General features: G+C 40.6%; 5 protein-coding genes and 1 long non-coding RNA gene across 8 annotated transcripts in view; 3 read left to right on the top strand and 3 right to left on the bottom strand.

Annotated features, from left to right (window-relative positions):
* Positions 1-14175: 14175 nt before the first annotated feature.
* Positions 14176-38058, top strand: LOC117451133 (deoxyhypusine synthase-like). 2 transcript variants are annotated; one of them, XR_011643635.1, is made up of 10 exons: positions 14176-14453; positions 22196-22392; positions 22543-22707; positions 29307-29428; positions 29553-29649; positions 29811-29897; positions 30003-30108; positions 30194-30297; positions 37132-37255; positions 37883-38058. XR_011643635.1 is itself a non-coding variant. In XM_034089259.2 (9 exons), exons 1-9 carry the CDS (start codon positions 14429-14431, stop codon positions 37946-37948), a joined length of 969 nt encoding a protein of 322 aa, XP_033945150.2. In that variant the 5' UTR covers positions 14176-14428; the 3' UTR covers positions 37949-38058. The 2 variants fall into 2 exon arrangements, 1 of the variants encoding a protein (XP_033945150.2); XM_034089259.2 differs by lacking the exon at positions 37132-37255.
* LOC139434337 (uncharacterized) lies at positions 34701-35672 on the bottom strand. The gene is made up of 3 exons (XR_011643693.1): positions 35535-35672; positions 34919-34979; positions 34701-34835 (listed from the first exon to the last, which is right to left on the bottom strand). It is a non-coding gene; the product is annotated as an uncharacterized lncRNA (long non-coding RNA).
* A 15135-nt stretch (positions 38059-53193) lies between the features above and the next one.
* Positions 53194-59722, top strand: fbxw9 (F-box and WD repeat domain containing 9). Of its 2 annotated transcripts, none has more exons than XM_034088385.2 (8): positions 53194-53313; positions 53672-53782; positions 54457-54604; positions 54845-55859; positions 56086-56234; positions 56701-56904; positions 58638-58703; positions 59018-59722. In XM_034088385.2, exons 2-8 carry the CDS (start codon positions 53682-53684, stop codon positions 59090-59092), a joined length of 1758 nt encoding a protein of 585 aa, XP_033944276.1. In that variant the 5' UTR covers positions 53194-53313; positions 53672-53681; the 3' UTR covers positions 59093-59722. The 2 variants fall into 2 exon arrangements, with proteins under 2 accessions (XP_033944276.1, XP_033944277.1); XM_034088386.2 differs by having other exon boundaries at positions 53675-53782.
* A 1058-nt stretch (positions 59723-60780) lies between these two features.
* LOC117451639 (guanine nucleotide-binding protein G(I)/G(S)/G(O) subunit gamma-7-like) lies at positions 60781-61727 on the bottom strand. Its single transcript, XM_034090041.1, has 2 exons — positions 61641-61727; positions 60781-60906 (listed from the first exon to the last, which is right to left on the bottom strand). Exons 1-2 carry the CDS (start codon positions 61725-61727, stop codon positions 60781-60783), a joined length of 213 nt encoding a protein of 70 aa, XP_033945932.1.
* A 1787-nt stretch (positions 61728-63514) lies between these two features.
* Positions 63515-89173, top strand: dhps (deoxyhypusine synthase). The gene is made up of 10 exons (XM_034090144.2): positions 63515-63670; positions 74838-75037; positions 75662-75817; positions 82499-82620; positions 82858-82954; positions 85752-85838; positions 86110-86215; positions 86306-86409; positions 86937-87062; positions 87587-89173. Exons 2-10 carry the CDS (start codon positions 74843-74845, stop codon positions 87692-87694), a joined length of 1101 nt encoding a protein of 366 aa, XP_033946035.1. The 5' UTR covers positions 63515-63670; positions 74838-74842; the 3' UTR covers positions 87695-89173.
* A 29825-nt stretch (positions 89174-118998) lies between these two features.
* Positions 118999-144179, bottom strand: part of LOC117451594 (Na(+)/H(+) exchange regulatory cofactor NHE-RF2) — a 34232-nt gene continuing 9051 nt past the window's right edge. The window contains exons 3-6 of the mRNA XM_034089980.2: positions 129236-129451; positions 120124-120277; positions 119274-119392; positions 118999-119169 (exon numbers count right to left, since the gene is read on the bottom strand). Of these exons, the coding sequence (XP_033945871.1) occupies positions 119005-119169; positions 119274-119392; positions 120124-120277; positions 129236-129451 (654 nt within the window). The 3' untranslated portion in view covers positions 118999-119004. The remainder of the gene's footprint in view (positions 119170-119273; positions 119393-120123; positions 120278-129235; positions 129452-144179) is intronic.

Genomic DNA, 144179 nt, shown 5'->3' on the forward strand with positions numbered 1-144179 from the left:
GTAAAAGTGACCGGATGTCTTTCTGTTCGTATTGTAACATGTGTGTTCGTGTCCTCCCTCCAGCTGAGTTCATGCCCATCCTGGGACTCAACCTGAACCCAGAGTTTATCTCGGTGTGTAACAACGCCACCTGGGCCATTGGAGAGATCGCCATGCAAATGGGTGAGTGCTTATTGTTAAATAATAAACCCTTTTTGTCTGCTTATTTGAATATAAAGCCCAGTGTCTGGATATGATGAAAAACCCTTTGTTGAAAAAAGATGATGCATTTTGTTTTAATTTCTGATCCAGATATGCCAAATGATGTTTAGCTAAGTGGCACAGTTGAGTGTTTGCCATTTAAGTCGGTGCAAACCACACTGCCAATGTTTTTTCACTTTGCCATTCATTGTTTTTAGTACATGAAAAATGTACTTTTCCTCATGACGGAACGTTTCTAAAAGTTGTAATACATTCCACCTCTCGTGGAACGAGAACACATGGGCTCAATGATCAAGTCAGTATATGTCATTTAACCTGTGTTAAATCAATGTTCTTCTAGGTGCAGAGATGCAGCCGTACGTGGGCGTGGTTCTGCCAAACCTGGTGGAGATCATCAACAGACCCAACACACCCAAGACTTTGCTGGAAAACACAGGTACACACACTGTCAGACACAGGCCGTTTCTCAATGTCGAGTATGCCTGCTGCAGAGCCACTATTTCAAGTATACTACGTCATCGTGTGGCACCGAAGGACTGTTTAATGCATGTTAAATACCCAGCATTCGGCGCCACTCGAAGACGTAGTATACTTGAAATAGGGGCTCTGCAGCAGGTATACTCGACATTGAGAATTGGCCACAGTTTAGGTTGTATGTACTTCAAACATTGGGAAGCATTTGAGTGTTAGAGGGAGTTGACGTTAACTTGTGTCGTCTCCCTGTGTGCAGCCATTACCATCGGCAGACTGGGTTACGTCTGCCCCCAGGAGGTGGCGCCACAGCTGCAGCAGTTCATCAGACCATGGTGAGTTTATTGTCATTCTGATGTCGTGAAATCACAAGTTTACTGATATTAAAATGAGATGCTCTTCACTTTTCTGTTTTGAATCCCAGTAGCCCTTATTGCAATACATTTTTATGAACTTTAATTAATTCAGAAAAAAACACAATTAGTTTTGGTTTAGAGAAGAAAAGGAAGTCATTGGGACAAAATATGGATGAATAAACCTTCCACTGTTGTCCACCCCCCTTTCCCAGGTGCACATCGTTGAGGAATATCCGAGATAACGAGGAGAAGGACTCGGCCTTCAGGGGGATCTGCGTGATGATCGGTGTGAACCCTGCAGGCGTGGTGCAGGTGAGCAGATGTGTAATAAAAGCTGTAGAGGCTACAGAGGACGTCCAGCTGACTCCTTTCTGGAAATGATGACACACCCAGCTCATTGATTTATAATGATACCTTATGTTCCTATATTTTCTGATCCAGAATCACACTTTACACCCCTCACCCTGTTCATTTGAGCTCTGAATTTATGCTTAACTTCTTCTCTCTCTCTCTCTCTCTCTCTCTCTCTCTCTCTCTCTCTCTCTCTCTCCAGGACTTCATTTTCTTCTGTGACGCTGTGGCCTCCTGGGTCAACCCCAAGGACGACCTGAGAGACATGTTTTATAAGGTGAGAGCCTCGTCATCAGGAGTACCATCACTGTTCCTATCTTCTCACACCCAAGGACCTCATGTTAGATGATTAATGTTTTCAATGAAATGTTCCTCAATTCAGTGCTCGCTCGCCACACTCTGTGATGATCACCTTACAGACATTCGAAATCTGATTAAAACGTGCGGATGACTTGAGTCTGAGAAGTGTGTGTAGAGCTTGCTGTTTCAAGGAGGGAGAGAGCAGTTTGTAAATCATACATGAAGTTGTAAAGGCAGAACTTGTGTAGTGTAAAAGTGACTGGATGTCTTTCTGTTCGTATTGTAAGCTGTGTGTTCGTGTCCTCCCTCCAGCTGAGTTCATGCCCATCCTGGGACTCAACCTGAACCCAGAGTTTATCTCGGTGTGTAACAACGCCACCTGGGCCATTGGAGAGATCGCCATGTAAATGGGTGAGTGCTTATTGTTAAATAATAAACCCTTTTTGTCTGCTTATTTGAATATAAAGCCCAGTGTCTGGATATGATGAAAAACCCTTTGTTGAAAAAAGATGATGCATTTTGTTTTCATTTCTGATCCAGATATGCCAAATGATGTTTAGCTAAGTGGCACAGTTGAGTGTTTGCCATTTAAGTCTGTGCAAACCACACTGCCAATTAGGGCTGCACGATATTGAAAAAAACTGACCTTGTGAAATATATTTTTTCCCTGCGATATATATTGCGTTTTTTTAAACTATATTTAACCGGATGAAGGTATTGTCCTCTTGTTCCTCGCTCATCTTTTACCGGTGTTTTGATGGTCTGCAAACTAGCGGGGCGGGGCCTGCTGTGATCTGATCAAGAATGATTGTGATTGGTGGTTTGCTGTGCATGCAGAGCCTGCATGTCACTCACTCAAGTACCCCTGACATGAGAGCCTCGCAAGTTTTCCTTTTGTAGCAAGCAGCAAAATAATTGTAACATGAACTGTTTGAGTTAATTTACCTACCTAAAGGTGGGGTAGGTAAGTTTGAGAAACCGGCTCGAGATACACTTTTTGTTATATGCCATGGAATGCTCTTAACATCCCGATAGCAATGAATATCTTAAGTGCTTTGACAAAAAATCCATTAAAAAAAATGTCATCTGTAGAAGCCGTAATACTGTAAAAAGTACGACCAATCCGTTTAGCCGGCCCCGCTAAATGGATTGGATTGCCGCCCTGTCTGTCAGCCTTCCATCTCGTGCACGCACAAATGTATCTCGTGCCCTCATTGGGCGTGCCGTCATTGGGCGTGCATTGCAGCAGTACTTCAATGACTCGCCAGCAACAGGCGGCCACTTTCACCATGGCAGAGTTAGGTTCAACATCGTCTACTGGTGGTAAAAAAATAAATAATACGGAGCAAATTAGGAACAAAAACAAAGTGGAAACTAGGAGAATTCAAACCAGAGTCAATATCGGAGTTGCTTTTCAACGATGGCGACTACTGATGGAACACATGGGGGTTATTCCCTATCTTTATTCAAGAGCGTGGTATTTAAATTTGAGAGCATACTTTATGTATTTATTTCCCTCAAACCCTGTCCTCGCACTCAAATAGTGCCTGCTTGCACTTAGATTTGCTCTGCTTCTGCTCAAACTGTACGCTTGCACTCAGATATATTGCTGCTTACAGATTTGTTCTGCTCTCAGATTTATTCTGTGCGCGCTCGAAACTTTTGTGCAACAATCCTGTCAAAATCCCTCAACCAATAGGAGGCCAGGTGTCCTTGCGGGTGCGTTCGCTTTACTTATTACAGCGTCCCGTAAGGGCGGTTACTCTTTGGTTTGTCTTTGGTGCGATGACAGGGTTTGAGTGAAGGAAATCAATAAAGTATGCTCTCAAATTTAAATACCACGCTCTTGAATAAAGATAGGGAATAACCCCCATACACACCGAGTTGAAATCTGACGCCGTGGTCGCTCTTTTTCTCTTGGACAGGTAATTATCTGTTTTGTATGGTTTACAATTCCCCTGAACTATATAGCCAACCTAAGTCATGTGCACGTTCATGTGTGTTGGAGGAGGTGCTCTGTAAGGAAGTCTGAAGGAAGGGGCGGATTCTTTTCGGCTGTGTACTTTCAAATTTTAGTGCACTAGCCGGTTTCTGAAACTTACCTACCCCACCTTTAAGCACTGAGCCTGTTTTTCAGGTCGAAAATGACATTCCCAGAACAAATGACCATATCTTCACTTCTAAAAGGGTTAAATTAATAATCTTTTTTGTAAAAGTAATGATCAACCTGTGAGTTGGATGTAGAAAAGTCAGAATCAATATAGATGTTTTTTATTTTAAAGAAAATTCAGATTTAACATAGTAAAAAACTGTAAATTATAGTGTCTGTCCAAAAATTCTTTTTTACTTATAGTGAAAACCACCCTTGGATGATGTGATGGTAGACTAAAAGCTTTAGGAATCCAAAGTACAACATGTAATAAGTACCCTGTATCAAGATTGATGCACAACAAGTGACATTTGACCTTTTTAGAGAGATTTAGCCAAAAAGAAACACTTCTGGGGTCGTTTGGGTGGATTTTCCATATCTCTGGCCCCCCTTGGTCGATTTTGACGAATGAAATCTCTTTATAACCGCTGGAGCCAATGGAATCGAGGGGAAGTTCTACACACACCAACACATGAACAAATAAGGAGTGAGAGTGACACGTAGCCAAAACCGGAAGCTGCATACACTCTGGTGGCTACCATTAGCAGCTAACTTTTGTGCTCCGATTTTTACATAAAAATGGAATTATGGATTATAAACAATTGCTTCAAAGCCACAGATACATTATTAACCTATGGATCAACCGATTCAGCCGCGTTTTTTCTCGTTTTAATGCCTTTGAACACGTCTTTTGATCAGATTGACAGCTACGGTGAGACGATCTCCCGTAAAAGCTCCGTAAAGGTACGTGTTGTGATGTCTGTTTGCTTCCCCTGTCGCGAGATCGGATCACTTAGTGATGATACTATACTTAAATAATTTGTGGAGTCTCAGCTTTAATCGGATATATTGTATGTGCATTTTCGATAAGTAATAAGGGTATCTTTATTTTGAATTCTGTGCTAAAGTGCGTTAGCATTTAAAAAAATAAAAGCGCACGTCCCTGCGGTGTGAATATTGCGCTTGCGCATATCGCGGTTATCGCCATGACACGATATATCGTTCAGCCCTACTGCCAATGTTTTTTCGCTTTGCCATTCATTGTTTTTAGTACATGACAAATGTCCTTTTCCTCATGACGGAACGTTTCTAAAAGTTGTAATACATTCCACCTATCGTGGAACGAGAACACATGGGCTCAATGATCAAGTCCACTATATGTCATTTAACCTGTTAAATCAATGTTCTTCTAGGTGCAGAGATGCAGCCGTACATGGGCGTGGTTAGGTGGTATGGACAAGTAAATACAAGATGTCCACTGGTTGTTTTTTTTAATTGTTTTTACATTTTTATTTTGATGCACATGTGACAGTTTTATTTGTATTAATTTATTTTGTTTTTGATTTTGTTTTTTTGTGCCCCAGTGCACAAATGTATTTTTGACTCTAAAAGTTTTTTTTTTTTAATTGAAAGAATAATTTGTTTTCGGTGTTTTATAGCGGACGATTTGATTATGTCAAATCTGATGTTGTGGTTGGACTGAAGGAGGGTCGGTGCTTGCTATGCTTGGTGCATACCTTAGGGAAGAATGTGGAAAAACTCATTCATAACTTTTTTTTGTTATCAATCTGATATCAAGGCTGGCAATTGAATTCAATGTAGTACCTTATTTTTTGCTCAACTGTGGTGCAGATGGGATGTTATCCAACGTATCTTTTTATTTAATTGTCTGTGAATAGGGGGAAATAAATTGTTTTCTATTAAGATTTGAGTCGTCTGAAGTTTTGTGTTCTGTTTTATCATCTGAATCTGTTTGGGCCTGACTGGAAACTACCATGCAGATGGCTCTTGGTTCCTGTTCAGTTCAGCTGGGAGGAGTTTCACTTGTTTTACAAATGAACTAAGATGAAATTCCCGTATACATTAAAAACCTAATTAATAAAAAAGTATTTGCTCTATTTTTTTGTACACACTGCATCCAACTGAAATATTGAATTTATCTTGGAAGTGTTCCCTGGGATTATTTTAGATCCAATCTGAAGAAGTTAAAGACATGTCCAAAAGATAGACTTAAAAGCAAGCAGAGGTTGGAGAAGTACTCTGATCTTGTACTTTATTAAAGTACCAGGGTTTAGGAGTACTCTGTTACAAGTAAAAGTCCTGCATTCCAAATGTTACTCAAGTAAAAGTACTCATTATGCAGATTGATCCATTTCAGAATAATATATATGATATGTTTAGATTATAATGATTGATCATGAAAGTGTTCTCAAAGCTGGTAAAGGCGCAGCTAGTTTTAATGACTTTGTATACTGCAGGTATAGCTTGTGAATTTACTCCAGGTGGATCTAAAGTCTGATTTAAGAGTTGATTATATTTCACATCGTTCATCCACATCTGCAAAGTAACTAAAGGTATTAAATGTAGTGGAGAAAAAGTACACGATTTACTTCTAAATAGTAGTGGAGTAAAATAACAAAGTAGTATAAAATTGAAATACTCAAGTAAAATATACAAGTATCTCAAATTCTACTTCAGTACAGTACTTGAGTAAATGTACTTAGATATTTCCCAGCTCTGAAAGTATGTGTCTGTATCACTACACATTTTTTTTCGCCATGAGCTCAAACTAAGATGAATATCATATGCAGTGTAAAAAACATAAATGTTACAGCTTTCCTAATTAGTCCAACATCTGCTGTTTGTCCATAAATGTTCATTTGATCTTAAAGGTCCCCTGTTATACTGTTTTTCATTAATATATTATAGGTCTCAGATATATACAAACATATCTCAGACGTGTTGGCTCCAAACACCAAACGGATCATTGCAGCGTCCCACAATCCCCTCTGTTTCAGCCCTGTTTCTAAAGTGCTGATTCTCTGTCTGTTACTTTAGATGAAAATAAGGAGCCCCTCCCCACGCCCCTCTGAGAGATATTTGGATACAAAGAACACAATGGTGCTCTAGGAGGATATTATATTCAGGTGATGAGGTGTGTGTGGGGGGGGGGGGGTTACCTTGGTTGGTCATTGGCTAATGGTTACTAGGGGTATAACGGTTCACAGAAGTCACGGTTCGGTTCGTACCTCGGTTTGGGGGTCACGGTTCGGTACAACAACAAAAAAGCAAAAAAAAGTCCCAAATACATAATTCCAGGTTTGTTGTTATTTATGTTTGAACAGTAGTTCAAGTTTCAGTTTAAAAATAAAGAACTCTGACATTTTGAATAATTAACTGTATTAAACAGTTAAAAACAAACCATACACAGTACACTCAGATGGCCATATTATCTATAATGGCTGATGTCAAACAAAAAGGTTTCATCAAGCTGTAAAACTAAAAAGGATGTCTTGAAAATATTACATCATAAATAATAAGAAAGTGTTTCAAGAGCGCAAAGTCGTTAAAAAACATTATGCCAAAAGCTTCCGTTATTTATTTTTGGTCTCTCGGCTCTCATGTCTATTGGCTTCTTAAAAACAGCGGGGATCAGCTGTTGAACTGCTGTTGTCTTTTGCCGGGCTCCGGTGATTGGCAAATCTGGGTGATCCCTTCTGATATGATTTGGCATGTTTGGCGTGTTCCCATTAGCATACCGCACCGCTGTAGAACAACGCCGACACACCGTGCTCGTCGGATCCACCACTCGCACACCTCATCGTTATTGTAGTCCACAGGGAACCCGAAATGTTCCCACACAGCTGATTTAAAAGAAGCAGGTGGGTTCTAGCTCCTGTGTTATCTGAACTCACCATACTAACTTTTCTTCTTCTTGTATTTTGTTCGTTTTGTTGTTGAGTTTCTTCTTGTTCTTCATTTGTTGTTTAAGGGCGGCTGGCAAACAGCTTTTAGGCGCAATACCGCTCCCTGGATTATATATAGTGTCGTGGATACTGACCTGAATTACATTTTTTATTTAATAAAGAGAGAGAATCTTTTTTCCTGAAACTTTCAGAATCTCTTTACACAGAGGGGACACATGTTGATGTAGAAGAGACATGAAGTTTATTTTGCATGATAGGTCCCCTTTAAAGTTTCAAACTAACTTCCTTCCTTTCTTACTTTTCTAAGCTAATAATGAGCTTGTGTTTTATCACATTGGTGGTTTTAAGATGTGACCAGCTCAAACACGGGTTGCAATTATAGTTTACTTCAGAAAACTAAACCCTAACCACAGGCAACACTGTTTCCTCTCCCCCGTCACATACGTTTATTGAACTTAAAACAGACGATGGTGGAGTAAAAGGTCTCCAGCGGGTGTGGTTAAGCTGGAGGGACAGGATAAACAGATTGAGGGTGTTGAAGTAAACTTGAGACAAGAAATGTGCATGGAGATAGTGGTTAAACCTGCAACTTATGTCCTAAGACTGAGAATGTCGTATTAGAATCAGGAAATGAACACAGGAAAAACAAGAAGTACAGGGAGACAACATTAAGGGTAGCCTAAGCTTGTTAAGGTTGGACAATCGACACTTTAAAACAACTGTGTTTAAATTATAGTTAGATCTGATATTTTTTGTATTGATTTCAGAGTTGTAGCGCACCACTGAGTGCTGCTGAAAAGCATAAAATGAGACGACTAATAAAATATGTACCATTGATGCCTGAGCTGGCCTTATCATTTTTTATTTTGTTGATGGTTTACTTCGTGTTTTTCTCAAATACATAACAGAAAACTAGAAAATAAAGGGTTGATATTCACAAATGTCATCTTAGTGTCTTCCAGTTCTGGATTGAGCCATATATTTGCTATATTGTTGCACAAAAACTTACCTAAACAAAAGTACACAAGTAATGTCATTGAAATATACCTAAAGTACAAAAAGAAAAGCATTAATTGTCCCATTTTAGAATTGTACATATTATATTACTGGATTATTAGTTACTCCTAAATCTTGAGATACACAGCTTTAGTTTCATGCATTATCAATAGACAATAAATAACCAGTATTGCCGTACTTGAGGTTTATCATAATAATAATACATTTTATTTAGAGGCGCCCTTTCAAAAGCACCTTGCAATTAATAATATATTAAATTATTTCTCTATTATTCTGGGTATTGATCATGATCCCAGATGTAGAGAACCCTGTTTTTAATTGCACACAGATAATTTGCTCTACTTCTCTTGGTAGTTTAGGACTCCCCACCTGTTCACACAACTTTCCCCTCCTCCTTACATTAAGGTGCAGCTCAACAGGTTTCTCTTTGAGTCCTTTGGTTAGAGGTGTGAGTAACATCTTAAAGCCAGGCCAGCATCCTTCAGAGACCATCTGTCAGCCAACAGGAGAGGTAAGGTTTTTCAAAATCGGTGCCTTTTTTGTTGAGGCGTTGAGCTTGCTGGACTCCATCTATTTTTTGAAAATACCTGGGAGGATATAGAATTAAAACATACAAAGAAAACAGTGAAAGACTTCCGCCTCACATACTGAATGCTTGGTAAGAACTAATGTAGCTGGACTTACCAGTTAGGTTAGAGAAATATAAGTGCAGCTATATAGCCTAAGTATACTCTACTACACATAACAGGTGAATGCTGCACCTGTTACTGTTCAAAATGTGTAACTACCTTAGTTACCTTTCAGATTGTAACAACATCCTCTTCCTGCTCAGAGAAAACATTGCATCTCTAAAGTTGTATCCGTCTACTCACCTCCCTCTGCTCCCAGCGCTCTGCTGCCACACACCGGCCGTCTGCGGAACTGCAGCCGGAGGAACTCGGGACAGCTTGTTATGTGTGGGGTGCTATGGTGGGGTCCCATGTACTTGTGCACATAAATAATGTTTCTAATTATTTACAATTAAAAAAATATATATTCTGCGTTACTTTAGCCAACACTTTTATAAGGCCACTAGATTAGATAATTACGAAATGTGTAGATAGAATACATATCTTTCAGGTTGTTATTTTGTCACTATGTTTCATGTTTTATTTACCTTTTAGTATTTGTATATAGTATCTGAACTTTGGAGAGGAGTTGGGAGACACACGACACATCAAATCACATCTACAGATCAAGACAAAGCGAATGGAAGTACTACCATACTCCTAGCGTGAAAATGTTTGTGAAAACGTGTGCAAAGTCTCTAAAAACGGAGCAGTGGCTGTGATGCTAAAAAATCCTAAAAATAAGCTCATATTTGAATTCCCCATTAAAAAAAAAAAAAAATCATTCAGTAAAAACAAGGCCCCACTGAACATCTACTCTCTAATGCGGCTTTCACACCAGCGCTTTTCAGTTTCTAGCTCCGAGCGGGAGCTTTTCTGGTTCAGCTCCGGTTTCCCTTTTCAGCTCCCGCTCTGTGCACACCGCCCACTGGCGCCCCAGAGCTGCCCCTGCTGCGTCATGACGTCACCGTTTACATTGCTGATTTGCCCCACAACGGCAGCCATTACGGCAGCTCACAACAACTGCGGCGGGTCGATGATCGTGTTGCTTTTAATCACACGAAGCCAGAATAAATTGAATAACGACTTCTCCAACCTTATACTTTCTCCAGAGTGCCGTGGTTCATTGTTTATTAATGTGTTTCTGCAGCATTTACCGACCGCTGCAGTATTGGCTGCTCTTCCACGGGAGTTTCTTCTCCCGTTAGCTCACACTGCAGCGGCCGCTCTAAAGTATTCACTGTTCGACTCACACAAGCAGCTGATGCATATCCCCAGTTCCCTTAGCCTAAGTGAATGTGTGTCAGTCTGAATTGACACTGTTTGGTATCACAACGCTGTTATGAAAGTTTCTCTGGTATAAAACGGGTGATGTTAGCATAGCAACCGAAGCTAAACTGACTACTTGCATCCGATAGCTGCAATAATACAAAACAACACGTCTGCCTCTCTCCACAATGATCGATAACAGCGAACGGAAAAGTAAGGCACAAATAAACAGAATCACACGAAGCCTGGTTAGTGTTGCCTGACTTTATAAAGTGTGTTTATAGGCACTACTGCTTGTAGGCAGGCATAACAGTCGACCCATGGGAGGTGGGTTTAGTTTCCTGCACGCCTCGACGTAAGAGAGACGTAAGCGACGTCACCTCTTAGCTCCAAAGCTCTTGCCTCTGGACCGACAATTTTTTGGAGCTGGAAATGAAGCGGATTCCGGAGCTAAGAGCCGGCGCAGCTCCGGTGTGAACTGGAAAACCCGGCGCTTTTCAGGCTCTAGCTCCGAGCCGGAGCTGAAAAGGCGCTGGTGTGAAAGGGGCATATGACGATTCCAGGGATGTCTGGCTTGAGTTTCTACCACCAGGGAAAGTGGACAAAAGTGCCCGAGATCAGCCTCTTAATTTACCCAGGGCCTAGTGCTTGGCTTTGGGCATGAACATTCAGGAAACTCCCTGAGTATTTTATTAAATATCTGAACTTTGGAGAGGAGTTGGGGGACACACGACACATCAAATCACATCTACAGATCAAGACGAAGCGAATGGAAGTACTCCTAGCATGTGAAAATGTTTGTGAAAAAACGTGTGCAAAGTCTCTAAAAATGGAGCAGTGGCTGTGATGCTAGCTGTTGTTGTTTGAAGTTGTTGCTATGGAAACAACATGACGGAGAAAAAATTTATATCTTCTACATATAATAACGAACAAAGTAAAGAATGAAGTGTAGGCTATGCCTGTTTGAAGTTGTTGCTATGGAAACAACATGACGGAGAAAAAGTATAATCTTCTACATATAATAACGGACAAAGTAAAGAATGAAGTGTCGGCTATGTTTAAATGTTCGGAATTTGACCATCATGGCCCTCTTGAGTTGCCGTACAATATGACGGATATGACGGATGACGGGTGCGACGGAAATACACCCGAACATATCTGGTACCCCGAACACATCTGGTACCTACACCGGGACGCCAATACGGAAGTGCCACACACTGCCGTTCATATATTGGCCGATAGGCGATGGCTGCCTGCAGAAAGGAGCCATTTCCATAGACCATGCCCAATTTTACAGCAGAAAAAAACATGTTTCTACCCCTGGCTCCATACATTTTTATTATCGATATAGTTAGATTCCACCTTCATGATTATGGATCTGTGAGTGAATTGTTTTCTAACACGACCCTTTTATTTATATTAGGTCTTAACGTTTTTGCATAAATTAGGGCGTGGTCACATTGAGTGATGGCTCTGTCAAGTGACTGCTGTTGCTAGCTTCTTGTCTCTCTGCTAGCTGCTCCGTGAAGCTACAGGGACTCTGCCTGCTCAGCTCATCCAGGAAACACAACTTGAAGCCGGCCGTGGTAGTTTGTTCTTCATGCTTATATATCAGACTATTGTGACTCGCTCTGCGGTTAAAACAGACGGTGCATGAATGTGGTTTTTTCGGTAAGTGAAATTTGAGTGCTTTATTTATGTGTTAATGATTTTAATCAGCTACGTAATGAATGTTAAGACTTGGGTTAGCGTGTAGCGAGTGGTAGCTACATCGGTGCTAACGATGCTAATCGTAGCCTCCAAGTTTAAATAATAGACTGTATATATAAAGGTTAAAACGAAATAGACGTTAAGTGGGATAATACTGTTGAACAAACAGCTTCTGTTTGAGGTTGATAAAATAAGGTCATCCTTGTAACGTAGAGATATTTTATTAGCCTATGTAGGTAGGAACTGTATGCATCGCTAAGGTTAATTTAAATTGGCTATGCTCAAGTACAAGCTAACGTCGAAGTAGTGTATGTGAAATCAACCTCACAATAAGATGTGTATATTACAATTATTAATGTCATATTTCAAGATGATTACTTAGATATTACAATATGGTTGGTTGAGCTGGAGTTCATTATTGAGCTTACACGTTAACGTCACAGTCATCTGAAGAACAAACCCAAACCTTGTTGTTTTTATTAATTGCATTACCAAATGGGTATCAAATAAACAGTAAGCATTGGTAACACAACTTCCAAAGTTACAGTAAAATAAAAAGGACCCTGACTCGGACAATACACAATCCAACATGTTCAACAGAAGATAATCAGTTATATTGTTTGTACACATGGTACTTTACATATGTATCTGTTTGTTTAAGGTGTCCAGGTGATGCAGACAGGCTGGACCAGAGAGTGAGAGACAGAACTGGACTCCTCACAGCAGTGAACTTCAGCACAGGTACAAAGACTCTTTTGTTCATACTGTACAAAGACTCAAGAAAGATATTGGTTTAAATGAATGAAGTATTGACTTTAATACACTGATATACATTCCATTAAACAATACTAAATACTAGATCACCTACACATCAGTTAAGTTGAGGGTTTTTTCCATGCAAAAAGTTACATTTAGATTTTAACAAGCACTATGATTTTGTCAGCTTTCTAATGTAATGTATTGAAGATATTTAACACATAGTGAGAACTGCTACTATTTATCTCTCAATATTGTCTGTAAAAAACGTGGTAAAAGTTATTCTTTCAGTGAAACAACAGAGCAAGCTTCTACAGTTGCACTACGTTTTGATAACAGTTAAATATTATTTTTATAATAACATATATTTCAATGTTGATGAACTTCATACTGTTCATTCTCTGATTGTCTTTGTAGCTCACTGTTGAAATAAAAAAAAAAACATTACAAAATAATGATAACTACAGCCCCTAAACACACACACACACACACACACACACACACACACACACACACACACACACACACACACACACACACACACACACACACGCACACACACACACACACAGCTTTCATAAATAACACACTTGTTCTGCAATAATATGTTTTATATTTCCTGTCATTTTTGTTAGGAAAGGACATGCCTGAAAGACACGACATTTTCTCCTTCTCTGTGGGTCAAGAAGAACATCCAAGAGGAACATTAAAAGCTGATGTTATGAGATTTTAAGACCAGTACACTAAGAAACTACTTGTATTGTAAAAACAGTCAGCTGATCGAATGCACCTATTTCCACATCTACACTCCATCAGCTGATTATTTCTATTTGCCTCACTTTATGAGCATCACATTGCTTGTGCCTTGTACCGCAGAGTTTGCAACATCACAAATAAATGGGGCCAATCTTCAGTCAGATGTGAATGTGTAATCTAACATTTTCAGTAAGAATAATGGACGAAAGGAGTGCAAATACAAATACAATTTATTGAAATGTGAACCAAAAGTTAATCAAATGTTTTAAATAAAAAGCACATATGGACAGAAGGTGTAAACCTATTAAATGTTTAAGTAAACACATTTAGTCAAATAACGTGACAGACTAGGCCTGTGCAGTTGGTATCAGCTTTGCCCAGCATGCATGGGCTCCTCCATCAGGCCTGGTCTTCCTCGGTGAGGAAAGACCCTCAGTCCTCTCCACACCAACAGATTGGACGTCCATCACACAGAGGTTTCTCCCTGAAGTCTCTGCTGCTCTCTGGACACCATGCTGTCTCAATCCGTCCACACTCAATATGAGAGGGGGAAAATGAAAATAATAAATGCTTTAGACAATAAGAAACATAAAGTTGACTGTTGAGTTGCTCAGTTTTTTTAGATTGTCAATACTATTACTGTATAACTAATATATCAGGTTAAGAGGCACATTCAAATAAAGATTGGTCTTTAAATACATGTTGTCTTTTGAATTGTTTGTCTAAAGTCAAGGATCTAGAACTGGTACTTAGTTTGAATGATACAGTCTGGTTATTATGCTCTTTGGAGGAGGCCTCACAGGTAAGAGCACTAACTAGCTACCATCACATGTACCTTAGCTTGACTTAAATGTATTACACGTGTAGTTAAGTGATATCAAAATACAAATAACTAATGTCATGCAAACATATTAATATTTGCTTGATTCCAGTTTTGAATTTAGCACAATTGCATACAAACATTAAGGGTTTTAAGATTCTGAAGTATTATGCTAAAAACTCAATAACTTAGATTATTATTTATAGTTTTGCTGAATAGTTTCATGTCCGCTTACCTTAGAAACGTAAAATGCGACGGCAGTGTGCAGATGGGGAGCATGTTAGCTTAGCTTGGTAGCTTCAGCTAGCTCTGGAACTTCCAGCTCGGTGGCAGCAGGTCCCGCCTCGGCTCCGCCTCTTTGCCCTTATTTGGAGCAGGCTGGAACAGGCGGGAGTTGAACTCTGACGTCACTGTCGAGACGTTAGTGGCCAACTCCGCCTACTAAGGGCTTCTCAGCAACTCTGCTGAATCCTATGGGTGACGTCACGGACACTACGTCCATTTATATATACAGTCTATGGCAGGGATGGGCAAATGGCGGGCCGCATGCGGCCCCCACCTCCTCTTTTTGCGGCCCTCAGATTAATTTATAAACAACGTAATTAATAATAATTAATACTTGTAGTACTGATACCGTCCTAGTTACGTCGCGAGCTGCGTAGATGATTTCAAATACCGCGAAAAAATACCGGGGAAACCCTCACAAGAAACACCGGCTGTTGTTATGCCTGCTGTGACGTTAAGTTGCCTCTTGTAATTATGCCTTTACAAGCTTAAAAGTTGTTTTTATCATCTGAATTTGGCGAAAAACAAGTTTAATATTCTTAAAACCAAGACTTTGTTTATTTGAAATCAGATGAAAACAAACTGTCACGGACCCTGCCTTGTTATCTATGAATACTACGCTTTTCATTCATAATTTTAGTGGGAGGGAGGGGGAATGGCGCTGAGGAACAGCAGAGTGCGGGTTGACGGGTGTCTGTGTTGAAATTCCCCTTATTGTGGAATAAGGGGAATGCAGAGACTGGCTACAAGTGTTTTAGGTTCAAGTTAGACAACTAATGTCTGGGTTAGTGTTCATGACTTCATGTATGTCATCTAATGGTTGATCTCAATACACACACATTTTCCGTGCTTTCCAATAGTTTAAAATAGTTGTATTCCATTGTTTAATAACCTGTTCAATACAAACATGCCACTTGTAAAACTGAAATAACATTTCTGTGAACTGATATTTGTTTAGTGAGTTTATTAGAGGATGTTCCCATTTTTGGGGATGTTCCCTTTGATTGTAAAATGTCAATGAAGATGTCAGATTTTGTATATTTGTTAATAATTACATACAACACATGGAATTTGTGTGTGTTCCAAGTGAATCTGCGGCCCCCTGGTGGCCAGTACATCAATGATGTGGCCCCCACCACCATCAAAGTTGCCCATCCCTGGTCTATGGCATAGATAGACCTTTATATATACAGTCTATGGCATAGACCCATAGACTGTATATGAGATAGACCTCACAGCGGGCGGAACTTGTCATAAAGTCCGCGAAAATAAAGCCCGCCCATTTAGAGGGAAGATATGATTGGTCAAATTGTACTGTCATTTGACATTACTCTCTCGTTGAGTTGCTATAGCTGGCCCCCTGTGAATGTACAGAGGGACCAACAAGCTCTCCCGTCTTCACATAACTCGCAGAGAAGGCATTTAACCCTTCACATTCCAACAGAAACTGAACAGATTCGAAGGATTTATTTGGAAATATTATTTTAAATACAATTAAATCAAGTTATTTTGGTGAAACTAATGGGAAAAAAATATTTAAAAAAAAAGTTTTTTTAGTGTTTTCAAATATTATTATTTTTAATATCTTAGGCCTAGAGGGCCCTGACGGCTCGCCACTGAGCAGTGGCAACTATGCCACCATTTCAACTGACTTTTTCTCCGAAATACTGTCACATAATCCATATATTTCAGTGCTAGGTTCATGCTTAGCTAAGCTAACTATGAAACACTTTAACTGACAGGACTCAGGATCAACGGTGTACTGTAAGGTAGCTTCATGTCGAACAGTCAACATTTTCTTTCTTTGAAGTCACCAGGTAACGCTAAAAAACATTACATTTAGATTGTATGATAAAGTGTTTATTTAATATCTCTGGCTAGCTATAGCTACTTGCTAATGGTTTAGCTTACCCCCGCGATTCAAAGTAACGTCAACGTAGCTGTAATTTATGCTTTGCTTACATGTTCGCATAACTTGGAAGTTTACTGACATTTACATACCTTGTTTACCTGGCTCAAGTGGTGAATCTGGAGTTGTTGTGTGAGCCACCACATGAGAATTGTCGTATTTTGTAAGAAAATCTTTTCTTATGTCCATCTTTATAACTCTGAGTCCGACTGACAGTTTAAACATTGTCACAGGAAAGGTACCTGTCAGCCAATAAGACTATATTTTATTTCCATGCAACTCTCTGGTTGGTCTGGTGTCTTGCCTCTGTTGCATTCACTGAACACGGGAAATTACAATTCTGCCGTCCTCTCATGATGAGGTTCAGGTAAAGCAGGGGTGCCCAACCTTTTTTGAACCGAGAGCTACTTTTAAAGTTGCCAGTCTGCCGAGATCTACCAGTCCAAATAGAGAGGCGTAGCCATTACTGACAGCCTACTACCAGGTAAATACACACTTCTACTTGTATAAAACTGACCTTTGTACGATTAATACTTCATAAAATACTGCAGATCCTTTATCTTACCTCTTTCTAATCTACACACATACAAGTATTTAACTGAAGTTACACAACAGTGTTGTTGATACAGAGTTGGAGTTTATTCACAAGTCACATACTACAGTGGGTAATGTCTTCAAGAAACATTGAACAGTGCTGCCACATATGACACGGGGAAAAAAGAAAAGACTCTGAACCCTTTCTTTGCCTGTGAAGCTGACAATTGAGCGGCCCGACCAAGCAAGGAGGCAGAGGCAGAACGTCCAAATACAACCCGGTGTGGGCATTTATTAACTCATGAACACATGACACATAGCCTCAATCCTGCTGAACATATGCACACCGTCACCAACCACAGGGATCTCCCACACACTACCAGCATCAAAACAGACAGGGCAACAGAGACTAAATACACACACTAATCAGCAATTAGACACAGGTGGGGGGGGGAGGAGACAACACAGGGCACCAGGTGCACACAATCAACAGCCACAGACATGGGGAAAGGGAACACTTTTGACATAAAACCAGAAAACAGAGACAGACAAACTAAAACACATACACACACCTACATTTCGCCACCAACAAAGCTACACAATCCGTAACGGAGGCCGAGATCTATGGCCCCAGAGATCACCTCCGTTACATTTCCTTACCGCTCTCCCCGGAAGCACAGTGTCTTGAAAACCTTGGCTTCCCTGCAAGGTTTCTGCTTCCCCTTGTGCAGCATGGTTTCCTCAGGGGTGGGGCGTGAAGTCAGAAGGAAGCTTCCCTTTCTTCTTTTTGGCAATCCGATTCTTCCTCTCCAGCTGAGCGGGGTCCGCCCGGAACTGCTGCCGCTGCATCAGAGTGGCTATCTGCCCCTTCATGTTGATGAGCTCCCTCTGGCGCTCCTCCTTCTCCTCCGTGCTGCGATGCAGGTGACGCTGTAGGCTGCTGTTGACCTTCTCCAGCTTTCTAGCTGCCGCTCGCTCTAGCTTCGATTTTTCTTTCTCCTTTCTGGCCTTCTGGGCCGTGACCTCTGCCTGTCGCTGTCTCTGTCTCTCCAGCTCCTCCAGCAGCTGACGCTCCATGATGGGCTTCGCCTCCTCCACTAAGTGCATCTCCTCTGTCTGCTCTCGCATCAATTTCCGGTTCTCCGTCAGGATCTTTGATGCCCCAACAGCAGAGTTAGTGCCCGTCGAGCCTTTAGCCAATCGGCCGTCTTGCCTCCGGAGTCTCCGCTCCTCTTCCATCATGGATTCCCGCTCTTGTACCCATGCGAACTGCTGCTCACCGGCTACCTGAAGCTGCAGGAGTGACCATATCATCTCCCTCAGTTCCTCCATCACTCTCACCTCCTCACTTGGTCAATCCCACTTCTGACACCAATTGTGAAGCTGACAATTGAGCAAGCAAGGAGGCAGAACGTCCAAATACAACCCGGTGTGGGCATTTATTAACTCATGAACACATAACACACAGCCTCAATCCTGCTGAACATGCGCACACCGTCACCAACCACAGGGATCTCCCACACACTACCAGCATCAAAACAGACAGGGCAACAGGGACTAAATACACACACTAATCAGCAATTAGACATAGGTGGGGGGGAGGAGACAACACAGGGCACCAGGTGCACACAATCAACAGCCACAGACATGGGGAAAGGGAACACTTTTGATATAAAACCAGCAAACAGAGACAGACAAACTAAAACACATACAGATGCACACACTACCTACATTTCGCAACCAACAAAGCTACACAATCCGTAACGGAGGCCGAGATCTATGGCCCCAGAGATCACCTCCGTTACATTGCCATTATATAAAAATAGTGTTGCTACAAAAGCATAAATTAGGCCTACTAATAAGACAACTCAGATCTGAAGGTACACAGGAATCTGCTGCCAAAGTCCAATAAAAAAGACAAAATTAATAGAATCAAACCCTTTTTTTGTTGCATTTTAGTAGAGTATAAAAAGAAATGCCTTTAAAATAGGATGCCAGCAAGCAACACTAGTTTCTTAACCTGAATTGATGATAGACTATAATCAATTTAAGTTTGCATTCTTATACCATTTTGTACAATAATTATAATGAATAAGTTCAAACAAACTAAAACTTACAGCTGATTAATAACGGTATCCAACTTGAGTTTTTATTATATCAAAAACCTGTTGAAATGCTACTGTTATTTTTACTGTCCCCCAAAAGCGCGTCGGCAGCCTCCAGGAATGCTTCTTTCACAACTTCGCCGTCTTTGAAAGACTTCATGTGTTTCGCAAGAACGTGACTGACACGATAAGATGCTATGGTAGCAGCCTTGCTCTTGTTGTTGGGCCTGGTGAAAATGGACTGCTGTGCATTTAGCTGTCCTTTCTGGTCCCTCCCCTTTTGGGAGCGTAGGGCAGAATTAAGAGGGAATTCCGTCTCGTAGCGTTTGTGCACTGTTTTGAAATGCCGCTCCTAAATTACCCTTCTTCGATAAAGCCACGCTCGCATTGCAGATGAGACAGATGGACTTTGAATTGGAATAGATACAAAAATAATCATCCTCCCACTCGGAGTGAAAATTATATATTTTGGGCTTTTTTGCTTCTGCCATAATTGCGGTCTTGTGTGTGTGCGGACTATCACTCCTGTTGTTGACACGGACAACATCAGCGAAATAGTGCACTGCCGACCAGCCACGCCCCGACACATGGGCCAATCACAAAGCTTTGATGCGTTCAAGTGCATTATTCTGGCACAGGAAGATTATGTTATAGGACATTAACGATAAAACGGAATATTGTTGTTCTATTTTTGGACACATCTCGCGATCGACTGGGAATCTCGATCGCGATCGACTGGTTGGGCACCCCTGAGGTAAAGCATTCTATAAGAATAAAACACGGAGGACGGAGATCTCTTTTTGTCCCCCTCCTCTCCCCGCTGCAGCCCATCAGCTGATCTCAAAGCACGCTCCCCTCTCCTGCAGGGGGGCGTGGTCAGCTGCAGCTCACAGAATCAGCCCCCTGCAAAAACAGCGCTGGAAAGAGCATATAGAGCGAAATGAGGCATGGCTAACATGCAGGATCTGTTTGGTGTTTTTTAAATATATATATTTATATACTTTATATAGGTATGGCCCTACAACATATTGTTCAAATATAGCATGATAGGTCACCTTTAATGTATTATATTATTGAAGGAGAATTGTCCGGGGCTACAGAAATAACATTCGGGGCTTTGGTCCTGTTTAATAACGTTATTAAATGCAGTCATTTGGTCTTTAGCAACAGCTTGTGAGAGCAGTGTATTCATCTGTGTTCGTTTTAATGCTGCCAGTTTGTTGACGGCCTGTGTGTTGATGGGACTTCTCATGCTCCGTAAATGTTTCCCCTGCCTTTCGCCAGTTCTTAAATCCCCCTTTCAAAAAACTCCCATCCCTGATCTTGTCTGCACTGAAACAGAAGAAACACACCGCATTATCACTTTCTCTTATTATTTAGTGAAGCTTTGTATTAACTGCTTACACTAAAATGCTAACTCAAAAATAGTAACTCAAAATAAAACTTTTGTATTGGTTTGTTTAGTGAACTTTTTGGCGTTGCATTTACAACTCTCCGCCAACAGATGGGGGTGCTGCAGCCCCCTCAGCACCCCCCTTCCCGTGTCCCTGCTTGGTTACCTCAGCTTTGGTCTAACCTACTTGGTGATCTCATTATTTTAGGCCACTCAGTCTCAACCCTTAATACATGCAAACGGTTGATGTGGATCTGCATAAAATGCACAATTCAAGAGAACCACAACAACTTACCAAAGTTAACAAACCTGCATATGTTTGATCTTGAGGAAAATAGCTCTTTTACATTCAAGTTGTATAGATATTTACTAGGGCTGTCAAACGATTACAAATTTTAATCAGATTAATCACAGTTTAAAAATTAATTAATTAATCATGATTAATCACCATTGGAACTATGTCCAAAATATGCCATTTATTTATGTATATTGTTGTGGGAATGGAAAGATAAATGAAAGAAGGCGGATATATCCATTTAACATACAGTATCTATGTTTATTATAAAAAATGTCTGCATGTCAAAATGAAAGACAACCCACACACCTATCAATCATCAAACAGTAGGGTCTTAATTCATTACGTGTTGATTTCTATCAACGGGGGAGTACTTCAGGAAAGTCGACAGAGGGGGTGGGGAGGGGGGGCTAGTGGAGTACTTCGGGACCACAGAGTGTGAACGTTGTGATCAGCTGTTTTAGCGCAGTTCTCCAGTGTTGGGGGGAGTCTCCCTCCGCAGCCGGTTGGCGTAGTTTTGGCACAGTTCCGTTGTACAGACCGACGTTAACAGCAGCCCTGTCTGTGCACACGGAGACCGACTCTGTCGTCCGGTGATCGAACTGCCTTCTGGAAAAGCTTCACAAGTACGTCGGTACGCAAATGCGCTTTGTGACACAAGTGACGGTACGCATTTCAGATTACGCACATAACCTGCGTACCAGTTATGTGCACCCATGTACCAGAGCCATATTATTACTATTATATGGCTCTGCCCTGTACTACAGCGAAAGTATTCTCAGTCGGGACTTCCTGCAACAACACCACGCCGTTATCAAAGATGTTCTATTGAGAAGACGATCACTACGTGACAAAAGTTTTCAAAACCGTGGCTACTGAAATCAATCTTACTAACTGCTGTCTGTGCAATTTACTCCGCGCGAGTTGGCAGACTTTATTTTGCTTACTTTAACATCATTTTTCATGGTGGGGCTAAGCCATTTCTTGGTATGGGTGTAGACTACCCCAGCCATACCCTGGCGCTGCCACTGGTGGCATGTATGGGGCGGGCCATTCTGCACATGCGTTAAATGCGTTAAATATTTTAACGCAATTAATTCAAAATATTAATTACCGCCGTTAACGCGATAATTTTGACAGCACTAATATTTACACTTCCCACTTCCATAACTTATTTAGGAATGTTTGTTATTGTTCTTTCAGACAATATGGCACACCATGCCCACCCATTACCTGAAAATACCTATAGAGAAATGGAGCCAGTGCCAGAGGATACACCAAAGATCCAGGGCTACGACTTCAACCAGGGAGTGGACTACCGCGCACTGATGAAGTCCTACCTTACCACCGGTCTGCAGGCCACTAGGGTGGGCTTGGCTATCCAGGAGATCAACAAAATGGTGAGATGGTGGAACATAGAAAGAGATCTTTGATGAATACGCACGTACATTTCTTTGGTTTTGTTAGATTGTATTATTATCTTTTGATTATGCACAATTAACTGATGGCATGATGATCGTTTTAATCGGTCTAATTCCCTCCACATCTAGATCGAGAGGCGCCAGCAACCGATGAAGAGGATAAATGGATTTTCTGAGGAAGACCCATCCACTTGCCCCTGCCTTAACAGCTGCACCATCTTCTTCAGTTACACCTCAAACCTCATCAGCAGTGGAGTCAGGGAGAGTATCCGCTATCTCGCAGAACACAAAATGGTACAACTCTCCTAAAAAATAAGGCATTAGCAGGGTGCATTCACACCTAATAGTCCGCTCTCTGGTGCGCACCAGACGACAGTTTGTTACATTGTTTCATTTTTCAGAAGTTTCGGTTTGCCTTCACACGGGCAAAACTCAAACGGACTATAAACTTTAAACACAAGTCATGTGCACGGAAATGCTGTTTAACCATTGGTCAGACATTAAGGGGGTAAAAACAAATTTCTACCGGAGCCGTAGTATGGAGTCAGATTTGGGTCAATATTCTAGCACGTAAAACAAGCTACTCACGAGCGGAAAATGTGCTTTTACACGCGCATAAAATGACCCCCGCGAGCAGATAAAACCCCCGCGAGCGGCTATGCGCTCGCTCGCGAGACAGCCCTCTTGCTCCCTCGCGGGAGTGTCAGCCTCACTCGCTCACGGAGTCTGTCTACGCTCGCGTGTGAAAAGTTTCTGGCACTTTGGGGCGGAGCCACTGTACTTTGATTGACAGCTGCAAGGAAGGCCGGAGTTGCCAGGTTTGATAAATGCCTGAACTACCAAGAGCCGAGGAGTGAGAGCTGCAAGATCAGTTGGACGAGATTGAATGGTAAAGTTGTCCATAAAAAACTATTATATTCGTAAAGTGTACAGCTAATATATATATTAATTAATTTTATATAAAACAATATATTTTTGAGTGGGCTGTATCTGTCGAAAACTGCTACTATACTGTCTGCTGTATGCAGGGCTGGACTGGCCATCTGGCATACCGGGCATTTTCCGGGTGGGCCGACGTGCCTTTTGGGCCGAAACGTAATTTTTTTTTTTCTGAAGTCCCGGCCCATAAGACGGGTAGATTGGCCCTCTGTTTAAATGTTTTTAGCAATTGACACTGGGCCGGCCCAATCAAATCTTTAATCACCTCCCCCTTTGGGCCGCTCGGTGTGCATCATTAAATCACGCCCCCAGGAGGTGAGCTGGCCGTTGAAGCCAAACTGCCTTTTTTTTGGGGGAAAAAAAAGTTCGAGTTAGAAATGGCGAAGGCCAAGCGAAAAGGGGGAGCAGAAAAATTACGGGCAAGAAAAAATCAGGCCCTTCGTGCTGATGCTGCCGCTTGTGTCAAAATAGCCGACATGTTTAGTACAGGTGCAGGTCCATCTTCAGCACCCGTGGCCGATATTGGTGGTGAGGAAGATGATGAGAGGGAGAGAGATCAGCGCGAGTGGGGAGAGGGAGGAGAACTCGCGGTAAGCAGAAGCTAAGACAATTAGGAAAAGATTATTATTAAGGTTATGATACTCTGTAGTTCTGGAACCCATTAATATCCCTTTGATGAAGCACTAATAAGAGAAATATTATAAGAGAAACATTCGTTAGCCTACAAGCTAGTAAGCTGGCTTTTTTAGGTTTTCCCTGGCAAGTTAAAATATAGCTTAATGGGACTCTGATACGTTGTCTCATTGAAAGTTAAGCAACATTCATGAACAATTACCGTCAGCTGGCAGCTTGTTTTGTTTAGTGTATTTACTTATTTGGTTATAAGGGCAACAGTGGTCTTTTGGGACCTGAACAATTTTTTTTATAGTCAGCTTTTTGTGGTAGTTTTGATTGACAATATATAGAATGAATAATATAGAAATAGATAAAGAAAATTAGGCACACATGTAGTTTTGACCATTAACTGTGTGGTATTGTTATGTCAATGCCTATTTGTATGGACCTCTATCAGGGAATCCATTCATTCTGTATCATTGTGTTGAGCCAGGTAGCATCCCCTGATGAGAAGAGTGTCAGCTAGAGTGAGGAGATTAAAGAGCAGGAGGACATAGATTACTTTGCCCGCCCCGAGCCATCTATGTTACAGATGTTTTTAGAACAACAACATACCAGAACTTCAGTTGTGCAGAAGGTATTCACCTGTAAAGATGGCACCAGCAGAAAGTGGCGTCATATTGCAAGGGACGTCATTAGGGTTGGGTATCGTTTGAATTTCCACGATTCCGATTCCGATTCCGATTCTACTTTTCGATTCCGGTTCTTAACGGTTCTCGATTCCGATTCTTTGAGGGGCAGGGTAAAAAAATGATACATGCTTCTTCCACCAAAAAAATTACATTTATTTGAGAAACTTTTACACAGGTTAGTTTAAAGTAATATTCACATTAATCAGTCTGTTTATATTCACTGCTATGTAACTTTAACCTGAGAACCACTGAAGCTGCAACAGTCCAACTTTTAAAAACAGTTCTTGTTGAGAAAAACAAGCATATCTGCCTCTCAGGCATACCGGGAAGAAATGTTTGAACATTTTGAAGTAAAATGCTTCAATCTGGTGCACACGCAGAATTAGACTAGATCTAGGGGGTACAACTCTAAACACCCATATGAAAAAGATCAGTTTACATTTTAATAATTAAATAACAAATAGCCTACATGTAATGCATTTTATTTTTGTTGTTCATTCATATCTTATTTTACTATTTTATTTATGCATATCTTTTTATCTCTCCAGTTTAAAACGATATGTCTGGTTTACTGTCCTATAGTATACATTGGAATGATTTCAAACCTGTTTTATCCCAATAATTATAAAGGAGAGCCTTGGAAATATGTGTTTACATAAATTGTGATCAAAACGTTTGAGACCCACTGAGATAACTTAGACTAAAGTGAACTATCTAAACACTCAGAGTCCTTTACCTCACTGAGCTGTAGTTATCAGCCTCTCAGTCAGACTGGAGAGGACTCTCCCTCCACATCATTGAAGAAACATCTTCTTCTTCCGTAAGAGCAGCTAGCACCAGATGCTAATAACAACAGCGCCGGTTCCAGTGCACCCTCCCTTTCTCCCTCGCTCACGCGCACTTTGGCTGTGAGCTGCGGTTGCCAGATAAGCCAACATCCCCCATTTTCATCACTTGCAGCGCCCATCGTACAGGGCAAATGAAAAGTGTAACCGGGGTGAAAAGGGTGTTACATTTACTTAATTATGAATGTTGTTACATCAAGGTCGAAAATTAGGATGAGCCCCAACGGTCAAAACATTTATTTTTTCTCCCAGAGCTGTCAGCGCAGCGCCTCCACAGATCTGGCGCCCTAGGCGAACATTTATAATGCCAGTGCGACGGGCCGGCCCTGGTCTCAGGTTACACTGTAGGAAATGTAGATACAACGCTACATTTCCCGCCCCGCCGCAGTCATGCAGCAGGCTACGGAGAGCTGCGAGAAACAGTTCCTCAGGAATCGAAAAGCGGAACCGAAATTCACATTTCTAAATGATACCGTTGGAATCGAAATGTTGGAACCGGTTCTCGGTACCCAACCCTAGACGTCATATGTTGTTTTGTATGTCTGGCCTTTGGGAATCGGACTGACACAGGCACATTTATAACTGGAATGTCAGATTGAAGGCACGCACACCAGCATACAGAGGAGCACGAAAAGAGCATTACACATTCAACCTGTGCTGAAGCTTTTTTCTTACGGTGCTCTAAAGCAGACATCGAAAGCAGATTCTATCGCTCGAAGTGGAGTCGAAAGAGATGAGTTTTCAGTCTGGAAGATGTGTAGGCTTTCTGCTGTCCTGATTTCAATGGGGAGCTCATTCCACCATTTTGGAGACAGGATAGCAAACCCACGTGTTTTTGCTGATGGGAACTTGGGTTGGCCTACCTGCCTGTCAGCCTTCCATCTGTGCACAAACTTATCTCGTGCGCTCATCGGTCATGTTCGTGTGTGTTGGAGGAGGGGCTCTGTAAGGAAGTCTGAAGTTAGTGCATTATGGAATGTGGCTCATTAAAAAATAAGTACAGCTATTGTCTCCCTCTTGTATAACTGGTCGGCCCCACCTGCAGCAGGTACACCAGGGTTGACAACTCTTAATCTCACGATCTCACACTGCCCAAACTATTCTCACGGCCAAAACAAGATGAACCGGTGATCGTTTTTGGTTGGTTATTTACCATGTTGAGTTGACAGCTGCTCAAGCTGTTGATCCGCTCCCTCCCCGCCTCCACCACCATCAGACCCCCCTATTAGTGCTCGGTCACTGTTCGCTTTGTGAGAGGGTTTGAAGGTCTAATTTCTAATGATTGATAGTTACACATACTTGTGGTATGTATTAATTTAGTTTGCCCCTGGTACGTAAAAAGGATAATAATAATAATAATAATAGCGTTTTTTTAAATTATACTGAGTTATTCTTCTTGTCAGGAACCGCTACTATTCGTTTGTTTTATGGATTTGGGCTGGTCTGGGTCTAAATGCCAGGGCCGATTTGCTGTCCCAATCCAGCCCTGGCTGTATGCACCTCCCTTACGAAATGAACTATAAATGAACTAGTGTTACTATAGTATACTATAAGAGTTGTATAGTGTCCTATAGTAAGTTTGTAGTGTTCTGTAGTATTTTTCAGCAGCTATTGTATTACTATAGTTTTTTCTGTAGTGCCATTTTATTAGCTATAGTAGCCCTATAATATTTCAATATACTCTGTATCTAGATCTTTGTAGTATTCCTATATTATTTTAAATAGTATAATATATAGTGTTTCTGTAGTTGTTTTTTAAACACACTATAGAACACTCCTATAGTAATAGTATGATATTGTCATAATGAATGCATATTATTACTATAGTGTTTGGAAAAGTATTGCACTCCTAGAATTAATGTAATTTTTTTATATCAAATGAATTGATATATATATATTAGCTGTACACTTTACGAATGTAATAGTTTTTTATGGACAACTTTACCATTCAATCTCGTCCAACTGATCTTGCAGCTGTCACTCCTCGGCTCTTGGTAGTTCAGGCATTTATCAAACCTGGCAACTCCGGGGTTCCTGGCAGCTGTCAATCAAAGTCCAGTGGCTCCGCCCCAAAGTGCCAGAAACTTTTCACGCGCGCGTAGACAGACTCTGCGAGCGAGTGAGGCTGACACTCATTTTATGCGCGTGTAAAAGCACATTTTCTGCTCGTGAGTAGCTTGTTTTACGTGCTAGAATATTGACCCAAATCTGACTCCATACGTAGTACCCCTCACTGCAGTGCGCAGTACCTCAAGATGGGCGGGAGCTCAACATGGGCGGAGCCTCAACGCCCCTCCTTCTCAACCTTTGAGGCACGTGATGGGACGGCCCCTCCTTCTCAACCTTTGAGGCACGTGACGTCCCGACTCCCGTGTTGTGTACTTACCCAGTCTGTGGATAATCCCAGTGTGTTTAGTGTGCAACATCACATGTCATTTGATTTCACCTTCAATTCACGGTTTTCAAAACGTTAGCCACATGCTAATGCTAACCGGAAATGACGAATTTTCAGAATAAAAGTGTTAAATTAATAGTTAGTGTGAACTTCCGTTTTTTTCAGAATAAAACTGCTTTAAATTAAACCCTGTATTTAATTTAAATTACGTCATATCAACATTGATTTTAATTTCTTACAGTAGGAGATGTTTTGGGGTTTGGGAGGGAGGAAGGAAGATTAGGATTAGGTAAAAAGGTAGGGAGTGGTTAGGGTTAGGATGGGGGGAAGGGAAGGGTTAGATTGAAGGGAGGGAAGAGAACTGCTACCCGGGAAAGAGGATGCAACGCGTCATCTGTGAAGCTCGTCACGTGCCTCAAAGGTTGAGAAGGAGGGGCCGTCCCGTCACGTGCCTCAAAGGTTGAGAAGGAGGGGCGTTGAGCTCTCGCCCATCTTGAGCTCCCGCCCATCTTGAGGTACTGCGCACTGCAGTGAGGGGCTTCTCCCGGAGCCTCCGCCATGGAGCATTGGCACTTTCGGCAGGTTATTCTCATGCTGCTGTTAATCTGGAGATCAACAGACACTAGCGGCCCGCGTATATGATTATATAATCAGACAACGCCCGTTAAAAAACATTATAACATAATGAGAGACGTTCTGCAGTAAGGAGGGGCGTTTCACGGACGACACGTGTTCTTAATTTTATGTAGCTGACGGAGCATTTTTACTTTACACGACACTGTTCAACACTTCATTCTGCTTCACTCTTTATTTAACTAAACAACCGTGGATGTCTTAAAGACTCTTTCGCTAAAGATTTTTGAAGACATCCGCGTTCTTGTGACACGTAAATACTACGCTTCCTATGTTTTGGTGCGGACTGCGTTCACACCAGTAATGAACCGCTCCAGAGGTCGCAAGCAAGCGGTCCGAGACCACCTATTTTAGCGGACCAGAGTCCGGTTGTTTAGTTCACTTAAGAGGTCTCGGACTGCGTTCACACCGACCCAAATTAACCGCACCAAGCGGCTAAACGCATCAGGGTTCGATTCAACCGGACTATACAAGGCAGGTGTAGTTTTCTAAAATATTAAACTAAATTACATAGATTTTTTATTAAAACAGTACATGATTGATCCATCAGTTGAGAAAAAGATGAATAGATAATTAAAATAATAGTGCTAATCATTTGTATAAAGATCACAATTTCTCTCTGACTATTGTTAAATGTTAGATGCTATCTTGTCCATAAACTGCACTATTGAAACAACCTTACATATGAATCTGAGGAATATACAGTATAGTCTTGTCCTACAGTCCACTACAAATCATATCTGTTCTCTAATCAATATGTCTTTCTCTGTATAGGTGGATGTCTTAGTGACCACAGCTGGAGGTATAGAGGAGGATCTGATCAAGTGTTTGGGCCCGATGTACATAGGAGACTTCGATATGCCTGGCAAGCATCTTTACAAAATAGGACTGAACAGGTCAGAGAACATGTTGCATCATCAGAATTTGACACTTTGCAAATGGAAATACCACATTAAAAGTGAAATTAAATTAAAAGAGTTTTTTTTTTTTTAAATGTGCTGTGTTCCATTGTTGATACAGGACAGGAAACACACTGATGCCTGAAGAAAACTATGTGAAATTCGACAAATGGTTGATGCCCATTTTAGAGCAGATGCTGCTGGAGCAGAACACTCAGGTGTGTGGACTACTTTTCAAACTTTTTAAATGTTTCCAAACATTTAAAAAATGCTGCAAGTTTCGAAAATATATTTAAAAAAAGTCAAATAATATTATTTGTAAGAAGATTTTATTTCACCCTCTCATCAAGCGTACTTATTTTTAGTTAACTTCTTTCAGAGCGTTCGCTGGACTCCATCTAAGATGATCCATCGGCTTGGCAAGGAGATCAACAACCCTGAATCTGTTTACTACTGGGCCTACAAGGCGAGTCCTGCCGGTATACATTAGACTGGAAATGTGTGGACTTTTGGAAAAAACGAGGGATTTTCCTCTAAAATACACTAAACATTGATCTGCTGTCGATTTCAGAATAACATCCCGGTGTTCAGCCCTGCCTTGACGGACGGTGCCATCGGAGACGCGTTCTTCCTCTTCTCATTCAAAAAGCCCGGTTTGATACTGGACATAGCTGAGGGTAAAAATAATGGGAAACCTCATTGGTGCTTACCTTATTTGACTCTGTGTTTGTAGTTGGTCTTACTCAATGCATTTGATTCCAGATATTGCAAAGTTGAACCATCTTGCAGTGGCAGCGAACAGCACAGGGATACTCGCCCTGGGAGGGGGCGTGTCCAAACACCAAGTCTGCAATGCAAATGCATGGGTACGTTTTCTACGTTTTTGATTATGAGATTGCTTTGTTCTTATGTAAATACATATATCTTATCAAATATGGAAGAGAGGTTGCAAGTGACTAAAGCAGGGGTCTTGAACTAAAATTCAACGAAGTCCACTAAGAGAAAATGTCCCCATGCAAAGGTCCGGAACATAAAAATGTCTAAGTTGCATTATGAATTAGTGTGATATATATTGAAGTAGCCTGTAGCTTTATCAACGTCTGCATGTAATCAGCAACTGACTGTCAATCAAATAAAGAAAGTACAATTCATAAACAACAATATGTATCGTCAATTAACATTACTTAAATACTGTGGATATGTGTAATGTTCCTCTCGGGCTGCATTTACAAATAATATGTGCATCTTAAAAGTGCTTAATTTTAGATAAATCAAATAAAGTGTAGCAGCAGCTTGAGTTTCCCTTTTTCTTTGTTAACCGTTTCACATCATGACTTAACAGTTTCAGACGATTATAGAACAATATCAGTCTTTACACATCATAACAATTGAACAGTTTTAAAGTTTCTCTTTCTTTCCCTCTTATATTGCAGTCCCTCACTCACTTTTTTAAAATTCAGTGTGAGAATTGAGCTGGAGCTTATTGTCCTGCCAGGAGTTTGTAAATCTGGGCTGAAATGGTGTCAGGGCCATTCTCACACACACATGCAGGTGTTCATTGGTTACAGTGATGCAAACACAGGTATGGTGAAAAAAGAGAGAACTATTCGAAGCATAACAAAAACAGCGTAATATACCATCTGACAAAGGTCTGTGCTATAATGCTTCAATTAACTGGCTATTCTACTTGGATCAATAGGAGACAGAGATGTTAAATTAAAAATCAAGGGTTTTTATTATTATTTACAGCAGGGGTGGGGAACCTTTTTCCTTAACATTTTTACAACATCCTCCGAGGGTCGTACAAATGATTGAACTCAACCTCTGCTTAAAAAAACTAAAATCACAGCCCATTAATTTGGCCTTTCTTTCATTCTGTGCAAAGAAAAAGCAACCTCTTAATCCAGATATCTCACCATGACTCACGTATGCATGCATGTGCACGGTGTGGCATGACCACCAACACAGAAAGATATGTATTTAGTATCCTATCCATGTGAACATGATTTATGTGGGAGGGGGGACCTAACCTCCCCTAGGGGGGTCCGGGGGCATGCTCCCCCGGGAAGATTTTTTTTTTTTTTTTAAATATTGAAGTTAAATGCATCAATCTGGTGCAGTTTGAGAGCAACATTAAGAGATCTATGGATACATCTCTCAACACCCATATGAAACAGAACTGTAAGCAGATTTTTCTTTTTGGATATTTTACAAATCACTCCCCTTTTAAACTCTATTCTTGTTATTTTTAACAAATTTTTTGTTACTGTCATATAGTATTTCATACCTGTTTTTCATTTAGTCTCATTAATAACTATAATGATCATATCAAGGTGTGCCTTAACCTCACTGAGCTGAGGTTATTTGAGCCTCTCAAGAGAGAGCTCTCTTCCACCTGGTTGTAGAAAAGCTCTTTAAATTTGTTAGCATAGCTAGCTAACCAGATGCTAATAACAACAGATCGCCACTGTGCTTACAACTAAAGACACAGCCAGGCAAACGCTGCGGCATGTGTACGGCTCCTTAAGGGTTTTGCAATATGTTAAGGGCTGGAGCGGCGTTCCGGTGCTCTCTGTCAGCACTCCTTTCAGACGAGACATATACCACGTGAAGACACGTTACGCTCGTGTTGTGTTCAAGGAACCTGTCCTTGGCCAGGAAAAACAGGTACTAGCTTGTTTATTTATTTTTGCGGTCTAGATTTCTTCTTCTTTTTTTAAGTGAGAAGTTGTCCGTCAGTCGGACTGACGGACTCCCCCCACCCCAAAACGAAAACCCTTCGGTTCTCCACGAATTACACAAGTCACCCATATCAGCGTTAAAAAAGCGGGAGGCTTCGAAAAATCCCCTATTAATGTATTGATTATAGCTCCGGGTCCGTATAGGTCGGCGTCCGGATCCGGACTATAGGCCCTGGCTGCGGAACGCGGAATGGGGCGGGGTCGGATGTGGGCGGGGCTGGACGTCCGATGGGCGGGGTGTATGGATATCCTAATGACACAAACAGCATCATCTGCTGGACAACTACAATAAATACAAATACAAATCTGCACTGACTAAATATAATTAATCTGCACTCGACTAAATATAATTAATCTGCACTCGACTAAATATAATTAAAAAACTAAATATAAAAACTTCCTACTAATTAAATGCATGAATGTATTTAAATATGTGGTATAAAAAGTCATATATTCTATATTAGTGTATTTAAGTTCATTATTTAATATTTGTTTTAAATGATATATTAGTGTATTTAAAGGAATGGTATGCTCATGACACTCATTTTTAAATAATTATCATCCGATAAAACAGACCAGTCTCTGCCAGGCTTTTTTTTTTTTTTTTAATCCGATGACATTATCAGTGATTTTAAACTGATTATATACCGAAATAACATCAACACTGTGGGCGCCGCCATTTTCCGGACGTGACGTAAACCATGCGTTTGGTTTTCGAAGACACGTTGATCTCCATGTTATTTACTGTAGTTTCTCTCTTCAAATATGCCTCACTGTATCGCGAAATATTGCCACAATTCTGATAGGAACAATCCACGGAATGCTCGGTTCCATCTGTTGCCAAAAGGTAAGCGTAAGAAGTACATTCGGAGGCAGTGGCTAGCGAAATGTGGCCGGCCCGAACCGAAAGATTCACAGGCTCATGTATGCAGCGAACATTTCAAATTTCCGGACGACTACTCTGAGAGTATGATGAAACATAACATGGGATTTATGGAACAACCATTACTTAATGGAGATGCAGTACCATCGGTCTTTCTGGTGTCATCACCGACCAGGACACCAGTTCGGCCAGTTGAGAAATCGCCCTCTGCAAGTGTGAAGCGACGGAGGAGCAGAAGTAGTGCTCGGAGTAAGAATAAGGTATGTTATAGCGCATTTCCATTGCCGCGGGTAGCCCCGTTTTAACGTCCTTTAGCGTCCAGGCCAGGACAGTTTTTGGTGGCCTTTCCATATAGCGTAGTACCGGCTAGTGTGTATTTCCCCCCAGTTTTTCCGGCCCCATAAAATCGTGATACTATGGCCAGGGACAACGAAGCTGAGTATGCTAAACTAGAGAGGGAATCGCTAGCAAGGGTGGTACTACATGCATACATATAGTATCTTATATCATCTTCCCATTATACACACATGCATTTCCAAACATTTGGACTACCTATGTTGCAAATGTATTATCTTTTCAATTTACACACGGCATCTATTGCACGTCTGTCCGTCCTGGGAGAGGGATCCCTCCTCTGTTGCTCTCCCTGAGGTTTCTCCCATGTTCCCTTTAAACTGTGGGTTTTCTCCGGAAGTTTTTCCTTGTACGATGTGAGGGTCTAAGGACAGAGGGTGTCGTATTGTCATACTGATATGTATGGTTGAATTCCCCCATCCAATCTCTTCACATTGGTCAAAACTTCTTCCTCTGCTGACGAGTCCGAACTCAAATACTCCGCCATGTTTCCGTGTGTTGACAAAGTGAACGCATGGATGACGTCACGACCATCACGTGACTACTGAAAATGGCAAAAATGGCGGCGGCCAGGCGGAATATACAGGTGTTGATAAAAAAAGAGCTATAAAATCATTATTTACCAGGGAATATCGCAGATTTCTTCAGGGTATGATTTAAACATAATGTTTCACTAAATACTGAAGTTTGGAATAATTATCTAATGAGTGGACCATTCCTTTAAGTATATTATTTAATATTTGTTTTAATTGATTATTCATTTAGTCAGTTCTGTGCATACTCATATCTAGTCCATATATTTCAAATGATACATTGCACTGCATTTCATAGAATGATAGAAAAAGCATTTATTATTTACAACATTTATCATATAACAGAACAATCATTAAGATAACAGAACCGAAAAAGCAAATACAGTAAATATAAAAACCAAACCAAGTATACAAAAAAAAATCTATACAACAGTGAAAGGCTTTGCTGATGCAAACATTCAACCGCGCTCTTCAAAACAGGCATGAACCTTAAGGTTTTCTTTATCAATGCACTGCTCAAAAAACATTAAATAGTCCGACTCAAATTTGAACCTGAACATAAATGCTGTGCTGCCTGGGGATGCTTCAAGCGCTCAGAGAAAGGAGTATGAATGTAAGGTTTCCCCACTGACACAGAGAGGAGGAAAGAATGGCTGGCTCAAGTCAGCAGGAGCAATTTAACTATCACAAAAGACAACAACAGCAACAACATATGTGAGGTAATCATATTTTTCACAAAACGAAGACCACACCATTGGGAAGCTTAACGTCTGTTTAATAAAAATAAGGAACAGGGAGAGGCTTGCAAAGCTCTGGGAGTTGAGACTCAGGTGCAGGGTGAGGGTCTCATTGCAGGTCTTTAGGCTCCATTGAATCCCCCTGGGGTTCTTGTGCTGAAAGAGGGAGACAGGAGAAAGGGTTAGATACATCTAGCAACCTAGAGGATGGGAAATTGCCGACCTATTTTAAAACGTACCTTGTGTTTTCACTCTCACTTAAGTCCCTCTCCCTTTGCCATCAATCCAACATCAGCTGAGCTGCAACATAATACAGACAGGTAATAATCAACAGAATACATAATATGACTGCTAAAAACACTCACCCATAAATTACGTTTTTGTTTACTGTTTGGAAGTCTCAAATATCCACTCTAAATCCATATCGATAGCGATGTATCACAAAAATAGCTCTCTTCCTTATTATTGTGTAACGTTAACTATATTATACTAGCTTGAACTCCAAAATGGATATCCTCATTTCACCACCTCCACCCACTACAATCACACGCCCCAATGTTATATTTAACTAATATGTAACTCCCTCCACCCGGATAAAAGCACGTTAAGAAGCCCCTTTTCTCTAATTCCACAACGTTGGAGGAAATAACATTAAGAGAACGGATTAATAGGCTGTTCGTGGTTAACGTGTGTTGCTAACGTTATCCGGCATTCTAGCCTAATCTGTTATCTGTAAACGTCAAATATACTGATTGAAGGGATAATCCACTAACATCCTTTAATACACATGTGTAGTTAATTTGATTCAGATGTTCTGATAATATCCGCAATATAAATCTTTAAACGTCTTCTTACCTTTAAAAGTCCATCACGAACGGTCTATTATGCTACAACTCTACTGCACTGCTAGCCGCAGATCCTCTCAATAGTTTCCCGGAAGTGCTCCGCGATCCGCCATTGCTGTAAAAAACTGGTCCATTTGAGTGAACGGAGATGTCGGAACTCTTCTCTGGGCAGGGTTGGACATCCGACCCCGCCCCATTCCGCAGCGAGGACCTTCTCGATCCGGACCGCGGTCTATGGGCTCAGAACAGTCTCATAATACACACATGCACACAGAAGGATTCAAACTTGTATTTCCGGATCCATACTTGTGTTTTTCAATGCACACACAAATGTATTCCGTTTCATATACATGTAAATAAAATCCAAATACGGAAAATGTTTTACATATGTATTTTTGATCCTCACTTATTAGTTTCGCGTTTAAATCCCCTGAACCTGCAAACACAAACGGCTTTCTGTGCACGGATCGCTTTGCATTCGTGTGTGGGTTTTTTGAGACTCCCCTGACGGTCAGCCGATTCGTACCTGTAATTTTTTCTATCTATAGCCAATCAGATGTCTCCTTCATTCTAAGCCAATCACATGAGCGCGCCCCCACGATGGTAAAATTACTTCATATACGCATTTTGCGCAGTCCGGTCAACTCGCTAAACAGAGGGCGGAGCATCAGGTGATCATGCAGAGCAGCGTGTCTCCATCAGACTCAGCAGCTGATCTGATCTCTCTCTCGCGTCCGGTTACACTTCAGTCGCGTTTATGTCCATATCGATCAGATCCAGCTCTCCTGATCGGCCTTTATAGAGAGCACCGAACTATTAAGAGTGAATATCGGCCGATAATGACCGGCTAACCTGTAGCTGCTCCCTCCACACTCACAACAACTTCATACAGACATAAATAAAGCAGCTGTATTCGCCACACAGGAAACACATTTAAAACGATTTTGCCTGCCGTTTTTGTGTACACAAGCATTCATCAATGGTTTGGGAAGTGGCGCTGTACCTTAATAATATAAAGGCTTGTATTTGCGTGCATTTCCTGTTCGGAAAGTGGCGCTGTACTGAGAGTGAAGGGTCTCCTGAGATTAGCGCCTGCAGGCAGGCTCCATGGAGCTGTCAGCTCCGGACTGCGCAAAATGCGTACATGAAGCGCTAGGTCATGAACGCAAGAAATCTACCATCGTGGGGGCGCGCTCATGTGATTGGCTTAGAATTGAGGAGACATCTGATTGGCTATAGATAGAAATAATTACAAGTACGAATCGGCTGACCGTCAGGGGAGTCTCAAAAAACCCACACACGAATGCACAGCGATCCGTGCACAGAAAGCTGTTTGTGTTTGCAGGTTCAGGGGATTCAAACGGAAAACAAATATGTGAGGATCAAAAATACACATCTAAAACTTTTTTCTGTATTTGGATTTTATTTACATGTATATGAAACGGAATACATTTGTGTGTGCATTGAAAAACACAAGTGTGGATCTGGAAATACAAGTGTGAATCCTTCTGTGCGCATGTGTGTATTATGAGACTGTTCTGAGCCCATAGCGGTCCGCCTGTTGCCGATCCCTGGACTAAAGGATACATTGCTTTGTCTCCCTCCAGAGACGGAGCTGATTATGCGGTGTTTGTGAACACGGCTCAGGAGTTCGATGGCTGTGACTATGGAGCCAGACCTGATGAGGCCGTGTCCTGGGGCAAGATCAGCTTAGATGCCAAACCTGTGAAGGTATTTGATATCAAGTATTATATAATTGGTCCATTACACCTAGCCTGATTGGCTCAATGGGTCAAACCCTCTGATTGGCCCATGTAATCGAGTCATTTCATTGGTCAAATGGTTCAATCATTATGTGTGACTGGCAAAGCCACACACAGTATAGTATTTGACATACTTACCTTATCGTATTCTCCTTCTTCCGCCACAAATGTTGTCATGCTACTCGTCCGGCAGCGTTGACACAAAACACACACAAAAAAACATCAAAGTGCGGAATGACCGGGAACGGGGTGCTATGTCTTTTATAAGAGATTCGCCAAGCAGTTTTCATGCAAATCACAGAAAACTGCCATAATTTGCCTCATAGGAATGAATGGGAGAGCTGGATAAGACTTAGATTGGGTGACATCACCGCTAGAGGGGACAGGAGCTGTAAAAAAAAACGCTTTGATCTTTGAACACACCTGTCGGCCGTTAACTAAATCCAGTTTCAGTCACACAGCCAACATTTCTCTGAATTTTGTAGTTAATTTTAGAGATTGAGTAACTTATTCTTTCATCACAATAACAGGACTGAACAGGCCCTTGTTGGAAAATGTATCTGATGTTTTAACAGCTTCTCATTTCTCTCTTTAGGTGTTTGCAGATGCTTCCATTGTTTATTCCCTTACTGGTGGCAGAGACCTTTGCAGTTCATGCTAATAAGATGACAACTGGCAAAAACAAGTCAACAGATGTTTCCTAAATCTGTTAGAAACACTAAACATATTTCATTTTCTTATTCTTTCTGTAACATGAACTGTGAAAATAAATGATATATGCATTTAAAAACTGCTCTTCCAGTCTTGACTACTCAAAGTCAGCATTCACCCATTCATAAACATACAAGTTTCCACCTGCTCATCACTGTAGACTAACATTCACACACATTCACATTCTTTTTCACTACATTTATGTGTACTACTTTACATATTCAGACGATAAGATAATACAAAATACAAATAGGCCTACAGATTACCATCACTGAATATTAAGTATTATAATTCATTGCAGAGATCGGAACAACTCACAGGCTATGTCAACAAACTAATTTAAATGTCAACTTTTCTCACAAAACTCATCAAGGGTGTTTTTTAAGAGGTGATGCTCTTGAAAACTCGTGTCAAATAAAGTCACTTAAAATGTACTAATGTACTTACTAATTATTATTAATTTAATTATTAATTAATCATTAAGGCAAGGCAAGTTTATTTATATGGCACCTTTCAACACAAGGCAATTCAAAGTGATTTACAAAAATGAAAGACATTAAGAGCATCCAGTTTTTTTAAGTCAAACTCCTCACTCTCACACTTTTCTCTCTTGAATCTGAAATAATCACTGACGAAAAATTAAAAAGCAGCGGGTTGATGGAGAAACAGCTCCTGAGAAAATACTTTTTGTTATGCGTGGAACTGCCAAAAATGTTATAAGCCCTTGTAAACAGTGACACAATAAAGTATAGAACAGAATTAGACATTTCACATGGGCAATGATTCAGAGACAAATAAAGAAACTGTAGCTGCAACGATAAATACTTAATTTATAATTTGTTAACTAATAAATGAATCAACAACTATTTTGATGATTTGTTAGAGTTATTCTTTATGAACACTTCTCAGATTTCAGCTTTTTGGGGCTTTTATTTGAAACTACTTCCGAGAAATTAGACCGGAACCGGAAGCTGCGTTTGGGATGTTTTCGGCCAGGAGTTCGTCTTGGCAACATTTGATATTCCTGAATCATATTAGATGTTCACAAGTCTTTTTTTGCAAGTCCAAGTCAAGTCTCAAGTCTTTGGTCACGAGTCCAAGTCAAGTCTCAAGTCTCTAAAAAAATAAAAGTCTCATGTCTCTTCTGGTTGTAATAAGCCTAAGTAATTGTCTGCTGCTATCCAGTCTGTTAAGAATACTGCACAGCTATATCTAATACATTCAAAGCATTTACTGTGTTATTATCACTCCTATATCTATTAGCATACAGTATCAGTACTGATTAGTTGTTTGTTATATGATCACTTTAAACAGGCTATTGCAATGCAATGTGAGGAAAAACATCACACTTTAGCTAAATGCAAACAACTTATAAGCAAAACACAAACACTTTATTAATCCCCCGCAGGGAAACTGTTAATAGTACTTAAAAGCGGGTAATGATTAACGTTACCGACCTTTTTTATGTCATGTCAAGAGTTGGATGTCAACGCAACTCAAACAAGTGTGACAAGCAATTCACTAATCTTTTCAAATATTCAGTTACAAAGCTAGTAGCAAGCTAAATTAACATTACATAGCTGATGCTGAGCTAAACATGTTTGCTAACCGTCCATATGCGTTAATGTGACTGACCTCTCCGGGTGAGTTTTCAAGTGCCTGATGAAATTCGACGTTGTTGCGCCAGCATCCTTGATTTTAATATTGCAGACTTTGCAGTGTGCGCTCCTTTTGTTGGTGCCGCCGGCGTTTTGTTCGAAGTTGTTGTAGTTGAACCTAATTACAAGCGGTACAGCCGCAGGTGTGCCGCCGGTCGCCATTGTGTTACTACGAGGTAGTAACAGAGGCGCGCACGTCTGCGTAATGAGCCCGGCTAAAATAACTGGATGGCCTACCTGCCTGTCAGCCTTCCACCTGGGCACAAATTTATCTCGTGCCCTCATTGGTCATGTGCGCATTCGTGCGGCCCCCACCTACTCTTTTTGCGGCCCTCAGATTAATTTATAAACAACGTAATTAATTAAAAATTAATTAATTAATTAATTTTTTTAATTTATTTTACATGTAGTACTGATACCGTCCACTAGACTCCTAGTTACGTCGCGAGCTGCGTACATGATTTCAAATACAGCAAAATAATCTGTGACGCATTTGTGTGTATTGTGTTTGTTTCCCGGGGAAACCCTCACAAGAAACACCGGCTGTTGTTATGCCTGCTGTGACGTTAAATTGCCTCTTGTAATTATGCCTTTACAAGCTTAACATTTGTATTTATCATCTGAATTTGGACTGTCCACTCCAAGTAGGGAATGAGTCCTTACCCCAAGTGAAGGAGTTCAAGTATCTCGGGGTCTTGTTCTCGAGTGAGGGAACAATGGAGCGTGAGATGGGCCGGAGAATCGGAGCAGCGGGAGCGGTATTGCAGTCGCTTTACCGCACCGTTGTGACGAAAAGGGAGCTGAGCCAGAAGGCAAAGCTCTCTGTCTACCGGGCCATTTTCGTTCCTACCCTCACCTATGGTCATGAAGGATGGGTCATGACCGAAAGAACGAGATCGCGGATACAAGCGGCCGAGATGGGTTTCCTCCGCCGGGTGGCTGGTGTCTCCCTCAGGGATAAGGTGAGAAGTTCGGTCATCAGGGAGGGACTCGGAGTTGAGCCGCTCCTCCTTCGCGTAGAAAGAAGCCAGTTGAGGTGGTTCGGGCACCTAGTTAGGATGCCACCTGGGCGCCTCCCTAGGGAGGTGTTCCAGGCACGTCCAGCTGGGAAGAGACCAAGGGGTAGACCTAGGACCAGGTGGAGGGATTATATCTCTTCGCTGGCCTGGGAGCGCCTTGGGATCCCCCAGTCAGAGCTGGTTGATGTCGCCAGGGAAAAGAAAGTTTGGGGCTCTCTGCTGGAACTGCTACCCCCGCGACCCGACCACGGATAAGCGGGAGAAGATGGATGGATGGATCTGAATTTGGCGAAAAAAGTTTAATATTCTTAAAAAGACTTTGTTTATTTGAAATCAGATGAAAACAAACTGTCACGGACCCTGCCGTGTTATCTATGATTACTACGCTTTTCATTCATAATTTCAGCGGGAGGGAGGGGGAGTGGCGCTGTGAGGAACAGCAAAGTGCGGGCGTGTTGACATTCCCCTTATTGTGGAATAAGGGGAATGCAGAGACTGGCTAAAAGTGTTTTAGGTTCAAGTTAGACAACTAATGTCTGGGTTAGTGTTCATGACTTCATGTTTATGTCATCTTAATGGTTAATCTCAATGCACACACAATTTGCGTGCTTTCCAATAGTTTAAAATAGCTTTATTCCACTGTTTAATAACCTGTTCAATACAAACATGCCACTTGTAAAAATGAAATAACATTTCTGTGAACCGATATTTGTTTAGTGAGCTTATTAGAGGATGTTCCCATTTTTTGGGGATGTTCCCTTTGATTGTAAAATGTCAATGAAGATGTCAGACTTAGTATATTTGTTAATAATTACATACAACACATGGAATTTTTGTGTGTGTGTGTTCCAAGTGAAGCTGCGGCCCCCTGGTGGCCAGTACATCAATTATGTGGCCCCCACCACCATCAAAGTTGCCCATCCCTGCTCTAGCAGATTATCTCCGGTTGTGTATTTTCAAATTCTAGCGATCTCGAGCCGGTTTCTCTCAAATGTACCTAACCCACCTTTAATACGCCAAAAATAGAAAACACAATGATTGTTCACGAGTCCCAACACACGAGTCCAAGTCGAGTCTGAAGTCTTTTGGTCACGAGTCCAAGTCAAGTCTGAAGTCTCTGTGTGTGCGACTTAAGTGTGACTCGAGTCCGAGTCGCAGACTCGAGTCCCCATCTCTAATAGATTCCAGTCATATTTGTGTTTGTTTAACTTTACAGATAGTGGTCACCAGCGCCATATAGACTGAGAGTTACGACATCTCCGTTCACTCCAATGGACCACTTTTTTACAGCAATGGCGGATCGTGGAGCCTCTCAATCGTTCCCCGGAAGTTAGCGCCAAGGCTAGCAGAGCTGTAGAGTTGCAGCATAATAGACCGTTCGTGGCAGACTTTTAAAGGTAAGAAGAAGTTTAAAGATTTATATTGCGGATATTATCAGTACATCTGATTCAAATTAACATGTGTATTAAAGGATGTCAGTGGATTATCCCTAATTTAGTAGATTTAGGGAACGTTTACAGATAACAGATTAAGCTAGGATACCGAAGCAAGTTAGCAATACACGTTGAACAGCCTTTTAATTGTAAATTCCGTTCTCTTAATGTCATTTCGTCCAACGTTGTTGAATTAGAGAAGAGGGGCTTCTAAACGGGATTGTATGCGGGGGTGGAGGGAGTTAAATATTAGATAAATATAACTTTTTAGCAGAGCCATATTGTGTCCTTGTGATTATGTTGATTCTGTCTGTATAATGTTGCAGCTCAGCTGATTTTTGATTGATGGCAAAGGGAGAGGGACTTAAAGAGCCTGTGACAGCATCCCAACAACTGTTGTGCAATGAACTATTGGGCTACTAGTAATCTCGAACCCAGTTTAAAAAAGAAAAAGCGATACCGTTCCGTTAAATATCAATAATTTCGAACATCGCGGGGAAATTCCTTCGACTCATTTAGAAGTTTTGGGGGAAGCCGGAAGTGACGTCAATGCGGGAACGCGTCACTGTGCAGCGAGAGAGCCAAACACGGACAAAGTGTGTTGTCATGCGTAGAAATGGTGAATTACTGAGATTAGGCACGTTAATAACGTTTTAATGAAGTTGACTACAGTATATTCATATTCGTCAGTGCTTTCATGTCAATTCATAACAAAACATAAACATAAATGATCGTGGTGAAGATGATGATTACATTAGGATTAAAAATCGGTAGTGAGAGCTGCTGAATTTCCTCCCGTCGGATGTGATATAAAAACAAATCGATTATTTTTGTAGTTGTAAACTCAAGTGGATGAAACTACATTTATTAGTGCTTTCATGTCAATTCGGCGAACATATGATACATTAAATGATCGTGAGGATGATGATTACAAATCGTTTGTTTGTGCCGGTCTGCATTTCCTGATGAGAAAACAAACCGATGCTTTTTGTAGTTGTAGTACACCAACATGGATTAAACGTGTGGTTTTTTTACCACAATGTTGGGAAATTAATGGATAAAATGCACAGATTATTGTTATTATTCCCACTCCGATTGGGACACTAGGTCCACCGTTTCCCCGCAGCCGGTACCGAAGTGGGCCGGTCGGATAAGTCACTAGTACATCCCCCATAGGCGGCGCGTGAGGCTCAGGTTTAGGAAGGCTAAATAACTTTTTTTACCTGACGCTGCCCGCCTCCGGCGTCTATAGAAAAGAGATCAACTCAGTGTGCGGAGTTTAAATCTCTCAAGTCATATTACAGGATAAAGGAAATACAGTTTAAACTGCCGTATGCAGAGAAGACGCCGACGTGTCGCACTTATCATTCATATTACATCATCAATCAGATCATCGATCATATAATATCATAATATATAATATATTTTCTTATCCGAGTCAGCTTCTCGAGCCGTATCTGGCCGTGCAACACTTACAGTGTCACATACTGTATGCAGAAGTATTATTTTAAGCAACACATTATGTTGACGAAACACTCGAGACAAATGTAATTAAAGTCAGATCCACTCGTGTCTTAGACGTGAACGCGCTCTCAGCTGGAGAGAGAAACCCTGGCTTGATTTACCGAGTTGATAACCAGTGTCGTAGGACCGCTTAGCGAGATCTCGTTTGTTAGTTTGTTGTTGTTAGTTTGTTTGTTACTCAAACATATCCAGGGTCTGTTGAACTGGCTTCGTAGTACAGGGCACAGGTGGCTAGCAGCGCTAATGTCAAAGACACAGACATTATACATTATATTTGTATTTTACCAGGATGCAGTGACACAAATATTTACATATTTACATTTACTATCTACAGCACCCGCCGCCCCTGACATCCCCCACTCCCCCCGTTGACAATTTACTAGCGGTACCGAAGTGGGCCGGTCGAGAGTCCCGGGATGATTTTTAGTCCCATTCCACCACTGGCTACATGACCATATGATCGCCCATATTGACGCACCTCATTCCTAAACTTCTAACAGATACAACATAAACCGATCCTTCAGCCTCATATGAGCTCTCAGACACGTTCAAAATTAAACCGTCATCGCTGTCTGAGCTTGCTGCTGTGTGCACCATCGTGCGTTTACATGCAGATGCTGGGATCCTGAACGGTGCAGCTGGAGCGCTGTGCCCGCAATGACGTCACACATCATTTGGCGGGACTTGAAGAATCCCGAGAAGATCCAGAAAATGGTCAACATTGAAGGGCAGATTAATGGTTATCAAAGTACAAATATCCAAAATCAGTTCAGTAACGCTTTTCAAGGGGACAATATTTACTCAAATTGATGGGTTTGGATGATGGGGGAAACTCGTGTCACAGGCTCTTTAAGTGAGAGTGAAAACACAAGGTAAGTTTAATACTACTGTTTTATATAAGTAAGCATACTAAACATGTATTCTATCACTGTATTATATAAGTAATCTTCAGGGTTCGTACGGGTGCTTGAAATCCTTGAAAATGCTTGAAATTTGACGTGGTGTTTTCAAGGTTGGGAAAGTGCTTGAATTTTGGGAATGGTGCTTGAAATTGAGATAAAGTGCTTGAAAATGTAAATGCTTTACTTTTACAATAAATTGCTGTCTGACTGAATAGTTCGCTTTTTAGATTAAAAGAAAAGAATTGCTTCGCTTCTATATAAAATAGCTCCGCTGCGGCCTTCCCGCGCTATGCGCGCGACCTGCAAGTGTTTGTGTTACGTGTGACCTGGGCATTCTGATGAGAGTGAGAGATGACACTTACCTCATTCACACCAACGGTGTTTCAGGGCCGGTTCGGAGCTGGAGCTTGAAAAGCACCGGGTTTTCCTCTTCACACCGCAGCGGAGCAGCCTCTTAGCTCCGGAATCCAGTTCGTTTCAAGCACCAAAATATTGTCCGGCCAGAGCAAAAGCATCACATACGTCACGCTTACGTCGAGGCGGGGGCAGGGACAGATCAACAACAAAAAGCCCGCGTTTTATCCAGTTTGTACACAACGATGGAGAAACAAGAGTTCTATTTCGTATATGGCTTCGCCCTCTAAGGCTATCGCTATTGGGTTATCCCTCTGCGACCCGCGCAGCACTGAAACACTTGTAGTCCACGCCCACCCGCTAGGTGGGCCCCACCCTGTTACATACCTGGGTGAAGGTTACAGTTCATTTAAATAAAAGATACAACGTTACTCCACACTCATGGTTCAATCCACCTTAAGAAATAAGACCGACCTCGGAAGCAGTTGTGTTTTAAAAAACCCTTTATTGACACGAGTACACTTTTTTATAAGAATATAACTAAACCACAGAAATGACTCCGGAAAAGCTGCAGATAGAGCCATAAGAAATGAATGCAACTGATTTCATCCGTGCGGTTTGGCTTTATGAAGCAGGCACGCAAATGGTTACGCAACGACGCATTACCAGTCGGACTCTGGGCGGTGTGAAAAGAGCCAGAGCTAAACCGAAGAACTGGTTCTGCACCTGAAAATCTCTAGCACGGAGCTTGAACCGGAATAGCGTTGGTGTGAATGAGGTATGTGTGCCAGGAGGTTGCAGTTTCAACGAGCGTTGGCTAGCAGAAGACAAATACAAGCAATGGCTAAGACGAGGGTCAAGCCCACGAGTAGCCTCCTGCAAAGTTTGCAAAAATAACGATGCGAGAGTCTGCGCTGACGAGCCACATGAAAGGTACGCCGTTTTACGCACGCATTTTAGATTAGGCTGACGTTGCATGTTACGTTTGTTTAAGCTAACGAGCGAGCTGAATAGCGAACTGTTAGGAACCTTGACTCAATAGCTTGGAGGACTCAAATGCACGACCCAGAGACAAAAAGGTTTTGAAGAAAAAATAGTCTTTACTTGAAAATAAACAAAATCACTCTTTTAGAGGAATGAACAAACTGACAAACGTAAAGCGCTCTCGTGGAGGGTAAAAAGCAAAACACTGGCTTTCATTAAACAATGGCTTAGATCTTACTTCTTGGAGCAATGAACAAGACGAACCGACAACTAACAAGGGGAGACAGGACAATATATACATGAGGTAAGTGGGCACAGGTGGAAACAATCAGGGGCGGGGCAGACACTGATGATGGCGGGAAAAGGAACCAGAGCAGGAAGTAAAGGGACCTGGAATGAGACAAGGTGAGTACAACATAAAACAGGAAGTGGAACATAAACTAAACTAACATGACAAAACTTAACATAATTGACGGGACACAACACAAACTCGATTGATGGCTAATAATAATTGCAGGGGACAATCATCACAGAGGAGCGTACCTATGTTATGTGCGTTACAGACGCCATCCTGTGGTGTTCAGAGGATGAAGCACTCACGGCATTTCGTGTTATAGTCACGGAATATAATCTATTGATTCGACACGGAGCGATTTTTAAAGCAATGTATTTCTACTGGTAGTATGTTTCGTGCCTAAACCAAATGTGACTTGATCTATCGAAATCAGTCACATTGACCCGAAGACACATTTTCGTTTGTATTACTGGTCTGGGGGAAGCTCGCGAGTGTGTTTGTGTTTATTGCGTTTGTGTACCGGGGGAAACACTCACAAGAAACACCGGCTGTTGTTGTGCCTGCTGTGACGTTGAATTACTCCGTTCTCTACTTGTAATTATGCCGTTACAAGCTTCAAAGTTGTATTTATCATCTGAATTTGCCGAAACAAGTTTAATATTCTGAAAACCAAGACTTTGTTTATTTGAAAACAGATGAAAACAAACTGTCTTTTATATAAAATTGAAGTATTATACAAGTAAAACTACATTTTGCTTTAATCCCATGTAATGTAGAATGAACACAGTCTTCCTTTGAAGATGTATAAGTCAGGTGTCTTGAGTAGTCAACATTACCTAAAATCATTGTGCACATTTGGAAATATTATTTTCCACTTGTTGTGAGTCTATTTTTATGCAGCTCTGCTTGATTTTGTGGCTACAATTCAGACTAATACACTACCAGTGGTGGAATAAGTACTCAGATCTTGTAGTGAAGTTATAAGTACTCAGATCTTGTACTTAGTAAAAGTAGAAGTACCAGTGTAGGAATACTCTGTCACAGTAAAAGTCCTGCATTCAAAATGTTCCTCAAGTAAAAGTAGAAAAGTATTCTCATCAGAATATAGTGAAAGTAAAGACAGTAAAAGTAGTCATTGTGCAGATTGGTCCATTTCAGAATATTATATATGATATGTTTTATAATGATTGATCATGAAAGTGTTCTCAAAGCTGGTAAAGGTGCAGCTAGTTTGAATGACTTTGGTATACTGCAGGGTAGCTTGTGAATTTACTCCAGGTGGAACTACAGTCTGATTTAACACTTGATTATATTTCACATCATTCATCCACATCTGTAAAGTAACTAAAGGTATTAAATACATGTAATGGAGCAAAAGTACACCATTTACCTCTGACTTATGTTTACTGCCAACCTAAAATTACCTCAACAATAGTAATCAATAATGTATTGAAAAGTTATTTGGCTGATTGTTGTATATCGCCTCAGCCAGGTTATATGGGAGGCACAGTCTACGTACAGATCACTCATTTTGAAATATTAAACTTAGTTTTATTTTCTTTAATTTTTCATCCTCGTGTAGAATGCTACATACATGAAACATACATTTGGTTGTTTATAGCATAAAGAACATCTGATTTAATGTGAGGTAGGGAAATAATCATTTGAGGATAAGTATGTGTATATAAATATGTAATTTACAACAGCTGTAAGATGCTTGAAAAGCTGGAAAATGCACCTTGAAAATGCTTGAATTTGACTTTGGAAAAGGTGTAAGAACCCTGAATCTTGTTAGTAACCTACTGTATGGCAGGTGGAGGGGCAGTGATGTTACAGGTGGAGGAGCAAAACTGCAAGACTGCAAACTCACAAGACAGAGAAATCAAAGTTTGTTCTCCAGAGAAGAGGTTGATTTCACTTCAATTTTTATTTCATATTTTCTAAAGATGTGGAAATGGCAACAAAAAAACTTGAGAGCTGTAACCAAGACAACTGTAACAACATGAGTAGAGAGCCACCAAGGTTTTTCAAGTCCCTCTCTTACTCCATTTTGCCAACCCAAACGTCCAGGTACATGACGGGACACCTTGCTTGTGTTTGTTGTTTGCGCTCCTCTGGCTGGGTGCTGGCAGGTGGAGGGCAGTGATCCCTTCCCTTCTTCCCTCAATCTTTGAGACTAATGTAAGTAGAAGACATGGCACTGTACATTTTCGAACATTTTAAATATTATACCACTTAAAAATAAGAAATATTACTTTTGTTACTAAGAGTTCATACTTATTATACCTGTGTCACCTTTCACACTAAGCTGTTGTAGAGGCTAAGCCAACGCTTTAAGCCTCTGAGGATCCACTTGGTGGGTGTAATTGACGCACACAAGTTTGCTGCCGAATAAAGGTCAGAAACAAAGTTTCCAGTTTGAAACAGACCATTTATTTCCATTTTACTGGTTTCCAGTTACTTGCTTCTTTCCATATTCACCACACGATATTACAGTTTACACAATACCTTTGCTTTGCTTGTAATCCCGTGTTTGTTTGTGTGTGTGTGTTCTCCGTGTGTGTTCTCCGTGTGTGCTCCTTGTGTGTGTGTTCAAAAACTGTATGGGCCTTCCGCGGAACCTCTCCCCAACACACATAGGTTCCTACCTTTATACCCACAGTTAATTGGCTCCTAGCTGTGATCATGAGCTATGGGCTTTGTAGATACAGGTCCCGGGGTGAATCGTGGTGCAGGGGCCCTTCTCTTTTTGACCACAGGGCGATGCACGAAGATGGTGGGTATAGCCTCTGCTCTCAGCCTAGTCTTGCCCTTTTTTGTCTTGACAAACGAGTGACTTGAGGTTACTTCACACACAGAACAACTCAGTTTTGTCTGCCCACATACATATTCCATAGTGGTTGAATACACAGTATTAGGAAACACTTTATACTTACTGGACATGTTATACTCATTACATACTGTATATAAAATATGACCAAGAATGTGAGACAACTTTATTGAAATTCATATCACATCTGTTACTGATGCCATTTGTCATACTTTGTTAAACTCACAAATAATAAAGTTCCATAACTTCAGTTGGGAACAGAGACCACACCTTATCTCCCCAAGGCAATTTCCCATCCAATAGGTGTGCTATATTGGTGTGTATAACCCTTTCTCCTGTCTGTTACTCCCTCTTTCAGCACAAGAACCAGAGGGGGATTCAATGGAGCCTGAATACCTGCACTGAGACCCTCACCCTGCACCCTGAGTCTCAACTCTGTGTTTTTCAAGCCTTTCCCTGTTTTTTTGTATTAAACAAAACATCAAGCTTTCCCAATGGTGTGGTTTTCGTTTTGTGAAAAAGTGCAAATGCAGTGTTTGTATATAATTACCTCACATATTTGTTTGCTGTTGGTCGTGAAATTGCTCCTGCTGACTTGAGCCAGCCATTTTTTCCTCCGCTCTGTGTCAGTGGGGAAGCCGTACATTCGTACTCCTTTCTCGGAGCGATTTGAGCATCCCCAGGCAGCACAGCAAACCTTGGTGGCGACTCGGAGGCAGCACAGCAAACCAGGACAACACGGAGGAAAAGGCACAGACAAACTGCATGATATGCTATTCAATGTTTATTGAATTCCATGTATTTGCAATGGATATTCCTAAAACAACATATTTAACATCATCATCATCATGCTGCTGCTGCTAGTCCTTTGATAGTCACCTGTCGGTCTCCTGTCCTTTCTGAAAGCCATAAAGATGACATTAGTCATTTAGATAACTTGTGTCCTCAATTACCATGGGATTACTGAAACTACCATGAATTTAAGAAAATGGTAGAAATTAATCTAATCTGAATTTTAAAGCATTACTTTAGATCCCCTCCCTCTAAATATATCAATAAACATTAGAAAGTGATGCTCCTGACTACTACCATACAAGTTTTAACTTCTGTTAGACAGCTATCATACTGAATACATATTTACTGTGAATGTATGCAAAAATGTATGGCATATGGCTGTCTAACAGAAGTTAAATGCATTCCTCACTTATTCTGACAATGTACTTAACCCCAAATAAAAGAACCCAATAAAAAGAGTTGTTAAATAATAGTGAAATCACGTTGTAATAACAATAACTCATCTCTCTCGAGTTTTCCTTTTGAGCTTTGCTAAAAGCCACTGTGTCAAGTGTCCATCTTGGGTTGCCGTCCGGACTTGTCCAATATGGCGGACCATCCCGCACATGCGCAGTACCGATCGGGCAGGGGGACGGATCGGGTAGTCACAGTGACAGTTGTAACTCTTCTATCTATATGGCGCTGGTGGTCACTGTTTTGTTGGGTGAAGGCTTGTTACCGGTGTTGTGCCGTAGATTGATGCCTTGCCGTAGATTGAAGCCCTGTTCGCGGGGACGCGCAAACGTGACGTCATCGCCTGTATTGAGCGTTCGTCTAGTTTAATAAGCTTTTCTCTCTCTTTTGAATGATATATTTCCAATATCAGATTAAACCGCAAACGGCTGAATAAATAATGTGCATACAATTGCGAGGAGGGTCGTTTTAAGGACACTTTTCAGATAGTCACAATCTTCGTATTGGAACAAACTTCAGTTTTTGAGTGCAGTCCCACTCTGTTATATTCCTCCTTCCTACAGAACAGACAATGACAGGATAATAATTGTCATTTGTCAGTATAGTCCTATTTCTTAAAACCTTCTCTGTTGTTTAAGTGTCTGATAACCACGAATAGTAAGCAATTATATGACAGAAATAACATATGTCAGACACTGTGTTATTTTCAAGCAAACCTAAAAGATAATGTGTTCAAATTGGCTTCACTCACTTGAATTGCTCCTTTGAATGTCATTTTCCTCTGTGGTTTCCTACTCAACACATGTTTGTATTGTAATGCCACTCATATTTTATTTTTTATTGTATTTTAATGTGACATTGAATGCTTTGAAAGGTGCCCTAAAATAAAGTGTATTATTGATCTTATATCTGGGCCTATATCACACTATTAATGTTCCTTATTTTAGAGCTGCACTGTTCTCTATAACATGTTCAGCAGAGCAGGTATTTCTCCTGCCAGATATGGCACCCCCCCCTACAACTTTCTCCAGGACAGTCACAACTTCACCAAAATCACACTGGTGCTTGCTGTTCCCCTCTAGTTTGTGCTCACAAAAGCATTTCACTCTGGGCCCAGCAAGTCAAAAACTAAAGAGGGGCTTCCATATCCGGCAGTGCCATTGCTAGAGCTGCCGGATTTTGAAGCGCCCCCTGTAATTTTGGCCAGGAAAGTCACAATGTCACAAAAATAACACTGGTGTTGCCTGTTCCCCTCTAGTTTATGCTCACCAAAGCATTTTACTCTGGGCCTTGCAGGTGAAAAACTAAAGAGGGGCTTCAAAATCCGGCAGATCAGGTGTTGGTGCTGCCGGATTTGGAACCCCCCCTATATCTTTCTCCAGGATAGTCACAACTTCACCAAAATCACACTGGTGCTTGCTGTTCCCCTCTAGTTTATGCTCACAAAAGCATTTCACTCTGGGCCCAGCAGGTACAAAAATAAAGAGGGGCTTCCATATCCGGCAGTGCAGTTGCTAGAGCTGCCGGATTTTGAAGCGCCCCTTGTAATTTTGGCCAGGATAGTCACAATGTCACCAAAATCACAATGGTGCTTGCTGTTCCCCTCTAGTTTGTGCTCACCAAAGTATTTTACTCTGCGCCTAGCAGGTACAAAACTAAAGAGGGGCTTCCAAATCCGGCAGCACCAACACCTGATCTGCCGGATTTTGAAGCCCCTCTTTAGTTTTTCACCTGCAGGGCGCAGAGTAAAATGCTTTGGTAAGCATAAACTAGAGGGTAACATGCAACACCAGCGTGATTTTGGTGACATTGTGACTATCCTGGACAAAATTACAGGAGGCGCTTCAAAATCCGGCAGCTCTAGCAACTGCACTGCCGGATATGGAAGCCCCTCTTTAGTTTTTGACTTGCTGGGCCCAGAGTGAAATGCTTTGGTGAGCACAAACTAGAGGGGAACAGCAAGCACCAGTGTGATTTTGGTGAAGTTGTGACTATCCTGGAGAAAGATATAGGGGGGGGGGTTCCAAATCCGGCAGCACCTGATCTGCCGGATTTTGAAGCCCCTATTTAGTTTTTCACCTGCAGGGCGCAGAGTAAAATGCTTTGGTGAGCATAAACTAGAGGGGAACATGCAACACCAGTGTGATTTTGGTGAAGTTGTGACTGTCCTGGAGAAAGATATAGGGGGGGTTCCAAATCCGGCAGGAGAAATACCTGCTCTGAACATGTTATGTAGAGAACAGTGCAGATCTTCCCTATTGACACCAGGATTAACCTAGTCTAAAATAAGGAACATTAATAGTGTGATAGAAAATTATATGTAATGTAATAGAGGCACAGATATAAGATCAATAATACACTATATTTTAGGGCACCTTTCAAAGCATTCAATGTCACTTTAAAATCCAATTAAAAAAAAATAGTTGCATTACAATACAAACATGTGTTGAGTAGTAATATATAAAAATGATATTCAAAGGAGCAATTGAAGTGAGTGAAGCCAGTTTGAACACATTATCTTTTAGGCTTGATTGAAAATAATAGTGTCTGACATGAGATATCATTACTGTTATATCATTGCTTACTATTTGTGGTTATCAGACACTTAAACAACAGAGAAGGTTTTAAGAAATAGGACTCTTGACAAATCACATATTATCCTGTCATTGTCTGTTCTGTAGGAAGGAGGAATATAACAGAGTGGGACTATACACTCAAAAACGTAAGTTTATTCCAATACGAAGATTGTGACAGATCTGAAAAACGTGTCCTTAAAACGAGCCTCCTCGCAATTGTATGCACATTACTTATTCAGCCGTTTGCTGTTTAATCTGATATATCATTCAAAAGACAGATAAAAGCTTTGAAAAGGGTGAAAAAAGCTTAGAAAACGGTGAACGCTCAAAACAGGCGATGACGTCACCTTTGCGCGTCCCCGCGAACAGGGCTTCAATCCACGGCAAGGCTTCAACCTACGGCATAACACCGGCGCTTGGCATCGTCAACGGCTGCACCTGAAATCACTTAAAGCCAACGTTAACCTGCTGTCGTTGTCAACGTTACGTTAAGTTAGTTTGTTTTGTATGTATGTAACATTCATCAGGTGCTTACATACCCCCTCTCTGGCGAAACCTAAAAAGGGATTGCATTTATGGGTAGCTAAAAGCTTTATTCAAGCATCTTACCTCTACACTGAGCTCACGCTAAGCTAACCTAAAGATTTGCATTGTCATATATGTAAGACGTCCAAACTAAATAAAGGAAGTGTTAGTTTGAAGTCATGCTAGTTACAGTGAGTGACGACCAAATAAAATACAAGTAATGCTAGTTTAAATTGATGTTATCTTACAGTGTATGACGACGGCAAAACAAAGTAAAGGAAGTTTAAAGTAATGTTAGCAGTGAATAAGTAGAGGTCTTTGACAGAAGAAAGGTGATGTCTGAGGCCAGGATTACTGTGTGTGACTCGGAGAGTGGACCCGGTCCTGACCCGCTGACATCTCCCAGTGCTGAAGCTTCTGGGCCCGACTTGAAGGGGTAAGACTTTATTACTTTATACTAATCTAATCAAATCAAGTTTTATTTATATAGCACATTTATAAACGATTTTTGGTCGAGCCAAAGTGCTGTACATAAAATAAAAATAGCCTACAGTAGAGACACTTTACAGCAAATACAACAGCACAGATTGTTCAGAATATCAGTATGAGAAAAACGACACCCTCTATCCTTAGACCCTCACATCGTACAAGGAAAAACTTCCAGAGAAAACAACTGGCTAAAACAACTGGCTGTTAATTTTACACAAGTATAAGGGATTAACAAAGGTGGAAGAATACTTCAGATGTTCTACTAGTAAAAGTAGAAATACCATAGTGTAGGTGTAAAACAATGTTACTTGATGATGACATTTTAATTATTGTATTTACAGCTGGGTAGCACGTGAATTTAATCCAGATGTAACTAAAGGCTTGTTTAAGTGTTGATCAGATTTTTAAAAATAATTTACCCATATTTACCAAGTAGCTAAAGGTACTAAGTAAATGTAGTGGAGGTAAAAGTCAACCATTTACCTCTGAATTGTAGTGGAAAATAATTACAAACAAGCATAAAATGGAAATACTTAAGTAAAATACAAGTACTTAAAGTAAATGTAGTTACTTTACACCACTGGGGGTTAATAACCAGGTTGCTTTATATTTTCTTTCCAGTCTTGTGCCTGCTAGTCCCCGGTCCTCAACAGATGTTAGCCCCTCACCTTCTACTGAGATGAGTGGCTTGTTGTCGTTACCATGGGAGATGTTGACACACATTGTCTCTCACCTTCCTGCTCAGTGTGTCATCACTGTGCTGCCAAAGGTTCGTCAAACATTCCATCATTTCCATACAAGTATTTTAAAGATGTCTTGAAGGCCAATTTGTGTTGTTTAATCACTAGATGTAGGTATCACAATGTGATTATATATTTCTAGTGGGAAACCGTTGTCAGGTGTAATCTCATGCACATGTGCCATCCTCATGCAAGTGTTAACATCGCTATTAGAGTTGAGAAACAGTATGGCAACTATTACAAATGTTACCTCTTCCTCCTCTTTTTAGGTCTGCCATACTTTGGGCAATGTGGGTAAGGACACCACCGCGTGGCAGCTCCGGGCTCGCAGACTTATAGGATCCCAAGCTGTCTTTCCAGTGGGGCCAAGGGAAGACTTTGACTGGCCCTCTGCTTGCCTGGAGATAGAACAGCTGATAACCTGCTGGACAGGCCAAGGGCATCTCGTGGCAAAACAGACCAAAAAGGATGAGGAGGAAAGCGAAGAAGTGAAGCAGCAGCAAAGGGCAGGGCAGGAAGAGGAGCCAGTTGTAGAAGGACAGCAAGATGGTAGAGAGGAAGAGCTGGACGGGGTAGGAGTGGAAGGGCAGGAGGTTGCTTATGGTGTTGATGAAGGAATGGAGGTGGTAATGGAAGGTGAAGAGGATGAAATTCAGCCCATTGTAGGTGGGGACCAACTTGAAAGATCGAGGGAGGAGTTGGAAGAGAGACTAGATGATGATGCAGGAGCACTGATGGTAGAAGAAAGGAACCACAGGATGGTATTCAATGATATTGAGGCGTTAGGTGGTGCTCCAAATCGCATGGAGAACCTGGCAGACCCAAGGAATCTGGGTAATAGAAGACGGGTAGAGGTGAAGCAACGTCCGTCCCCTAGAAGTCAGAGCCCACCTCCAGCGCTGGAGTGCACCACCCTCCCTACATGCCACATTGCACAGGTCAACTCAGTCCTCCTGCTGGGGGGGGAGGGGGCAGTGTGCGCCACAGGCTCCAGAGACATGAATGTTAAACTGTGGGATCTAAAGGCAGGCTCGCTGCTGCACACACTGGGAGCGAGGGGGGAGTTCAGCACTCATCGAGGCTGGGTCTGGTGCCTGGCGTCTCAGGGACCTCTGCTGGCTTCGGGGGGCTTCGACAGCACTCTGAGGCTGTGGGACCTACAGGCGGGGGGTGCAGCGACGGGCCTGATCAAGACCGGGGCCGCTGTCCTCTGCTTGTCCTGTCAAACGGATGTTTTGGTGGCTGGAACATTTGACAAGAGGGTCAGCATGTATGACACCAGAGGTGAGGGGTTGAGCCTATAACAGTCCATAAAGCAATCAAAGGTCATTAAGAATGTGATAATAAAACATCCAACTATTAATCAATATTATAATTATTTATTAAACACCTTTTTACAAAGTCGAATATCAAAGACATTTAGAAGACAAATCACATACATAGATAGATATAAACTTTATTCATCCCAATTGTTATAGTTCCTGAATTTATGCTATAATCTTTTTCACAGCTGCTGAACCTCTGGTGAAAAGCGTCCGTCTCCATGGCAACGCTGTGATGTGCCTAGCTGCAGATGACAAGTACATCATCTCCGGGAGTAAAGACTGCACGGTGGCTGTCTATGACCGGAGGGCATGCAAGGGCTTGAAGAAAATTCGGGTATACACAATAACACACAGATGCCTTGATGTTTTTATAAAGAACATCAACCTGTAACCTTGAGTTCTTGAAGAAAACCATGTTTTTCTTGTATTCCTCCATGAAGAATCTAAAAGTCTTGATAACTGAACAGGGATTGTTTTTAACAACGCATTTTCTCTAAACCTTACTATTGACAACACTGAACGAGCATTGGATAAATGAGAGCTGGATTATACTGCATGATTTATGTGATCGTTTTTAAGTGAATAATTTGTTATGGTATTGCTGTTAAACATGGCCCACATTTTCTTCAATTCATCAAGCCTTTCTCCGTTGTTAGATTCTTTGTTTACAGTGGAGATATGAGAGAAAAAAAGTTTTCTTCAACTGTTCGATGTAAAAGATATAAACAATGTATTTTTGTGGGTGTTGTATTTCTTATGCATCTGTGTACCTAACTTGCACAAACCCCTTTTATTTCTAGCTGAGCTCTTACCTGCTGTCCATGAGCTACAGTGGCTGTGAAGTATGGGCAGGGGACAACAGAGGTATGCTCCACTCCTTTTCCATACAGGTGGGGACCCTCAAACGTCTGTCCCAGTTTGATGTGGGACACACAGCTCTGGTCACCGGCATCCACAAGTCCGCTGGAAGCCTCTACACCTGTTCATCTGATTGCACTGTCAAGGTAGGATGACGTATTATTTTATAATAGAATGGCCTCTTTTCTGTTAGTATATTTCTTTGTTGTTGTTTTAGTTTTTCCTATTTTTTATTTAATTTTTTGTCATTAAGATTTTTATTCAATTGTTCACATGTTATGCATAAATGCAGAACAAACATAAACAAAACCAAAGGCATCCAACTTAGAGGAAGCAACAAAAAAAAAACCCACATCCATATGCACACACACATATACATCAACGTAAAGCATGTAAATACACATTTACAACACATATATATATATATATATATATATATATACATATATACATATACACATATACAGATACACTTCCTGTCCCTAGTACCCTGTACCTAAGACAATGTTGATATAGGCCAAGAAGATGTGCCACATTCCGTTAGATTTGCTTGGAATGTTATTTACCCTGGCGATCATAATTTCAAAGGCATTTTTTAAGCCATTGTGTAAACTCTGGTTTATGTGGGCTCTTCCAGTTGTGCAGAATAAGCCTGGCAGCTACAATAAAACCTGTTAAAGTCAGTCCTAGTTCTGCTTTAGTAAGGCCTGGTGGCACAAGAGACTTGTCCCCTAGCAAACTGGTAGCGGTTTTCTAAGCCACCCTTCAAGGTTTTTTAATACCACCTTCCAAAAAGGCAGTACCATTGGGCAATCCCAACTCTAGAGCAGGGGTTCCCAACCTTTTTCCCAAGAGCCCCCCCAAATGACTCCTGTTGGAAATTGCACGCACACGCACACGCGCACACACACACACACACACACACAGGGGGCGCAACAGCGGTAATTAAAGTTTAAAAGTCTCAAAAATGCTACAACTACTGTCACAAACTGGACGAATGTTAAGTATTTTGTTAAAGGAGGACGAAAGCGTAATTAAGGAGCACTATTGGAGTGACTTTGATGGTTATTGGACTCAGGATGAATTCATTTGGATTCCCGCTGTATGAAGAAATTAAAGGACGGCGCAAGTGGAAACAATTCACAAAGGGATTAAACTGTTTAAAACACAGCCGGATTTTGCCAATGTGTTTATGTGGATTCAAAAGTCGTAAATAATCTACAAAATGGAGGAGACCGATCTCATCGGAGTAACTGTGACAAATAATCCAACTGAAACCGGCATGGACAATGACTATGTTTTAAAAATGCGCTTATCCAGAAAAGCCTGGTTTGGACACTTAACGCGCAGAAGAAACATTTATATTATATATTATATTATTATTATAGAAAATATTATGCATTTCTGTCTTTTTATACCTTTTTATTAGCTACTAACTTGAATTTTTATTTTAATTAATCAATTATTTGTTATACTTTATTGTAATGTATACAATCATGTATTGTGTAACAATTATATGTTTAAAAAGTAAAAGGAAAAAGTCTTAAATCATCTGAGGCCTGGCGCACCCCCTGCGATGTTTGAGATCCCAGGTTGGGAACCACTGTTCTAGAGCATGAAGAAATGTGCCTACATCTTTATTACATTCCCAACATTTATTGTCCTGAGTTATAAGCCCATTTTAAACAATTTCAGGGGTGTAAAATAATATCTATGCACAATTTTATAATGGATAAACTTGCTTCTCGCATGCCTTGTAGCCCAACCTACATTCAAGCCTATTTTGTTTTTTGTAAATGTGATTGTTGATAAACATTAACTCTCCATGGTCTCATGAGTGTTAATAAAGGTTGAATAAATGAAAAAAATCTCATTACAGGTACATATCCCTTGTGCCCCTCCAAGGACTGTTTGCATAATGCCTCACCAAATGGGAGTCAATGGGGTTAGTATTCAAATGTGTTAACCTTTTAAAAAGGATGTTGTTACTTTAATTAAGTTAATTTAACAAAGCATGTAATGTAATTAGCTGTTTGATCTATTTGGGAAGGAGAAAAAACATCTGTATCAATGAAGAAATAACAACAAAATAATAAAAAAGTTAACTTAAGCACACAGTCATAATGAATAGAATTCCTGCTGCCTGTCTGTTTTTCCTATGTATATTATTCCAGGCTCATTGTCATTGCTAAAATGTTTATTTCTTCCCTTGTCTTCATCCTCTCACTCACTCTCCACCTGTCTGTCTTTGACTATCAGCTGAGCGTGGAGGCTGGAGTCCTTGCTGTAGCTTCAGGGCAAGATTGTTTGGAAATATGGAGGCCCAGAAATTGAATGAGCAAGACCTGCAAACTACGAGACAAGACTTGAAAGCAGGGGTTAATAAGACCTTTCAGCCTGTAAACACCATACTGGTCTTTTAGCATTTTAAACTAACAACAAATGCAAAACTCTGAAGATGTTAGTGACTTGACAAAATGACCACAAAAAGTTAAGACAGCAAATGATTCCAATTGAATCCTTCGTGGTACATATGTCCAAAGAAAGTATTTTATTCTGCTGCAGTAACATACACAAATGTTCTTGGAAATATGCATTACCAGTTGCTTGGTTAAGCTTTAAAAGTTAATTTATTGTTGCTCTTCCATGTGTTGATGTATGATGGTTGAGAAGTTTAAGGCCCCTTTTTTTTTGCCAAAAGCTCTCGGCCCTTCTTGAATTCTTTGTTAGACCTGTTGAGAATTTTCTCTACAAACAAAACTATAAATATGTAAACACAGGAAACGTGTTTGTCTCATGCACTTATTTACCTTCTGTGCCAGTAGATTTCAAAGACACTTTGTTTGAAGTGTAGAAAAGTGTTGATCTTGTTTGAAAGCTTGTAAATCCACCAAACTCATTTCAATTACTAAACTGTACCAAAAGCACTAGTCATGTAAAGTGAATACTTGTATCCAAGCTCTCTGTGACACACTGATTATATTTGTAAATCTTTTTATATGAACACACTCCTCAGTTTGAGTCAGTGTGATCTGTTTGGAAGTTGTCGGCTTTGTGTGTGTGTTACTTTATAAAAAGTATTGAATTGCTTGAATGAATCCAACTATACATTATTTGCACAATACTACACATTTCCATCCATTAAAGAAATTACCATTAAATAGCCTGGAAATCTTGTGTCTGGGTGTTTGGCTGCATGTGTTTTCTGCCTTATGGAGAGTTCTGATGTCATGGCTTTATGCTAAATGTGTAAACAAAGCTAAAATAGTATACTTTAGTTACCCATGTAATAGTTAGATGATGAATGTAAAGAAGCAACAATACTAATGCATTTAAGGGTACAAACAAGTGTTGTCTTTAATTTAGGCTTAAAATGCATTGTCTACAAGGAGATAAAGGAAACAAACAACAGTGTAATGGTTTGTGGCAGGAGATTAATCTTCTCACTAGAAGGTTATCTTTAAAGGTAAACTATTATGCAAAATCCACTTTGTCATGTCTTTTATACATCAACATGTGTCCCCTCTGTGTAAAGAGATTCACTCACTTATTGTCCTGATCCATTTATAGAAAAACCTGTCTGAATATGAGCTGATCAGATTTTGGCCACTTTATGATGTCATAACGATTTTCTTTTGCTTGTGTAACCATTAGCCAATCACCAACCAAGGCAACCCACCCCCACCTTATCACCTGCATCTCCTCCTGGAGCACCATTGTGTTCTTTTTAACCAAATATCTCTCAGAGGGGCGTGGGGAGTGGCTCCTTATTTTAATCTAAAGTAACAGACAGAGAATCAGCACTTTTGAAACAGGGCTGAAACAGAGGGGATTATGGGATGCTACAATGATCTGTTTGGTATTTGGAGCCAAACACTTCAGAGACATGTTTGTATATATCTGAGAGCTATACTATATTGATGTAAAAACAGTATAATAGGGGACCTTTAACATATTTGACTGTAAAAAAAAAAGGCAGTTGCTGTCTGTGAGATCTGTGTTGATAATCTGTCCTGAGGCAGTCAAAGCAGCACGCAGGTCTTCTTATCTTTGAAAGGATTGGAGGAGGCAGCGATGCCGGTGAGCAGAGGGTCGCTGCGCCGGTGATCCTGACAGAACCGCACCAAGTCTCCTGCTGTCAGGGAGATCTGCTGGGAGAAAGGTGGACAGGGTGGAAATTCACAGGCTTTCAGGCATTCGGATACAGTAATATTTATGCTAAACTATTTGACATTGTTTTTAACAAATAGTGACTTGGAGGTATACTCGTTTTTTTTTTGTAAGTACACTATACATTGTGTCCCTACAGGTGCACATAATTACTGTACATAAAGAGTGCTATTCTGGATTAAATTACTGTATTTATGAAACATTACTAGTGCTGCTAAGAATGTGGGAAAATATTTCATTGTAGGCTACTACAATAATTTGGAGACACAATTAAGCTGTACTTTTGACTCAAATTGTATTTTAAACCCCTTCTCAGATAACTATTAATACAACATACATGAAACAAAGCTACCAAAATGTACATTTGAAGTATAGTTTAGAATGACACATTGTCCTAAATTATAATGAAGATACACTTAAAAGTTAGAATAAAGTGAATCATTACTGATTAGTTAAATTAGGATTTCTTCAAATATATCAAAGTGCATCTAAATGATGGCTCAAAATAGTTAATCAAATAGTCTTAACTTTGGTTTCATATATCTTGAGTAGCACAAATGATGTAGCAATATCAGGAGTATATTGTATTTATGCAAGAGTCAGCACATTTATCATGACTATACCTAAATGAAGTCTTGTTCAGTGTGCTTTGATCCACTTGGATGTGATAAAGCATGCATGTAGTTAACATATTCTTCAGAATTGTACATACCTTTATTCTCTCCATGCACGCCTCCACCCGAAGTTGATCCACCAGTTTTTGCGCCTGAATAACACTGTTGCTGCTGTTTCCTGACATTGCCTTCTGTGTACAGATTCAGCCAAAGTCCTGATAACTCGACTAAAGATCCTTCTTATTTTATGAATAAAAAAGGAGCAGCAGGAAAATGATTTAGGGCAATATTTTTCAAAATCCAAAGAGTTGGCACGGATTGTGCAGGAGTCAGAAAAGCTCTTCTTTGTCACCTGTAAAGTGACCCCTTTTTATTCACTGTTGGGGGCAGTTCAAAGGCTCTGTGATATGAAAGGTCGTACAGCACAGTGTTGGAAATGTCACAGACACCACTGATTCAATATTAAAGGCTAACACATGATGCTATGTTTCGGGTCATTGCTGCAATATGTGCCTTTGCTTTTAACATTTTTAATACATGGGTTTGCTTATTGTAAATGCAATATTAGAAATCTCGAGGTTTTTCAATTAAAGATTCAAATGCCTTATCGTCATATGCACAGTATAGCTACAGTGTAGAAATGCCAATGAAAATCTTAAGTACCAGGCAGCACTCCTCCAACATTGCAAGTTATATAGAACATAACACAAATAAAAAAATACAACAAGCTTAATAATGCAGAGGATGTTGTAAGTGACCAAGTAAATGCAGGAGTTTACATAAATAAATAAAGATATACAAGAACAGAATGTAAAATTAAATATTGTACAGTAAAATAAAATACTGTTTATTGCAGTGATAACTATTTTGATAAATAAATAGTAAAATGCCAACAGATGAATGCTTTAGGTTATGGAGGAACTTAACAGAGATCAGGCATGTGGTGTGTTAACCTTGTTTTAGCCTGTTAAGCCCCAAGCCTGTTTTTCAGGTCTCAGGCTCGAAAATGACATACCCAGAACAAATGACTATACTGTATCTTCACTTTTAAAAGGGGTAAATTAATAATCTTTTTTCTCAAAGCAATGATAAACCTGTGAGTCGGATGTAGAAAAGGCAGAATCAATATAGATGTTTTTATTTCAAAGTACATTCAGATTGAACATAGTAAAAAAAATATTGTGTCCGTCCAAAAAAACCACATTACTTATAGTGAAAACCACCCTTGAATGATGGGATAGAAGACAAAAAAAGCTTTAGGAATTCAAACTATAACACATAATAAGTAGGCCTACCCTGTATCAGGATTGATGCAAAACAAGTGCAATTTGACCTTTTTAGAGAGAAAATTGGGTGTATTTGCCATATCTCACTGGAACCCATCGGTCGAGCACTCTTTCGCTTCCGCGGGTGGGGCATGGGGTTTAACACCATACACAGAAAAGGGACAGCATTTATTTATTTTTTTCACATTTTTGCTTTTGAATGAAATCAGCAAGAAACACTTTTAATTGTTATCCATTCAGTCACATGTGGGCTTATTAAAGATAACTGCTTGGAGGTCATTTCCACTTGCCTGAAACATTGAGCCAAAATAATAATGTCAAGTGTGCCAAAGCCACCACAATCATAGTATGGGTTAATAAACAATTTTATTTTTTTACAGAATATCAATAAATACAGACGCAAATAATGAACAAGTAATATAAACATTATGCCAGTAGAATTCATAAGTGACCCTCTAAGCTTATTTGATCTATACTGTTGCAGCATTCAATGTTATTATTTACTGAAAATAAGTGGCTCGAAGGTTTGTTTAATAAAGGAAGTTAACTGGCCTAAGAAAGACAAACAATTGAATCCAAGGTACACGGATCCAGTCGCCTTTCTGTGTACTGGTTGCAGTAAAACAAGCAATTTAACAACCTGTTCAGCCATGGTTCAGTCAGAAATACACGTTGGGCATGTTTGTCCCTCCTCTCTCTCCGTAGTAGGAGTTTCCATGCCGCAGGGCATCGTAGCCTGTATGTAGGAAGCAGGAGACCCATGTGTTGTTTATATGCACTTTTGTGTCCGAAGCCAGCCGATTAATACAGAACCATCTTTAGCTGACGTCTCTTCAAAACAGGTATTTTGTCAGCTCTATTTTCTATTATCTACTATGTGAGTCGATAGGACCAATCTAGCTCATAGTTAGCTTGTCTGCTAGCCAACGATCAAACCACATTATCTAAAAAGAACTTCTTAACTGAAGGACTGCAGTTTTTGATATTATTGCAAAAGACAACACATCTAAAAATGTTGTATACTTTGGTTGTTGTGTGAAAATGAAGTATACAGGTAACTCTTTATTCACATTTTAAATGAAATCTATGCAGTGTCATTAAAACTAGCTGCACATTTATCAGCTTTGATAAACACATTCATTACTACTTTTGGTACTTTAAGTATATTGTGATGCTAATACTTTTGTACTTTTACTTGAGTAACATTTTGAATGCATGACTTTTACTTGTAACAGAGGATTCCTACACTCCTGTACTTCTACCTTTTCACAGGCTTTGTGTTAAGGTTAGTTTATTTATATAGGATATTTCAGACACAAAGTTGATTCTATGTGCATTTGGTTCTGATGAGCTCTGGGGGGCTCGTAAAAGAGCAGTATGTCAGACACTTATTGTCATGTAGTATGTAGTGGGACATGTAAAGACACGTTTGCAGTAATCAAACCTGCTAAAAACAAAGGTGTGGACCAATTTCTCGAGATTGTCTTGAGACCTGAGTGTTTCAGTCTAGCTATGTTTTTAGGTGGTAATATGCTTTTGTAATTAGGGCCTGAGCACGTAGTGCAAAGACCTATTGAAATCGTCAGTATTATTATTCTTCTGTTACCGGTTCTGCACTTTCGACCTGTTTTTGAGGGGGTTACGACACTATTCATGTAGCGACATTTGGCAACGCCGCCAGGACCGGTGAAAATGTTAACATTCTGGATTCGATGGGAGAACATTTTTCAACTTGCTCTCTAGCGCCACCTGTGTAAATTCAGTGTTTCGAAAAATTTACAAAGTCGCAGCGTAAGTCTGACGGACCTGACATTTTGCACACTTATCCGGGTGGAGCAGCTCTACATATTATCCTCTCATATCTCTTAAATTAGCATAATGTGAAAAACATTGAAATATTAACTTAAATTCCAATTTCTTGATTTTCCAAACCAAACTTAGTGCACAGCATCAATGGAGGGGCAGACACATTACCGTACAAAATGAGCACGAGGTGTGGAAAAATGTGGCCGACATCAATCAAAACGTATTAGCAAAAGGGTGTGGCCTACACATAAATGCTCACAATTCATCCAAAATGTATCCAAATATCACAGATTTCGGTGGATAGGTTCAGTGTGTCTTGGGGAATAGGCACAACAAACAATGTTCATTTCGAACAATAGGGGGTGCCAAAAACACAACTAATTTATATCTCAAGACCCGATGGACTAAAAAATATATATTGTCATAGACATACTGGCAGGGTGAGTATAAACTGAGATTTAAAGGGTCGCAACCAATGAAAAATGTGGGCGTGTCCTATTCAGTTTTTTCTCGAAATCGAAGGGTTAAAATGTACCGAGCCATAAGTAGGGGAGAAAATGAGTTACGGCCTTTACATTCGGAACGCATGTCACAGCCCACAACCTTTTCCAGACTGTAGAAAAAATCGGACGTTTTAGCAAATATGTCTCAGTAGCGCCCCCTATTGTGCGGTAGTCAAATATAGTTTCTTCGAACTACCCGAAACTTGGCACAGAGATTCCTCATGGAAATGCGGACATATTTCAAAATGGCTTCCATTATCTCCGCCCCCCATGAAGTCGGTCATTTTGAAATATGTCCATTTTAAGTGCATTTTCGCATACTTGTCCTAGGAAAATGATCGGAAAAATTTCAAACCAGGACAAGATCAGCCCATATCCAATGTGATGCTAAATTGCGAATGAATAGTCGACTGCTCAAACGGGGAGCTCGTAAGCTAATGGAACATGTACCAATTTTGACGATTTAAATGCCACAAAATCGCTAAAATGACCTTCGGACGCAAAACTTGGAACCCACGTCATAACCCACGTCTTTTTCCAGACTGTACAAAAAAAATGTACATTTTTGTACACCAGCTCAGTAGCGCCCCCTATTGTGCGATAGTCACATATAGTTTCTCCAAACTACCCCAATCTTGCCACAGACATTACTGATGGAATTGCGGACATATTTCAAATAGCTTCCATTAACCCCGCCCCCCAGAAAGTCGGCCATTTTGAAAAATCTGTGTTATTCATGCATTTTAAGCGCTTTTTCGCAAACACCTCCTCGGGAAAAGATCGGGAAAATTCCAGTCCAGGACAAGTTAAGCCCATATCCAATATCATGTTAAATTGCGAATAAAATAGTTGCTAGCTCAATCGGGGCGAACGTAAGCTAACAGAGAATGTACCATTTTTGACGATTTACATGTCTCAAACTACTCGCATATAGTTTTCCAGATATTCACGAAACGCTGTATACACATTACTATTATGATGGCACACAAATTTACCAGCAACAGCTCTGCTTATTAATTTCCCACATTAACCATAAACACCCAATACATATAAAACTCCTAAACAATGTATGGTGAAATGTTTTCCATCTTTGTTTTTCTATCTACGACTACAAACAGTATTTCCACTACAAGCACAACAGTAACACATCTTTCTATGCAATACAATAGAACAGTATGTGTTCACAGCCATCCATGATTTAATGAGTATTTCCTTTGTGCCAAGAGCTGATTTAGTATATTGCATCAACGACCTTTTCAATTAAATTGACAATTCTTTTGTGTAATTAATAGTGTGTGAAACCAGGCAGAGTGAGTGACATGGTGTTCATTTCCACTATGCCAAAGCAGTTTACAGTTGCTGACGGTGTAAGGTAATATATATTGTCCTAAGTAATTGTATGTAGCTGTGTTCAAAGGAGTACACGTTACAAGGCCGTGCGGGGGGAGCTGCCAGACCCAGATGTCCTCAAAGTCAGCGAGGTATACAAGGACCTCTCAGCAGACATCTCACCACGAAAAAAAAACGAATGGCTCACTACTCAACTCAATCTTGTGCACAGAGCCTATAGAACACATAATTTAAACCAGCAGGATGTAAACAGAGGAGAACAGCCGGTCTGATTTAGTGCCATGTGATTATCCTGTAATGAGTAACATACACAGTGTTGATCGACTATATAAACAGTTCATTTATTGTCTCGATACATGTGTTGTGTAAGACATTTGAATCAATTTGATACGTCAATATTAAATGTACCTTTTATTTTGAAAAACTTTATTGTGAATGACAAACCGGATGTCACATTTCCAGTATTTCCGGTTTAGGGAGAGACTTAATTCAGGTAGCTTGCCTTGGCTGTCTGTGTGCGCGGAGGTTTTGTCGTCAACAGACTCATTAAACTACCCACTTCTCGGTACATAGAAACCCTGCTCCACGGTCAAACGTGAGTAATATCGCAATTGGTGTGTTATACTGAAATGTGTTGACCTATACTTTATACTTTATTTATATATATGTATGCTTTTCATTGGAACACGCGGTGGGTGTGTGCAGTGCTAATGCTAATACCTAGCGCCACTTGTTTTGATGTACGTTTTTGTTGGTAACCTCGCTAGTTTGTATCTTTTAGTGTTGAGGTGGGCACCGTTAGATTCTGTGTCTCCTTGCGGTCATAAACAATGTGTTGATGTGGAGCTAGGATCAGTAATAAGGGAGCTAGGAGTGATTTTCGGTGCAGTAATAGGTTAGCATTTTTCGCTCGGGGCTAATTCAGAGGCTCACTGTTAGCATTGTGTGTTTTTTGTGAAAAAATAAATGAAAAAGATCAGTTAAATTAGTTTTTTTTCCTGTTCTATGGATATAAAACATTCATAGTTTATTAAATATTAAGCTTCCTTAGACGTTGTTTCCTGAAAATTACGCGATTACGGGTCCGTGGGGCCTAAGACGATAACAGAGTATGTTTTATTTTTATTTTATTTATTTTTTCACAACAGTTGTATTTGGATGGAATGAATACCTATAGTGATAATACAAAGTAATAAAATGATTTTTACAGTGAAAACGTTCAAATGGAACTGATGGTTCCCAAATTACCCAGAGGTGAGGTGGACTTTATTTTTCTAAACCTCTCTTAAAAAGGTCAAATTTCACTTGTTTTGCATCAATCTTGATACAGGGTACTTATTATATGTTATAGTTTGGATTCCTAAAGCCTAAAGTTTGGATCTACTAAACTCATCATTCAAGGGTGGTTTTCACTATAAGTAATGTTTTTTTTTTAGGCGGACATTAGAATTTACATGTTTTTACTATGTTCCATCTCAATTTACTTTAAAATAAAAACATCTCTATCGTACGGTGGCCCTGAAGTGCAAGAAACCACAGCATTTCACAAAACACAACAGAATTTCACAAAACACAACAGCATTTCACAAAACACAACAGCATTTCACAAAACGCCACAGCATTTCACAAATCGCCACAGCATTTCAGAAAACACAACAGCATTTCACAAAACGCCGCAGCATTTCACAAAACACCACAGCATTTCACAAAACGCCACAGCATTTCACAAAACACCGCAGCATTTCACAAAACACTGCAGCATTTCACATTGGACGGAAAGGGTATTCCTTAGGGAGAACACTTATTGTTTGTGATATTGTTTGTGGACAGAGCCAGCCAGAGAAGCACTGCTGTGATTGGTTGTTTTTGCTGCCAATCAAGAAATGACTTCGTGATTGGACCAACACATCAGCCGTTAGCTGTTAGCACACACTCAGAGCTCACAGCTCCTCATATCTGTTCAGAAACTGGACAAAAGTTAAAGATATGCAAAACACAGACTGTCTATGTCATGGTGAATACAGTCGCTGCTTTATTTATGTCTGTATGATGTTGTTGTGAGTGTGGACGGAGCAGCTACAGGTTAGTTTAGCCTGATCGATCCGATTCCGATTTACATGGATTTACATCCGGCCCGCCCCCTCTCCAGCGTCTTTTTTGAATCACAGGAGTAAACACAGAATTAATGCTTTATTAATTCATGGTTTTTAAGGGGCTTATCTCCATGTAAATACTATGGTAGACTACCCAGTTACTAAATCAGCCTACTATCACCTAAAGAACATATCTAGGATTAAAAGACTAATGTCACAGCAGGATTTGGAAAAACTTGTCCATGCCTTTATCTTCAGTAGACTCGACTACTGCAATGGTGTCTTCACAGGTCTCACTAAAAAATCTATTAGAAAGCTGCAGCTGATTCAGAACGCCGCTGCTCGAGTCCTCACTAACACTAAGAAAGTGGATCACATCACTCCTGTTCTGAAGTCTTTACACTGGCTTCCTGTGTGTCAAAGAATAGATTTCAAAATACTGCTGCTGGTTTATAAAGCACTGAATGGTTTAGGCCCAAAATACATTACTGACCTCCTGCTAAACTATGAACCATCCAGATCTCTCAGGTCTTCAGGGACTGGTCAGCTTTCTGTCCCCAGAGTCAGAACTAAACATGGAGAAGCAGCGTTCAGTTATTATGCTCCAAATATCTGGAACAAACTCCCAGAAACCTGCAGGTCCGCTGCAACTCTGACTACTTTTAAATCCAGGCTGAAGACTTTTCTTTTTGTCGCTGCTTTTAATTGAACTATTCATATCTTAAACTGCACTGTAACTTTTATCCATGTACTTTTTCTTGTAATGTTTAATTGAACTATTTATATTTTAGACTGCACTGTAACTTTTATCCATGTATTTTTCCTTAATGTTTATTTGATTAGCTTTTCTTTTTTAATGCCTTTCATTTTTTTTTTTGTAAAGCACTTTGAATTGCCTTGAGTTGAAAAGTGCTCTATAAATAAACTTGCCTTACCCAATATTCGCATCGCTCTAATCGCTTGAGTTTCACCGCGGCTGTCAGCTGTGTTTGCTCCTGTCATTCAAACAAGACGCGCTGGAGAGGGGGCGGGAAGTATCTCCATGTAAATCCTATAGGAGATACCAACTACAACAAAATGAACATATTTGACAGTGATTTAATTGTAATACACGTTTCAAAGTGATGCCGAAGTAACTAATACTGATAACGGTTAGTAAAAACCATGAATTAATGCTTTGACAAGTCTGCAGACAAGACGGCAGGCGAAAAGCTTTTAAAATGCGTGTTTTCAGAATGGAATCGGATCCATCAGGCTAAACTAACCTGTAGCTGCTCCGTCCACACTCACAACAACGTCATACAGACATAAATAAAGCAGCGACTGTATTCGCCATCTGTGGTTTGTACATATTTAACTTTTGTCCAGTTTCTGAACAGATATGAGGAGCTGTGAGCTCTGAGTGTGTGCTAACGGCTGATGTGTTGGGAGGGACCGGTTGGGACATATTGCGCTGTCGGACGTTGACCAATCACGAAGCGTCATTTCTTCACTGGCAGCAAAAACAACCAATCACAGCAGTGCTGTCTGGCTGGCTCTGTCCAATCATAAACAAGAAGTGTTCTCCCTACGGAATACCCTTTCCGTCCAATGTGAAATGCTGTGGTGTTTTCTGAAATGCTGCGGCGTTTTGTGAAATGCTGTAGCGTTTTGTGAAATGCTGTTGTGTTTTCATTTTAAGTCATACGCTAATATTAACCAATACACAGCTTCAATTATTACTTTACTTACCTTGACCACATAACAGCTGTATTGAAGGTTTGCTTTTTGATCAATAAACACAACAACAAAAAGCAAACTCCACTGGTATGGAACATACATGGCCTAATATCAAGAGGAGATGCGTTTATTGAGTAAACAAACAGTCAAGGGCAGAACGTCTGCACAACCCACTGCACCGCACGCCACGGTTAACCTGTTAAGCCGGCGGGGACCCTGTTTTTTTTTCCACGACACTGTGTCTCAGAGCATCTTAATATTTAAAAACCTATTAATGTGTTATACCAGATTAAAGAGAAGAATCTCAGCTAACTGACGATAAGAACTATTTTTACCGAAACAAAACAAAAGTCTCACAAGAAGCGTTAGCATTAGCCCTTAGCTAAAACGGGCAGATGCTACTTCCGGTGCTAACTAGCAAAAACGACCTTTAAAACTTAATGTTTTCTGCACAAACTACATATCATCTGAAAGCTGATACTCCACAGATTATTTTTGTTATAAGTATCATCACTGTAGGACACAAACTCACTGAGCTATCAGCCAGAACAGAGAAGAAAAAAAACAACAGTTTTCAAAACCATAACAATAAGTATGTCTTACCGTTGCTGTTTTGTGATCAAAGCTCTTGTTCAAGGGAATAAAAACGCTGCTTAAGGTTAATCCAATGTCTCTTAGTCACTTTAGAATTGTTCCTGATAATCTATCATTACATTCATGGCAGCAGAGTAGGTATAAAGTTTTGCAGTCCCGAGCTAATGCTGTCTCACGTGCTGTTTACGCAAACCTCTCTCTACTTGACGTAAGTGTTTAGCGGGACTTACTAACTGTCACTCGATTCTATTGGCTCCAACGGTTCAGAAAAGGTGTCAATCACCCAAATCGACCAATGGGTTCCAAAGATATGATCCTGCGTAGTATAAACTACGCCCGCTCCATTACGCATTACGCAGCCAGAAGGGAGAGCTTCACCACCGAGGCGAGCAGGTGCTAGAGATGCTAGCTGACGATAGCGGGGCTTTGATCATACCAAATGACTCTTCGTCGGATGATGAAGATCTCCTCCAGCCAGACCTGGATCCGGGCAGTAGTGACTCGGATGTTGAACTTCCACCACGGGAAAGGTATGTAATCTCTCTGTTTTTATATATTACTTATGTGTTTGGTGGAACTGCGTCACAGTGCTAGCTTAGCCAAGAAGCTACAGGAATGATTAGGCAAAATGCTAAATAGTTTTACTTGTCTTTTTGGAGTTACATTTTCTAAATGAATGGCCAGTGAATGAATATACATGTGTTTACTTATTTATTTGGTGTAATATTTCATTTATAGTCCAATATTATCCTATAAGTATAAGCCAGTGAATTAATCTAATCTCTTTGTTTTTCCACATTTGTTAGATGCAGCAGGACAAAGCCACACACCCAGAAGACTGTCAGGGAGCAGCTTGCTGCAGAATTGTTGGAGTTTGCTGAAGGCCCTGCTGAAGGCCCTGCATCTCCACCACCTCCTCCTCCACCACTCACATGCATGCCCGAGTATTATGGGGAAGATGCAGTCCGGGACACGAACGTTTGAGAAATTCCGAACGGCTCATTTCAGAGGACACGCGCGCATCTGCTTGACGCCGGGACGACCAGCGACCCTCCCCTACAGGCGCTCGGACGCGAAGGCCCGTCCACAACTGCGTGCACGTCTGTGACCGCAGTTTTAATTCCTTTTGATGCGGGTGTTGAAACTGATTCCCAAACTACACTGAGATTTCTGACATTGTTTGATATCTTACAGTGAGATACATCAAACCAATTGTCAGGGACCAAGCAGTAAGGCAACAGGACACAGGAATTGTTTAAATAAACTGGGTTTTTTATTTCCCCAAAGATATTAAACAACTCCCCTGTTATCTCCATCAGAACAACCTTCTTGATCCGCACCAGTCTGGTTTCAAGGCAGGTCACTCCACAGAAACTGCTCTCCTTTCTGTCTCTGAGGAACTGCACACTGCTAAAGCAGCCTCCCTCTCCTCTGTCATCATCCTTTTGGACCTGTCTGCTGCATTCGACACGGTGAACCATCAGATCCTCCTTCACACTCTCCAAGAACTTGGAGTTTCACGCTCTGCACTTTCCCTCCTCACCTCATACCTCGAAGACCGCACCTACAGGGTAACTTGGAGAGGGTCAGAGTCCGACGCTTGTCAATTAACTACAGGGGTCCCTCAGGGCTCTGTTCTTGGTCCCCTCCTCTTCTCCTTGTACACAAACTCGCTCGGATCGGTCATTAGCCCGCATGGTTTTTCATACCACCGCTACGCTGACGACACCCAATTCATTCTGTCTTTTCCCCGTTCTGAAACCCAGGTCGTCGCATGCATCTCTGCTTGTCTAGCAGACATCTCTCAGTGGATGTCTACTCACCACCTCAACTCAACCTTGACAAGACTGAGCAGCTTTTTCTTCCGGGAAAAGAGTGTTCCACTCTTGACCTAACAATCAACATCGGCCCCTCTGTTGGTTCCCCGACTCAGACTGCAAGGAATCTGGGTGTGACCCTAGATAACAACCTGTCCTTCACTGCAAACGTTGCTGCCACAACCCGCTGCTGCAGATACACTCTTTACAACATCAGGAGGACTTTACTTTACATTTTTATGCGGATGATACTGTGATGTATTGTGCAGGTCCCTCCATTAAAGAGGCTGTTGTTAAATTACAGGCTGTTTTTAACACTATTCAGACTCAGCTCTCTGAATTAAAGCTTCTTTTAAATGTGGATAAAACCAAGGTAATGCTCTTTTCAAAAGCAAAAAAGACACCAGAGCCTGTTTTAGATATTGTAACTACGCAAGGAACAAAACTTGAAGTTGTTGCCTGTTACAAATACCTTGGTATCTGGCTTGATGATTGTCTCACTTTTAAACTTCATGTCAATAACCTGCTAAAAAAACTGAGGGTTAGGCTAGGTTTCTTCTACAGGAACAAGTCCTGTTTCTCGCTTGAGGCCAGGAAAAGGCTAGTGACTGTGACCTTTTTACCTGTGCTGGACTATGGGGATCTGATGTATATGAATGCACCTGCCAATTGCCTGGTCAAGTTAGATGCTGCGTATCACAGTGCACTAAGATTTGTGACAAACTGTAAAGCATTAACCCATCACTGTACCCTGTATGCAAGGGCTGGTTTGCTTTCACTAACTGTACTGAGGCTTAGTCACTGGTACATTTTTATATACAAAGCCATGTTAGGGGAAACTTCCATCTTATAGGTCTCCCTTGAAAAAGAGATCTATGATCTCAATGGGACCAATCTGGTTAAATAAAGGTTTGAAATGAAATGAATATCTGCTCCCTGATCTCTCGGAGAATTGTAAGTGGCTACTGCCTGAGATCGAATGCAGTGGTTTTATTAAATGTGCCAACTGCTAGGACTGTCTTAGGGAAGACAGCTTTTAGATGTGCAGCTCCTCTGTCTTGGAATAGTCTGCAAATTAAATGGAAACTGAACAATCTGGTGCCACTAAATGTTTTTAAAGCTCGGTTGGATGCTAGTCAATCAGAAGCTATTGGTACCTGCTTATGTGGATAATTATGTAAATGATGCTGTATGATGTCCTTTTGTTGTTCTATTTATGTTTTTATGTTTCATGTGGAACTACTTGAGCAGGTCTCCCTTGAAAAAGAGATCAATGATCTCAATGGGATTTATCTGTATAAATAAAGGTTTGAAATGAAATGAGGAGGATACGTCCCCTCCTGACCCAGAAAGCGACACAACTTCTGGTCCAGGCTCTCGTCATCTCACGCCTTGACTACTGCAACTCCCTCCTGGCTGGTCTACCTGCATGTGCCATCCGACCTCTGCAGCTCATCCAGAATGCAGCATCTCGCCTGGTCTTCAACCTTCCTAAATTCTGCCACAATCTCTTTCGACTCCACTTTGAGCAATACAATTACTAAAGCACTTGTATACTAATAAAGGACTGGCTTATCTAAAGCCAGTTGAGTAGCACTTGAAATGTTTTGGCTCTATGAAACCTGATGTACTTATATGATTCTGTTTTCTTCAAGTTTGTATCTTCTTGGTCGAATGCACTTATTGTAAGTCGCTTTGGATAAAAGCGTCAGCTAAATGCAATGTTAACAGAGAATACCTCACATAAACATGTTACCTCAACAAACTGACCTTGTACACTGACAAACCAAGGAACCTATATAGTGGCTTGGCCAAACCAAGTTAAAACCAAGGGATAATTAATAGTAACAGAATACACAAAGGACACTGACAAACCCCAAAATACTTTGACATGGAAGCAGGTGGTCTGTCCCAATTGGCTCCTCGCAGTATTTGAGTCCTCAGCGCTCAGCCACGCCGTTTGCTGAACCAGGAGTGCTTGAGTGCTTACGAAAGCCTGTTCATTTTGGCACCAACATTTATTGTACCCGTCATCACATGCTGAAGAAAAATGACATATTTTGACTCAATCAAGGCTCTGCTTTGCATCACTTTGTATGATAACCAAACTTTTTGTTGTTGTTGCAGAAATCATGTCTGACGGTGACATTTCTAATGCCAGAAAGGCTGTCCTTAAGCCTAGTTGCGAACTCCCGGAGGACACGCTAAAGATCAGGGGCTACGACTTCAACCAGGGGGTTGATCTCCAGGCAGTGATGGACTCCTTCATCACCACAGGCTTCCAGGCCAGCAGCTTGGGATTGGCTATCCAAGAGATAAACCAAATGGTGAGAGACATCTCTCGCTGTAGCGAAGGTTATCTTCCAAAAAGCACATTTACTGTACTTCTTACCCATAGGACAATGGTCTCTGTGATTGTTTCCTACCCCAATACAACAGAGGTGAATGGGTTCTCATTGGTGGGCCACACAGTACTAAATAACCCCAAAGGAAGAATTAGAACAGCAGGTTGGCTTCCTAGAAATCACTTGATTGTCTGGAGCTAGAAAACATGACATGACCGGAATCTTTTTTGCCTTTTATTGACCTTTTTATTTTGACAGCCACTACAGAGACCTTAATACTGCAGTTGAAACATTTGTAAGGAAACTGTCAGCTTCTTCTGTAGATTATCCAGATTTACAGGTTAACTGTTTCTTGTAAAATATATTTGTTTTGTTTAGCATAACAAACTAAATTCCATTCTCCTCCATTGTATCAGGGTGGAGGCAGAAATGTCAGAGACAAACAACAACCTGGGCGCATACAACGATAATTATCTGCATATATAAAAATGGGAAGAGATAAAGGCTTTTTGGGGGTGAACTGATCCCTTTTAAATTATATAGATTCAGTAGCTTGTGCTAATATGTAATGTTGACCATTGTTGTTCAATGACTCCACTCTCACAGATAGAGAAGCGTCTTGAGCCAGTGGAGGAGGGTGAGGGAAAAGAGACGGATGAATATCGCAGCAAGGCGGGCTGCACCATCTTCCTGGGTTACACCTCCAACCTCATCAGTTCTGGAATCAGAGAGAGCATCCGCTACCTGGCTGAGCACAAAATGGTACACATTTATTACGTTTCTTAAAATATTATCCATGTCACAGTTACATCACAGAGAACATCTTAAAGGTCACCTATAGAGAACCGCATTGACACGTCCTAAAACCCGGAAGCAAACTCCTTCCGGTACTTCGGTACTAGTCTAGTCGCCAGAAGCAAAATACTAACGTTATGCTATAAACCAGTGTTTCTCAAACTTTTTCATACCAAGGACCACTTAACCAATAAAAAAACACTCGCGGACCACCTAACTCCACAAATATCCAAAAACACATAGTTTTTTACAAATCGCCTGAAAAGTGTACAAACAATGGCAATATGTGTGATGAAGGTGCTTATCTGGGCTATATCATGCAATCGAAAGTGAAACTTAAGCTCGTTCCATTGCGGAGATATTCCCGCGAGAGTGCGAACAACTTAAATAAATGTATTTATTTCAAATGTGAAATTTTAACAATATACTCACGGACCACTAGGGGGCGCTCACGGACCACCAGTGGTCCACGGACCACACTTTGAGAAGCACTGCTATAAACGAACTACAGCAGGGTCGCTGCTTCAACGTCCCGCAACTTAAGATCCATATTCAAAACTACAGATTCAAAATTGTTCAAGTTGAAGTGTTTGTTTGCAAGAGCGCAGGGACTTGCTTTCAAGCAGAACAGGGCAAACAAACTTAGCGGGAGTGTTTACGTGTTCGGTGTAATGAAGTAAAACGGCCTCGACAACTTCTGTAGTCCTATTCAGCCACATGTTAACAACCATCGTTTTTCAGACACGTAAACTCTTCAAAAATCACCAGTGCGGTCACTGCTGATGTATTTAATGTCGTAGAACAAAACGTGATCTGTCTCTTCAATTTGTGTCAAACACAGACCTTATTTCGAGCTATAAAAAGTGGTAAAAATGCTAACTTACTTCCGGGTTTTAGGACGCGCCACTGTGGTTCTCTATTACGCAAAATCTACTTTTTCATGTCTTTTATAAATAAACACGTGTCCCATCTGTGTAAAGAGATTCTGAAAGTTTCAGGAAAAAAGATTCGTTCTCTTTTTGTCCTGATCCATTTATATAAAAACCTGTCTGAAAATGAGCTGATCAGATTTTGGCCACTTTATCAAACCTTTATTTATACAGATAAATCCCATTGAGATCATTGATCTCTTTTTCAAGGGAGACCTGCTCAAGTAGTTCCACATGAAACATAAAAACATAAATAGAACAACAAAAGGACATCATACAGCATCATTTACATAATTATCCACATAAACAGGTACCAATAGCTTCCGAGTGAGTAGTATCCAACCGAGCTTTAAAAACATTTAGTGGCACCAGATTGTTCGGTTTCCATTTAATTTGCAGACTATTCCAAGACAGAGGAGCTGCGCATCTAAAAGCTGTCTTCCCTAAGACAGTCCTAGCAGTTGGCACATTTAATAAAACTACAGCATTCGATCTCAGGCAGTAGCCACTTACAATTCTCCAAGAGATCAGGGAGCAGATATAAGATGGAAGTTTCCCTAACATGGCTTTGTATATAAAAATGTACCAGTGACTGAGCCTCCGTACAGTTAGTGAAAGCAAACCAGCCCTTGCATACAGGGTACAGTGATGGGTTAATGCTTTACAGTTTGTCACAAATCTTAGTGCACTGTGATACGCAGCATCTAACTTGACCAGGCAATTGGCAGGGGCATTCATATACATCAGATACCCATAGTCCAGCACAGGTAAAAAGGTCACAGTCACTAGCCTTTTCCTGGCCTCAAGCGAGAAACAGGACTTGTTCCTGTAGAAGAAACCTAGCCTAACCCTCAGTTTTTTAGCAGGTTATTGACATGAAGTTTAAAAGTGAGACAATCATCAAGCCAGATACCAAGGTATTTGTAACAGGCAACAACTTCAAGTTTTGTTCCTTGCGTAGTTACAATATCTAAAACAGGCTCTGGTGTCTTTTTTGCTTTTGAAAAGAGCATTACCTTGGTTTTATCCACATTTAAAAGAAGCTTTAATTCAGAGAGCTGAGTCTGAATAATGTTAAAAACAGCCTGTAATTTTTTTTTCGAGCACCTTAGCCAGAACTGACAATTTAGAGATTGGCCTAAAGTTATTTAAAATAGTTGCCTCCCCTCCTTTCAGTAAAGGCAAGACATAAGTAGACTTCCATACTTTTGGAATTGTGTTAGTGCTGAGGGAGAGGTTAAAAAGAGAAGTAAGAGGTGGAGCAATAAAATCTGCAGCTATCTTTAAAAAGAAAGGTTCTAAGTTGTCCGGGCCAGCCGGTTTTCGAGAATCTAACTTGGATAATGCTTCATGAACAATACCAATAGTTAAAGGAGTAAAACTGAAAGGGTTTTCCAGACCACATTGTTCAGAGTCAAGGATTGGAGCGTTCACAGAAGCAGAAGTACAGTCAGTGACAGAATCAAACAAGAGAGCCACAAGACACAAAATGCTTATTAAAGCAATTTAGCATAGTAGCCCTGTCTGATATAATGCCAGATGCTGTGGTGAGGCACGGAGGTAGCTCATTTGGGATATCACCAGTGGAAATCGATTTTATGGCTTTCCAAAATGTCCTAGGATTATTCAGATTTTCTGTGGTAACTGACAAATAGTACTTTGATTTAGCACTTTTTATTTGAGATGTGAAGCTATTTCTTAGCTGCCTAAAACGTAGCCATTCTACCTCTGAGCCTGATTGCCTAGCCTTTGCCCAAGCATTATTTCTCTCATGAAGTAGACTGGACAGCTTAGCAGAAAACCAGGGATTGTTTCGTCCCTTCACTCTAAATTTACGCAGAGGTGCATGTCTATCTATAATTTTCATAAAACCAAGATAAAAATAAGACCATGCAGTTTCTACATCAGCACACAGATTGATTTTACCCCAATCAAAATCAAACAGATCATGTAAAAAACCCTGCTGCACAAAGTGTTTTTTGTCTCTCTTTGTGATGATACGTGGTTTAACCTTTTGGACCTAATGGCGCATTTCCACTGCAGCGGGTAGCCCCGTTTAAGCGTCCTGGACCGTCCTCAAGCGGCCAGGCCAGTTTTTGGTGGCATTTCCATATAGCCTAGTACCGGCTAGCGGGTACTTTTTCCGGCCCCATAAAATCGTGGTTCTATCAGACCAGGCCAGGGCTGTGACGTCAACACTCGACTGCTGATTGGTCAGAGAGAATCGTCACAAGATCGCGCGCGAGATCATCCCTCGCGTCACATATATATCAAGAAGCAAGCTTGCAGCATTTTGTAAACGGAGGAGCTACAAAAATGGCAACGTCGAAGAAAAGCACACCGTGGTCGACCGAGGAGGTGACAACGTTCCTACATCTCATTGGGGATGATAAAATCCAGCGGGAGCTCGACGGAACAACGCGAAATGTGAAAGTGTTCCAGGATGTCTCTGCACAGATGTCCGAGCGCGGATTTTCGAGGACTTTCCTGCGATGTAGGGAAAACGGAACGGCTTTACTGGAGTCCCTGCAAGGTACGCTCACTTCTAACAAAGACGTCTATTTTATCCTTACATTAATGTTCGACAACCCGTGCTTTTATGGAGCCCCGGAGAGCTACATAGCTAGCTAAGGCAGATAGCCTAGGCAGATAGCCTTAGCTAGAGCTATTGTTTGCTAACACCATATGTGCCATTGTTTACGTTCAGTTTTTCTTTTCTATAGTTGTTGTTGCTATTTAGTATTGTGCTGCAGTAGTTTGTGGAATTAACAAGTCATGTTGCTGTTCTAGATGATTACATTGGGACTCGTGAGGAGGAACATTCCCGAACAACGGTTGATGGCAGTGTTCCGTCCACATCGTCATCGAATCCAGAACGGACCCCAGCCGAAGAATCGACACCGACTCAACCACCAACACCGAGTGCCATCACGACACCGCAGCGTGTGGTTCTAGGTAAGAAATAGAAATGGCAAAACGACTGGAATTGTTTTTTTAAACCGTGGATCATCCATCGTCAGTAATTAAAATAAGCTATATCACTGTGTGGAAATGCTCTGTTACAAGTAAAGTCTTGGCTAGTAAGCAGCTAGTACAGTTGTGTGTGACATCCTATCCTATCATATACATACATTTATATTCATTATCAACAGGCTGGACATAATGTAATTCACTTTCACAATCATTGTAAACATCTAGGGCCAGAACTTTCTTTAGTTCACCTTACTGTTGTTCTGTTTATACATGTTATTCTTATATCCTTGTGTGACCTGTACCTGTCCTGTGTGTTTTCCTTATTGCTAATTATTATCTTATTGTCACCCAGGCAAGAGGAAACGAGGAGGAGAGGATCGGGCCCAGCAGGAACGGCACCATGACTGGGCAGCCGACGTGGCCCACGCTCCCTGATACTTCAAACAACCTTAATAGTTATTGTACATATTATATATTTTTTATCTAGTTAATTTTTAAATGCAACATTTGTACTTCCTTGTTTATTTATTTTCTTTAAAATGTTCATTTTATATTTACAATTCCATGTATATTTATGCTGGCTGCAATACAGTTTTACATTTTTTATTTGTATTGTTTAATGGCATGCCTTTTTGATACAACATTTGTATTTTTATACTGCCATCAATAAAGTACTTCTTTGACTTATCTTATCTCTTGTTGATAATGAATGGCACCCAACAGAAAAAAATCATAAACATACATGAATTTATAAAGCAATAACAAACACCAACAGTTAGGAAAAAGCCCCATACTTTTAAGAGATTTAAAGCAAGAAATTGAGTTTGCTAGCTTGAGGTCCTCCTCTAAAACATTATTACATGTTTATTTTGTAATGGTATTAAGAATACATGATAAATACATAATACATGTAGAAATTGCTCAATTGTAATACCCTCGTTCTACTAGACTCAAACAACACATTCCTTATATATTTCAAAGACGAGAGAACAAAATAAACCTATAACCCATTCAAGCAAGCTTTTAACATGTCTAGAAGAAAGATTGAGGTTATATTTAATATATTATTTTATGTTGTGGATACTTTAGTCTCCATCCATGGTTACAATTGTCCACACTATTTTACACTTGCATTTATGAATATAGTGTTGCCGTGTTTTACACTTTAGTATTTATGTTTATAGTTAGCTTTGATATTCGCTTAATTGATTAGAAAGATTTTCTTTTCATGATCTGATATTTCCTCAAATGTCATTATGGGGCAGTACTTACTGGTGCTTGAATTTCAAATATTCAATTCAGATAATATTTGTTTAAAACATTTGACAAACACATGTATATGAAAAAAAAAGGATTTATTTATGTTCAATACAATGAATACAATACAATGCTTGCTGTGATCACTTTCCTTCTTGCTGTGATAACAAGCCACACACCAAGAAACAAGTAAACGATCGCTTCCACATCCTCCATTGTTGTGTGTGTTTTGTGAGTTGTGTCGCATTGAAGATGACGCCACTGCAGTTTTACCCAGCGTCGCTCCGACCAAAAAGCTGATCGCCCCGCCTACACTGCGTTGCTACCCCAGGTCCTAAACTGTAATGGAAATGCGCCACGGCCTCGGCCGGCCAGCGAGGCAGCCCGAGGCCTGAGCGAGGACGCTTAGGGACGCTTAAATGGGGCTACCCCGTTGCAGTGGAAATGCGCCATTAGTGTCCCTAATTGTGGCTACAACACAGTGGTCACTCACATCATTAGCAAATACTCCCATAGATGAGTATTTATGTGGAACATTTGTTAAAATTAGATCAATTAAGGAGGATTTATTTGGGGACTTAATATTTGGGCGAGTAGGACTGTCTATAATCTGGGTAAAATTCAAAGAGGTACACAGGTTTTTAAAATCTTCTGACACAGAAGTTAACCAGTCCCAAATAAAATCACCAAGCAGCCCTATTTCCTTGTAGGAAAGTTGTGATAACAGTTTTGCCAATGACGATAAAGAGTCCTTGACAGTCGAGGGGGACCTGTAGCAGCCCACCACCATGACCTGTTGACCCTTTGTTACCTCAATATTCACGGCTACACCACCACGGCTACACCACCTTTTTTAGGCCGGTCAGTACGATATACACTGTAACCATTTATGTAAATGTCAGAGGCCAAAATGGATTTATCTAGCCACGTTTCTGATAAGACAATGACATCAGCATCAGTAGAACTCGCCCAAATACGGACAAAATCTAATTTAGGTAACAGACTACGCACATTTAAATGAATTAAACCTAGCCCAGATCTAGATATAAAATCAGCAGGAGTAGCTATTTGACTACTAACTTTATGATGTCATAATGATGTTTTGGCTTGTGTAACCATTAGCCAATCACCAACCAAGGTAACACCCCCCCCCCCCCACCTTATCACCTGAATCTCCTCCTTGAGCACCATTGTGTTCTTTTTAACCAAATATCTCTCAGAAGGGCGTGGGGAGTGGCTCCTTATTTTCATCTAAAGTAACAGACAGAGAATCAGCACTTTTGAAACAGGGCTGAAACAGAGGGGATTATGGGATGCTACAATGCATGATCTGTTTGGTATTTCGAGCCAACCACTTCCGAGACATGTTTTGTATATAACTGAGAACTATAATATATTGATGAAAAGAGTATAATAGGGGACCTTTAACACTTTGATCAATCCAACAGGGAGACCAGTCCATCATTCTGAAGCTGTCTCTTTGTTCTAGGTAGATGTGATTGTAACCACAGCTGGAGGCATAGAGGAGGATTTCATTAAGTGTATGGGTAGCACATACCTGGGAGATTTCAACCTGTCTGGCAAGGAACTCCGCCTAAAGGCCATCAACAGGTTGGTTATTACATCCTCAGAACCATGCTGCATAATGGTATAAACTGTAAATATGTCACCTTTAAATTGTGAATAGCAGATGTTGCTCTGTACTAATAATGACAAAGGACAAGACACAGGTTTTAAGATGCAAATATTCATCTAGTTAAGTCTTGTACTCTATATCAGATGCACTGTTTGTTAACATCTTGTTAATCCTGTGACCTCTTCCTCTTCCTCTGTCCTTACTGGATGAAGGATAGGGAATCTGTTGGTGCCCAATGACAACTACTGTAAGTTTGAGGACTGGCTGATGCCCATCCTGGATCAGATGCTGTTGGAGCAGAACGAACAGGTGGGTCTCTCTAATAAGGACATTGTGTGTCTATTGCATGCAGCACAGTCGTATGAAATGACAGTACAGAGTTCCAAACTCTTCTATAATCGGGCTGCGACTAATGATTATTTTCCTGATCAATCACCTCCCAATCTTTTTTAAACAAGAAAATAATAAAAATCTATATCCCAGTTTTTCAAAGTCCAAGGTGTCTTTAAATGTCAGTCCAAAAACCAAAGATATTCAGTTGAATATGATGTGAAACAAAAAGAGAGTAAATATCATAATTTGAGAGATGCCATATTTGCACGAGAAATTACTTTCTATAATTATTAATTGATTTACCAATTAATAGGTGTAATATTATTCTGAGTCCTTGCTCTTAACCTGTTGAACCCCATCCCTGTTTTTCATGTCTCAGACTCGAAAAGGACATTTCCAGAACAAATGACCAGAACTACACTTCTAAAAGGGGAACATTTATAATATTTTTTCTCAAAGTAATGATAAACCTGTGAGTTGGATGTAGAAAAGTCAGAATCAATATAGATGTTTTAAGAAAATTCAGATTGAACATAGTAAAAAAACTGTAAATTATAGTGTCCGTCCAAAAATTATTTTTTACTTATAGAGAAAACTACCCTTGGATGATGGTATGGTAGACTAAAAGCTTTAGGAATCCAAAGTACAACATATAATAAGTACCCTGTATCAAGATTGATGCAAAACTAGTGACATTTGACCTTTTTTAGAGAGGTTTAGCAATAAAAACTCCACCTCTGGGGTGATTCGGGTGGAAATGGGCGTTTTTACCGTTTCTCTGGAACCCATTGGTCGATTTTGGTGATTGACATCTCTTTTTAACCATTAGAGCCAATATAATAGAAGGGGAATTTCCACATACGCATCAACGTTAACGTTAACAAAAAAAAGTGGGGGCTTCGTGCATGCAGTTTTGCCCAGAGCGAACCGATCTCACGCTATGACATCTGAAAACGGAGAAGTAGGTTTATTGCTTATGGATTATCAGAAATGATTTCAAAGTGACACAGACACATTGGATTAACCTATGGATTAACCTTCAGCAGCGGTTTTATCGTTTTAATGCCATTGAAGAGAACTTTTGATCGGACAACGACAAAAGTAAGCCATATTCCCGTTTTTGCTACCAAGCGCCATGTGTTGTGATGTCTGTTTTTGTTTATAAAGTCGCGAGTTCTTATCATGGAGTGATGATGTAGGTACCGATCGATTCTGTGTCTTCTCACGATGCTAGTCGATATGTTGGATGTGCAGTTACAATAAGTAATAAGGGTGTTAAACCATGTTTCTGTGCAAGCGCCGTTAGCATTTTTTCGCTCGTGGCTAATTCAGAATTTTTGCAGTTAGCTGAGTTTCTTCCCGTTACATGGATATAAAACATTCATAGTTTATTAAATATTAAGAAGCCCTCAGACGCTGTTTCCTGCAGATGATGCGTTTTTACGGCGGGGGGATGGGGTTCAACAGGATTTCATTTAAGCCCCTGTCACACTGTCCCGAAATTGACACCCGATGGACACACGATAAAGGAAATGTTCAAATTCGGCTCTGATCGTAACAACATCGCGCCATTCGTGAGGGCATCTTAAGCCATCTTATGACTGTCGGTGGAGTTTCTCAGGCTCCGGCAGCAACTTCGTAAGGCACTCGTGAGGGCATCTTGTCGAATCGTGTTATCTTCATGTTATCATCAGTGCCATCGGGCATTCGCCCTCACTCTGATCGGGGCGAATGCCCGAAGGCACCGATGATAACAACATGCCCTCACGATGGCCTTACGAAGGGCAAAATTGACACACGAATTTAAGACGGAAATGAACCTTCGCAAGGTCCTTCGGCAATTTTTTGGCATGCCAAAGATTTTCCCACCACTCACGAAGTTGCTGCCGGAGCCTGAGAAACTCCACTGGCGGTCATACGATGGCTTAAGATGCCCTCACGAATGGCTCGATGTTGCTACGATCAGAGCCGAATTTGAACATTTCCTTTATCGTGTGTCCATCTGGTTGTTTTATTGCACAACAAAATCATGTAAACATATTATGTAAATAACCCAATTTGTGTTCTGTGAAACTGAAAAGGATATAATATATTATTTTGAAGGAGAGTTGACAGGAAGTTGTTGTTGCTATGGAAACAACATTACGGAGAAAACGTAATATTTTCTACATATAAAGACGGATAAAGTAAAGAACAAAGTCTGAAGATATCAGTACAGTATCATAGTACTGTAACATAATTGTTTTTGTTACTTTCGTTGCAGTTGTATGTCTTAAATGTAATGTAAATGTTGCCTTCGTGTGTGGTTCGGGGCCATCTTCGTGCGAAATTCACAATTCCATATTCGTGTGTCCATCGGGTGTCAACTTCGGGACAGTGTGACAGGGGCTTTAGGGACTGTCAATAATTCTTTTTTATTATGTGCCTTTTTGTTTCTTCCCTGGTATAATTTATGGTTGTTATATTTTAAATACATGATTTGACTATCTGACTTTACTTTAGCACGCTCCCAAAAACATTCGGTAGATTTATCATTACACCATGAAGCTATCTTTTAAATGTTTTTTAAATGAGAGTTGTTAGGGTGTAAAACTTGAGATCTGGGACGTTTTTGAATCCAGACTGGAATAATGTCAAAGCTGTCATTGCCACAAATTAATGTAAGAATTGAGGGTCAAATGTATTAGTGGAATTGCAGAATTGTTACACCGCTACTAAACGCTTTAGTTGAATTTTATAATTTTGTCTACATTCTTTATTGTTTTTATTTTAGGGGACCCATTGGACTCCCTCAAAAATGATCCATCGGCTTGGCAAGGAGATCAATAATACTGAATCTGTCTACTACTGGGCGTACAAGGTGAGATGTTATATATGTTTGTAAAGGATAAAAAAAAAAAAATTGAACTGCCTGAAATTCTGACAGTCCTGAAGAGTATAATAATAAACTTGTTAGCAACAATAGCACATTTCCCCAAAAATGTATGAATAATAAATTAATTGTGTATTTTGTTGAGTGAATGGTAATCAAGTTGTGACATGAGTGGACTATAAAACCTCTATGACCGGTTGTTGTGTCAGTACTGGGTTTTTACAGTCAGTAAATATGCTTTTGTTATCTTCTGTTTCAGAATAACATTCCTGTGTTCAGTCCGGCACTGACGGATGGCTCTCTGGGAGACATTCTCTACTTCCACTCTTTTAAGAAGCCAGGCTTAATTTTGGACATTGTGGAAGGTAAAAGTAGCTTTTAATGTGTCTAACAGAAAAGGATCATTGCAGCTGCCTCATCTGTTGGACGCTTCATGGGTGTGTATTTTTTTATAGATATTCGCAGGATGAACGGCCAGGCAGTGTTTGCCAAAAGGACGGGAATGATCATCCTGGGAGGAGGGCTGGTCAAACATCACATATGCAATGCTAATCTTATGGTAACTAACTTCATGTCTTCTTTATTTATCTATACACAAACTTAAATTCATGGCAACTTTTAAATGCAATACTGCACAGAAGTTGGCCATCATTGGTGAAACGTACAACTGCACAATTTCCCGATACTTACAATTTTGTAGTTTTTTTTATATTAAATTAAGTTCCTCTTTGAACTATAACAGTTAATATTTACCCGTTTTTTCTAAATTATGAATACTCTAACTTTTAATAATTTCAGGGTTTATTACACCTATCTACCTTAAGAGATTCATTTAATTGCATGACTTTTAATGTATTTTTTTTACATCGCAGTATTGCTACTTTTATTTCAGTAGAGCAACTTAATATTCCAACTACCACTGCTGGCCATGACGATATTGTTTAATAAAAATAAAAACGTTGATAAAGTTAAAACATATATTTGTGCTCTCTAGATTTACACTTGTGGATGATAACCCCTGCTTTAACATGGACATTACAACACCAGTTCCCATTCTGACGTGCTCTCCCCCCCCCCACCACACAGAGAAATGGGGCTGACTACGCTGTGTTTGTGAACACGGGTCAGGAGTTCGATGGCTCTGACTCTGGAGCCAGGCCTGACGAGGCTGTGTCCTGGGGCAAGATCAAGATGGATGCCAAACCTGTGAAGGTACCGATATTTAAACCAATGTCTATGTTAATATACAGTAAGTGTTGCTAATATTATGCTTTCATTCGTTTTTATTTGAGACATCTTGCCTTCTGCTTTACTTCTTCTGTTATTTAATATATTTCCAACATGCAGCTGATATGTTTTGAAAGAATCAAAGCATTAACAGCCGACATTAATCTTTAGGCTTTTTATATTGAAGAAATTAGTCATATTTTTACATAGTCTTACATTTTATTGCGGGGATGTATTTTTTGAAACATTTTTTATAGCACATCAGAATTATTAACAAGTCAAGGTTAGCTGGATCCTTGAAGCAGTTAAGTCAAAGATGTTTCTAACACCTTTGGCCTCAAGGGGGCAGTGTCTGCACATTGTTTGATCTCATGCAGTGGGGCAATAAAGCATAAAAACCAGTGTATGACAAAGACTTAATAATGAAAACAGAAATCAGTTTAGTGTAGCACAACACAATTACACACAGTAAAATAAAAGTGGTACAATGCTACCGTCTCTGTTCCCAGGTGTATGCAGATGCCTCTCTGGTCTTCCCTCTAATCATGTCCCAGACCTTCGCTACCCACGCCGACAAGTTGACTGGCGGCAAGAAAACTGATCGGCAAGAAAACTGATCGGCAAGAAAAATATGTTTCCCCACCCCCAGAAAATGCTTTATTAGAAGCAACCACCATGTGCTGATATAAGTTAGACCTTATAAAATCTCTGTTGACAATTTAAAGAAACAGCATTATATACAATGCTGAAGTTGAAAATTTTATTTATTGGGACTCGGTGGTGAAGGGTTTCCTAACATTAGTTTATGTTAAAACAAACGTTTTTTTTCTCTATTCAAATAGTTGAAATAGTATGGAATAGCAGGCTTTTGCATGTACCAAAGAGACTGTCCAGAATGCATCAGGTTTTAGCTGTGTGTGTGCGGGTTTGAGAGTGTGTGTTTTAATAGTTATGATTTATTGATGTTTTATTGTGGAATGGTGCACTGTCCTATCACTTGTATATTACCTCATTGCTTCTCAGTTTTATCCTTACTTGCACTGTTACAGGTAGAAATATGTGTGACTTTAATAAATCATAAATAAATATTTCAGTCCCATTTTTAAAAGTGTTTGTGCACTTTGTCTGTTTAAGAAGGCCACGTGATACTTCATTACACATGACATTAACAGAGCAAACAAGTTGTATGTAGCTTCTGATTTCTGGCTAAACATTTTATTTGGAGTATAAAGTTTGCAGCTTCTCAGTTGCATTTTAAATGAAAGAGAAGCACTATATCACTTGATAAGCTCTGCCATAGATTGTATACCATTCAATTGTTCAGTTTATGGGGATGTGGAAAACCCATAAATTGAACAATGTTTATTATTAAGGTCATGGTAAAAAAGTGATCATTTTTATTTCATTAACTCATGTTACTTTGAATTCTTTAAAAAAACTTTTCTCTTGCATGTCTCCACGATGAACCGAGAACCCAAAATCAGAGACAATTCTTGATGAATTGTAGTAAACTCAGTGCCTTGTTTTACCTCGGCAAAACATTTGTTTACAAAACTGTCACGCAACTCATTTACAATAATCCACGTCGAATGGATCCTGTAGGCTCAACCAATTTCATCAGACATTTTCCAAATATATTTGGATTCTTCTTTCATGGTGAGAGAAACGTTTGTTCTCTCCAAGCATTTGCTCTGGGATGAGTCATTGATATACAATAGATCATCTTGGGGCGAAGTATTCCTTTAATTCCGTTTATGAGATCTTCCAACCCCCCCCCCCCCCGAGGGGCTCATAAGAGCATCACGACTTCCGAATGTCTGGCTACAGCTCGCTCAGGAGGTGGGACTCTCAGCTACTTCCCTTTCTGCCTTCTTCAGCGAAATCAACCGCATAATGTAGTAACAATGATAAAGCTATTTCCCATTACAATACATCAGGCTGCTATTGTGGGAGTGGATATTTCCTCTGGCTAATCACTGCTCCCATATCCTTTACACACAGCCACAGTTAAATTCACAACCCAGTTATATTTGCAGGATTTGGAATGGAAATGTGGGTAGTCATTGTGTCGAATGTGAATAAAATGTATTCTCTTTTCCCAGAGGAGTTGTTGAAATGGTCAGTGTTTTGTTTTTTTGTGGGAATGGTGACCTTTTCTTATTTGGAAACGAGATGGAGAAGTGGAATTGGAACTGGGATAAGGTCAACTTTCCCAAAACCTCAGCCACATGTGACATACACACACCCACACACTTTGGGCGTTCCTGTCGTGGTACAAACTGCTTTTCCATTCAGCCCTTCTATCATTTCCTCTTGGTGGTGCAGGAGTGTGTGTGTGTGTGTGTGTGTGTGTGGTGTGTGTGTGTGTGTGTGTGTGTGTGTGTGTGTGTGTTTACCCAGGGTTTGACAGTTAAAAGATTTCTCTAAAAGGGCAGTGTTGTATGGATTCTCAGCACTATGGAAACTTATGTTTGCTCTGTGCTTAATGGAAAGATTACAGAGATACTGAGAGGGCTGAAAAGAGTGAGATAGAGACGTGTGTGTGCGTGCCCGTGTGGATGAGCTGCAGTCACGCTATAATAATATTGTGTGGCGTCTGCACAGAGCAGACAGTCTTTGCCCCTTCCTCCTCTATGGAACAATCAGTACACTGTGTGATGTGCAGGGCCACAGCACTCATAATGGCAATTACGTCTTCTGTGGCCAGATTTGCAGCTCTTTTTTTTTTAATGGTGAGAACCAAAGAGCCAGACAGGGCAGGGGAAAGAAGAAGGAAAAGACGTAGGGAGAGTTGAATTCCTGCACAGCTGCAGGGTGGGGTAGATCTGGGAGGAGTGGAGGGAAAAGAAGGCTAATACACAGAGGATAGATTTGTTCACATTAGCATATTTATAAGTGTTTATCCAAGGCCATCATTTCCACCAGGGATCACTTTTCAAAATCCTGTTTTTTTCCTGCTCACTTATATTGTTTCAGGTTAATTTTCACTCAAGTTCCTTTTAACAGTGTCCTCTTATCAGTGTTCTCATAACGTCCAGCCAGCATATTCCAGATAACAGAAGAGAAGTGCTGATAAAAGTGTAGCATTCACTTATTACCTTATGCTCACAGAAACTATAGTGAAATTAGAAGTTTGCTGCTCTACCCTATTGGCGAAAGGTTTTGACAGAAATTATGCAGTATTTTACACCGTTTTATTTGAGTAAGATTTGCATATGTGTCCTCTAATAGTGCCCTAAAAAGTTGTGTTATTTTCCACATTGTATAGATGAGAAAATCACTAGATGTCGACAGCTGTCAGTAATGACAAATAATAACGGTGACTAGTGTAATGAATCTGAATGTACTACTCAATATGGAACAAATTTGTTATAGTGAAAGAGTAAACAACAAGGGATTTATGTCAGCAAGCTTAGGATGTTGGGGGGGGGGGGCTGGGCTGTGTTAACCCTAAAAAAAAGTTGTTATAGTTAATTATAGTGAAAGAGTAAACAACAAGGGACTTATGTCAGCAAGCTTTGGATGTTGGGGCGGGGGGGGGGGGGCTGGGCTGTGTTAACCCTAAAAAAAACCTGCATAAAAAAGTAGGAAGGACAACTTGGTTAACAATAAACGTTAGCTATATTTCCAAGGTTAATTGTCTCTTTAAAGGCATATACAGGGGTTTTCAATGGCTTGACACACAATTCAATGTTTCCTTACTTGTTTTTTATTTACATTTCTCCGTGCTATATTTGTGTGTTTTTCGCTATTTTATTATGTTTTTTTTAGGAAAATCTGGTATACCGGTAAAGAATGCTTAGATTCAACATCAAAGCTAATCCACAGTCCTCTTTGTGATACAACCGCAGTTTTCAACTTGTATTGGGCATATTTTACAAGTAGCGTTAATGCAAATATCTTTAATAATACATAACTGAATATCATTAAAAAAACGAATGTCTTAATGCATTTTTATCTTTTTTTACTTCATTGTTTCCCCCACTAATAAAACCAAACGTATGGCGTTAATTGTGTGTATGAGTGAGTGACAACTGCTCCTTATCTCCACCTTTGTTTACCTGTTATGTTGCCATAGGAACTCCCGCCTTCGAAGTCTATTGGCCAACCTGAAGAGGTGAGCGGCAGGTGAGACAATGCAGGTGCGTGGGTGTTGGGAGGGAGGAAGACATTTGCAGAGAGAGGGGTGGCTGGCCGACAAACAAAGACAAACCCTCCAATGGAGCAATAAATGTACAGAAGGCTTTGATAAAGGGAAGAATTAAGTAGAAGACGAGTGATAAAGGGTACATGACTTTTTCCTCAGAAACAGGAAGTCGCCAGTTGAACCGCTTGTGACGCAGCTGTCTGAGGCTGATGACGGCATGTGTCACTGTTGCTATAGTAACCCAATCAGGGGCAAACATCCGGATGTCTGCTCACTTCCCATGTCACCATTATAGATCCAATCATTTAAATAAAAACATTAGTTCAAATTGATGATAAGGCGAGATTTGCTTTGGTAGAAGAGTAGGTAAGAAAGTTAAAACAATACATTTTCACACGAGGCAAGGGCAATTCAGAATAGATATACAGAGTTGATAATGAGTATTTCACATGGTTGATACAATTAGCTTGTGTCTTTCTTTTGCCCTATTATGCTTTTTGGGGTTTACCCGTTCCTGTAGTGTGTTATGTAGGTTTTTGTGCGTTGTCTAAGCTAAAATCCTCTATTGTTTTCCTTTGTTTTACGTCCTTAACATAGTGACTTCATACGCTTCTATTGGCTTGTGCCCCAATGCATTGTAGGGCAGTATGAGAAAATTCAAGCACTTTTTGAACATTAAAGCATGTAAAAAAACTTGTAGATGCACACTATACAAATGTTAAACCTGACAATGAGCATAATAGGGCCCCTTTAACGTTATTTTATAAACAGATAACTGAGTTTAACCACATTGCATCATCACTCATCACCATAGACCGGAAAAAAGAGGATGTAAGTGACAGGTTTCCTTTAACGTTTGGGTATTTATATGCTTGATGAATACAAATAATACTTATAATCTTTTATTTCATGTTATAGTTGCTTATATATACATGATATATAATTTAGAGACATCAGCTAAGAAAATCAGTTCAAGTACTGATGTGAGGTTTTCACACAGTTTGTTTATTCGAAACTCAATTATTAATATTTTCGGTGGTTTACTGACATCCATACATTTGCAATCAAGAGGCACAAAATCAAGTTTGGTTGAAATCTGACTACCCGCACTATTGTTCAATTATATTTTCATCTCTAAATAATGCTTAAAAATAGAGCAATTGTGACTTAATATTTGGACATTTTATAGGAACCTGAGTCATTTTCATTAGGTTGCTGGCAGGTTATATGAATGAGAAGTCAGATTGAAAGCAGAGTTTATATCGTGCAACTGTGGCATGGAAGTGCACAAAAAATACAACTAAAATCAACCTGGTCTCCAGAGTGTTACAAAAAGTGGAAACAGTTGCATAATGGTACATTGCAGTAATGTCAGAGGAGGTAAATGACAGATAACAGCTTTTCATAGCTCCAACTCTTTGGAGGAAATGAATGAATATGGGTATTCAGTTTGTGCAGTTATGGTCTTAAGATTGCCTGACATTACAAGACTTAGATTTCAAGGAATGAGGTTAGCATGGGCACAACATGGACACCCTCATAGCTTTGAATAATAGATTGTCGCTATGTAGAAATGCAGATATTCTAGTGTTGTTCCCTCTGTAGTCATCTCTGAAAGATTTCCAGCTAATGTGTGGTAAAAGTTTTAGAAGTGATGCAATTCACAAGAGGTTAAAAGTTAATGTTGCATAACTGAACTGTGACCAAAATAAAGCAACACATGGTGTAAATGGATTTGTTATCATAAAGACGACAAAGTCATCAAATAACCTGATGAATTTGAGCTGAGTGGAGGAACTACAGTGAAATGTCCTGGTCTGAAATTGGGGAAAAAAACAGAATTGTAGTTCCTAGGTTAGGCACTTGTGAAGAAACTTTAACTCCGTCCAACTTTTAATTTGTTTATTTATTTATTTCACAAAAAATGGTACCAACAACAGGCATAAAACCGACACAAAAAAGCTTTGAAACCTGCAAAAGAAATCAAAAACGGTGAAACACATTTTTCATCAGACCTTATTAAGAAACAGTTTATAACAAGAATTCATTTTAACATATTTCTTTCTTTTTACATACATTGTTGGTCAAAGTACCTTTTATAAGGTGAAGACATTTATGGTCTGTAAATGCTATAAGACGCCAGGCATAAATCCAAGTAACGTGTTTCATTACAGAATGTGAGTGTGCACATCTGTCGAGGGAAACATTGAGACAAATGGTTTTAGCATAAAGTGAACCAATATTTCATAGTTTAGAAATGCGTTTATTAAAACATGCAGTTACCACAAAATCCAGACTTTGAGACGATTGCTACAGTCATTATTCAACATAGTGGCAATAAAATGACCTGTGTGTGAGAGAGTGGAAAAGAGACCAGTCTCCTGTTCCTGCTGAACTGAGCCAGCCGACATCACACACTGATTATCAGCACAGCAGGCACAGGAGACTGACCCAGCAGGGGGGAGGGAGGGGGGACAAGGGTGACTGACACAGTACTGTTCCAAATGAAAAGCACTTTACTGCCAACAGTTTTAGATGGCCACACACACACACACACACACACACACACACACACACACACACACACACACACACACACCACACACACACACACACACACACACACACACACACACACACACACACCACACACACACACACACACACACACACACACACACACACACACACACACACACACACACACACACACACACACACATACACACACACACACACACACACACACACACACACACACACACACACACACACACACACACACACACACACACACACACACACACACACAAAATCAGTCAAACAGACACTGATGCTCATGCAGAAATCAACACGTGGAAGCCAAGACAAAACATTAATGCAAACACAAATCCCCCCCCCACATTAAAAGAGCATGGCAGGCAGCAATGCAGATGACGACATGAGATGACATGTTCCTCGCCCTTCGGGGACAGGAGCTATCTTCGACTCTAATGAGATGGCTGACATTTAGCAGAGGCTGACACACTGATGCCACACCGTTTCAGCTTGTTCAGCAGATTACCAGTTATTACCAGAAGCTCATGGATAGTGATAACTGCAACAGTTATCTTGCCCACAGTGCAACACCGAGTCATATTTGGAGCACACACCTACTCCACCACACATGCTCGACACACTTACTGTTATGACGAGGATATCGGGGTCTTTTTTTGGTGGGAGTCTAATAGTATTTTTGTTCAATTGAGAAGGAACATGTTTTTACCTCTTTATTGCAAGACTGTTTTAAAAGAGGAAGTGTGTTTCGATTTACCGTTTTTTTTATGCCAACTGGCTGAGCTACACTACTTAGTCAATTTACCATCCACATTCAGTGCAGTTTTAACTGAATTTCCAGAAAATGCTCAAATAAAAAGAAAGTAAACTTATTATACTTTCCATCCATTTCGACCACTTTTATTAGGAGTTTGGCAAATTCGGAAATGCTTCTTTTGAAATGTCACACATTACAGATGACAAGTTAATTGGTAATGTAACTCTAGATTACTTAATCTATACATCTTTATAACTCAAATTAAGATTAAGAACAGGGCAGCAGAGTGCATTTTATATATTCCATATTTTCTCAATAACAGATACTAAATAAAACACTGGATTGAGGTAATAAATAGGTTCTTTAACCAGGTGCAATTACATCATTGTAGAAGAGAGTTTAATGACTTAAAAATTGACAACCTCAAATACAGTTAAAACATGATGGAAATATGCTATTCATGTTAGTTTAATGTAGTGATTAAATTAGGTATTTTAATTGATATCCATGAAAACAACAAGATGGATCCACTCTATATCTATATACAAGTAAATTAATGTAAATAGTGGTGGTTTGATGCAGTCCGGCCCCTCCCTGACCTTTACTCTCCTCCAGCAGGCTGCAGCCCTGTGGCGGCAGAACTTAACCACTGTGAACATGGCAGACACTCACTGCTCACATGTGGGCTAAGTCCTGCTGCCGCAAAGCCAGGTCCTACTGGCATCTGGCTTTTGCAGAGAGCAACAAGGGCGTGTATGCAAATTAGAAACACAGGCGTGATTGTGTGCGAGTTATCAAATTAGTGTGCGTCCGTGTTTGTGAGAATTAGATGGCTTTTTTCATGTCAGCCATTGGAAATCCCTGGCAATGTGATTCAGTCCTGTAGTCTCAAAAATCACTCTACCAGGAATTCCCCTGGCCATCAGAGACAACAACAATTTGTGGTGAGAGGAGGACTTAAAGAATGCACAAAATAAATAGAAAACAACCCCCATCTTCGTCGCCTCTAATACTTATCGTGAGAGGTTCTTTCCCTCCTCTGTGTGAAAGAGTGAATTATAACAGGAGAGCTTCATCGTTGTCATTCACAGGTCACAGTCATTCTCTGCCCTGTGTGTGTGCGTAGTTCTTTTCAACTCCCAGACTTCCCGTGGCCTCTTATAAAAATAGCTTTTCAATGACAGAATGGAGAATTAGTTTGGAAGGAAGTGGCCAGTGAAGTGGCACTCCCTTTAAATACGTTTGCCCCGCTCTGTTCTGGCTCTTTATCTGTGCCCCTTGTGTGGAAAAAGAAAAGTCCGGAGAGCACTGTGTCGTGTTTCCTCTGCTGCTAAGCTAATGCTAAATCTCTCAGAAGAGTGGAATGTTCATGTTAAGTACAGAAAACTGATATTATACTTATATTTTAATGCGTCTTATTACTGCCTGTCAAGTGACACCTGATATAGACAAGTACACACACTCACCCCCCCCCCCCCCCTGGAGCAGCACCTCTTATTACTCTGGATTCCTTTTTCTTCAATTTTACCTGTCTGGATATATTTTGATAACTGAATGACATTCCAAGCTCCCAATCTACTTTGAAGGCTCTTCTGCCATCCTATTCAGGTCTCTATTTTCAGCAGCATGTACAAGTTGTGAGTCAGTGGGACGCTTTTGGGAAACTCCAGACTCTAAATAAGTTTTATCCGGATGTCTGTTGTCACTGTGGGGCTGCTGCAGGGCTGTGCTAGGGGCGTAGTGAACTTGAAAATGATTGCTAACGCTGTTTCACTGTCTGAGAGCCCAATGTTCCTTTCAATGGGGTCAAATCAACCAATAAGGCCAATTACTACACCTCAGAAAACACAGGATTTGAGGTTTCTCTCACTGTCAGCTCTATTTAAACTTTGTGATTGTCTTTCTCAAACAGAATACTGTGGAAAAAACATTTCTGAGACACTAACTTACTTTAGAACCAGGTATCAAAGGTATTTACTCATAGACAACTAAAATATCTACTTAAAAGTGAATCTTAACCCATCTTGCCTTTTTTTTCTAACTGTAATCTTAATTTTTGTTTTCTCTTATGCGACGTCATGCATTATATCCATGGTCAGTCTCCACATGTTCATAATAAAACGTTCCATCTCAGAGAAGCAGGTCGTTTAGGGTCCCAGCGCCCATCAAAGACAGTACGCTAACTCCTTTTTAACTCCACTCCTCCATCAATCTAAAACCCTCTATCCCTCCACCCTTTCATCTGGCAGTGTCTCGTCTCGTGTGCTATTTTCTCTGCCTTTTCATCTTTTCCATCGGTTTCTCTCTTCCCCTTCGCGTTCCCCCCGTCGAACCCGCAGCCGTTAATGTGTATGAGCTCATTCCTTCCCTTCCCTGTAATGACGGCGCTCTGGTTGACGCATGCTGTCCAACACTTCACCTCAAAGCGCTGGCTGTGAGGATCCTAACATGTCTCACTTTAGCATTGGGCCTGTCTTTCTTTTTGAGTGCTACGGTGGCAACCTGTTGTTAACACTTTTCTCAAATTTGGTGTGTATTACGGTTAGGAACAATCACAAAGTGCTAACATGCTGGCTGCGACTTATTGGCAGCTCATAGTTTGTGCCAACGTGTTGCATCCCGATGGAGGCATAGTATAGGAAAATGAGTGTCACTGGATGATGACCGGCAGCAGATGTGCAATGATTGAGTGAACATGTTTTTAGAGAGTGTCTTGATGGCATACAGCCTTGTGTGCGGGTGCTTTGAAGGTTTCAGGGTGTACACTTAACGCTAAGTGTGTGTTCTACTAAGTTTATATTCGCGCACACGACCTATGGAGGCCGTGTAGACGTGGCCACGGGCTGTTTTCTCCAAACCGTCTCTCCCCTTCAGACAGAGCGCAGAATTGACATTGCCGTTTACACAAGGGCACACAGTTAAGTGGAAAAGCCCCTGTCGAGACAGCTGGATCTCAACCCCTTGTTGTTTCAACACATATCTTCTCTCTCCCTATGCCCTTGCACACGCACACACACACACACACACACACACACGCACGCACGCACGCACGCACGCACGCACGCACGCACGCACGCACGCACGCACGCACGCACGCACGCACACACGCACACACATCAAAGGCCAGGCACAATCTGCCTCTCTGCACATAATGTTCTCAATATCAACAAACAAACACAGTTATCACAGTGGGCCGCCAGGCAAACATGGCATGTGCTTTCACCGGGCTTCTTACTCTGTGCCACAACCAGGAAGAGTACAAATACATACCAATCTGACATCATTCACACCTCCAGGCTGTGAAGCGCTTCACAGAGCAAACAGTGAGCAGGGCGACTTGTGGGCTGGCTGTTCACTGCCATTGTGCACTTCATTCATTATTATGTATCAAACTGAAGCATATTTATAGTTTGTATATTTCCGTAGCATCAGAGAATTTTACAGAGTGTGATTTGTTTCCGACCTCAACCTCATGAGAAATCGATCTAATGGTTCATGACATTATGTCAACACTTGAGCACAAGGGTTATAATAAAGTCTGAATTCCTTGCTCAAAGGGTAAATTAGCCATGTTTGCTTTTCATCATTGCTGTTATATCAATTACACCTATAAAACACACTCGCCCTGATGAATAGGAAGACAACACTATTCAAAATAGTGAAGAGATGAGGATGAAGAGGAACGATGCCTGACACAGCAGAAACTGTAACAGCACTTCCTGCAACTTACTGCTAACCCCAACCACTAGAACTGCAAAACTGTAAAAAAATGACTGCATTACAGAACGCATCCCAATGACTCAAACATAGCTCTTTGAACTCACACACCTCACAGTACCACACCCTGGCTCTCTAACTACCAGACAGACTGTTTGTCTGGGTATGTGTGCGCATGTGAGAAAGATTGTATGTGTGTCATGTTGCGTGTGAAGGAGTAATTATTGCTGAGGCCGTGACATTCAGTGACATTCAAACAAGGACTCGCGCTCTACTAACTATGGGACCTCTCTGCTGCATTTTTCTTGAACCAAAGGGGAACGCTCATTGGCTGGCCTGGAATCAATGGAACGCACCATATGTGGGACATTAGTCTGAGAATTTAAAACGTACTTCCAGCTCCAAATTTAACACAAAAAAAAGTAAAGCTTTAGCCTCAGCAACGAAGAGCCCAGCCCAATCTTGTGGTCCGCTCGCTGCAGCCCAATGCGTGTAACCCTATCCTCGGCCTGATTCGTAGCCAAACACCCTCACCACCACCAGCCCTGTACTTAGAGTACAGCCGCCCTGCTGCCACTGAACCACACATGCACAAATGGATGCAGTAACTACACACACACTTTTATTCCACTACGCCACGGTTTCCTGAGCCCGGGCCAATTTCTGAGGATTGCTGCCGGGCACACCCGCCCACCCACCCACCCCACCAAAACCAAGGCTTTCCTCAAAACCTTGATCCCCACCTTCCCTCCTCCTTCTACTCCTTCTTTCCTCCAATCAATCATCCATTAAGCCTTTCCTACTAGGCTTTCCAATCTATTGATTTCTCTCAGTAAAAAGGCAGATAAACTTCCAACAATCCTTTTTTGGCCGCAGAGGTTATCTTAAGTCATACTCAGTTGCATACAGAGTAAAGCAACAGATCCATGTGTTGGACTAAATTAAGTCATTCTTATCTTGACTTTTCTATGTGCGTCATCATGTCAATACTTAATTTCACCTTCCACTGCCTGTTCATCACTTCCAAAGGGGAACCAGACAGGACAGTGGACAGGAAGACGGAGACAGCCGGTCCTAGCTGAAACTGGATTAGCTACAGTAGCCGCTGGATTCCCTTCCTTTCATGGAGGTTTGGGAGCTTGCAGACTTACAGGGCCTCTGAACAATGAGAGGAATGTTCCAGCGGCTCTGGCATTGCTTCACCACTACCATTACGTCTCTCTACTCCTTTTCGAGAACTTTTTATGACCTCTGTTCCCACTCTCTTCTGCCAGCAACACCCCGCAGAGACGCACAGACATGCAGACAGACGGATAATGTGGCGTACGGATAAGATACATAATGTGAGCAGACAGTTGGAAAGGAAGGCAGACAAACAGGTAGAGGCAAACTCATTATGCAATTATTAATTCAGACGGTTGGAGTTATATCATCGCTAAAGCAAACAGACAGAGTGGCAGACAGAAAGACAGGCAGACAAAAATTAAGCCATCCCATTCAAAGGAACTATTTAGGGCTGACCTTTGTAATAGAGCCGGTCCACAGTTGCAGACCTAAGATCAGGGCAATATTCCAGTGCCAACATTAGTGCATTTGAACAGCAGGCCCACTTTACTGTCGCTCCGTGTGAATATCTGTCCCGATCAACAGGTTGCAGGAGTTGCTGTGAAGTGCCCCTCTGTGGAAGACCAGTGATTCAAGACACACACACACACACACACACACACACACACACACACACACACACACACACACACACACACACACACACACACACACACACACACACACACACACACACACACACACACACACACACACACACACACACACACACACACACACACACACACACACACACACACACAGACACACAGACACACACACACACACAAAAAGTCAAAGAAAAGCGTACAGATTTGCCAAGTCATAAAGTCATAAAAGGCAACAGTCAACTTGAGAGAGGAAGGAGACACGATGCTGCACTTACCTGAGAGTGCAGTTTGTACTCGTCTCAATGTCACTGTCCTTATGCTCTCCAGGGTCACACTCTGAAGTCGAACTTCACAGTTGTCGCCCCCCCCACGCTCTATCTCTCTCAGTGTTTGTCTGTGTCCCCCCACTCCTCGTCTCGTCCCGTGGGTCTGTTTCTCCTTCGACTGTGTAGACAGGAGTGTGTGTGAACGCGAGTGTATCTGGGAGCCAGACAGGGTGAGAGTAAGAGAGTGGGCGGGCCCGCCTCAGAGCAGGGGATTCCTTTATGACGATGTCAGAGAAGAGGAGCCCTCCCCTTTCTTGTCTCCTCTCTGCCTCTCCTCTCCTTCCCTCTACTCCCTTCTCCTCCCCTGTGCATGGCTGAGGCTGCTGCTGGAACACAGGAAATGGGGCAGGGAGATAATTGGCCGCGCAGCTGCTAATAAAGGCAAAGGCTGTTTGCAGGAAGACGGTCTAAATGTGCAGTGTTTAGTGGACAAACACTTGTAACACGTTGTCAAGTGACGTGAAAGTTCCCAAAAAGCCAAAGAAAGTGAAGATTTCTGTCTTTGTCCGACAATATCAAAGGGAACGTTATTATTATCCTACAGGCAATGTTAATACAAATAATTCTTATAGTACAGTATTTGTAGTAAGATGTCGGATCATGCTCTCTTTATTAAACTGGTTTTCAGAGGTTTGTTTTTTGTAAATGTTTTTTAGCCTTTATTTATACAGGTGTAGATCTCATTGAGACACAAGGTCTCATTTTCAAGAGAGACCTGTTCAGTGGTAACACTATCACACAAAGTTACAGACAGGCAGGACACTAAACACAGAGGCAACACTAAAATACAACATCGTAAAAAAAGTAGTCATATACAGTCAGATATAGCAGGTGCAAACACCCACAGATGATTTCTCCAGCTTTTTTAAAATGAGTTTAAAATCCGCGATGGGTATCAAACTGGTCAGCTTAAGTTCCTGCTGAAGTGTGTTCCAGGTCGAGGGGGCAGAGTATGATATGGCTTTTTTCCCAAGCACCGTGCGTACTGAGGGGACGGACAGAGTGATGTCATTTTGAGATCGTAGTCTGTAGCTGTACTGTTTGTGTGATATGTAAGTGGATATGTAGAGGGGCAGCAGTCCAAGCATAGCGGTATAGATGAGTTTGTACCAGTGCAGTGATCTGCGCATTGATAATGATGTCCAGTTGACTAAAGCGTATGGTGTGTGAGGGGTTTACAGTTGGTTATGAACCTCAGAGCCCCATGGTAAACAGCGTCCAGCAGATGAAGGGAGTGAGCTGAGGCGTTCATATACACAACATTCCCGTAGTCCAAGAGCGGCAAAAATGTGGCAGCTACAAGCCGTTTCCTCGCACTTGTGGAGAAGCAGGCCTTATTTCTAAAAAAGAATCCCAGTTTTAATTTAAATTTCCTTAAGAGATTGTCAATATGTGGTTTGAAGCAGAGATTTTCATCTATAGTGATGCCTAAGTATCTGTAGGTGTTAACAGCGTCAATGGGTTATGCTGTGCAGACATGATGCAGGGAAGAACAGTTGGTAACTTTATCTTATTGGAAAACAACATGACTTTTGTCTTATCTGAATGTAACACCAACCTAAGGTGGAACAGATGTGACTGAACAGTATCATCTGCATATAGATGTACAGAGGCATCAATACTTTGACCCACATCATTTATATAAATAGTAAAAAGGGTCGGTCCCAGGACCGAACCTTGAGGAACGCCTCTGGGCACATTAAGAAAGCTTGAGGAGACACCGCTGAATTTTACACATTGCTTGTGATTTGAAAGATAGTTTGCAAACCAACTAACAGCTTGGTCAGACAGGCCTATATGGGATAACTTATGGCATAGAATGCCATGGTCCACACAGTATCAAATGCCTTGGATAAGTCTATAAAAAGGGCAGCACAGTAGCTCTTTGCATCCAAGCCTTCAACAATGTCATTCACTACTTTCAAAGCAGCCGTTACTGTACTGTGCTGCTTCCTAAAGCCTGACTGGTGAGGAGATAGAATGTTGTTCAAGCTTAAATATTCTTTGATTTGATCATTCACCAGCCTTTCAAGTACTTTAGCTAAAATAGAGAGCTTGGAAATTGGTCTGTAATTATTCATCACCATGGGATCACCACCTTTCAATAAGGGGAGAACATTTGCAGTTTTCCAAACATCTGGAATGACATTGCTTGTTATAGAAAGATTAAAAACATGACAAAAGTGGTTTGGCTATAATATCTGCAGCTAGCCGTAAGAAATAAGGGGGGAGATCGTCCGGGCCTGCTGATTTTTTGGGGTCTAGGGCCAGGCCCTTTAGAGCCTTACCAACCTCCCCTTTTGCTTTTATCCGATAGTGTACACTTGTTTGCATCATGTGGATATTTGTATTTGTTAAAATAGGATATGATATAACACCTTTAATAGTACAAATATATTTTCAAAGAATTACATAGACACAATTATTGTAAAAAAGGCCCACAGGATATAAAACAAAGGTGAAAGTCATACATGTTTTTGTTGAGTTGAGCATTATGAAGTCTATTGAAAGATGGCAAAGATTTAGATAAGGTCAAACCCAAACTGTGACTTTTGAAGCTGAGGATTTTTTGACAGATACGCAACCATGCTGAAATAGTGATACAATTGTTACCTTATCAATTCTGAATGTTTTTGATAAAGTTGGTGAGAAGTGACTTTGTCTCTTGTTTTGGTGAAACTTTAAGCTGCTTTTACCCAGAGGGACTTAAACTGGGGCAAAAGTGCAGGGTTTCAGTTATCAAAGCAAAAAGAGATACACAAATGTTCCAGATAACTTAAGCCTGATGCTTTTCAAATATGAAAATGAGTGAGAGAAATCTTTGGGTATGATTCAACAGATAAAATGTAATTGAATGAAATTTGAGTTTGCATGACACTCTTTGTGGTGTCACAGCCAGGGCAATTCTTCTTCCATGTGTTTTACTGATAGCGAATATAAATAATCATATATGCATCACCACTGTTTTAAATCAACGATAGTTGTGTGTTCACTTAGAAAACATCTGAAACTTATGAACATCAAGGTCTTTGCAGATTCCAACCTGGGTTAGGCTGTTGTAGTTTTGCGTGTGTGTGAGAGGTGTTTGTGTTCAAATCAAGCTTGATCTGCACCTGTCAATAATAGGACCCCCTTCCATCTACACACGATACCCTTCCCCACAGAGAGACAGTAACATGAGCTTCAGAGAGCGGCTATTAGAGGCTTTATGACTTCCCCTTCTTTCCCCGAAGACTTTGGGTGTGTGTGTGTGGCCATGTCTGTGAGTGTGTGTGTGTGTGTGAGCGGCAGACAACCACGCCCCTGCGAGGGAGCGGACGTCACACATTCCACAATCACATACACACTCATGTGTCTCTTAGCGACACATACACAGCTTAGTGAAATGACTATGCCAGTAAGACACATGACCGCGGCACATCGTTTATCCTCAGATGGGATAATGTTTTGTTTATGGACCTCATATGTTTTCTTCGGCGGGGATTTACAACTTTGCATAGCAGCCGGATTTGAACGAAGTCTAATGAATACCTTAACTTTTTGATTGTTGGTTAGCAAAGATTACTTGTGGTGTGGCTGAAAACTTTCCCAATCTGCATCATGTGTTTTTTCTCTTTGTGTGTATATTTGTATCAATGCATGAACGCTGATTATGTGTTCAAATTAGGCCATTTTTAAGACATTGTATTTTCATACAATGAGTCTTACCCTGAAAAGTCTGAAGACACTGTAGTATGTGATAAACTCGTCTCTGGTATAAAAAAAAAGCCCCAAAAACGTTTCCATCCCCGGTCTGTGGTCTATACCTCAGTGCGTGCCGTGCACACTTCCCTTTCATTTTGCCTCACAAAGATGACAATTAGCGTACCCGCACGCAATACCAGTACTGTAATGAGTAGGGTTGGGTATTGTTTGAATTTCCACGATTCCGATTCTACTTTTCGATTCCGGTTCTTAACGGCTCTCAATTCCGATTCTTTGAGGGGCAGGGTAAAAAAAAAAATGATTAAGTTCTTGTTGAGAAAAACAAGCATATCTGCCTTCTCAGGCATACCAGGAATAAATGTTTGAACATTTTAAAGCAAAATGCTTCAATCTGGTGCACTTTAAGCAGAATTACTAGAGACTAGATCTAGGGGGTACAACTCTAAACACCCATATGAAAAAGATCGGTTTACATTTGAATAATTAAATAAGTATGTGAGCATAACCAATAACCCATAGCCAATAACAAATACATGTAACGTATTTTATTTTTGTTGTTCATTCATATCTTATTTTAACATTTTATTCATGCATATTGTTTTATCTCTCCAGTTTAAAACGATATGTCTGGTTTAGCCTACTGTTCTATAGTATACATTGGAATGATTTCAAACCTGTTTTATCCCAATAATTATAAAGGAGTGCCTTGGAAATATGTGTTTACATAAATTGTGATCAAAACGTTTGAGACCCACTGAGATAACTTAGACTAAAGTGAACTATCTAAACACTCACGGCCCGTCGACACTACAGGCATAAAAAAATCTTGAAGCTGGGCGTGTCTGAGGCTTGGCGATTTCTCGCGACCAACAACCAATCAGGAATCTCCCGCCCGCCCCCGGCATACAAAGCAATAGCAATGTTAAAACGAAGTAAACTGGATATAAAATCCCCAAACAGGCGAAAACCTACCAGTTTCATCCACTGTCTCTGCCACCTCTCTCCATGCCTCGCTCCTCCGGTTTGTATCCCGGTAGATCAGGGATGGGCAAATGGCGGCCCCCACCTCCTCTTTTTGCGGCCCTCATATTAATTTATAAACAACGTAATTAATTAAAAAAAAATTAATTAAAAAAATAATTATTTTTTTATCTAAATGTGTTTACTTACCAGAACACAATGAGGATCTCTCTTTCACAGGCAAGGAGAAATGGGAGGAGCTTGCATAATTTCTGTTCACGTGATTACAACTATAAGGCGTTGCCTGGTTACAGGGGGTGGTTCAATTTACCCACTGGGCTGGCTCAACTTACCCCTCTCTCCCCTATCCTGTTTTACGTTAAAGGTTGACGTACAGACCTTTATGTTTTTGACTGTAAAAACTGTTTCAAATCATGACTTTCAATGTTTAATCTCACAGTTATTTTTGATAGTGTATGTGTAACGAAGACGTCGTCGCTATTTGCATTACAGCACTGACAGTCATTCAAACAACCATACATCCATTTGGTCATTGTGTTCCTGGGTCTCAAACAGATCATCAAAATAGTGCCGCTTTAAATAGCTGCAGGTGTTCTCATTTCAAAAGTACCATGTTAACCAGGAAGCATGGGTAACACTATTTCCTTATAACAAAAAATGCCATTGTTTGGGGGTTTAATAATCAGAAATGTGTAGAATCTGATGATTCATTATTTTAAGATAACTGGGTGTAGATGTGTAGCTTATTACAATTAAGTTAATTAATTTGATCAACAGTTGGTTGGCCTATGGGGAGGGGCTTAATAAGCCTCTCGCCACAAATGCTTTGGGGGAGTCTGATGGTGGCTGTATAGCAGACAGGTGACCATAACAACTTTTTTTCAGCAAGCTGTATATGTATATTTTTCACTCTCTGTTTTTGGGTTGGACGTCCAAGAGAGTTAGTTTTTTCCACATTTTTTTGTATATTAAATCTGTTTTTGTCGTCTTATAATTATATTCTTAATTATTTGACCCAAAGCTTTTGTAAAAAAAGTTTTTGTGTCAAACGGCTTGTACTGTATGTGTGTGTGTGTGTGTGCGTGTTCGTGTGTGTGTGTGTGTGTACACTGTTTGCATGCCTAGATGTGTGTACGTCATGGGGTCACACGGGATGTTTGACTTGATCGTCCTAGACAGTGAGTCAGATCTGTAAGCGACTGGGCCACTGGGTTTGGGAGTCAAAAACAGAAAAAAACCCTCCGTCGACTTCCATTCGGTTGTCATGGTGAGTCAGATCCAATTATGCAACAAGCAGTGGAAAATGGTTTTGGAGAGAAAAAGAAAATGTAGGAGAGCGAGAGAAATAGCTACTGTCGGTGCCAGCTGATCTGTGAGGTTTGAACGTTAAACTTATTTAACCAGACACGTTGGCTGGAAAGGCTTTCGTATTGACAGCAGCAGTTTCTGCACGGAGAGGCAAAACTTGTCAGCATGGAGTCCTTCGTTGTCTCTTTTTAGATTTTGAAACTTTTTAATGCAAGTCGGCTGAATGGTAATGCCATGTATAAGGGCGATGGCATTGGTGGAGGTACATTTACTTAAAGGTGGGTTATATAATTTATTTCAGAAACACTTTTTGTTATATTCCATGGAATGCTCTTAACATCCCGATAGCAATGAATATATTAAATGCTTTCACAATAAATACATACAAAAATCTGTGGAAGTCGTGGCGCTGTAAAAAGCACGACCAATCATTTTAGCCGGCCCTCCTAAAATAACTGGATGGCCTACCCGCCTGTCAGCCTTCCATCTTTGCACAAACTTATCTCGTGCTCTCATTGGTCATGTGCATGTTCGTGTGTGTTGGAGGAGGGGCTCTGTAAGGAAGTGATAGATTTTTTCCGGTTGTGTATTTTCAAATTCTAGCGCACTCAAGCTGGTTTCTCCAAAATGACATACCCCACCTTTAAGTATTGTACCTTTTGGTACTTTATTATTTGAATGTATTGCTATTTTATACTTTAAAATGTATTTAAACACTCATGGTTAATTGTACATATGAAAAAACCTGACATGCTGATATGGTTTAATGCAGTACAGTACTAATCTACACAATATTTTTACTATCTAAATGTGGTCCTCATCGACAAATTACAATCCTAAAATGCTCTTGTAAAATAATAATATTATAATAATGTGAAAAGATCCATTCTGCATAACAAGTAATTTCACTTGTGTGGCATTTACTGAATTTGAAAATGATCTCTATCATGTGCTAAACTGGTGCTAGATAGTGCTATCCACCCTGCAAGCAGTATTATGCATCATGCTGGAAAAGACAGGGCAACTTTTCTGAATCAACTTCTCAAATTTCATCCCTCTTTACCTTCTCCCAAATTCCCGGTGCTCTTTTTTTCCCTATCCACCCATGACCAACTCCCGGGACATTTGAGGTCACCCTTTTTACACACCTCATCCAAGCTGGACCAAGTCACTGGAAACCAGTCAATAACTCGGTCATTCAGCCCAAAAGAAGACCAGCATAAACTCAAACCAGGCAGCTTAGAGGCTTTAAAATGATCCACTTGACTTTGACTGTCCTTATTTTTTCTTTGCTTTACTCTCTCTCTCCTACCTCTCTGGTGTTGGCAGTTGCCGTGGAGACAGGACACACAAACACTGTGGCGGTAGACAGGAAGTGCTGCGGAACCACAATGGCGTCACTGCGGCTCTGCACTCGCTCTCCCCTCTTTCTCTCCTCTGTCTGCCGGAGCCAGCTCGCATGCTATTATCCTTAGCAAGCTAAATGTAGACCACACTGCTCTCTCCTTCTCTCTGTTCGCTCTCATTTCTCTCATTATTATTAGCATTGCTTTTTCAGCTGTGTCTCTCACTCTCTCTCTGCCTCTCTTTCTTCAACTTTTATGCTACATTAGCTGGAAAAATCTCTGTCTGATTTGCGGTGTCTGGATGCCTGGTGTCAGTTGATGTGCTGAAAAGCTGTCGTGCTTAAAGCGTTTTAAAAGTTCGACCTGTCTGCGGGGCGTTCACTGCCGAGAAGCTGCTACCCTGTTTCAAAACTGGGTCAAGAATGTGTGTACTGTATGTTTTGGAGTTTGTGTGGATGTGTGAAAAAACGTCAGTGGATTCATAGTTATAGGTACAAGGGCGTCAGATTATATGCATACTGTATGTGTACTTTATATATCATCGAGTGAGTCACCAGATGAAGTCAGAGGCTAATATAGCAACAAGGGCAGTACCACGGAGAAATATAAAGAATGTGTGTGGTCCTATTGCAGAGTCTTACATCAGGTTGACATTAGTGCACATCCCTCCTGTTTTCGCTCTGTCTTTTTTACACATCCCAGCTCTAAATATACTCCTCTGGAAAAACCCCTTGAGAACATACCGCCCTCTCCCACTCAACACATGCTAAAAATATCCAGCCAAGACCACCTTAACTCACTCGCTTTACATTCTGTCCTCGCTCCCCCTCTCACTTGTTCACCTTTTGTACTCAACACCGGTTCATTATCTTACATGACCCTTAACTCCTTTATGTGATGTGACGTGACCTTTCTTTTTTCCCCCTCCTACTTACTTTGACCCCCTTTCCCGCTTCCACCTCCTCTCTGTATCGCTCTACTGATAGTGGCGTCTTCTTCCAATCCCTCAAGGCTGCTTTGTATTTCCAACCAGTCGCTGGACCAACCAGCTGGCCAGCTGATGTGGACTTGGCTGGAGGTTAAACCAGGTGAAACACATGAGTTCTTCTGTTACCAGAGAAACAGAGGTGGTTTTTGGAGTCAGCTCATAGTATACTAACAACTGAGAGAGAAAATCAAGGAGAGTTGAAAGATTAAAAACACATGTGAAGACCTAAGATTCACCCACAACTAACTACAATGCAAGCAGTCTCTTTTCCCACAACTTTCACACTAGTAGGGTGATTGCTGAGGACCCAAGGAAGTGCAGTATTGAGTGTGAAGTTCTTTGGATGAGAGGTTCCTGAAAAAGCTGCAAAAAGCAATACCATGGCCAAGCTATCAGGCTTTCAGAGATGCTGCGTCCATAAAACAAATTCCATATAAAAACATAAAAGACAAGGGCGAGATTGTAAACGGGAAACCTATCCAAGAGCATAATCATTAAACAAACACTAAAAATCAAAACCAAAATATCATCACATTGTCTTCTTACCCCTCTCTACTCATTAGATGGATTCAGATTGAAACAGCAATGCGGTAGTAATTGTGAATTGAATGAATGTTGTTGATGGTGCTATGGCTGTAAAAAGAGGAAAAGGAAGCGAACCATCGAGAAACATTTGAGAATGAAATGTAGTTGTGAAACTGGCATATGGATATGTTTGTATTTTTCCATTTGAGGAACTAATTAAAAATAGTGAACTGTACACATAAAACAGTCATTTTCTCAATGTTTGTTTATGGTGGTCAACGAGAGAGGAAGCCTATCTGTGGCCATATGGAGTTTCTGTTCCTCCGTTCAACCGCTGACATAATTTAGAGTGACACACAGCCGGTGGACTTCCTCCATCCCATTAATCACTTGTGTGTTAACAGGCACACACACTCTCCCCAATTCCTGTAGCCTTTACAGCTCGGCACCACATTCCGCCCTCCCATGTTAGCTTCCCGGCTTTAACATCAGCCTCCAACGCTTTTTCCCAGCTGGCCTGCCCACTTAGAAGTGACCTTTGACCCCTCCTCCTTCTCCCCTCCATAAACCTCCAACCTCCATGCTTTCTCCACCTGCTGCTCACCTGCTGTGTGAGTGCTGAAACCAGACGAGGGAGGACCTGTCTTTAAACTGACTGATTTTTGTCAAGAAAGGCCTCTCTTTTTTTAAATGTAGCTTTGTGTACTTTGGCTTTCTCGCACGTGTGTTGTAAAACAAAAAGAAGTTGAACAACCCGAAAGCCGTTGGTGGACAGGTGATACCTCTAGCGTGTTTGCTTTACAGAGGTGAACCTGACAAGAAGGATTATCAACGCTGAGCTCTGATTGGCTAATTATGAGCTGAACTTTTGAACATTTGAGAGTTTAGGAGAATGATTGAAACAAGGGTTAACAAAGACTCAAAGAAAATGACACATGGTTATTTGATTGGTTGTAGATTTTCGGGGAGTTTGTTTGGTTATAGATATTGTTGATTATGTACATTTTAAGCCTTGATTTATGCAGTGCTGGCAAATTATAGTACTGTATAGTAGTGCCAAAGCCATGGCAATTAAGCATGCTGTTAAAACTAAAATTAACTGAATGAAGAGGACAAGTAAAAGATGGAAAGAGAGAGAGAGAGTCATAAAGCCAGAGTGGAAGTTAGTAGTCAGCTTTATGAAGTGATGAGAACGAGCAGTATATCAACTTTTATGATACTGTAAAAACACACAGATACATCTCAGTAGGGAGAGTTAGGGGTCTGCACAGAGGTCTATTTCTGCCACTATGTTAGGGTCCACAGTAGCCAAAACACACATTCAGTATGGGATGAGCAGTGGTCTGTCACTGTGTGTAAATCACAAGCTACACACATAAATCTGCAGACTCCTCAGTGTAAATAAAGTTAGTCATCTCCACCGCCTAAACTACTCCTTCACTGAAACAAAAAGGAGTAAGACAAGTCATTAAAAGAGTAAAAGTAAAAACACAAAACAACTCTTCACTCTTGAACAAGTTTTTTCCAAGTTTGTCAAAGAAAAAAGATTTGCAAAATTAAACAAAATTTGTTGTGAAAACCCGGTGGCTTTTCCAAAACTGTGTAGGCGTCAGGCACTAAATGGGTGGTTTAGCAAGTTAAGCCAAGGTGTGCACAAACTGGGTGTGTCTGTGTGTGTGTTTCCGCTACCCCCACCCATGTGAAGGGTGCTCTTGGGAGAGGGTATGTGCCTGCACTCGTGCCCACTGGTACTTCGGCTTCCCTCGATTTTGGTGTATGCAAGCTCCCAACCCAGCTTTCTGTCTTTGTTCCTTTCATATTTCTTACTTCATTTTGTTTCTGTGTTTTATGATTTTTGGGGTAAGCACAAATCATCGAACTTGTTTCCCTTGTTTTTTCTGCCCTCTTGTTCTCCCTCTCTCTCTGTGTGCATGTTGGTGTAGCTGTCCTTATTTGGCTTCTCTTCGAGTGAGTGGGAGCATGAGTATGAATGTGACTGTGTGTGTGTTTCCTCCTGACTGTGAGTCACTGCTTGTCTGACTCACGAGCGCTAACAAAAACACAGAGTTACCATGGGGACCCACTCACCCCTCCTCTCCCCTTACAGTCTCAGCTCTCCCTCCTTGCGGGCACCGCTACATCCCGGGCATCCCTGGCACTGTTACATGGGTGGGATGGTGGTGGTGGTGGGAGAAAACAAGCAATAAAGTAAAAGCTGGTTAAAAGAGGAATAAACTGTAAACTTACATTCAAGTCCAGGAGCCTGCAGCAGGACATAAACCTATTGTGCTAGACAAACAATAAACTATCATCAATAGTAAGTAAAAAGGTTTTCGCTGGCTGTGACAGGGGAAACAGAAAAGTGCCCACCTGTGGCTCTATTCTCTGCTTTTGTTCGCTTGCTTGTACTGCTCTGAAATTGCAGCCTGCTTTGAACTGGGCCTGTGTTTGATGTGCTGGCGTCAGTTCTCGGCCTTGCTAACCTCATGGGAGCTTGATAATGTGCGCACGTGTGGCGTTACATTTCGACAACCATCAGGTAGGGCATTGGACGTACCCACAGGCTCACTTTATAATCCCTATTTCCTGGATGTTAAATGCTGGTGGTGCGCCACCCAGTGGATCTATTCCTAGCGGACAGATGGGACAGATAAACTGTACTGTATCATTGGGTTATAATGGCAGGTAGTGTTCTGGACATTTGAATAACACTCTGACTGACCAACCAATAATTGAAGAATGTATGATGTTTAGATGTTACCAATTACCCCAAAGAGACTTTTCCCCTTGAAACTACTCCCATTAATTTCACTTAAAAAACTGTTTGAGGTGAACCCAATATTTCAGAAATATAGCTTTTCAAAACACACAAATAATTTTTCATTTGGGAGTAGAGCTGGAGTGTTTGATTGAGGATGCTGAGGAAACATTTTAGTATTATGAAAACCTCTCCTTTTGTACGCCACACTGGAGTCATATCAGAGCACCTGTAGTTCAAACCGGAGAGACGTGATGTATGGAATACATATTTATTGTTACACGTCATATGAATGAAATGATTGCCATGATAATACAACAGGAGAATGGAATGGTGTTTGGCGATTAGGCCCCGGTTTGCAGGATAATCATTCAGGAGGGAAAGCACCGCTCCGATGAAATCCCAGGGGTCTAGACACTGGTGGTGGTGATGAGTAGGTGCGACCGGTCTGAAGAAGGAAGGTTTAGCTTTGTCCTGGAGGAGACGGGAGGTGAGAGGGGTGGAGGCGGGTTGCGTGTAGTCACCTGAAATGACAACTGACAGGGAGGAAGAGCAGGAATTTAAGGAATTTAGCCTGTGCAGCAATTGGCTGCTGAGGGGTGACGCCCTCGCATTTAATGAGGGGGAGGGAGCAATAGAGTGACATGTAAGTGACTCATTGTTAGGTCTTCCTTATTGAACTTGCGCTAAAGCTTTCATCAGTATACTAAGACCAGTGTCTATTTAAATGTACAACTTCTAAACCTTCGAAAAATACACAACAATAACATCCACATAATGTGCAATAATACTTTTTCAACATCACGTGCAAACTTACATTCTATTACCAGTGGCAATATTACTGCACACATTTATTTTTCTATTCAGGTTTACTTATGTTTAGATTATATTACTTTTATTGTTATTACATTTTGCAATTATGTGAGTAGTTTCTTTTAAACACTTCAGGCAGCTCTTGTTTTTATTAATTTATTTTACATTGCTATTCGTTAGTGTTTCTTCCTATAACTGTTCATGTTAGTCATTCATATTGTCATTTTTGGGGTAGTCTCTAGAATATTCTTCTGGATAAATAAGGCACTATTTTTTATTTTATCTTGTGTCAATACATCAGATTTAGGCCAGAAGTTTGTGAACCACTGGACTGGATACCAAACTGCCAGGGGTGGGAATAGGCCTATGTAACATTTTACTACACAAACTACTACTCTATCAAAGAAGTAAAACTACACAACACTGATTGAGGATCATTATGGGTTTGGTTATCATTCTTGTACTTCAGCATGGATTTAAAAAATCCATTCTACTTTTATTTGTTACCTTTATTGATTACATCCACAGGGCAATCATGTTTAGTGACGCAAATCAAACACACCCATTGATTGCGTCCTCCACAGGTGCATGCTGGGACTAGCTAACACCTATGGCAGGGATCACCAACTACATTTGTCCAAGGGCCAAAATGTATCCAATAGACACAATCGCGGGCCAGTGATTTTTATATAGTCCACACTGCTAGTGGAGCACGCTCAGGTACTGCGGACCTTTAATGTATTATCTGAAACGATGTAATAACTTTTAAAACTTGTTCCAGTCACATGCCCCATGCATTCAGCAGCAGCAGGCATTCACTTTGATTTGATCGTTATGAAATGTCATAATTTCGACAATAAAGAAATGCTACATAAACGTTATCTTGCACATTTTATCCAACCATCTCCGTTTCTAACTTTCAATATATTTTAAAAGAGATCTCTCTCTCAGCGGCGTGCGGGGGTGGGGCCTCACAGACACGCTGCATCTCTCTCTCTCTTCACAGACAAGCTGCAGCGCCGTGCAGTGTGCACACAGTTCTGCCGGTAATGAATATTACATTTTGTGAGGAAACTTTTCCACCAATAACTCCAATAAGTATTCCAAAATGTATTCACTTCAGGTTTATGAAAGTAACTGTAATCAGATTACTCGTTTTTGAAATGTAACGCCAGCTGAAAACAGTTAGCCTACTTGATTTTTATATTATGCGTAACGCCGTTACATGTATTCCGTTAAAACCAGTCTAGGTTACAACCCAACCCTGCTTCTAGGCTACTGTCCCGCAGCTCCTGCCTCTCTGTTGGACTCCGTCGCAGCGGGGCTACTGCTGCGCGGAGTGCACAAAGCAGACTCTTCACAACGAAGTGTCACTTCTTCTTGAAGGCAGGGAAGGTTTCGCAGTACGCAGTCGACTGTCCCGCAGCTGCTGCCTCTCTGTTGGACTCCGGTACTGCACCTTACTCACGACGTTGTAAAAAAAAAACGCAGTAACCACTCAGCTAACGCCACAGTCACCCCCGTCGTGCGGGCCGGATGAGAATGTCTGGCGGGACGGATGTGGCCCGCGGGCCGCCAGTTGGTGGTCACTGACCTATGGTATGTTTTTAAAGCTCGGTTGGATGCTACACAATCAGATGCTGTTGGTACCTGTACATGTGGATAGATATGTAAATTGGAATCCCTGTACATGTTGCTATGATGTCCTTTTGTTGTTCTGTTGTTTATGTTTTTATGTCTTCATGTTGAACCTACTGCTGCAGGTCTCCCTTGAAAAAGAGATCATTGATCTCAATGGGATTTCACCTTGATAAATAAAGGTTTTGAATTGAATTGAATGCATACCGCTAAAATGCCGATGTAAAAATCTGGACCCTCCAGATGGGATTCTATTTTTAATAAGGAACTTTTTACCTTCTTTGGGTGTCATGGGGCCTTCGCGAAAATATTCCCTGTTCTGTTTGCAGAGCCTTTTCTCAAAATGTTTGAAAACTTTTAAGAAGTGCATTTGGATAGAGAGATGAAGTGGACTAGTTTGCCTATTTTGATTTGAAGAGGACCGTGCAGAATAAGGAGAACTCCGTCTAACAGGATGCCGTTCATACAGGTGAGTGCAACAACAGCAACACACTTCCTGCACTCACTGTACACATGAAGCCACTGCGCATGTGCACCACGACACTAAAAACTGTGCATCTCTTCCTTTCTGTTGTGCATGAGTTTGTGTGATGTTTCTGCAGCGTCTGTGGCAGGCACGTGCACACATTAGACATCAAAGTGGGCTTGAGCCCCTGCCCTTTTTCTTCCTCCAGAGAAAGTGCCCTTTTTATGGGGTGCTTTTTTTTCCATTTGTTTTTCTCCAATAAATGAATATATATCTACTGATGTTTGCGCACAGTTTCCCCTTTCCAAAAATATATTGATTGAATACAAAATAAAAATATCAGGTCGGGAGATTAGACTGTGAAGTTCCGATGCTCTCTCTACCCTCCCTCCCTCCCTCCCTCCACTTCTCGCGCACAGCGGTGCGGACAGTCATCGGCAGTCACTTCAGACCGACAGGAAGCAGCACCTCCCACCTTAAAGTCCCATGTTATGCCGGCTTTTCTTGGCTTGTCTGAAGGTGAGTGGAGATGAACAAATGACTAAACTGCCTGTGTCTCGAGTTTACAGCTAATTAGCCAAAAGACAAAAACAAATATAGTTAAAGTAGGGTATGGATAAGTTAGCTCAAGGTTTAGCTAAGGCAATTTATCATGGGCATACAGGCTAATGTAGGCCTACTGCACTTATGGGGAGACACTAGAGGTGAATACAGTACAATGTGTATCTAATAACGTAATCACAATCACCACATTGATATGCAAATTAGGCGTTAACTAGGCCTAATTAAAATGCGCAAATTTGCATGCAGTTACCAAGGCATTGCAGGTGAAAAGGATAAAAAACATAGCACCTCACAACTTCCCCAGATAGTTACTTACGTCAAGTCAGTATTTCCCCCGGAAATGTTATGTTTAAATGCAGATTAGCTTTATACCTATATGAATTCAGACCTAACGATCTTTTGCCTGCAATGTTATGCCTTAAACAGTAACTTCATAATTTTGATTGTTTGTTGCTCATTTAATAACTATTAATTGTACTAGTTTGTTGTCTGCTCTTGTGCGTAGTGAATACTAAAGAAGACCATTGTCTCTGTGTTAGCTGATTATTTTTGTAGAATTCTGTTGAGTATTAAACAATTGTGTGAGTGTGAGGGTATTAAAATAAATGGGTCAGTATCTCAGAGATGTGCAACTATTTTTAACTTTTTGTTTTACATTTTTTTTTTATAAATTATTATGGGAAGTGTCCTTTTTCTCACTTGAGCTCCTGCCCCCCAAAATGTCTGTGCACGTCCCTGGTCTGTGGAGTTTATTGTTCATACCGCATGTGTTGTCTGTCTGCTTTGGCCATGTTTAATTCTGCTGATGACTCTATAATATGTGGCATGGTAGTTTTCTAGTCTATTACCGCCGTGGTGTCCATAGACACCATGCTTTTTGTGTCTTTTCTGGTTAATTAACGGTAAACAGAGTAAGGAGGCTGTATAATTCATAATCAGTTGCAAGCCTTTATATGAACAGGCTTCCATCTACAGAATAGATGTTCTTGTTTGTTTGGACATCACTTGTTGCTGATGTTGATCATTCATAACACCCTCCTCAACATTAACTCAGAAAAGCTCAATTTTAACTGACCAACCCTTTACTTGTATGCAGGTCCATTTTTACCCTTGTATTTTGACTGTATTGAGATAAAGCTAGCACCAACACCATCAACAGTTTATGCTGTTTACGCGATAAGGCATCAGTATTAAAAATCCTGAACAAAAGACTCGAAACATTTGTATTTTTGGCTCAACCTGTCCATTTTGCTTTATTAAACTCACTTATATTGTTATGTCAGCAATTTTATTTAAGTAACACATCCTTATATTTCTTCCAGCACTTTCTTCCGGCAACTTGATACATGCAGACTGAAGGGAGATTTAGACCAAAAATACAGCTGCATACTGTACTCCTGACCCTGTATGCTGCCAGACAGAGAATCACATGAAAGTACGGAGACACACTCTTCCTCGTCAACCCCTCACACACCAGACACACAGTGCAATTACTTTTGAACTCTATTTAACCTTTGCTTGGCCTTTAAGCTCTCAGCAGCTGGCTGGTGGAGAATTGTGAGAACTGAAACTGAAAACTGAACACTAGCGTAATCTTCTGCAAGAGAGAAGGAGGGAATTAAAGAGGAATCATAACAGAGAGACTAATAACGAGAAAGAATGTGAGATAATACATTTCCATTCACACAAAGAGCTTTAAAACAAAGTGTGTGCCTTTGGAGCAGATAGATGGGAAAGCAACATGTTAAGTATTGAAGAGACCGACTACAGAAGGCACGAGAGATAATGACAACAGTTTAATATATTCAAAAACACCATTGTCACACTTTATTGAAAAAATGCCACCTGCCGTGTGCTTTTACTGTATATATCAGCCATGGTATCATAGAGTTTTCTTTGCTGTGACTGTCAGAACATACATAGTGAAAAGCTAATGCACACACAGAATGATGTACAAAGATGAATTAGGACACTGTAAAGGTATGGACAGGTACAAAAAGACAAGTTCTCCAATTTGCACTTTCACTTGTTGCAATGCATTGTTTCAACATAGCTTGGATTGGGCATGTATACCTTCTCTACACTCGTACACATTGTGCTCCAGCATGACAGCTGTGCCCCTGTGTGTAATAATCCTCAGTAAGCTCCATGGCTCCTGCATTCTCTTTCACTAGATCCCCTGGAGTATCTCTGACCTCACTGTGCAGCCTTAGCTACACCTCTCTGCCCCACAACCTGCTCACACTCTGCTCACGTTGGACTCCATCACATCCTATAACTATCTTTCACGGCTATAGTTGCACTTCTGAGCTCATTCCCGGCCCTGACCCTTATCTAATTAATGGAATAGTACAGCATTTTTGGGAAAACCCCTTTTCACTTTTGGTTGGAAAGTGTCACCTGTGCTAAATGTGAAGCTACTGCAAACGGCAGGTTAGCTTAGGTTAGCATACAAAAGAGAAATGGGGGAAACGGCTTGCTTGCCACATCTTAATCAATGTTTTTAATATGTAAAAAAATCACATTTGTTTAATAGGTACGAGTGTAAAAACATCCACTTGCAATTTGTGCCGGACTGTTCCCTGGCCATGACAACTAGTGGACACCAAAAGACGTTACTCTTCTTAACTAAGTAATAGTCCTCTCGTGTCACAATAAAACCAGCCTGCTTAACCATCTTCTCTGTTTTATTTTCCGGGCCAAACGGGACCTCTTATTTGTGGAGCAAGTTTGCCCCCTGCTGTTCACATCGGGCCTCCTCCAATGATAAACTATTTGTACTTTTTGCCCAGACACAACCTTCCTCGCCTACTTTCCAGCTTCCATGGTTAATTGTATCAATACATTTGATGTTAATGGTGCTTCCCTTTGTTGTGCACCGGAGCATTTTGGAAAAGAGTTTAGTGGTAATACATTATTAAAAGTGAGTGCTAAATAACACGGAATAATGTGTTATTTAGGATAATGGATATAATAGATAATGGATTACCTTTTTGATCAAAAGCAGGGCTGATCTGATGACCAGTTAATACACTCTGTAAAAATACATGTAGGAAATGCTGCAACCAGAACACACAGCCATCCGTTTCTTTATGCGTGATAATAAAATAGATCTGCGTGGGCTGAAGGTGGAGGCTCTGAACTCTTTCACAGTGATCTTCTGCCCATCTTGGGCTTCCTCTGACTGATGGGCCAAAACTCCCACATTGTCCACAATCATTGTTGTCACAGTGTCCATAAAGCTCTTTTAAAATGCATGAAGATGGGATAATATTTTCTTTTTATAGTTTGTTTATACTTTTTAATTATAAAAATAATTCTCTCCCTCATTTGTTTGAAACAAGTCTCTAGAAGTGTGGATAAAGGAGGATTAAAGTGATGGGGATGTACATACATTTGTAAAAACTTGACTTTAAAATATGCTTTTCCTTCATAGTTCCTTCAGTCAGTTAGCACTTCCTTCATGTTGTGCTTTAAAAAGGAGAAAATAAGCTGTTAAAGAGTCTCTGAAGTGGCTTAAAAAGTCAAATCCATAGTACAACTTTTTTCCTTTTGTCTTCTTATATCTTGATATCCTTCGCAGAGTGCTCAAACATCTGTCAATGGAAGGGAAAGTCTCAGAAGTTGCTGAACAGCTCATATTTCTTCATCCAGTCCATTTGTGGAGCCTTTCTCTTTTCTTTGTTATGGACCTTCATCTTTTCCTCTGCTGCCGTAGCGCTCAGACTCAGACCCATCTCAGCGAAAGGGTCCATCAGCTGGCTGCCTTCATCTTCTGCCAGCTAAATGGGAGATGGAATTAAAGACGCACAGACAGAGATAAAGGTTGAGGGTACTGACTTCTAAGTAAAAGACCAAACAGAATACATGTAATCCTCACACCCACCTGTGTGCTGTTGCCCTGGCTGCTGAGGTCGGAGCGTGTGGACCTGAAGGACTGTGTGGTGGAGCTGCCGTTGATCTGAGGGTTCGGAGAGCCGTTGGATATGGAGGGACCGTCATAGTCTATAGAAAGGAAAATCCCATTGATTCTTGTTGTCTTTATACATAGTCGATATTCAAAGGAATGGGTTCCCAGTCCAACAATGTTTGTATAGGGTTCCCTGAGGTCTAATCCAAAAGTATCGCCAACATTTCATCATAAAATATGGAAAAGTAATAACAAAAAAGGCTTGTTTCCTTCCACTACGGTTTATTGTGAGGTTTTTAAGGAAGGTTATCATCATCATGTTCATCATGTATGTACTGATGTATAAGCTACATCTGTTTCCAGTGCACATGTCTCACCTGCTTACTTAAACTTTTCCACCTCAGCTGAGTATTACAACTTTTTTGCAATATTGAAAGGTTATTTTGCCCGTTGAATGAGAATGCAACTAATGTTTTAGTCGAGAACTATATACAATTCTTAAATGTTGTTGGTTTCCCAGAAATAACCATGTCATTTTCCACTCATTATAGGAAAAATCAGTTGATTTAAATTGAATTACTTCCAATAATGGTTAATATAACCTCTGATATTTCAGCTGAGCATGCAGGAAATGTAAATGTACACAAAGAAACAAGTGAGAACGTAGGTGATCTTCAAGTACTTTCCAAAAAAAAGTGATTGAACTCTAAAATAGTAACCAGTTTTGTTGACCACCTCAGTCTTTGCAGTGAAATACCTGCTATCACTATCTATTATGAAATGACCATAACATGCGTGTTAATGTGGTGTTCTGACAGTTGTTTACCTCTGAGATGGCTGATTGTAGGGACGACCCCACTCCTCTTGAAGTGTTCGTCTGTCTCTTGGTCCACCACCAGCAGCCAGGTCTCATCTCCCCCTTTCTTAACGAAGGCCACCACCTCCGCATGCCGCATGCCTTCGATGTTCACACCATTTACCTGGAAAACGTTGAAAAAAAGAGAAGGGTTTATTTGGAAGGAAAGAGATTTTTTTTCCTAAGACAAACTTTTCCATGTCCATGAATTGCTTAAATGACACTCAACTTAGTTTTTAATCAACAAGTCCTCCAACTCATACGACCAAATGGGTCGATTGTTTAAGCCCTTATTACGACCAAATATGTCGTTTGTTCAAGCGCTTAATACGACCTATAATTACGTTTGAAAATTGTCGGCCTCGAGTGCTCCCGTTGAATGCAAACGTTACAGAGGCTTGTTTATTCACAAATAACCCTCTCTGTAAAATCCTAAATTGTAGTATAGTTTGGCCATTAAAACGCTTTATGATTGGATTTCTAGCGAGAAGTATATATTGTATTTTTGGAATCCACGTCCAGTCGATATGTAGGATCTATAGTTTGATAGATATTACGAAGATGATTTGAGATTTCGTCAGGAGAACGTGTATATGCGGCAAGCTTCCATGTAAAGTTACGGGTTGAAAACAGTATTTCCTGTCTCGACATTTTCATAATAAAACCAATGATCAAATGATTTAACAGTGATATCTGCACTACTCATCCACTAAAAAAACATCAGTTTATCCTAGTTAATTATACGACATTAATTGGTTTAAATTGTGTACAATGCTTTTGTGTTTTTCCCATAGGTTTTTCTCTTTCGATTCTGAGAGACACATTTCTTTTTTCAGAGGTTTTGATAGGCTAAAATCACGCCGCAATGCACGTCGGGATATGGTGTTTATGTGATATGAAATCGGAAAACATTAAAAAAAAAAATAATAATACTTTATTCCGAGTGTTCTTGCTTTTCTCTTTGAAAGTCATCACATAACGGCATTGCAATACACGGTTCGGCTGCATTAAATATTACATATCTGCCGTATATATCTATTTACCGAGCCCTGATCTGAAGACCTTTTAACAAACTGGAAGAGATGCCGCCAAAACTGAATACGTGACGTGGACCATAAATATATCAACAATTAAACAACATCTTCCATTTCTTTTCACACAATACGTCTCCTTGCAGTATCAACACTAATTCGGCTGACTTTTATATTTGATCCAATTAGTAGATAGTCTGTATTTACACCATAACGGTGCACAGCTGATAGAAAGGGACTTTTTTGTAGTTTTTAAAGATATTACTGATTTTCTGAACTACCTTTCCAACTCCTCATGCAGTTGACTGTTACAGGTCTATACAGGTTCATGGTACAATGCATAAGCTTCACATCGAGAGACTAAAACTGTATTTTCCTTTACCGTTCTGTTTTAATTTCACAATAAAGTGAATAGTCATATTATGTACGATATTATTATGTTTTATTAACTAGACCACTGGTCTAAACCGCACCTCCTAGTGGTTAAAGCACGTTATTGAATGTAGTTGAATAAGTTATATTTGATGAAAACATTTAAATATTAAGAGTAGCCTACATACAAAATAGGGGTCAATGATAGAAATATAGAATAGAAAATATCAAGAAGATACTGTAGTGATCTCTACAATAAAACAGTTTAGTGCAGGACGTCCAAAGATATTAACAGGAGGATGTGCAAAACAGACAAACTGATAAGGCTGAATTGTACTCAGGTGTAACTAAAGTCTGATTTAAGGGTTGTTTATATTTCACATAATTAATCAGAATCTGCAAAGTAACAAAATAAATGTAGTAGAGTAAAAATACCAGGTTAACCTCTGAATTGTAGTGGAGTAGAACAAAGTAGTACATGCTGCTGTAACAAAAACATTTCCCAACTTGGGATCAATAAAGTATCTTATCTTAAGATGATCGATGGCTACTGCCATATTTGCTAAATGTGCATCACCTTGACAAGTGCATGTTTCAGGCTTATCAATTAACAACAGGAGGGGTCACAGACATAAGACCAGCTGTCATGTGGTATTAATGCTGCCCATTATGGACACAAGCAATTTTCACCCATGTATTAATTATATGTTTTAAATTTGATAACACCAATGTGTTTCGTATCCCTTAAACCTCCAGGGATGTATACAGTTTAATACTGGCAACTTCTAATTGTGGGAAATACGAAAACGTCTTTTAAAACTAAATTTCCCAGTAGAGACGTGCCATAGAACATGTTGCGAAACACACAATAGCCAGCAAGTGTAATTATGGGGGGGAGGGCCGGGCTGGACCCGTCCAAGTCCAGTTTTGGATAGTCTGGCGTGGTTCCATTCCATTTCAAAGAGCTGTTTGACAGCGTAACCTTGTCGCACTGCCACTCCAATATCCAATCACAGAGCTTGAGGGCTAATCACGGGGTTTGTAAAGCAAGGCGGATGTTGTAGTCCCAAACGATAGCTGGGGATTCTGGGTAGTGTAGTGTCTTCGGAAACTCTGTCGTGTCTAAACTCCGAAAAAACCATTTGTTTCTCCGAATCGAAGGTTAAAAACACAAAAGTATTGTACACAATTTACACCAATCAATATTGTGTAATTAACAAGGATAAACTGATGTTTTTTAGTGGATGAGTAATGGAGATATCACTGCGTAATCATTTGACAGTGTGGGGAATACTTCCGGTTTTATTATGAAAACTTCGAGACCGGAAATACTGTTTTCACCCACGCTAACTTTACATGGAAGCTGCCCCATATACAGTACACGTTCTCCTGGCGAGACCTCAAATCATCTTCGTATATCTATCAAACTGTAGATCCTACACATCCACTGGACGTGGATTATAAAAGTACAATATACACTTCTCGCTATAAATCTAATAAAAAAGCATTTTAATGGCCAAACTATTCCACAATTTAGGATTTTCCAGAGAGGGTTATTTGTGAATAAACGACCCTCCGGAGCGTTTGCAATCGACAGGAGCATGTTGTTTCTTACACGACCACTAGAGGGGCTACACTTTAAAACGTGACTCTGGGTCGTATTTAGCTGCTGAACAATCGACCTATATGGTCGTTTTTTGTAGGAGGACAGGCTGTTTTTAATGCAACACCTGAGGAAACCATCTTCCACAACTTTCATGTATACCACACTGAGAGCTGTGCTACCTAAATTATCCAGTAGGTGGAGCTGTGGGACAACATACTGATTACACACTTTTCAACATGACCTCTCTACAAAACATTACGCAAACTCTTGTTATGAATTATGAATTCTTGAAACAGGGTTTGAGGGAAGAATTAAGGGCAGCTCTACATGGCAGCTGTTGAGTTAGGATTTACCACGATTAAAGACTCCTTCAATTCCAAAAGGGGTTACAACAATCGTCCCTCAGAGGGACAACATGATATGTCTGCACGTGATTGACCATTTATGTCACAATATTGGCATAACAAAACAGAATTAGCTTTCTCTTATCTTGATGCTGTCTACATTTGGAGGCCTGCTTTGTCTAGACCCTGGCTTCTCTGAGGCAGGTAGCTTCGCACCACGCCAAGTTAGTGTTGGTGCACAATCAATTATTGATGGCTCTCCTGGGCTCCGGCTATAGTGCGGGTTTCAGGTGTCCAATTCCTGAGGGGGCATTTGTTTAAAATTCACCGCTTATGACAAGATGGGACACATTAGTGAAGCAGAGGGAAATAAACCCTTAACAACTGCTTTTGGGCACCTTGGTGTGTGGAAAGTGGGTTATATAAATATAAAAAATAAGACAAATGGGTTGAATGAGAGAGACTTTATGGGCTTTTCAGGGAAGAAAGGAAACGAGATCAAGAGAGAGTGGAAAGAAGATAAAAAAAAGAGAGGAATCGACAGATGGAAAATGTGAACTGCTCCTCTCCTCTGTTAAAAAACGTATCCTTTCTTCCCAGGACTCATGATAGATAAGCAGACGGACATACAAAAAATAGACATCAGTCAGCCAGGGACCCAGACAGACAGTTTGATATAGAGAGAACAAGCATCTTTGTATTGGGCCAAACAACAGGTGTTGTGTCATGTTTCACAGCCCTTCATTAGCAGTCCATCCCACACAAGACAATACACTCTGCTCCCTGCGCACACTGGGCTAATTAATACGAGCTGCAGGAACAGTACAGAAGCTTATTTCTCATGGGAATATTCCTAAGGGAACCTCTCGATACTTGTCGTGTTTGTCTGTGTGTGTGTGTGTGTGTGTGTGTGTGTGTGTGTGTGTGTGTGTGTGTGTGTGTGTGTGTGTGTGTGTGTGTGTTCAGGTGTATAACTCATGAAAGTAATGTAGAGTCCAGCCACCTGACATTTTTGATGTCGTTTGGTTGTGTTAGTGCAGCTAGACTAACCTTGGATCAATCAAAACAAACAATTTCCGTTGCGTCTGCACAGCTGTGTGCACGTTGCATGTGTGGCAATTAAATCTTCTGTCTCCAGTTTAATTTAGCAAAGAGAGACGCAATCTCATAAGCTCCTTTTCACACTGACCATGCAGCAAACAATGAGAGGTGATTAAGATGAAGTCTGCACCCCATTGTTACAAAAGCTGTGAAAAGATAATGCATGATTCAGCAACTACACATCCTGTTAGATACATGAGTGGAAAATGTAATGTTCCTACAACAGCTGTGATGTTTTCTTTTCCAGTGGAAAGAGTACTTATCACTCTGCGTAGAAAGATTTCATGGTAATATCTCACCATTTGTTGTTTAAAATGATGGACAGATAATTTTGTTCTTTGATAATTGTGTTCTATGCTCCTCAAAAAATACCTGCATGCAGTTACAATGAAAATCAATATGCATCTAAGTGGCTATGTGAACAGTTTGACCATGGTCACCAAATCTGGTCTGTCAGGGATTTTTGTGTGTGTGCAATTCAGTATCTCACTTGTTTTTTCATGCATTTGTATATCGAACCTAAAGGAACAAGGACAGATTTACTTTTTTATGTTTAAGTGGTGCACACATGATATCTCTGAATGTATTTATTTGTGTCTGCTAAAAATAACTTTACAAAAGAGACTTCTGCTGTACTTAGGCACAGCGAGGCTAATAACAGAATGTGAATGACACCACAAAGCTAAAAAATGTTGCGCTAAAGATGATGTATACTGGAAACTAAAACATTGGACCTGTGAAAAATGTCATGTCAGTCCCTCCAATAGTTTAGTTTATGTCCAACAGGAGCAAAGAGGGTTACAGACCGACATTACCACCCATAGAGCCACATTGCTAAAATGGTTAAAGCTAATAATTTCTGAGGTTTTTTATAGTTGTCTACAGTCTTGTGCATTCAAAATATAAAAGTAAAATGCCTGACAAAAACTTAGAATCAAGTTTCTTTAATGTGGAACAGCGTGAAAAGGTTGTGATCCAGGTATCAGGTGGGCTACCAAGAAGTTAACCTCAAGTGTGAGTATGGTGCACTTTTCTATGTTCTTTAGTGTCACTCTCAAGTTTGTAAAGGTACAGAGTACGCACTGTTGAGCACAGGCTGAGCAGAAAGCCTGATGAAGCATTCACTGGTGTCACTGCCAAGCATCGACAGCTGGGCTCTCATCATAGCCTTTACAGCGCTAGCTGCTGATACACCTCCAGCGTAATGGGGCGTGGTGAGAAAGAGACAGAGAGAGAGAGAGATCTGTCATGGTGTCATGGTTGTTCACCTCTCTAACAGGCTGCTGACAGATAACACAAGCCATGTCTTGACGCATGGTTAGACGGTTGCAATTATCAGCATGTGGACACACACACACACACACACACACACACACACACACACACACACACACACACACACACACACACACACACACACACACACACACACACACACACACACACACACACACACACACACACACACACACACACACACACACACACACACACACACACACACACACACACACACACACACACACACACACACACACACACACACACACACACACACCCAAACTAAAGCACTGAGATAGGGTTATTAAGCTAATGTTAAACCACATTTTCTACCAGGACAATCATAAAGTTGACCTTAACGCGTCCCACAGGAAATGCAAAATACTTCCAAAACAAAAACAGTGCGAAGTCTTATGCAAACAGAAAGCAAAACGAGATTCAATGTGTTAAATTCTATTTTTATTACATTCACACAGTCCCAGGCTAGCAGTTTACCATGTTGTCTTTGTGCTAAGCTAAGCTAACCAGCTGCTGGCTCATGTTATATTACACTTGATTCATCATTAGGAAAGAACATTATCTTTTTGTTGTGCAAAGCAACTTTCATATCTCTGCAAGGGGCTTTTAGGATATTAGTCTCCTATCAAAAAAATTGGGGCAGCATAGACTGTGTTGGAGTTTTACTCGCTACAGGGTGTACTTTGAAGGGTTTTGACTCTGCACACCGTTTACATGCATATAAACCTTCATGACACACAAGGGGACGGGTAATAACCGGAAAAGCATGACATGGGCCCTTTAAACATGCAAAAAAACACGTATATGTTGGGAGATCCTATATATATGAACTCTGTTTAGCCTTCCTATCAGACCCCACTGAGTCCTGTTTGGCCTGTTCTGCAGCCTGGTCTGCACCCTGATGTTCAGCCAGTGAGGACAAAGGTCATGGGAATGAAGGATGAACGTTGAGTGTGTAAACTCAGATGGAAAACTGCTTATAATGAAAATGATGATGTACTGCCAGCGTAATTGGTTGTACTTTTCAGCGTGGCAAACTTGATAAAACACGCATGACCTTGTCACCTGTTTGCTCATGTCGAGATGAATCAAATATCTTTTAACTTTCATTTGACTGACACTTAAATGCATGAGATTCAGTTTGGGACAGAAACATTTTAAAATACAGTTTAGAGTCTGCTTTTGTTATCTGTTGTTGGGGACACTCCTTTTGTCCTTGCATCTTCACTATCCACTGCTTTTTTGTAATCCAACACACACTGTCTACCTCTTTTTCTCTATGTTTTAAAAGAAGCGGCACACACACACACTCCTCCTCCCCCTGCCACCCCCTGCGATCGGACTGATTTATAACGGACTCTCCTCCCCCCTTTGACCGGCCTCTTCTCTCTCTCTCTGCGGTCTGACACACAGTGAAAATTGAGTCCAGGCTTCAGGTCCTGTTATCTTTAGTAACAGAGGCCTGGCAGCAGACACACCTGTGACTCCTGCCTTGTTAATTACAGCTGTGACAGTTTATGTAGATGGGGTCACATCTGTATTTGATCAAGTGTGAAAACGCAAACGTTTCTGTAACTTTAGACAAAGGTATATCTACTTTTGTTTTGGACCAGCTCTCTGTATAATGATTCTTCCACAGATGACTGACTTTTATTTCTACTATTGTTGGATTGAGTTATTCTCGAAGAAATGGACAATGGCATCTGTTGACTTTTAGTGACGTTCTGAGCAGCCTGGAGCTACAGTACTTTAGCTGAGAAGCACTGGTAGGCAGTGCTGTGTGTTGGTGTGTTGGTGTGTCATGGATTTAATGCTAAACAGAAGGTGAAATAAGTGTACATGGAGATGTATTTGGAGATAATGGACTGGATGGTTGTGTGGAAATGTGGGCACATGCAAAATCAGGAGTGTAGGCACACAGCAGCACACGTACAGTATACAGTTCAAACTAACATACGAAGCAACAGAAAAAGTGACACAACGCAGGGCGAGAAGAGGCTTTCGAGGCATTTTCTCACACCCAGTAAATCATATTACTACGCACAGCTTCTTCCCTTCAGCAGTCAGACTGCTGACAAGGAACCCCACGCTGTCCCATACTGCCTAGTTGTTGTCGTGTGCTGTGCTGAAGCGCAATTCTGTATTCACTGTATTTATTTATTATTATCCGTGTATTTATTCCTATTTATACATTTCCCATCTATTTACCTTTATTTTTGTATCATTTATTTTGGTACATACTTCTGATAAATGTGTATGTAACTGACTGTTTTGCAATCTGGTTAGACCATCCTTAAATTTCGTTACACTGTGCTTGCATTTTTGTAATGACAATAAAGTAATCTAATCTAATCTAATATTACTCTCAGACATCTACCAGATTAACCCAGAATAATTCATCAATAGTCACCTCATTAGTATGGGTTCATTCCTCTGCCTGGGTCTGCTGTCAAAGTTCATACATGCATGTAAACACTCACTTAATACTCCTTAATATTCCTTTAAGCTTATCACAACCATGGAGGTCTCTCGCCATCCCATTCACTTCTGACACAAAAACACTCCTAACTGATCCACCACCCACCACTCATGCATATACACTGGGGCTATAACCTTGTATTTGTTTATGTCACATACACATCCGTTTTTGTATCTGTATTTACAGCTGCACTAGTTCGTTTTTGAAAATCTACTTTTCATTTTGTATCTTATTTTGTTTTCTATTGCAATCTATGCTCTTATAGCTTCCAACTCAATAATATGTTAACCATCATACAAGTCAAATAATAAAACATGCAATACAGAATTGCATTGAGCCATATTGCATGCATTTTCTTAACAAACTCAAGGTGGAATTTATATTGGCCAGAGTGTAGATTAATTAAAAATGTCAACAAAAGGATTTGAGGAAATATCGTATAGGCAAAAAAGTGCTACAGTCATCATTCTACAGTTGGTCAAATAGCAAAGGATATTGAAGTGTCAGGAAGTCCAGATAAATTAATCCCACCCTTTGGGAAAAAATATACAAACCTATTTAGCTTGCTTTGTTTCTGAGGAACGCTCTCAAGACACAATTTCAGAAACTATTTGTATTTGTTTAAAGGTAAATCTATTCATAGCTAAATAATGTATCTGTTAATCTTTACATCTAATCATACACAACAACAATTATAAAATGCAGTCCAATCAGCAAAAAGGTAACAGAGCTTCAAATCTGACCATGTTCCCAAAAGACGAGACCAGAGGAGGATTTACTGCATTGTTGTTGTATTAGATTGCACTGTTCTGTAATACCCAGACAATACATCCACGCTCCTTTGTCCTACCTCAATCAGCCTGTCCTGGGCCCGGAGCCCAGCGTGGTCTGCAGCTGATCCGGGGTCCAGGGAGCGGATGTATTGTCCGGGCCTGGATCGATCACTGTGGAGGTTAAAGCCGTAGCCGGCGTCAGACCGGATCAGGTGGCAGAGGCGTGGAACGAGCTCGGACGGGTCGACCGGGGGCCGCAACTGGACCTGGGCTTCAACCTGGGCAACAGCCTCCTGCAAGGGAAAAGTAAAAAACATAAATGTACAAGTTCATACTTTAGTTACTGATGACAAACGGGTTAAATTCTGAAATGCTCCATGGAGACATGGGATCATTCTCAAAAAGGAGCTAGAAACTAAATCACAACATTTATATCGCCTTAAAGCTCTCCTATTGTACTCTTTTTCATCAATATATTATAGGTCTCATACAAAACATGTCTCTGAAGTGTTTGCTTCGAAATACCAAACAGATGCATCCCATAATCCTCTCTGTTTCAGCCCTGTTCCAAAAGTGCTGATTCTCTGTCTGTTACTTTAGATGAAAATAAGGAGCCCCTCCCCATGCCCCTCTGAGAGAGATTTGGTTACAAAGAACACATTGGTGCTCTGGGAGGAGATTCAGGTGAACATTTGATCAGCTAATTTCCTGTAAAGAAATCCCGTTAATTATAATAATAATAATGCATTTTATTTATGGGCGCCTTTCAAAGCTCTCAAGGACACCTTACAGAGCATAATTAAAAACAAGCAACAAAGAAGATCACACAGTAATACAAGACTTAAAAACAAAGACTTAAAAACAACAAGCAGTTTAGAAAAATTATTAAGATTTATGGTCAACCTAACCTCATACAATGATTCACCAGCTATCTTGGGCAAGCCCTTGCAGTGCAGAACCTTTTTAGGCAACACAACTACATAAGCTCTTGGAAAAGATTGTGTATTGGGCTAAAATTTGCAACAAAGTTGTGTAATAAATAGGTAAATGCTAATTTCTGGTTTCACAGTCTGTTAGAATCCATTGTTTTTAGACCCGAAATCCTCCATTCACAGTCGCCCTTTATACGTCACGTCTCCTGTTATTTTAGAATTTGAGTGCATTTATTTTGTATAAGTATGGATCCTAATAGTAATAGTAGTAATAATAATAATAGTTATTTTCCATAACATCACTCTTTCCTGATGCATCTCCTTTGTCAAAGTTGTTGAATAGATTGTATGTACTTGGAGTGAAAATGTCTATTTGCCGCTCATCACTGCCAGCTCTTAAAGCCTGCGTGAAGACATTTATAGAACCTGTATAATCACACTGATTTTCCACCCACACACCGGGTGAAACATGTGCAGTGAGAGGGATGAGAGCTGGTGGCCAGCTCTGTAACCTCAGCTGATATTAGCTGTGAGGTTACTGACAGGTAGCGTGGGTGTTGGGTGACCAAATATGAGTCTACATATGGTGCACATACTGTGTTCATCGGACAGATCTGTATTACGCAATCTGATAACTCCATTGTTTCATGTGAAGCAACTATCATGGTCCGTTTTGTGCATGCTAAAAATACAAATGGAGTATGTGGGTGGCATGAGAGAGAGAAAGAGAGACACAAGTACGGTAGAGAGGAAAAGATGGTTCATGATTTATAATGAAAGAAAGAAACTAAACTTCCCCTTCAACCTTCTTGTGCAATTATTGCAAATATATTTGAGGAATTATGGCTGAGTCTGGATCACTACAACAGAGCCTGCAAACGTAAGCCTCGACAAAAATAACACAGATGGCAACATATCATTCTTTAGGGTAGCTGTGATCTAGGCAGTCTGCCCTGAGACGGAGGTAGAAATCAAGAGCAAACACTCTAATGAATCCAAATCTTCCTTTCCTGGCCAGAAAGGAAGTTCCTGTGTTGGGCAGCTGGGTTAGATATTCCAAGGGGGGAGATATGGAATAATATATATAAAATGGATATTGGAATATCTAATATATTAGCATCCTGGGATCGAGGCAATGAAGATACAGCAGAGAGAGGGAGAGGAGGAAAAGAACAAGCAAGGAGGAAGAGAGTGCGTGGGAAGGAAGAAAATTAGATGCAGCGAGAGGATTGAGAAGGAGAGTTCAAGAGGAGAAACAGTGGATTTAAGAACAGCCTGCAGAGCCCAGAGAAATACTGCAGACTGATAGATAAACAGAGCCTTGCAGAAAAATGAAAATGACAGAAGTTTACAGTTAGCGACCATGGAGAGGAAAAGAGCTCGCAGTGGAACTCATTTAACATAAACAGTGAGAGTAGCACAGCTGGGAGTCATTATGTGGGGGAGACGCAAGTGTCTGCCAATCTAACCTCTGACTGCCTCTCGATGAATGTCCACACCCACTAATCACCCCCTGGGGCCTGTACCATCTCTCAACGTCTCAGTCTTTGGTGTTTGAGTGCATTTTGGACCTTTTTGATTTGGTCTTTTTGTACTGTGGGTTTGATCTAACAAGCTTAATTGTGCATGTTTGTGTCAGTGATGGAGGGAGACAGCACGACTGTGTGTCCTTGGTTTATTATTGATAGTGCATACTGTAGATCCAACTGTATTTGAGGGCCTGAAGTTACCATTCGCTCTCTACCATACGAGCGGTCATTGATTGAAATGGGTTCACCATGTTTGTTTGAACTGTGGGTGTTGAAAATGGAAAAATGTGAAAAATATTTGTATCTGAGTGGAGGAAAAATAGATGTTTTCCATCTTTGTCGGTAAACAGGCTGTCATCAGGAAAGCGACCGCTTATCTGCATCTGTACATTTTTCAAAACAGTCCCAATGGGAGGAGACGCAGTAACTGGTTGGAAAACACTGTCCATGTTTTGTTCCAGGCTCATAAATGTCCACGTGGAAAATTCTTCAATTAATCAGAGTGCTTTTTCTATACGGAAAACAATATGGACTATTTCACGCCCACAGCAGAACATTATGGAGTTTGGTAACACAACACACACACACAGTGACATTCTCAGACATACGTACTGGCCTCTGTGTGACTGTGGCACACTGAGAGGATGTAGCCTGTTGTCAATGGGGCAAGTGCCATCCCATGAATTCCTTTAGCTTCCTGTCACAACCAGCCTTTGTTTGTCAGTCTGTGTGAGTACATGTGTGGGAGAGTGCAGTGTACACGCAAGACTTGTGTTTTACTTTGTGGTTGGGTTACGCCACTTTGACTACATTATAAAAAATGTTTTGTTTATTATAGTGCAACATGAATTGTCACGCAAGGTCAGGGGCTGCAGCTTTGACTTGAAAGCCCATGTAATTTCTTTGAACTTTATAAATGTAAGCTACATTTTCACAAAACACCAGCCCCCTAGGTTACAGTTGCATTGCCTATGGAAATATCAGTTTCCACACAACCGTAGCTAGCTAGCTGAACAATGTTAGCTTCATGAGTTTTTTGAAAATGTTGTCTCTATCTGACTTTAACATATCCAGCTAACATTAGACAAATCTGAATCTTACATTAGAGGCATCAAATAATCAAACGCTGGCAAAACATTCTGTCTAAACGAACAATTAAATAAGTTAGTTAGTAGTAAGCTAGTTCAGCGGACATGCTAATTCTGATAATTACAGCTTGATGTATATGCTGTGTTTTACATTTTGGTGATGATTGGATCACCTTTTTTTTTTTTTTACACGTTTAATGTTCATATTTCCCTCTGCATGCGACCACTGGCAGTGGCGTTGGCAGTTGATGAAACTAGATCGCAGCTTATTGAATAATTTAGCGGTGGGATGGCTCATGACCGCTGTTAACCCTTTCACAGCCAACAATCATTTGCTCACTGTTTACACACACACAATGGAGTGTGTTTGCGCACGCATGTGTTTATGTGTGCTGTTATACTGTCGCTACAGTAAGTTGTTACAAAGCTAATTTAAATATAGTGTGTGTGTGTATGCATGCATGTAAAGGATTTTGTTAACAATACTCTCAATTGCATGCTTTCCAAAAGGGGATTAACGTAAACTTAATATCCCGGTTATAATAAATCAGGAGGTCAAGTTTCCTTTGAGCCCTCAGTCCTGCTGAGTTTGGTTGCTAAAGGCAGATGTGGCAGATTACCATATCTTGAAAGCTGTGTGAGAACTGCATTGGATATAGAACACATTATTGAGAATAAATGATATATACTTGACAAAAACTACATCTCCTGAATGCAACCAGGTAAAGTTAAAAGTTATAAAAGCATATAATTGGTAAACTGATCAATCGATAGACGCCAGGTTAAACAAACAAGAAATAGTCATTTTAAGGGAAAATCCAATCTGCAGTTAAACTAAAAAAGTGCATTCAATAATGTAATTTATTTTATGACTTTCCATAACTTGACCGGAGTTCTTTCCTGAGCTAAAAACTGAATCCCAGTTTTTATTTTTGTATTTTCAGGTTAGAACAATTCAGCTTGATTCGAAATCCTGTTTTCCTGCTGCGCTATGTAGACCTAAGCATACAACGTTCAAAACAGCTGTAAACATTGACTTTAGCCCCAAATAAATTGCAATGGAGTTGGAGCTTACATTTGAGTTTATGTCTCTAGTTGTTTAACTTTTGGAACATTGACTAGTTTTTAGAGTTTAGTTATAACCTTACAGTATATAGTATAACCTTGATGGTAGACAGAATCTTCCAACAACTAGCACAGTTTTCGTGTTAGCATTAGCTTGTGCTACCTAGCTATGGCTGCTGAAAGGTAACATTGCAAATAGATTATCATCCAATGCTGATGTTGTGTAACGCCAGTGTAGCAAAAACAACTGAAGCATTTGGCACTTTTGCGTATGTAATGGGTGACAACAAGTTGTTTTTGAGACAGTAGTGGAACCAGTACAGCCAGTTCCAAACGTCTGTGAGAAAACATGCATTATCTACATGTAATGAGATTGATGTAGTTTGAAGAGTTCTGAGTGTACTCACATTGCTCTGTATCTGCGTGACAGCACAGTGCACAGGCTTCATAGCTTTAAAGAGTTCAACCAAACCTCGAACGAGGATAATTTACAAGGGTTTTACCAAATTAATGAAATTGCTGTGTCTCAGACATTCTGGCCGTGACAGCTCTACCCTGATAGTGTGTGTGTGTGTGTGTGTGTGTGTGTGTGTGTGTGTGTGTGTGTGTGTGTGTGTGTGTGTGTGTGTGTGTGTGTGTGTGTGTGTGTGTGTGTGTGTGTGTGTGTGTGTGTGTGTGTGTGTGTGTGCCTGTGTGCCTGCAGCTTCCGTAAGTGTTGCTCAATCAGAGAAGAGAGCAGATCTGGCCAGCTCTCAGAGGGCGAAAAAGAGAGAGAGGATTGGGAAAGGACCAAGAACAGCTGGAGAAATCCAAAAGTGGGATTTGGAGCTTTTAAAAATGAAACTGAATAAAAGGTCATGGGGGAAAGCAGCGACAGGAGAGATCAGATAGAGTGAAATAGGACATGCAGAGAGGAAGATGGAGCACAGCATGTAGGAGAGCACGAAAGGCAGCACTAGACAGCAACGTGAACATGAGGATTGGCCAGAGATTTTGATAACCAAACGTTTTTTCCCACTGGTGTTGTGGTGTGTTGCGTAACAGCTCAATGATACGAAAGCTGGCTGTGTGGTTTGTGTGTCCAGCTCGGCTCTACCAGCGGTCTCTAAACTCTAGAAAGTTTCCTGCTCTGCTGAAGTTTGTGTGAGTTATGTGTGGTATTTGTGGTACAGGCAGTTTGAGTGTCTCCTGAGATCATAACTCAGTAGCAAGTAAAAGAGAAAGAGGAGCTTGAGGTGGAAAAAACATAACTCAAGGAGCTGCATTGTCAAACTGTAAAACTGGTATACTGAATTACGCATGAAGCAAGTATTAGTGTGACCATGTATCTATCTTTGTGACTAGTTGGACTAAACATCAGAATTCTAGGTTGATGGGTAATACAGATTCAAGATGCAAAGTGGATCCTCTGCAATTTAAGTCAAATTCAATGTTTTGGAGAGTCTTGCATTGTGATCTTTTGCAAACATCCCATCTGCTTGCATTATGCTATTTATTATGCCTATTAAAACACATGCCGTTATTTTCACTGCCACAAACCATGTGTTGCAGGGATATTTGTTTCAAAGAAGAGCAGCAGTCCTTAAAAATGTGCAGTTTGTAAATGTCAGTTTACTTTAAATAGACTAGAGGCAACATTTCCTAAAGAAAGCAATGGTACAAGAAAAATAAATGCTTATGGGCTAGATCCACAACAAATAACATTCCTTCTTCATGCAAATTATAAATTCAACCAACAAAAGAGCAAAACAAATGTATACGCTTTCGAAGGTTGAAGATTACTTACAAAATACTTCTCCCAACATGGGTCACACTCTCCAAAACATCTGATAAAGTGGGCATGGATGTTTTCTGTCATGTAACACTTGTTGCAGATGCTTGCAGCTGAACTGTCAAGCTGATTGAAAAGCTGCAGGGCTGAAGCTGCAACACTCCTGAGAGTGCAAACATATTGTGAAGGGTGTCATCGCTGCAGGCTGAGCTGTTACTGAGCACTGATGAGATCATGGTGGATTTATTGGCCGTCAGCTCAATAATTGTACAAATAATTAGCACAGAACCAGAGCTTTGATAGTGAACAGATAATAACTCCCTCCAAGGTGTTACTTCATGCTGTAGAAATGTCTATAACAATTGCCTTAAATGCGAACAATAAAGTATATCGTACAAAATGTCAAGGCTTATAAGACCCCTGAGTTCAGAAGTCTCCAATGTGGCGATCAAACGGAGAGAGAGTTGTCAAAGGCAGTTCCATACCATGAGTACTTTGTCAACAACAACAACAACAACAACAACACCACCACCACCACCAACAACAACAACAACAACAACAACAACAAGTGTACACACATACAGGCTTTTTGTGAGAGGAAGTGTGACTTTGGTTTCCATAAAATCCTGCTGTATAGGGTTGATTGAATTTAATGGACCTGCTTAATGCTATATTTATTATCTTAGGGCACTGCAGTAGGAAAAGGATCAAAGCATTGATCTGGACAAATATCAGTCCTGCTTCATGTTCATGTCCACATCACAAACCGGCTTTGAAACTGGCTCTTCCACTCTATCAGCATATTGTACAATGAGTCTCGACATATCCTTTAGCGTTTCATTCTAACGGAGTATAACATGAGGAGGTTAGTGAAACTATGCAGACAGACAGACAGACAGACAGACAGACAGACAGACAACCAGAGATGGGGTCGTTACTAAAAAAAAGTAATATATTACATATTACATATTACTTTAAAAAAAAGTAATATATTACACTACTTCGTTACTATCTACATAAAGTAATTCGTTACTTTACTCGTTACTTTACTCGCAGGGCCGGCCCGCCCCTCCCTGCAGGCAGATCACGCAGACTGCTAAAGTTTCAAATGTTCTCTTTAGTTCAGTTTCCATTGTCGCATAAGACTGATCCAGATCCTGAATGTTTTCCTATCTGACCGTGGCTGTCCTCTGTCTCCTGCTATCTGACCGTGGCTGTCCTCTGTCTCCTGCTATCTGACCGTGGCTGTCCTCTGTCTCCTGCTATCTGACCATGGCTGTCCTCTGTCTCCTGCTATCTGTATATTTTGCGCAGTCTATGGCTGAAGTCGAATAGTCCATTTAGCTTAGGAACCTTCCTAAAGGAGTGAAATGACCCGGAAGTCCCTCAGTGGCAGCCATGATAAGTGCCGTTCGAATTCTCTAGAATGATGAGAATGAAAGGAAAGGAGGTTTCAAACTTCCTTTATAACCTCCTTTAGCTTAGGAACCACTGGACCTCCCTAACCGACAGGAGAAGCGAAAATGCTGCCCCACAATGCATTGCAGCCGCAGCATTTGCCGTCACTCAACAGTCGGCCGTTCACGGAAACAACCGATTATGACGGAGAAATTATATCATGAAAGTTACGGTGCTTATTAAGCATTTTAAAACATAGGTGGTAAGTTGCCAAGGTGCTTTGTTTTGAACGTTCATCAGTATTATAATCAAAAAGAGAAATATGAACGTTAGTTTTTACTGACATGATCAAATAAAGTCAACATTTCAGTCTTTACTGAGCTGTGTGGAGTTTGTTCAACTTTTAAAAGATGTTTGAATGGTGATATACACAGTGATAGATGTTAAGGACTAACGTTTATAATAAATACATCTGTATTGATTTTTAGATCTTTAGTTCATACAATCATACGTATTGGGATCATTTGTATTAATGTGGACCGGAGGGAGAGGGTGACGAGCATAAGTTTCACTTTCCTTTTTTATTTCAATTCCAACTTTGGTCATGAAGAATATGTTTCTCTGTTGTCCCCGTTCATAAAGCAAAGCAGCAGCATCAGAGCACGGAGCAGAGTCTCTGGATGAGTTTACAGTAGTCCCTCGTTCTTATTAAACATCCATGTTGTAGTCCGCTGTATAGAAAACTGTGGTTTCCATGGTTTCCCCACAGCAGCAGACGCACACAATGGCGTCCGCTGGCACATCATAAACACGTTGGATAGTGAAAGTGCATTCGGATTCTCTAAAGTACCTCAGTCTCTTCTCCTAAGTCCTTTTTAATTCTCCTATCCACTATCCCTTAACCCCGTGACGTTTCACTCAGAGGTCAAGGAATAGACGATAGGGTTAGAATTTAGGAGCTGATTTTTAAACTATCCGACTGCAGCCCATCTCTGCTCACGCTGTTGCGTCAGCGTGTTCTCCTGCGTGTTGGCCATGTGTTGCACTGGAGCCAGACTTCAGCCGAGCACGTACGAACTGCGCATGCGTGAGTGGCAATAACTCTCCTTACCAGCAGGCAGCGGTAGTGTGTATTCGTCATTCAAAACAAGCAACAACCGGAAAACAGAGAAGAAGAACTACGTGTGTGTGATATAAATAAACAACAGCTATGTGCGTTAGCTTCACCTAGCATGTGTTCTTTGCAGGTGTTTGTTGAGGTTTGATTATGACTGATTTTAGAAAGTAACGAAGTAACGCGTGTCGGGGCAATGTTAGTAACTGTAGTGTGATTACTGGATTATAAAAGTAGCGCGTTACACTACTCCGTTACCGACAAAGTAATACGCGTTACAAACGCGTTACAAAGTAACGCGTTACACCCAACTCTGCAGACAACAGGGGCCTATACTACGAAGCTGGTTCAACCTAACCTGGATATGTTTGAGTTAGCCGGTTGGCCTAATCCAAAACATACGCGCTCTCGCTAAACGGTCCTACGACACGGGTTATCAAGTGGATCGCTCAAGCCAGCCGTGTCCTATCTAGTTAGGTGCGCGTTCACATGAAAGGGGTGGTATTTGGAGCATTCGACCAATCACAAACATGGAGAAGCGTACTGACAGCGCTGCGTCATACTTCCTGAATGAAAAGTGAACTTTAATACTAGTCAAATATGAAGAAGTTAAATTAAATATCCATGACTTAAACACTTTATCCAGGATCAAAGCCACATAGCTGCACCTGCAAGGTGAATACAGCTGGTAAAAGTGTTTGAATGCATACATTAACAGGTTTATGATATCACTGCCCCGTCTCTAAGACACGATCTGACTTTAATTACATTTGACTCGAGAGTGTTTCGTCAACTTAATGTGTTGCTTAAAATAATACTTTTGCATACAGTATGTGACACTGTGAGCAGGGCCGGCCCTGACCAATTTGCCGCCCTAGGCAAGATTTTAGCTGGCGCCCCCCCCAAAATGCAGACACTCACTATGATTCGCACGTGCATGGTTGTGGCATGACCACAAAAACAAAGATATTGACACAAGATGTGTGCAACTGTATTTAGTTTCCTATCCATTTGAACATGATTTAAGTGGGGGGGGGGCTCCTCTAGGGGGGTCCGGGGGCATTCACCCCCGGGAAGACTTATTTTTATATTGAAGTTAAAAGCATCAATCTGGTGCACTTTGAGAGCAACATTAGGAGATCTATGGATACATCTCTCAACACCCATATGAAACAGAACTGTAAGCAGATTTTCTTTTTCTTTATGGATATTTTACAAATCACTCCCCTTTCAAACTGTATTCTTGTTTATTAATAACAACTTTTTTGTACTGTCAGTATTTTATACCTGTTTTTCACCTGTTCTCTTATTTTTTTATAACTATAATGATCATATAAAGGTGTGCCTTTACCTCACTGAGCTGAGGTTATCAGAGCCTCTCAGTCTTTCAGGAGAGAGCTCTCTAAAGCTCTCCCCCTCGCGGCCGCTTACACAGTAAATTTCAATGTTAATAAAAGCACACAGAAGCTGTGTACGTTTTTTGGGAGTTTGATTTATTTTAAATGAATACAAATACAAAATTAAAACCTATAATTGCACACTAAAACCATTATTTCAAAAAAAGAACAATTTCACATAAACCTTTGGTTTTTACTGGGACTGGGGCAGTTCAACTTGATTTTGGGGGGGGGGGGTGTGCCATAGTTTATGGGTGCTGTACGCAATATAGGCGTAGTTCTGTTAGTATAAGATAATAAGATGTACTTTGTTGATCCAAAATCGGGAAATTGTGTTGTTATGAAATAAAAAAAAATATATATTTTTTATTTCTAACTTCTTTTTTTTTTCAATTTTCGGCGCCCCCTATGGGTTGATGCGCCCTTAGCATTCGCCTATACTGCCTATGCCGAGGGCCGGCCCTGACTGTGAGTGTTGCACGGCCAGATACGGCTCAGCTGACTCAGATAAGGAAATATATGATACATTATGAAGTGATATGCCGCGGACTGTACTTAATGTTACTCTGATCCGGTTACTTATGTCGTGGCAGATATTTAAGTAAGCTTTCTTAACGCTAATGTTATAATAGTCAGATTGCTCTGAAGATGGAGGTGATATTCTATTCATGTTCACGTTCACACAGTCGGTGATTTTTGCCGGCCGTCTTTCCTGCAACGGCAGCTTTTCTGTATTTCCTTTCTCCTGTAATATGACTTGATCGCTTTAAACTCCGCACACTGAGCTCTGATTGGTCAGCAGGCGGTGCTTTCACTGAGTTGAGCTCTTAGCCTGCAACCTAACCTGGTCCCGACCAGGTTAGCTGCTTAGCATATATTACCATGGAGATCTAGCCTGCTAAAAAGAGAACCAGCTTCGGGTGACCGGAAAGCCGGAGTTTTCCCTGAATTTAGCCGGCTAAGCGAAAATCCTGCTTCGCAGTATACCCCCCTGGTCCCGACCAGGTTAGCCGCTAAGCATAAGTTACCATGGAGATCTAGCCTGCTCAAAAGAGAACCAGCTTCATAGGACCGGAAAGCCGGAGTTTTCCCTGAATTTAGCCGGCTAAGCGAAAATCCTGCTTCGTAGTATACCCCCCAGGTTTAAACAACAGGTGGTTTAAATCCCCCTCATATATTTTCTCCATCTGTCCCGCATTAATTTCATACGCTACATTCTTCCTAAATGTCATCTCATTTACATTGATCTTCCTCAAAATACATTCTTATCTTCTTTCGAACTACATTCTTTAACCATTGTCTAATCTTATCTTTGAGTACCGCACATTACAACACATTCCCATAGTGAAGTGGCTGCAGAATACAAAACTTCTGTCTATTTGCATCTAAATGTCAATTTATAGTATGTGGGCTGCTGGCTAGTGTATGTGTGTGTGTCACAGATGACGGAGTAAGATTTCTGCTTCTTAGAATAAATTATTCAGTTATTTTAAGATATAGTTCGTTTACACTTTCCACTGCAGATCCTTTAAAAAAAAAGTCTTAAAAATGAATGGATTAATCTAAAAACAAGGCCTTGATTAGGATTGAATTGTCTTAAATCAATCTTACAAAAGTCCTAAAATGCTAAGACATTTGAAGTAAGATTTTTTTGTCGGTTACTCCATAAATACAAATTGTAACATCTATATTTACTGAATACCTCTTCAATTTTTTTTTTTAATCTAACTTCCCCTTAGCTGTAGGAACCCGGTTTCCATCTACCTCTGTTTTTTACGTGTAACAAGACAGCAGTTGATGTTGTTGATGTACAGTAATATGTGTGTGTTTGTATGTCCACACCCCTGTTATCAGTGTGTGGCAGATAGCCCTATCACTTGGTTAGGACTTAAAGTGAAAGAGACGGGCAAGAGGCAGATGGAGACAGTTTTTTTAACAAAAAACGAAAACTAAAAGTAAGGCTATAATTTGAAGATGCCACCTTGAAGGGTGATGGATATGTGATATTTATCTATTTGCAATATTTTAGACCAATTACAGTTAAGTTTATGATTTTGTTTAAAGTTCCTTATCTTCACCCACTTTCTAGACACACATTACACTACTCCTATGTTTATGTATAAGCCTCTGGGTCCAAAGTGAAGAGGCACTATATATGACATCATGTAGACACAAACATTCTCTGTAGGGGAGCTGTTGTACATTACATCAGGCTGAACATTCCGTAGCTCTATATGTGTGTGTTTATCTGCAAAAGACAGCAGAAAGATATACTTTACATGCAGACTTTTGAAAAAAGGAATCAATTAGAGGGGATTCCCACCTGGTGCACATCTTATACTTTAACCCACGCTAAACTCACACACCCATAAACTATACCTCCCCCCTGTTTGTCAAGTGTTACTCAAGTATCAATAGAATTCCCAATTGATTCATACGGATACAAAGCCTCCCATCACATCTTTGACTCCCACAGACAGTGTGTGCACACTGCAGGGATCGATTGTGTGGGAACTTATGCTGGCTCACAGCTGTGAGAGCAGCAGAGAGAGAGCAGATGCAAACTGAACATGTGAAGGGACCAACACACGAGTAACCGGTCAGGAGTGAGAAGAACAGCTATGAAATGGCGCAGTTGTTACAAAGGCTAATGTCTTGAATAGATGTGAAAATCATAAACCCATAATGTTAGCAACATATGAAGTGCTCTCTTTACTGCTTTCAAAGACATCTCTATCGACAACAGAAGGTTTGTTTTCTCTTTCTCTCCAATTGCTGGTGAGGCTGCTGTGTGGGCAGCACATTAATCAATCTTTGTCCTGGCCACAGCCGACCTTCTCTCCACTGGTATTCCCACATCGAACAACTCAGAGCGCAGGTTTCTAAAACTTAGACTATTTGGTATTTCTTTGGATAGAAAGCTCTAGGAACGGACAAAATACAAGCATTAATGACTTAAAGAAGGGATTTTAAAGATCAGTCCCAGAAGATCTAAAGAGGGCAGGAGATGGCAGGCCTGTTTTTCACATATTCTGACCCAGTAAGGTCTATATAAAAGTAGTGCAATCTATAAATAATGCTGAAGATTTGGGTCAAGGGTTTTAATTGCTACAGTTCATTTGTGGATAGGTGAAGTTCAGTCAAGAAATCTAACAGCTTCATCATCTGTATAGTCATGGTTTGGGTGACAACTATAATAATACACTAGCAAATAATGAATATCTTTATTAAAAACTGACACAAGATCACAAATATATGCTGGAGCTAGACAATGGAATGCATTTCAAAGTAATACAAATAAAAAATATAACTTCTTATCAACTGAAACTAAAAGCAATTGTTATCATAATATACATTCTGTATAACTTAAATGCGAGTGGGCTTTGCTACTCAGCCAAGTTAACTGTCAATTATTATTAGGTAAACAATCAGATTTTAAACATTTTATAAAAAGAGTTTTTACCAACTTCATTATAATTCCAGGTTCTGATATTAATAGATTTTTTTTTCAGGGTGCAGACTGCTTGTTGGTCCTGATAATACAGATACATAAAGTCATCGGCATAGCTATGAAAATACATTTTTACGATAACATATTTAACAATCAAGCATATAGATAAAATAGATGGGGACCGAGCATAGAGCCCTGAGATACTCCACAGTTTAGGAGGTCAGTAATCACTAGAGCAATGTCTCTGACAACACAGATTTAGATGTTGTGGCCTGTTGTATCAAATACAAAGTTTAATTGTATTAAAATGTGGCTGAACCCAAACCTTCATCCCTACCAAAAAATATATTTACACATTTTGTAGAGCAGTGTCATTTCTACGCTTTGCCAGATAGAAACTTGAGATCATGGAGATGAAAGCGTTCTTTATTATTTTATTTATAATTATATTATCACAGCAACCTAATCCAGGACAATTGACATTTCCTGTCGTTAAATCATTATTTCTGCTGTTAAACTGAGCCTGCAGAGACAGTAAGGTTGACGTCTTCTAGGTTAACAAGGGCAATGTTTGATATGATCAGCTGTGCATGGGGAGATATTAAATAGAGACACAGCTGTGTACACACACACACACACACACACACACACACACACACACACACACACACACACACACACACACACACACACACACACACACACACACACACACACACACACACCCCCACACACACACACACACACACACACACACACACACACACACACACACACACACACACACACACACACACACACACACACACACACACACACACACACACACACACACACACACACACACACACACACACACACACACACCTAGTACAATACACTCAGTTGTTCATGTCTCTCTTATATTACCCACCTTAATAATGTCTCCATTTCTCTTCCTCAATTCTCCAGACACACACCCCCCCACTAGTGACCCTTCCACTTCCTACAGGCCATGTTATTACTCCAGGAATTTGGTTCACCCTTCTTTTTTTTTAAACCCACACACACGCACGCACGCACGCACGCACGCACACACACACACACACACACACACACACACACACACACACACACACACACACACACACACACACACACACACACACACACACACACACACACACACACACACACACACACACACACACACACACACACACACACACACACACACACACACACACACACACACACACACACACACACACACACACACACACACACACAATCTGGA

Source organism: Pseudochaenichthys georgianus, chromosome 8 (genome assembly GCF_902827115.2).
Source record: "Pseudochaenichthys georgianus chromosome 8, fPseGeo1.2, whole genome shotgun sequence".
NCBI lineage: Eukaryota > Metazoa > Chordata > Actinopteri > Perciformes > Channichthyidae > Pseudochaenichthys > Pseudochaenichthys georgianus.

What these genes read in the sequence shown, in the direction of transcription:
- LOC117451133 (XM_034089259.2), top strand. Translation starts at nt 14,429, where the DNA reads ATGCTCTTTGGAGGAGGCCTCACAG. An exon ending in GATACTGGACATAGCTGAGG is followed by an intron (nt 30,109 to 30,193) that starts GTAAAAATAATG and finishes ATTTGATTCCAG; the next exon opens with ATATTGCAAAGTTGAACCAT. An exon ending in TCTGCAATGCAAATGCATGG is followed by an intron (nt 30,298 to 37,882) that starts GTACGTTTTCTA and finishes TTCTCTCTTTAG; the next exon opens with GTGTTTGCAGATGCTTCCAT.
- fbxw9 (XM_034088385.2), top strand. Translation starts at nt 53,682, where the DNA reads ATGTCTGAGGCCAGGATTACTGTGTGTGACTCGGAGAGTGGACCCGGT. An exon ending in TCATCACTGTGCTGCCAAAG is followed by an intron (nt 54,605 to 54,844) that starts GTTCGTCAAACA and finishes TCCTCTTTTTAG; the next exon opens with GTCTGCCATACTTTGGGCAA. An exon ending in CAGCATGTATGACACCAGAG is followed by an intron (nt 55,860 to 56,085) that starts GTGAGGGGTTGA and finishes TCTTTTTCACAG; the next exon opens with CTGCTGAACCTCTGGTGAAA.
- dhps (XM_034090144.2), top strand. Translation starts at nt 74,843, where the DNA reads ATGTCTGACGGTGACATTTCTAATGCCAGAAAGGCTGTCCTTAAGCCT. An exon ending in CGCCTAAAGGCCATCAACAG is followed by an intron (nt 82,621 to 82,857) that starts GTTGGTTATTAC and finishes TACTGGATGAAG; the next exon opens with GATAGGGAATCTGTTGGTGC. An exon ending in AATTTTGGACATTGTGGAAG is followed by an intron (nt 86,216 to 86,305) that starts GTAAAAGTAGCT and finishes ATTTTTTTATAG; the next exon opens with ATATTCGCAGGATGAACGGC.
- LOC117451639 (XM_034090041.1), bottom strand. Translation starts at nt 61,727, where the DNA reads ATGTCAGGAAACAGCAGCAACAGTGTTATTCAGGCGCAAAAACTGGTG. An exon ending in CGTGCATGGAGAGAATAAAG is followed by an intron (nt 60,907 to 61,640) that starts GTATGTACAATT and finishes TTCTCCCAGCAG; the next exon opens with ATCTCCCTGACAGCAGGAGA.